The following is a 125,986-nucleotide window of genomic DNA, read 5'->3' on the forward strand; positions in this document are numbered from 1 at the left end:
GTATTGTTCAACATAGATGCACACTACATATGGAAGGGCCTTAAGGAGAGATTTGACAAACTGAATAGTACAAGGGCATTCCACTTGCATAAAGGTATCTTCACTCTCACTCAAGGAGTTTTACCTGTTTCCATGTATTATTCAAGGCTAAAGGATTTGTGGGATGAATATGACTCAATTGTCCCACCACCCTTTGTGATTGTCCTAAGTCAAAGAATGTGTGGATTATCTACAATACCAGCATATGTTACAATTTTTAATGGGGCTTAGTGATAGCTATAACCAAGCTAGGAGCCAGATTCTTATAATACAAAAGACTCCAAATGTAAATCAAGTATATGCAATGATTAATCAGGATGAGAGCCAAAGAATTGTTACAGGATCAAGCCAATTAATGCAGGATGTGATGGAGCCATCTGCTATGTTTACAGCCAGGAATGGAAATGGTAATTCAAGGCCAAAGAGACTTTATAATCCAAATTCCTTCTGTGACTTTTGTCACATAAAAGGACATGTGAGGGCTGACTGTGTCAAATTGATGAAATGCACTTTCTGTCATAGAACTGGGCACTTACAAGAGAAATGTTACAAACTTATTGGCTATCCTGAAGACTTTAAAGGAAAGAAGAAGGCAAATGCAGTAACAGAAGGTGACTTTCAGTTGAATGAGCATGTTGCAGTACAGCAGGAGTTGCATTATCAACCACCACACAACTTGCAGCAGATACAGCAAATGCAACAGTATAGTCAGTATTCCCCTTATCAACCACCTCAGTTTATGCACAACCAGGATCAGTTCCATATGCACCTAGTCAAATGGCTCAGTTCACTCCAAATCGAAATCGAAACATTGCTGGGATGCTCAATAGTAACAACCACAAATCAGACAAATCTGAGACTAGTGCCAATGCCAACATGGCAGGTAACTATGTTCCTGATACTGAAAGTGACTTTATTTTGAAATGGATTGTGGATACAGGTGCTACTAATCACATGATTAGTCATTAGAAATTCTTACTAAGTCAAGGTTTAATAGAAAATGCAGGTAAGGTGCAATTACCTACTGGTGACTCAAAGACAGGTGTCACATATTGGAAATTACCAACTAGGAGGAAGTGATGTCCTTAGAAATGTTCTTTGTGTCCCAGATTTCAAGTTTAACCTCATGTCAGTCTCAAAGATGATAAAGGAACTGAACTGTTCTGTTTCTTTCTTTCCTAAATGCTACATATTTGAGGATCTCTTGTCTTGGAGGGTGAGAGCGATTGGTAAAGAGAATGAAGGACTCTATATACTAAATCTGAGCACACATGTTCAAGGAAGAAGAGTAAATAAGTGCACGACTGTCACACAAGAAGTTGATGCAGCAGTGTGGCATCAAAGATTGTGTCATGTGTCCATGAGTGTCTTGAGGAAATTGTCTCTTTTCAGGAGTGATACGCAATTTACTTTGAATAATTGTGAAGCTTGTCCCTTAGACAAACTAGACTCCTTCCCACATAGTCATAAGAGAGAACTACTGATATTTTTCACTTACTGCATATGGATGTGTGGGGGCCATATAAGGTTGAAACATATAATGGCATGAGATACTTTTTGACCATAGTTGATGATCATTCTAGATGGACTTGGATTTTTTTGATGAGACTCAAATCTGATGTGATTATGCTATTAAAACATTTCTATATTGAAGTAGAAACACAGTTTGGTAAGAAAATCAAAAGAGTTAGATCAGACAATGGCACTGAATTCTTCAGCCAACACTGTAAAGAACTATTTTTCAGTAAAAGTGTCATACATGAGAGCTCCTGTCCATACACCACTCAATGTAATGGTGTAGTGAGAGAGACACAGATATATCATTGAGATCGCTGCAGCAATTAAGTTTCAAGGCAGCTTTACCTGATAGATTGGGGATTGTGTATAGAAGCTGCAGTATATGTGATAAATAGGATTCCTTCTACTGTATTAGGTGACAAATCACCCTATGAGGTCATGTATAAGAAGTCTCCTACCTTGACACACCTGAGGATTATTGGTTGTTTATGTTATGTCATTAATCTCACCAAGCGGGATAAGTTCAGTCCTAGAGCTGTCAAGGCAATACTTGTAGGATATGGGACTTCTCAGAAAGGATATAAACTCTTTAATATGGATAATTTCATGAGTAGGGATGTAGTGTTCATGGAAACCATTTTTCCTTTTAAAGGTTGTGCTCTTGATCAAAGACAGTCAAGCCACACCTCATAAACAGTTTTCCTTTGATGACTTAGTTACTAGCCCTACTCCAACTCATACTGTTCCACCTGTTCCAACTATAACTACTGTTCCAACTATAGCTGATCCCCCTATTTCGCATACCTCAGATATTGATCCTGTCGCATCACCTATTCTACCACCTACTACTCATGATGTGAGACAGCCTACAAAACCCTCTAAACCACCCATATGGCATAAAGACCATGTCACTAAGTCTGGTTCTATAAGTTGTAATTACTCAATTGGTTCAGTCATAGATTATATAGACTTGTCTCAGAAGTATCAGAGTTTTGTTTTCCAGTTTTCTTTGGAAGTTGAACCTACTAACTATGTAGAGGCTGCTAAACATCTCAAATGGATAGAGGCAATGCACGATCGAACTTCAAGCCCCGAGGATAACAAAACTTGGGAGTTAGTGTCACTTCCTCTTGGCAAGAAGCCAATTGGCTGCAGATGGGTTTATAAAGTGAAATACAAAGCCAATGGAGAAGTTGAAAGACTGAAAGCTAGACTTGTTGCTGAGGGTTACAACCAGAAGGAGGGACTGGATTACCAGGAGACATTCTCTCCAGTAGTTAAAATGGCTACAGTAAGATTAGTTATTGCAGTTGTTGCTGCTAAGCACTGGAACATTCAGCAAATGGACGTCTACAATGCCTTCTTGCAAGGTGACTTGTATGAGGAGGTGTACATGACCATTCCTGAAGGATTCTGTGGAAAGAAGGACAAGAATTAAGTCTGCAGACTCTTGAAATCACTCTATGGCTCGAAGCGAGCTTCAGGTGCGATGGAACATTAAACTCACCACTGCTTGGACCTCATCTGGTTTCCATCAGAGTACTAGAGACTATTCTTTGTTCATAAATTGCCATAAAGACAAAATTGTGATTGTCTTTAGCTATGTTGATGACTTGTTGATCGCTGGTAATGATGATCATCTGATACATGAGACAAAGGGAGCCTTGCAAGCAACTTTCAGAATCAAAGACCTTGGTAAACTTAGATACTTTCTTGCCATTGAGTTTGCTAGAAGCAAAGATGGCATTTTGATGCACCAAAGAAAGTATGCATTGGAGCTTATTTCAGATATGGGACTTGTAGGGTCCAAACCTGCATCTACCCCCATGGAAGTGAACCAAAAGTTGACTACAGCAGAGTTTGACCATCACATACCTTCAGAAAATTCAGATCCACTTTTGTCCAATCCTACAGCTTATCAAAGAATTGTTGGGAGGCTTCTTTACCTCACAACCACTAGGCCTGATATAGCATTTGTTGTGCAATGCTTGAGCGAATTTATGCACTCTCCAAAAGAGTCTCATATGGAGGCAGCAATCAGGCTTGTCAAGTACATCAAACAAGCACCTGGATTGGGGATTTTGATGAACTCACATAGCCTCAATCACTTGAGCGTGCACTGTGATGCAGATTGGGGTTCCTGTGTGAACAGCAGAAGGTCTACCACTGGATATTTGGTCAAGTATGGCTTATCTCCCATTTGTTGGAGGTCTAAGAAACAAGCTACTATTTTTAAGAGTTCAGCTGAAGCTGAGTACAGGGCAATGGCATCCTCAGTTGCTGAAGTTGTGTGGTTAACAGGCATGTTTCATGAATTAGGATCGGAGATTATGCTTCCTATTCCTCTGTCAAGTGATACCAAATCTGCACTACAAATTACAACCAACCCAGTATTCCACGAGAGGACTAAGCATGTTGATATCGACTGTCACTTCATTAGGGAAAGGATCCAATCTGGATTAGTTTCACCACATTTTCTTCCTTCAGCTCAACAACCTACTAATCTGTTTACCAAAGCACTTGGGAGAGGGCCTCACAATCATCTTATGTCTAAGCTCGGTATAAAGAACATCTTTATTGCACCTAGCTTGAGGGGAGGTGTGAAGGAACTCAGCAAGTGTGTTGATGTGCCTTGATATGCCGTGGTATACACAGTCGATATACCAACGGCGCCGGCATTAGTCATTAGGCTCGATTAGTTAGTTGAGTAGGAAGTTAGTTAGTAGTTGAGTAGGAAGTTAGTTAGTCTTCTAATTGTAATTATGATGAGGCAGTTAGTTACTTAGTTTGTTAGTCTTAGCTGTGTCTTAGCTGTCATTACTTTACGAAGCTAGATCAATTGTATATATAGCACACGATCATGTACATTTGAAAGTAATGAAAATATATCAGAAATTTCCCAACTGCTTTCTTCTTCTTCAAGTTCATTCATATTAACTTCAATCGCCATTCGATTCTCAGGTAACTTCACACTCATGCAGTAAAATGAGACATTTAAAATTGTATAAAATGGTAATATTTTTTTGGGAATGATACAAATCTCCTCTCATTGTTTGTCAAAGAAGGTTATATATAAAGCAAAATCGGGTAAAAACTTACCCACATTGTGTTTAATTGCATCAAATTATATTAATTTACATAGGTAACGTAATAAACTAAATAGAGTTTAATGATAAAAGTGTATGTGAAGATTGTTGACACCCAATTTTGTCCTTCCTTTATTCCAATTTTATTTCCTTGGGCTTTTAAATTAATTAAATCTAAATATTTTGTTTTCACTATTATTTCTACTACTATTAATATCATTGCTTTCATTTTCACTATGCTACTATCAGCATTACTTTCGTTACTTTATCACAAATCTTTTAATAGCTCATCATCGTTTCATTTTCGGATTTTGCACTCGTTACAATTAATCTTACTTTATTAAATCCTTTAATTTCTACTAATTACTATTTACCTTCACATAATATACATTGTACTAGATATTAAATTGAAAGCCCAAGAAAGAATTAAAATTGAAAAGAAAGGCCAACAATTTTCAGCCAACTAATATGCCCAAAACATAAGCCCAAACGGATCCTTAATGGACCAGCCCACACCACGTTACCCGACCCGACCCGGTCCAGCCCATTTCCTTTAACAAAAAAAAAAACCTAATCCCTCTTTCATTCTTCAGCCGCAGCCTTCTCTACTCTTTCTCCTTCTCGTCTCTTTCTTCCTCTCTCTGTCATCTACTCTTTCTCCCTCTCCATTTTTGGCAAAAACTCAGACCTCCTTTAGCAATGGCAGATCTGTGCCACCCCCGTTCGTGCAATAATCTTTTTCCCTCTCATCTTCAACGTTCGGTCAACATAAAGGGCCAAAACAACCCCTGAAATTTCTGAGAAAAGCAGCTTTAAGGATTCGATTTGTTGATTTTGAAACAAATTTGACTTTAAAAATCCCGCCCAAACGAAACCCTAGTTTTGGGGGGGACACCTATAAATGGGTCTGAGAGTGCTCAGCCGAAGGGGAGACGAGTATTTTTTTTTCTATCAAAGTCTTGAGTTTCCTTTTAATCTGGTCCGAATCCTGACTAGCATTGGAAATTCCGGAGACAAACGAAATTTCCCTTTTTCAAGCTTTAGTATACTGTTCTGTTTTATATTGAATTTCGATTCGAAAGACTTCGTCGAGTTCGAGTTCGTCGGGTTCGGGCCTAGATTCGAGACTCCCGCACCCATTTCACTGTACCCGCAGAAGGTAAATAACCCTTCTTTGGTTAACTTAATTTTAGTTTTAGTGGTTTAATAGCATTTGTGTGTGTTCATGCTGTTTTGCTGATTTAGTTGATTGATTTCAGTTTAGTGGCTCAACAGCATCTGTGTGGATTTATGTTTTAGTTAAGCTTCAGTTATGGTGTTTATGTGTTCGTGCTTAAGTTAGTTTGTTCCCTGCTCATCCTACGAATGATGTTCAAAAGGTTATCGATAGTTTCCCGATATCATGTTTTCCTTCAACCTTGGCGATACTAGTCGGGATTGTTCCCCCTGATGTCCAAATGGTAGCATAGTTCAGCCCAGATCTGTTAACCCCTCGTTTCATGTCAAGTGCATAAATTGTTTGCTCACTCTTTAGACAATATGCTGACAGTCTTCATTTTACATGAATATGAACTTGGTTCAGTAGGTGTCTCTGTTGAAAGGGCTATGTTTAAATTAAAAATCTTCTCTGCTCTGTTAGATATGCAAACAGCTGAATATTGATTCGATTAACCATGTTTGAATTCAAGATGATTCTGAAGTTTTGCTTCGCTCTCCAATTGACTTGTTTGAATGGTTAAGTTGTTTTTTTTTAAAAAAAAAAAAAAAGAATAGGTTGTGGTAGAATTTATTATGCCCCTGTAGTTTAATATCTGTTTTCTTAAAATGCTGGTTCGAATTTTCAGTTTTCGTTGTCTAAGTGTCCCTTATATGATGTATTTGCTACTAGTTTAATTTGTAACGGTCATTCGCAAATATTTTCAGAACCAAAATCTGTGCCCATTTGTGTTTTATTTGAGGTTCAATCTGCCGTAGAGCCATCACGCACCATGGGTTGTTCTTCCTTCGTGTTGCCTTAAGGCTTACTACGCATTATCATTCATTTACCCGATTAGATAGCAATAGCCCATTTTGCTATTCTGCTGAGCTTTAGCTGAATCATTTGCATCTATACTTTTCCTGTTCTGCTATTGTATCTAATTACTTCCCCTACATCTTGTTTTGAATACTATTTTCACTTAGCGTGCCTCTGTACCTTGTATGATTAACTGGTCCGGTGTCCTGATTCTTGGGTTAATTGTCTTGGAACTTTGGGACCCTATACTCATGCTGTCAAGGCCATGCACCCTGTGTTTCAAACTGCTTGGCCTGTTTTCTCTGTTTGCTCGCTCTTCTTGTGCACATATGAATCCCTTCCCCATTTCCCCTTTTTTGCAAATTAACCCTGTGTGTGAGTATGCCTAGTGACCTTAGGCACACATTAATGATATCAGAATTGACTCACCTTGTGACTTATGTGCCTTGGATGGCTGATATGGTTTGCTCTTTTCAAATCCTGCCTGCTGCCTGCTACCTGCACCTGACCATGTATCCTATGAGTGCATTTAGGAGATATACATTAAATATACACAGTATATACATAGTCTACTGATTTATTTTGAGTTTACATTTTTTATATATTTCACATTATTATATACTAATCCTTTTCTTTTCATTTTCTATGCATGAACATCGCGTATGAGTCCGGGGACTCGTCTTCCGCATTCGGTGTTGGGCCAAGGCCCAACGAAAACATTGCTCCTCCTTCGTCCGGTTCGCCCGCCGCGAAAAAAATAGAAAAAACAAATGGCGGGCTGCGAAGCCCCAACAGCACCGTCCGCAAGAAATTTCAAAATGGCCGAGCCCATTCGTTTATAATTTTTGTGCCCCGTTTTACTTTATTGCATTTAATTTGTGTTGTTTTGGACTAACACTTTGTTTCATTTTGTACTCCTAGCATTAGGTGAATCATAAGAGATTTAGTGGGATATAGTTTTAATAATGGGTAGTTAATTTAAAGAAAATTAATAATTAATCCCATAAGAGTCATTTTCTTCTTTTAGTTATTTATAGTATCCATAATATTCACTCCTAGAGTACTTGATAGTATAAATTCATATTTTCGAATAAAGGAGTTATATTCTTATTATCTTGATTTCGAAACATCACTAATACGCAAGTACAAACTCAAGTATGCTTTATAAATAATTCTTCAAGTTTGAATCAATTGCGTAGACTTTTAGCTAAACATAGTTAATAAAAAATAATAATAAAAAGGGAGAAAGAAAACTCACTTCTTTTTGAATCCTATTTATACACCTAAATTTTTTCTACATTGCTATATTCATATAATATAGTTTATCCAAAATTCAAAACTACTAAAATCTCATCTCAAAAACTATTACTTATATGTAAATCATCATATTTTCTGCAAGTTTTATTTCAAATAACATTATCATATTTTATTTATAACTTTAGCAATGCTTATAAAGCTATTTTCTTTTCTATAACACTATATGTACGCTTAGCCTAATTAAATTTAAGTCCGGTCGGATTAACCATTTTTATGGAATTTAGAGGATGCCTAACACCTTCCCTCTAGATTAGGTGAACCCTTACTCAGAATTTTGGTTTCGCAGACTTTAAAAACAAATTAATTTTAGATAATTACTTTAATGAACTTTAGGTGCCCTAATTCACCGTAATAATTAGGTGGCGACTCTTAACTTTAAATTAACCCCGGAATTACCTGGATGTTGTAAACTATTTTGGCTTAGGTTAAAATAGGGTATGACAAAGATATGTATTATGTATTTATTGGATTGGTGAAAACACCGAATGCGGATTTTCTTTCCGGTTATAATCATTTTTCAGTCTTTATATCTGGAGTCAAAACTTTGACTTTATGCCTGTGCTAGATGCACACTTTTTTCAATTGAACCTTATCCTTGCCGGCCGAGGTTGATAGAAAATTAAAGGATTGTATTTTTTTGACCTAATTCGTAGTAACAATTGAAACAATGACCTATGAACGTTGGTGGATTGGACGATGAGGATTCAACAGGAAAATAAAATGAGGTACCTAAACAACACATCTTCATTGACCAACACTTCGGTCAATCTTGTAAATCTTTCTCTGGTTTCCATGATTCAGACAAATAGTAATGTGAAACTTGACGATAGTAGTCAACACTTATGTCATTCTCAAAAAGAATGTTGAGGGTTAAAGAGGTTTGCACTCTTCAATTTTTAGCTGTTGTTTGCAACTCGTTTTAACTTTTCAATCTATAAAAAAATTCATAAATATTCATGTTTCATCCCCTATAATTAATGAATAGCCACTATCTTGAAATTTCAAATTTTACAAGCTAAGTTTCAGGACAATGAGCCAAAGAGTGCACTGCCAATGAGTGGTATTTCTACAGAAAAACCGAATAGAAATAACGGGCCTGTCAAAACTAATAGTGACATAAATGGGCCTGCAATGTTTAGGCCTGAAATTCAATGGGCTAGAGTTTGGGCTACAAACCAGTTTTGCAACGTTGTCCTATATCTGGCTGAATGAAGCCCGGTTGATGACTTTCGCATGTAACTAACCATCTTAGCGTAAGATTCTTAGTCATTCTTTCTTTGGACAGTGAATACTATATTGAGTGGTGGAACTATAATTTTTAGCAAGGGGATTCAATATATATATATATATATATATATATATATATATATATATATATATACACACATACATATTGAGTGGTGGAATCATAATTTTTACCAAGGGGATTCAATATATATATATATATATACATATACATACATGCATACATATTGAGTGGTGGAACCATAATTTTTACCAAGGGGATTCAATATATATATATATATATATATATATAATTGTACCAGTCTCGTTCATCCAGTAAAATGGTGGAGGTGGACCTGGACTTTTCTCCGCCCTCTTGGGCTGTTGATGTTGATCAACTCGAAATCTGTCCATAAAAAGGTTGAACGATATTGGCCCAACATTTTATTACGTCTTGCTTCTTAGTTCATTTTTTTAGGGAAAACATCACTAATTGCCCGTCCAATTTAAACTAATTACGCGCCCATGCCCCCTTCCAAATTATTTTCGCTTTTTCCCAGCCCAGCCCAAACTAATTACCCGACGTGCCCCCTCGTTCAAACCCCTTCCTCCATGATGTCATCGCACTATATTTATATATCATGATGGTATCATGGAGGACTATGAGAAGGACTGAAGCAGTCCTCCATGATACTATCTCAGTATATTTATATATCACGATGGTACCATGATCCTGAGGAGTGTTTCATTGAAGGAATGAAGCAGTCCTTCATGATACCATCACAATATATGTGTATAAGATGATGGTATCACAGTTGTTCTTTTCGAGAAAAGTGTGTCTTTTTGAATGATTGAACATGATCATCCATAATACTATCTTAATATATTTTTATATCATGATAGTATCATGAAGGACTAAGAGAAGGATTGAAGCAGTCTTCGATGATACCAACTCAGTATGTTTATATAGCATGTTGGTATCATAATTTGGGGGCATCTGGGGTAAATAATTTTAATTTTTTCTGAGGGTACGAAAGTAATTATTTTGGTTTGAGGGGGTCACACGCGTTCTTTCCCCAGGGTCCCTTAGGAGCTCCCCTTTTTGCTCCTTGGTGACTTAAACCCACAACTTTCTTGACCTGGAGTTTTTGTTTATTAGTGTTTACCTGGAGTATTAGTTTGCATATATTGTTTTGGATAATAAAAGAATGAAAAATGCTTTTGCCTTAAATAAAAACTAGATGATGAAAGCCTGTGCTAGCACGGGCCCAACACAAAAATAGTACCACACTTTTCTTTTTAGTCTGTCTAAAAAAGAATGATATATTTTTATGTTTAGAAATCATTTAACTTGAAACTTCCCTTTCTACCTTTAATAAAATGATTTAAATCCACACAAATATCTATAACTTGTTTTAGACCACAAGTTTCAAAGATCTTTCCTTTCTTTTTTAAACTTCGTGCCTAGTCAAACTATGTCACATAAATTAGGATAAAGAGAGTACCTTTTAGTAATATAATTATGAAATTTTTATTATAAAAAGTATTATAATTCAATTAATTGAAAATATCAATAAATTATTTTACTTAGTCCGATTCTCCCATATATGACTTTCCTAGTTTGGTTCTCCAATTGAAAGATTTGAAATACACTTTCTCCTACCAAGTTTCATGTCATCATCTCTTTCTACTCAACAACACTGAAAAGTGTCATGCCCTATTTTAACGGGTTAAAACTAGTTCACAACTTATGACTATGTTTCCTCTGATTTTTGTAAATTTTTAGAGTCGCCACCTAATTTTAGGAAAATATTAGGAAACCATTCGTAAAAATGTAAACTCCTTTTTTAGTCTTTGAAACCTGTGAGATTCTAGGTAAGGGTTTTATTTACCCCGAGGGGAAGGTGTTAAGCATCCCTCAGAGCCTATCCGAGGACAGTCTTTAAACTTAGTTTAATTAACACTAGAGGGGGATTATTATTTTTTATTTATTATCGCCTATTTAAGAATTGCGGGAAAGAAACTACTCTCTCGAAATTATTTGTATATATATATAAGAAAGGGGGATTTAAAGTAATTATAACTATGCGAGCGAATGTGTATTTGTAAAGGAAGTAGTGAATGCTGATGTGTGCGTGAGAAAAATATGTATGATAATTATTTTTTATAAGAATAGTATGTATAATATAGAATAAAGAGGGGTATATATATATATATATTTTATTTTTTTATTTTTTATGTAAGAATAATAGTGTATATATATACACATATATATATATATTATAAGAAGGCCAAACCCATCGACAAACACCTGTGGTTATCCACTTCTTTCACTTGAGCACCTAAAGTGACTCTTGTTCCATTTAAACACTTCAGGTGGGTCATTCCTATTCCACTTAGACACTTTTTGCACCGTTATCGGAGCAAAACCAACACCAAAGGGGGCGCCACCTCATTGCACATCCAACCACCAAAAACCCCAATTTTTAATGGTCAAAACTCTACGAATTTACAAATTAGTGAATTTACAATTAAAATGAGTTAAGACAATTTAATTGAGTTGGCACAATTTAAATGAGCCGACACAATTTAATTGGCCACTTAATCCACGTAGAGACGATCGGTGTTGGTTTTACTCCGATAATTCGACAAAAGTGTCTAAGTGGAATAGGAACGACCCACCTAAAGCTTAATAAATGGAACAAGCCCACTTTAAGTGCTCAAGTGAAAGAAGTGGACGACCACAGGTGTTTGTCGATGGGTTTGGCCTTATAAGAAAATGACGTATGTAGGCATGCTCATTGTAAAGGAGAATAATTAATACGAGTTGTAAAATTATATGTGCTAGGCATGTATATTAAAAAAAAATACATGTGTAATTTTAAAGATTAGGTATAAATATGGTAGTTGTATATAAAGACAGTATATATAATGTAGGGTATGAACATACAGATTTTTTATGAGAAAATAATATGTATATGGGGTATGTTTATCATATGTAAAAAAAATAGTGTAGAGAGGCATCTTTTAGGAATAGCCATGGAAAATATAGCAATATGTATAAGTACTTTGATATAGATAAGTATACACATAATGAAAAGATGATTAAAAATAAGATAGTATATGTGTATTAAAATAAATTACGTACCTTGTAATTCTTGTAAAATAGCTCGGCCACTATATATAAGCCTAATATGATTTCCTCATTCAAACTTAATGGACCTAACCTGTTCAATATACTAGCATGAAATAGAAAATGTTACCCATAAAATACGTGTCTTGTCCCTTTTAAACCCCTATTTAAATCACTCGTTTTGTTAAAAGGGATTTAAAAAAAAAAAGGGGGGATGTTAATTAACTTTAAAAAAGAAAAGAAAAAAAAAACGCAGCCTTCTCTATTAGCTAAAAATGTTCATAACCTATGAAATACGCGAAGTTAAAGGGAAAACCAAGATTTATATCGACAATGCTCGGGCGTTCATGAGTTCACAACAAACAAGAAATAAAATTCTACGAATACAAACCCCCCAAAAAAAATGTTAGACAGAGGGTGCAAATAACGTATAATAATACAAAAGATATATAAAAATTTTAAGAGAGGAAGAGGGACGTGGATGCTTGACGTGAACGAAGACTGTTAGACACGAGCACGCGAATGAAGCTACTGTTTCTCTAATGTGGGCAGAATCCTGAGTTGCCATAACTCCAAATGCTCCCAAAGTTGCTCATGAAAAAAAAAAAAAAAGATGAAAAGGATTAGAACAAGATCCAACCACAATTGTTATAAAATAGACAACATACGAGACACTACACACTATCAATTAAGCAACATAGATCCTTCTGAAACATGGTTACGAAGTGGAAGCAAAACAAAACCAAATAGCCCTAAGATCAAATAATCCACAGACCAGGATTTTTATCCATTTTTGGACCAATATAGAGTCATTATTCAATGGTATGTCCAGCATTTCAAAGATAGAAATAACTACATCTTTCGTAAAAAAAAAGAACCTTGGACTTATTAAACAACATAAAACCAGTTAACTTCTAAAAAAAAAATACTTGGTGAACTCATTCCAGTTTTATAAGGAGACAGATGAATCTAGCACTTGTTCACACTATCGTTTGACTGGAAAAACACTTCATTCATGTTCCACATCAGTTTCTAACAGAGGAAATAACCGAAGGTAGGGCAATACTTATAAAAATCATTTTAGGGACCCCAACTTACTACCTACTAAACAACAAGCAAACAAAGAGGACTAAACGAAATATCAAATATGACAGTGTCACATTGTTGCAACAAATGCTTTATCTAAACGTTCAAAGTATGCTGAATTCAGCCTTTTAGGCATGTTGATACACAAAAACCAGATTCAACTTTTGAAATCATAAGGCATGCTTCCAATAAATAGAAACAAATTAAAGTGTTTAAACCTATATCGTCTAAATGAAACTTCATCTTGAAGAGAATGGCAAGTTTCTTATTTTAAAAAAAATAGAAATAAAAGCCAATGCAATATGTAAACTAATGCAAATTTTCAGAAAAATAGGGATAGCATATTTCCTATCAGATTCAATACTACTGTTTTAAAATCCTTCTTTAATCCCAAAGAGAAGATCTAAAATGGTTTGAAATTCCTAAACTCTCCTTTGGAAACAACACTTAAGATTCAAAGAGAACAAGTTGGCATTCTTATCTCTCTACAATTCTACCAAAATATAGTCATTACCCAATAATAGCATCAAACACTTCTTAGAGTAGTACTTTAATAATAAAAGAAAGGTCAATATTATCTTAAACTAATCAGCCAGCAGTTTTCAGCAAACGCCAGATCTGAACGTATGAACTTTTACTACAAAGTATGCTAATTAGCTTGGTGGTTCATTCATAGTTTTAAAATACATACGTCCCAGTGTATTTCTAACATATTCCTCTTAGTTACATTCCAAAAAAAAACATGAGTTCCTCACGAAAATTGCACTCTTTACCAGAGATTAGCCAAGTTGAAAACATGCCAAAGACCCAAGAATGTCTAGACAGACCACAAAAACAACCCGTTCTAAGTGTCTCGCTAGACTCACTTATCTAAATAACGTGTTTCATATCAAGTCACCTTAACATCTCTAGGTCACAATATAAATAAGAAAAGAGACAATTATGTCTTAACTTAACAAGTCCATATCTTCCCAAGTAAGGCTAGCACTTTGGGTTGCAAACATCTCAAACGAGTTTACAAATCAGCTTGTTAAAGAAGAGTATTGCGAAGGGAATTAAATCATTTTTAGCTACTACCATCTGGTTTTCAAAGGAACCAGATATATAGAAAGGGAACAACACATTGATTAAAAAAAAAAACATAGTGATTAACTCAAAGCTGAACCTTACTGATTTTGATAGAAACAAACTATATCATATCGATGAACTTACAAGTTTCTAGGGTCAGTTGAAATCAAACACAAAAACTAGGCAGAACCAAATAAAGGAAGCATGCTTATGGTTTTGTAATATGGAGGAGGTAAATCCAAGTTTCAAGTTAAACAGGAGTGCAGAGCATTCTGGTTCTAAAGTGCTGAATCTCACTACTCTATCAGCCCAGAAATCTTAGAAGAAGTCAACACCTCAAATAAAGAATGAAAACTTTAAACAACCAAGTTAATCGTCATTTTATTTCCTCAGACAAGTCAGGGAAGGGAACTAGAAAAAGAAATACTATTTGACTCGAAGAAACTGATCTAACTTAGCAGAGTTCTTCACAAAATATTCTCTAAAACTCAACAAATTGAAAACTTGGTTGTCACCTGATTACCCTTTCAGTATATCAGAAGTAGGAACACTTTTAGGGGTCATTCGGGCTTTGTTATAACAGTTTAGAACCAGCGACAGAAAAGCAGTCATGTTTTTTAACGGGTTAAAACTAAAGTTTTCACCCAAACAACTCGTACTACCACATGATATTCAATAGCGGCAGAAAAGAAATCCAAGAACTTATTCTACACGAAGCTAGAATTACTTCATTTACAAAACTCAAACCAACAGGGCCGAAAATAGATGAGCAAATAAATGAAATAAAATAAAAGGAAGAGGATTACCCTTTTTGAGCAGCCTAAGCAATCAGTACCCAAAAAGAACAGGGCAGTCAGTTTTGGGTATTTTGGGGTGAGGGGAGCATATAAGTGATGAACACCCAAAAGTATTTATCTCATAATACTACATGTTCAAATAGACAAATTCTTTTACCCTTTACTCTTATCCATAGCAACAGATAACCACCAGAGAAAAACAAATACTTAACTTTAACATCCAGCAGGCACGAAATGATGGCTAACTATATAACTCAATTACACAACCGGATCGATGTACTAAAGTTTAAAACAAATACTACCCTAAACAGTGAAGCAGAGGTCAATTATAAAGTCCTACTTGGCAAATCTGGACAAAGCGTATGTGTATCAAGGTTGCAGGGCTCTCATATCCATTTAAAGGAGTTCTTTAGTAGTCGTTGAAGACATTTAGACCACATTGATACAGTTTTAACTCAATCTTGACACATGGTTTTGACCTAAATAAAAATCTAGGTGAAGGAATATTGCTTAAAAGGTTTCTAAACAGATTTCACTTCCAATTACTTTTATTTCAAAAACGATCTCAAATAAAACTAAATATGAGGCAGGTGACAACCTGATGTCAATTAATCAACTTTAATAAGAGGGTTAGCTTAGTCTAATGAGATTACCAATTAACCAACAGTGTCTAAGTTAGGACACTATTAATCCAAAACCCTTTAGGGGGGTATTAGCATTTTTTTTTTGAAATAACCGAACCATTCGACAGCAACATGCATCTATATCAGGCAGGACTCTTGTACTGATAGTTATTCAAACTAAACAAAGCTTGAGGCTAAGGTATCTCTTAGCGGAAATCAACAATACCCAGGTCTTGAGCCTAATGCCTAATTAAACTAAACACCCAAACCAAACATGAATCACAAACAAAGCTAGCACACTTACTAAACCAGAACTAAGAAGCTACTGAAAATAAATGTGAGGATAAACATTTACTTCTTTCGTCAAGTGGCGACGGGATTGAACACACATTCGACGAGATTAGTCGTTCTACACTAATTTACAACAAAACGAAGAGCGAACACATTCCAGCCGACCAAACCAAATAAACGACGAGAAATATTTGAACGACTACATTTCTGCTTTTATAAAATTGAAGTCGAAGAGAAGACGGGTACGATTACCTTCTTCGTGATAGCGAACTGAAGCTAACGTTGTCGTCGAGTCGCCGAATCCGCTTAAAGCTTGTCGTTTCAGCCGAGAACTTGAAAAGATATTTCGACAGCCAAAAAAAGCAACTTAAAGTTCAAAACAGAATTTTCTACAGAATCCCAATTTCAACCAAAGGAATTTTATGAAGGGGAAGCTTGTGAAAAATAAAAGGGATTTTTATCTTTTTTCAACTTTTTGAACTTAAGGAGGATTTTTTAACTATCAAGAAACTTATGAAAATCCCGATTTCCTCAAATTGTCCAACTTGTTCAACAGCCCATAGAGGCCGGTATTTATAGGCAAAGCTGAGGGGGGTTTCAACGGCTCTTTCAAGGGGAATCTTGCCTTTAAACTCGAATTAAAAAAAAAAAAGGGAAAAAGATCTGAAATTCAAAGAGGTGAAATGATTAAGAAAAAGTGACGGATTTTTCACCTTTTCGGATGGGTTTGGTGGCTGCAGGTCCGAGTCTAATGGTTTTGCCCATGGTTTTAGGCTCCAAAGGATTGGAACGAGCCTTTACCCTATGGATCGTTGAAAAATCCGCCTAGAAACCCAAAGATCCTTGCGTGCTTTTCGATTTGGGGGGTTGATTCGACTTGGACGAGCTTTTCGAAGCTCTGTCAGTTGAAGAAAAGGGGAAAAAGGACATAGGTTGATGGGAGGCGGCGTTACTGACGCCGAAATCGGCTTTTGCCGATGGTCCGACGGGTACAGGGGGTGGCGGCGATGCGACGTGACGATGGGTGGGGTGGGTGGAGGCGTCGTTTGGTTAGCTGTTGGTTGAAGGAGAATGGCTCGTTTGGTTGGGATGGGAAAAGAGTTAGGGATGTTGTTTGGTTAAGGCTGATTTTTTAAGGGTCTTGGGCCGGGTCGGGTCGGCGGGAATTGGGCTGGGGCGGTAGGAATTGGGCTGCTGATTAGTGGAACAATTTTTTGGGCCACAGATTTTTGTAGAAAGGTGAGAGGGGATTGGCCCAATATTATGGATAGATGACTTAATTTCTAATCCCTTTTTACTTCAATCAATTAAAATATGCTTCTTTGTCCCAGTTAGTTCCCAAAAATATATACACCTATATAAATTGTAATACCGGTAATTTAATATACGTACTTAGTTTAAAAATAGAGTAAAAGATGACTAACACGGTAATAAGCGGGATTAAAGGAAAAATGCCAATGTCAATGTTGACATACGAATATCAACATTTTTTTTTTTTTTGAATGACTTTAATTAAAAAAAAATGTTTAGTCCTTTTTAATTATAAAATATGATGTTTGGTCATTTTTAAGAAACAATAAAATGTTTTTGATTTTAGCGAAATATATCTCGAAAAATAGTGTAATAATTAGCGAAAATACTCCAAACTCATTTTCGGGGAATTTTCACGACTGAGAAGCATAGTGAAATTAATTAAATAAAAAGGAGGGCCAAAATTGGGTGTCAACAAAAAGCGCTTTCATGTATTAGCATTTATTGTAGTCTTAGATTTTTAAGTGTAGACCAACTTCATCATTTTAAGAAAATATGTGTATACGTTTCTTGACCGTTTATATTTTGTCTTCTTGATGTTATTCCTCATTATTTGTGTGAGACGTATATGTCTAAAATTAGTGCATTTTTATCCTTACCCAAAGATATAAGTTTTAAATCTTTTGGTTTTATGACTTCTTTAGCGGTTTTTGTGTTCAATTTAAATCATTATTTATTTTTTCTTGAATTTCTCTTCTTTAAATTTTCTCTAAGCGTACTTTATCATTTTATGAACTTATTATGATTATTTAAATGTCCTTTTTTTTTTTTTTGCAATTGTCTCCTACTTCTTCACGTGGACCCCACCTTTTTTTTGGGCAATTGTCTCCTACTTCTTCACGTGGGCCCTACCTTATTTTTTTTTTTTTCAATTTTCTCCTAATTCTTCACGTGGACCGCACCTTAAATTATTTTTTTTAAAATTATTTTAATTAATAACTATATTAGAAGAGTGGGTGGTTGAGGACCAAACCCACTCTTCTAATATAGTAGAAAAGTAGACTCGGAAAAATTACGTGTTATAGCTACTTTTAGTGCATAATTAGTGATATTAACTACCTTTTGTTTTAATTACTAATAATAACTAAATACTTTTGGAATTTAACTAGTATAGCTACACAGTAACTTTCAGTTACTGGTGCACAATTACACCTAAAATTTAGCACCTCCAATCCCATATCCCCCTTTTAATGGTAACAATGTTAATCACTTAATATACATTACCATTTTATCTCCTTTTTCATAAATTTTTTACTTTTTTTCTATTCTCACTCACTACCCATTTCAGATTTTTCATTTTTCAAATCCCTAAAAAATTCTCTCTCTCCTTCTATCAACCACCACCATGGGTGGCGGCCGCCCCTCTCTCAAATTTTTTTTGGTTTCCATGATTTCAAGCTTTGTGGACAAATTAAACATAAGAAGGCAATTAACCTTTCCATTTTCTTTTTTATGTGAATGATGTTGCAACTAGAATGATCATTCATTATGACTATGGGCTTATCTCCCATTGTGGACAAGTTGTAGCTGTAAATGCCAAGACTTTTGGCTCGTGGACCAAAGGCTCATAAATTTGGACCGAGTTACATTTGATCTGTGGCTAGGTTTTTTTTGGTGGTCTAGGGTTTTTTTAGGGTTTTGAGAAGATGAAAAATATATGTATTTGTGTATGTTCTATGGTATAGCTACCAATTGTTGTGGTTGGTGGTGTATTTATGTAAGTTTTTCTATATTTTTGTGTATTTTGTTTAAATTAATTTCATAAGTTCATCTAGTTTCAAATACATGAGTGACGAAAATACATTGTAAGTTTTCTATATATTTGTGTATTTTGTTCAAATTAATCCATCAAATACATGTGTGATGCAAATTGTTACTCACACAAATACATGAGATTTAATATAAAAATACATGGGGTTTGATTGGTAACTTCAAATACATTGGTTATGCTATCAAATACATGTGTAAATCAAAACGAAATCAATATTGAAAACTTCAAATACATTACCGCTAAAATACATGGGTGATGCAAATTGTTACTCACACAAATACATGAAATTTAATATAAAATACATGGGGTTTGATTGGAAACTTCAAATACATTGGTTATGCTATCAAATACATGGGTAAATCAAGAACGAAATCAATATTGAAAAATTCAAAAATATTGGCTGTTGAGTGTTTTTAAATTTTGAATTTTTGATTTTTTATGTTTGAATGTTGAAGATTGGATGGAGGAATAGAAAATGGTTATGGAAAGGTAATCTAAAATCTGATTTTGTGGAAGGGTATGGTAAAAAATACCAATTAATAGCTAATTAATTGATCCCACCGTTATGGCCCCCTAAATCAAGGGATATGTTTTATTTTTTACTGTGTTACTATGTATTTATAAGCATCAAATACATCCAAAAAAATACCTTAATTTGGAAAAATATAGCTACAAATGGTAATTTTTAAAAGATAGCTATAAATGATAGGAAACTACCAAAAGGTAGTCACTTTGTTAATTTTACCAAAGTAGAAAAGTAAAGAAAACAAAAATAGAAAAAGGAATTGCCTTTAAATGATGTTTGCATGGTCCATCATAGGAAAATGGAAATACATTCGAGCAAAGTTGCAAAGGTTTCTGCACGAGATAAAGTTCATTAACGGAGACTAGAAAAATGTGCACAAATTTAGAAAGTTTAAAATCATATAAAAATGAAGAGAACGATGATTGATAAGAGATTCATTTACTGATCCTCTACACAGTGAGTGAAAAATGAGATAGGCCGAGATCGTCTTCAAGTCCAGAAGCACGTTTAAGCTTATTTTCCTTGCGCTTTTGCAAATAATCGCTATAAATGAATCCCTTATACTTGGGTTTCTCAGCAATTTTCTTAGTGAAATGGGGAAGGGGTTCAACCCATTTATCCCCTGATACATTATAGAAGAATGAAAATGAATTTCTTGATCTTCCAGTTGGTCTCACCACCCTATGATTTGGACTTTTGTACTTGTTATTTGTCAGTACCTTCAACAAAAAATAAAAAATAAACGTCATACGAAAAAGATATTTTTATTGTTTAACCATTTGATATTCTGAACTTAATGGTCCGACTAGTTCAGACTTGTGCCTCGTAAAACTCATTTAAGGGGAAATCCGGATTTCTCAATTTCATATCTCGAACTCGAAACCTCTAGTTAAGAGCTGAGAGATTGCATCCACCCCACCACACTTTAGTAATTTAAATATTTATTTAATTATATAACACTACCAGTATAAACAATTTTTTTTCTTTTTTTACCTGAAGAATAATACCGACGTTGACAACAAGTGCACCCTCTTTTGGTGTTACTGGGATCCATTTATCATCTTTTTGAACTTCAAGCCCTCCAACTTCATCCTGTAACACAAATGTTATACATCCAACATCTCTATGTGAATTTATTCCCCATTTTTCCTTTTCTGTTGCGGGTAAATAATACAGAGCTGTCAACACATCTGAATTTCTGTCATTGTTAAATTCCTGGAGAGTGCTTGGAGGCAGCCCCAATGATTCACTAAGGATGCTCTCTAAAATTGCTCCGATCTTCGCGAATTGATTGAATAAATCTCCCATTACTGCTCTGAAACATTGAATAAACAAGAATTAATTAATGAATTAACAATAATTAATGAATTATCTTCTCAATGGCTATTCGTTCAATTTGAGAGTCAAGTTTCATTTTGATTATTTTAACTGATCAGCTTTTCATGCCCTACAAGGTGATGATAGGAGTAGATTTGTATTCTATCCATTAGATTAATAAATGTATGCAATCATTCACTCAAATGAAATGATTAAACGGAATTTAAATTAAATGGCCCGTAATCATTTCTACCCCATGTAGCCATATAAATATTCAGTTTCTGGATAGCTCTGTCATAAATTTAAAAAAATGTTGCAACTTTGTTTCAAAACTCAAGTCTATCATAAGCTATACTTTAAGAATTTTGTACTTTAGTAGCGATACGAGAAGATCCAATAACGTTGTATTTTTATCTTACAAAACAAATATATTAGTTAAAGGGTCTCCGCAAATCATTGAGTACAATAACCATTAGATAGCAGAGAATGTGAAGACATGGACAGCTCTGTTAGAAAAGTTTGATAGGCACCAGTTTTACTAGGCGCCAGTTTAGACATTGAACAGCTTAAGCTTTTGCAAAAAAAGTGTAAAATAAAAGTGTCACTACTACGAGTTTAACTTAAATGCATTGACGGTGTAAAAGGTATCTGTACAATCAGATCACTCACTGCTTATTCTCAGTCTCTAACACTTCTATCCAAACACGTAATTGCTTATTTGTAAATTCAGCTCCAAGACTTAAAGAGTGTTTTTAAGGACTTGGTGAAACTATTTTAATTCAGCTAAGCCTAATGGGCTCATATTAATTGGTAACCTGGTAATAATGGTTAAACTCCAGTGATCATGTAATTTATTTTTATGCATATAAGTCTTTCTAATTTAAAGATATAACTTACCGGAGATGTGGATGATTGGAAGGAAAAACATTGAAGTTGGATCCAGGCTGAAGCATAACCAAGAACTCTGCAAACTCATAAGATGGATTTGGTTTTCTGTTATAGCCTGCAGGAAAAGGTGACCCTGGCAATGGGGAGCAGTTCAGTTTCTCTTCGACAGGAGACTCGAAAAATGCCTTCGATAAGTTCAGGGCATGGCTCATTAGGTCCAAAGGTACCCCATGATTGACGATTTGGAAGAAGCCATATCGAGAACATGATTCGTTTATCGCCTTCTCTCGTATTTCTCTTGCCATCTTCATCACCTAGAATGAAAGGGGAGAGATCAACTATTGGTATCGCTAAATTAGCCATGTGGACTTGCAAAGCCTAAGCGTACAAGATGTTGCAGTGTTTCCGAAAATGTACAAAAGTACTACAAGACTCTTATAACAAGATTACAATATAACTATATGAAAAAAATCGATCAATAATTTGGTTTGTGAGATGGATGGCTAAGACAAATCTTATTAGTACCACAAAACGGTAGCTTTTTTAAGTGTCTATATGTGTGTGTTTCTGGTTGATGATTATCATTATAAAAAAGGATAAGTATGGTTATGGATTAATTAGATCAAATAATTTAAACTTGCAGAACCTTAGAGACGGACATAACCACCTCACAGCTCACATGGAGCCTTCAATTTGTCAACTTCACGTGATTTCATCACATTTTATTATTTATATTTTGCTGTGTTAGATCTCATCTCGTACTCTCTCATTTGGTCGATAATATTTTTAGCATTATCAAGGATTTCCTCAGAAAAAAATCTCAATACTCTAGGGAGTTAAATTTAAATAAAAACAGACGTGCATTGGTATCCAAAACTAGAGTAAACAATCTAAAAAAGTACTTCACATTATTCGAAAAAGAAAATAAATAAAAAAGAAACAAGACCGCAGAGTCTGCAGTTTGAGTATTTTAAATTGGTATCAACAAACAACAGCAATACACAGAGGCCACAGCTATAAGTTGAGTATTCCTCTTCAAGGAATCAGGCATGTACTGTTATACCCTATTTTAACCGGGGTCAAAATAGTTTACAACATCCGGGTAATTCCAGGGTTATTTAAAGTTAAGGAGTCGCCACCTAATTATTTACGGTGAATTAGGGCACCTAAGGTTAATTAAAGTAATTATCTAAAGTCGATTTGTTTTTTAAAGTCTACGAAACCAAAGGGATTCTAGATACGGGTTCAACTAACCTAGAGGGAAGGTATTAGGCATCCTCTAAATTCCATTAATAATGGTTAATCCGACCGGACTTATGATTAGTTAGGCTAAGTGTAAATATAGCGTTATAGAAAAGAAAATAACTTTATAAATATTGTTAAAGTTATAAATATAATAATGTTATTCAAAATAAGACTTGTAGGAAATCATAATATACATAAAAGAATTTAGTTATAAACTGAAACAGCGCGGGACATGTAACGTTTTAAATGCGTTCGAAAAATAACTCAAAGGGGAGACATTAACTGATTTTGTTTTAAAAGCACAGATAAGATGAGATTTTCCTTCTCCTTTTTATTATGTTTATTAACCATGCCTAACTAAAAGTGTACATGATAGATTCAAACTTGAAGAGTTGTTGATAAAGTATACGTGAGTTCGTACTTACGTTTTAATGATATTTCAAAATTTTCTATGATAATAAGAATAGGACGTACTCTTAATTCAAAATAGATATTCATAATTTCACGTCTTTGAATATCAATTGTGTAATATAAGTGGATACTATAGGTACTATAAACAATTTTTAGAAATAGACAAAAATAAATAAATAAATAAAAAATCTGGTGGAATTACTAATAGTTTGCCCTTAAGATGACTATTTATTGTTTCTACAACTACCCGTACTAATTCTCTATAATGCGTGTAAACTAAGAGGGAAAAATAAAGTGTTAGTCACACAAGGTAAATCAAGAATACACAACCAAAGCTGAGATAGAAGGAAAGGAGAGCAAATGGATCAGTCCATTTTTGGACTGCTGCTGCAGCCTATTTTGTTATTGGGCTTTGGCCCGGAAAATCCCCTTTTATTTTGTTGTTGTGGGCAAGCTAGACAAGAGAGGAGAAGATCACATTGGGCTATGGCCCAACACCGAATGCGGGAGATGGCGAGTCCCTCGGACTCGTATGCGGTGGTCATGCATAAAATAAAAGAAAAAGGATTAGCATATAATCATTGAATAAAATTAGCTATTAGTACTAGTATAATAATGCCGATTCAAATCCATAAGGAAAGTAACCTATAATAACTAAGCTTGAACGTAGACTTAAAGTCATGCTTCTACCATACGAAATATAAATCAAGACAAACGAACCAAGACAATAGCATCTTCATTAAAACTCCATACATGTGATTAAGTGGATAAATAAAATGACCCTCTAAAAATCATAATGTCTAAATCAAATTAAACGTTCTAAGTCGTGCTAACATTCATGTTTATTCTCGTGAGTGTGGCAGGTGGCAGAAAAAGGAGAAGAAAAAAAGAGCAATTATCCTAACCTAAATAGAATCATAGTTATGCTTTAAATATCCAGTATGAGAACACACGAAATAAAATAATGAACATGAATTTTCTAAATAAGCAGAGACACTAGACACGGAGTGAATACATGAACCGAAGTAGAGTCGGATTTACTCGACATAAACTAGACATTTCCAAATGATCGTGAGTTTTAGTATAAACAAAAGACGTCGGCATATCATCCAGGCTAAAACAACATATTTCCATACAAACCAGAATGTAACACCCTAACAATATGATTTCGGGCACTGAGTCTATACTTAATGTCCAATTGAGGGCATGACTGCTTTTATATCCAAACACCATCTAATTCAGAGTTAAAAAGAAAAAAAAAATAGTAGATGACCACATGACTTAATCCAAAACAGATCCGAATACCACAGGACTTCGAAACATGACTATTCAACGCATAAACAGGATTTTAAATGAAACAAAAGAAAGAAGGAGATAGGATCAGATTTACATACTAAAGCAGAAACTAACTAAAACATAATTAATCTACGAGAATTTGAAAATAGCATAGAACTGAACTAGGTTAGAAAGGGAAACGAAACATGTTAGTGGCTAAGTTTAGACAGGGACAATAACTTAAATACCATGACCAACAGGGTGACACTAAACTAAACAAACACCAAATGCCACAGCCAAACAGGGTAAGACCAGCTAAATAAGGAGAGGAAATCGTACACTATAGCAAAACAATGAGAAAGCCAAACAGTACAGAAACAAAACTATAAAAGGACAAATAATAATAACAAGGACAGAGTGTTACGAAATGAGGGATTATGCAAAGTTCAAGTTGAGACGCCCTTTCATTCTCTCTTAAATAGCACGGATTTATACTCATTCTTTTTGTCCTTTCCCAAAACCAATTTTATCTTTGCGCATTTAAACTCCAAAACATTTCGAAATGGTCCTCATGCTTTACACACACATATAACATAGGTCTTATTTATCAAATAATCAGCAACAAACATATTCCTCCGACGATGAAATAGAGTCGAACATAGAGGTACACTTCACAGATTTGAGTCACATATGGACATATTAAGACTGCCAGATATCCATATATATCTTATAGGATATTTTAGACTACTGAAACCTAAAACAATACCTGGTCACCCGGAATCAACTAGATCAGATTCTGATTCTAAAAGCTAATATAATGCTAAAAATTCATGGGTTGAACTTTTAGACTCGAAGCTATTTTTGGTAATATGAAATCTTGAGACTAGCTGAAGTAAGGATAAGAAACTCAACCAAAATAGAACTTTGAGAAGACATATATTGATATCACTATTGCGTATTTGAAACTAGTATAAACTCGACTAGACGAGTATTCGAGTACAAACTAAACCAACACAATAGTATCCGTATCCTAAGACTTTGAACTAAACTAAGACACAATAAAGACATAAACTAACGACGATCAAAAAACACGACTAGATTTGACTATGATATACGCTCTATTTGAATACCTTATACAATAACCAAGTTTTAGATTCAAACAAAATATTTATGTTCATACTAATATTATTCAAACAACATAATGAGGACCAAATTATCCATTAGACAACAGCAACATACTAAACCTAAGTCAAACAAGAATCAAACCAACATGCTTAAATGTGCCTAAACTAGTAACTGAACACATAATCCGGCCGAATAGGAAGAGCAATTAGCAGAAACATGCACACACTAGCAATTCGACACACATAACTATCAAGTAAGTAAAGTACTAAAATGAACAGGAAGGAAGGAGGGATCACCTTGTTCGGTTGCGGAAATCGCAGGTATGGAGGTCTCGAATCTACTCTCGTATTGACGGATTCGAGACTCGAGTCGACAAATAAAATGCCTTTGTCGTAGTTAAAGTTCTTTGCCGAACAATGACGAGAGTTAGTCGAATCGTCACGAACTTAACCTTTCGACACCGATTTCATATTTCAATGAAATGTTTATCGGTTTAGAGAGTAAAGTTCAAGACCAGTTTTTAAGAAAGAGCTCCAAAAACTTTTCCAACCCAAAAATCTCGGCGAGAAAACCAAAGTGTTTTTAGAGTGAAAGTTTTATTTGGCTTCTCATTCGGAGTCCAGATCCATGACCAAAAAGAAACCCCCCCCCCTATTTATAACCAAGAACTAGGGTTTCAAAACCACGTTTTTTGGTGGGATTTCAAAATCCGTTTGAAATCGAATCAAATCTTTAAAGTTGATCTTTCTTTTTCGATTTTTGGCCGTTTGTATTTGGACAAAATCCATATAAAAATGGCATGGAAAGAAACTGCTAATGGTCGAAAACAAAGATGGTTTCTTGCTTGGAAGAGGAAAGAGGAAAGGGTTTGCACGAAAATGAAGGGGTAAGGATCTGCCATGGTGAAAGTAGGTCAAGGTTTTGCTAAAAATGGGGTGAGAGAGAGAGAGAGAGAAGGAGAAGAGAGAGGAAAAGAGAGGTGAGAGGGAGAGAGAGACGAGAAAGAGGGAGGTTTTGCGTTTGACCTTGTTTTAGGTTTAGAGGTGAAAGAGAGAGGCGGGTCGGGTATGATAAGGTGTGGGCGATCCGTTAAGGGATATGGGCTGGTCTAAATTAATTGAAGTATGGGCTGGTCGGGTTAGGCATAGCTAATGGGCTAGTCATTTTTTGAATAGGAGGAAATGGGGTCGAATTGGGCCATTTTTTGGCTAAAAAAAAATGTTGATCTTTCTCCCTTATTTTAATTATTCCTAGGCTTCTAATTTAACAAATAGTACAATATATCCTATGTGAAATTAATATGTGGAGAATAAATACTTGATAAAGTATAATTAGTTTAACGGGCACAAAATCCGAAAATAAAATGACGACGAACCGTTTTGAAATTTGTGATAAGATAATGCCAGTAACGATATTATAGTAAAATAGTGAAAATTAATAAAGCGTTTAGCTCGTCAATAAATTTAGAAGCCCGAGTATATAAAATCAGAATAAAGGAGGGACAAAATTGGGTGTCAACAGATGCCCCTCTTCGATCGAAAACGATGTAAGAGTTTTCGGGCGAAGAAGTTGACGTAGCCAATTTTGTTCCGATCAACAAATATGAACTTGAAAGAACTTGAGAAAATATAGGTTAGGAGAGCTGGTGAAAAGTATTATGGGATGGAAAGAATTATGGCCGAACCCAATCTCGAGTTGCCTACATGTCTCGGGTTTTGTGAAAATTAAGCTGTATGAAGTTCGAAAGAAGCGGGTCGATACTGACGCTACGCTTTTTGCCCCAGTGTCGAATTATGGTGAGACTGGGATATAGGAAAGGACACAAGATTGTGAAAGGGTTGATTGAGTAGAGTTTTAGCGGTGGATATGAAAGAGAAATTAACCTACGTATCACGTGTTTGTGGACGCAGGTGGAGTTGAGTTCGAGAGTAGATCCGTGACCTTTGCTTGTGAGTTTGATATTCCTCTTGTCAAAGAATTGCCCCCGATTCCACCGCGTAAGATAAAGTTCCACGTTGTGCTATATCTCTGTAGATTGTATTTTACGTCAAACCGAAATTCATGTCAAGATTAGTAATAAAGTCTGGGTAAAGTTGAAACTGTAAAACTTATAAAGAATGTAAAATGATAAAATATAAGTGTGAAAGTGAGGGTGGAGCCGTGTGGCTTATAACGAGACAGTGTGGCCAAATGTTGTCTCTAATTGTCTTCAGGGACTTGAATGAATGCGTGACGCTTATGCGAATATGTAACAATATCTCTAGTTGTATTTAATTCGGTGATAATAATAAAGTCTTCGGTGCTTCTTCGGACTCGATGATAAATGATGTACCATGGAATTTAAAGTAAAGTAGTTAACGTAGGTAAAGTGGATGATAAAGTAAAGTAATAAAGTAGAGAGTAAAGTAGAAGTGCAGCCGTTTAGCTTATGCAAATGAGGCTGTATAGCCATATGATATCTCTTCGTTGTCTTCGGAGACTTGATGCGAATGCAGATTCCGTAAAGTCCGGGGTAAAGTCGTAAAGTGGATGACGTCTCCGGTTGTCTTCGGAGGCTTAATGATGCAGATTCCCGTAAAGTCCGGGGTAAAGTCGTAAAGTGGATGATGTCTCCGGTTGTCTTCGGGGACTTGATGAAGATTTTCGTAAAGTCCGGGGTAAAGTTGTAAAGTGGATGATGTCTCCGGTTGTCTTCGAGTATTGATGATAATTCCTATAAAGTTCAGGGTAAAGTTGTTAAAGTTGGTAAAGTGAATGATAAAGTAGAGAGTAAAGTCATAGTGTGGCCGTCTGGCTTATGCATGTGAGGCTGTGTAGACGAATGATGCCCCCGGTTGTCTTCGGAGACTTAATGATAACCCTGCAAAGTTCAGGATAAAGTGGTTAAAGCTGGTAAAGTAAATGATAAGAACGTAGATTCCTGTAAAGTTCCGGATAAAGTCATTAAAATTGATAAAATTGGTAAAATAAATGATAAAGTAGAGAGGGGGAAAGTGATAGTATAGCCGTTTGGCTGATGATGTTGACGGTATCGTGACAAGCCAAACTAGCGACCCGTAATCTTGATTTAGTTCATCTTCAATCTCGCTAACCTACAAAACAGGTATATTTGTTAATAAAGTCATAAAGTTATTGTAATAAAGAATGAAAGTAGAGATAAAGTTAGAAACAAAGCCGTTTGGCTTTTAAGGCGAGGCTTCTCGGCCATGATTGATGGACTTCACTGTTGATCTCACAGTCTTTGTTCTTGCACTCAAAGAAAAATTCTTAGTTTGGGAGGGGGAAGTTGATTCGTGTTGACCCGAAGCTTGACGTTGTTGGCGCTCCATTCATCTTGTTTGTTTGGATCTTGTGATCTCCGTTCAAGCCTCGGTAGATGAATAGTAGTGAAACAATTGAAAGAAAGTATTTCATTTGAAAGGTAGGTATGCAAGTATATGTATAAGGAAATATAACTATATGTATATAAGTTGTGAAATATATATATGTAGATGTATGTATGTAAGGGAAGATATATATGTAAATATATGTATGTAAGTTGTAAAATATTTCTGCCAACTTCAGATTGTGACACTTCTGAAATAATTGAAAGGTCATTTGTCTATAATAATTTCTGTCTAATAGCCTTAATATTGTCGATGTCTAACCCTGTTCTTGTCTAATCTTTCAAAATATGCCCCAGTTTTGATTCAAAAGGGTGTACTAAACCTATGTTGCGGTGTGACCGAACCTTATATAGGTTGCCTACGTATCCCGCCAAAGGAATCAGGTCAGAACGTAGTTCGTAGGACACGTGGAAATGGTTTGAAATTTTCTAATAAAGGGACCGAACCCGATGTGGATTGCCTACGTATCCCACCAAGGGAATCAGGTCAGCGTAGTTCTGTTATGTAAATGGCTAAAGGTTTGTTGACTTTCTACCTAGATATGTTTGACCTGTAGTGTTGATAGTCTACGAATCCCGCCGAAGGAATCAGGCCATTTGTGGTTTCTCCTTGTATAAGGATTTTTGATTTTCTGTTATAATGCAACCGAACCCTATGTGGGCTGCCTACGTATCCCACCACGGGAATCAGGTCAGCGTAGTTCGTACCTGTATTAAAGGAAAGGTTGCAAACTAGATTTTCTAACCTAATGTCGTCCTTTGTTTTCTTCTTGAATGATAGCTATCTTTCAGGCTTATGTCATCATCTATTGGCTATTTGCTTTCTTCCAAATGGAATCTTATTTTCTAATTTCTTTGTTATTCCCTCGAGGTGTACTTGGTTCATTCGTTCGTTTTACGTCACAATCGTACAGTTGGCAGATTCGATAAATAAAGTAGAAAATAATAAATAGACAGTTAGAGAAAATCATAAATGCATTCATAGATTGTGCAATTTTAGCTTCCAAAAGATGAGGCGAAACAACAAAAGTTTTAGGGCACAATTTAAGCCTCAATTTTAAAATTGTGCTATATCAAAAGTTCACTACAGTTCAATCTACCAAGACTCCCGGCGAACCAGGGATGGAGTACAAGTCCAATTCTTCAAAGTCTCTCCTGGTTCGGCACCCCGGATGGTCGGTGTCTCGGTGTTGTGAGTAGTCGCTAAAGTAATCTTCATTGGTGCTTGTGTTTGGACTGTTCCCACGGGAGCAATAAAGGTTGATGGCATGATGGCTTTTCCCAAATCTCCATCGTCTTCAGCAGTGATCATGTTCACGTTGGCATTTTCATGAGTAGGTAGAGGGTTGTTGTCCACATTGGGCCGAGCTCCAGTAAGTTGGATTGCTCCTTCCTTAATCAAGGCTTCGATTTTGTTTTTGAGCCCATAGCAATCCTCAGTGTCGTGCCCAGCAACTCCGGAATGGTAAGCACAGCGCTTGGAACCATCAAACCATCTTGGAATAGGGTCGGGAATTTTCCCTTCAATCGGTTGTATCATGCCGGCTGCTTTCAATCTTTCGAACAATTGAGCCAAGGGTTCAGCGAACCGAGTGTAATTACGGGTATTTTTGATGTCAGTGTTTGGACGAGTTTTAGGTGTAGCATGTGGTCAATTTTGGTAAGTAGGAGTTTGAATAGGTTGATATGGACGTGGATTTTGATGTGGAGGTGCTCGGGGTTGGTAGTAATTTGCTTGGGTATTGTAGACAGGGTAAGGAGATAGTGGAGTTTGGTAAGGTTCAACGTAATGGTAAGGGTAGAAAGGGGGTTGTGGATGGTTAAAGTATGTAGTGGCTTGGCTCGGCTTATGCCCTTGGACATTCATGACTGCAGCAGCATCCTCTTTCTTCTTTTTAAGCCCATGATAGAACCAGATTGAATGGCTTTGTTTACAGCTTGCAAAGCCGTAAGATCCTGAATTTTTCCAGATTTGATTCCTTCTTCCAAGGCTTCACCCATTCGGACAACTTCTGTGAATTTTTGTCCCATCATACCTATCATTTTCTCATAAAATATGCCGGCCTGCATTCAATGAAAGTAGCAGTCATTTCTGTCATTCATCGGGGGTTGAACCACAGTCGCTTCTCGACCTCCAACGCAACGCGTACTCACGGAACGACTCGGTTGACTTCTTGGTTAACTTAGTCATATAGACTCTATACGGTGTGATGTCGGTGTTGAAACCGAATCGGTCCATAAAGTCTTGGGCCATGTCACTCCAACCACGCCATTTACGGACGTCCTGTTGTGTATACCAATTAAGGCTTCACCAGATAAGCTCCTGATGAACAACTTCATCCTTATATTCTGGTCTCTACCTACTCCAACCAATTTGTCACAGTAGGCCCTTAAGTGTGTATGGGGATCGCCAGTTCCATTGAAAGTATCAAATTTCGGTGGTTTGTAGCCTACAGGTAAGTCAACATCAGGCTGAACACACAGATCTTCGTATTCTACGCTCTTAGTTCCTCTAGCAACCTGAAGGTTTCTCATTGCTTCTTTGAGACTGTGGATCTCTTTTAACAACATATCGTCCGCCCTCGCTTTCGCCTCTTTCTCCATTTCCTCGTATTGATCTACTTCGGGCTGGAACCTGACCGTCACTGGGTTGGTATAGGCTTGTGTTTCCGCCGCATATACCGGAGGAACATACTGCGTGTTAGGAGTGGCAAAATGTGCCCCCTGTATATGCCGGGTTGGATAAGTTTGGACAGTGGGAGTGTTTTGGACTGGAGGTGGTGTGTTATAAGCGGTGTTTGTAGGTAGTTGGTTTGGTGGGTTTAGAGGAGTGGTTGTAGGTGGCGGATTAGTGTTGGTAGGTAACGGAATATAAGGAGTGTGAACTTGTGATTGATTTGGTGGGTTGACGGGTGGTGGATTAGGAGTAGCGTAGGTATTGTAGGTAGGGGGTTGATTTTGTGGAGGAGTACAGGTAATGTGGGTGGTTGGTTGACTTTGTAGAAGGGTATAGATGGATGATGGATTTGGTGAAGGAAAGTTGTTGTTGGTGGGTGCATTATTTCGTGAAGGGAAGTGTTCAGGGACTGGAGATTCAAGTGATGGAAAACGAGGTGGGTTTGGTGCGACAGTTCTGGGTTCAGGAGGTGGACTTTGGAGTGTGATGGACAAATTGGTCAAGTCCCTAACCCGATTCAGTTCTCCACGTAGGTTTTCAATCTCTTGAGTCAGGCGGGCGATGTGTTCATCGTGTTGAACAGCAATTCTATGTTCAGAAGTTTCAGGAGGATCGCTAGGGATCACGACGTTTTCCAAACCAGTTGAAACGGATGCGGCTGGATCAGTCATGATAATTTCCTTTCCTTGCACAACCCAGGTACGTCAAGGTAACGATGACGTTTTTGATCTTGTGCGGTAAGGATGGTCGGCCAGCTCGAGTGTCAACACGAATCAACTCTCTTTGGGGATAAAATAAAATAAAGAAAAGGAAACATGAACAATGCAAATGATATTAGTTTTATGATCATATAAAGTCAAGCAAGTTATGTAGCAAATAAGTTGCCAAATAAAGTCAAACAATAACGCGTCCTAATATGCATGTGACCTCTTGTGCCAGAGGTAGGCCTAACGTTTGTTTGAAGGGTAAAGTGTACCATAATATGTCATCCCATTGCTTTGATTAATTAAACAAATTATATTTCCCAAAATATAGTACAAAAGTATTGTAACATTATTACATATCAAATGAGTACAACATAAAGTATTTCCTAATCTAAATAAAATAAATACAATTTCCTATGTCTAAATGTACAGCTCCATTTTGTGATGTCACTGGTCTTCAGCAATTGTCGATCACGGATGTTCTCCACTGTGGATCCATACCTGTCACATAAATGTTAGTCATTCCCTCCCTCCTAAAGTTTAATTAGTTAAAGCAAATAGTCAATATTTAGGCACAGTTACCCTTCAAACATGCACATAAAGTATGATTTAGTGTCACTCGGGGTCGTGGACCCACTTGGACGTTTGGGTAAAGTCATCTAATGGGTTTAATACACCAAGGGTATTAAACCTCCTAGGTCATGAAATGTATGCCCCTAATAACGGGTGTTGGTTTAGCTCTATCCTAGGCTGACAAAGAGTTGGCTGCCTATGACACAAGGTTTCCCCAAGTGGACAACTCGGGAGTGGAAAGTCCGTGGCTGTCGACTGCACCGCCGATCGACTAAATCCACAAGATCAATCCGACTAAAAGGTGTTTTAGTAGTGTACGGCCGCGAACCTCGAAACCGCTTTAAGTGTGTGAATATGTGTGAATTTTCCAGGAGTGGAGGAAAATGAAACGGAATGACAGTTTTATCAAAGCAAGTAACACATAAATAGTTTATATCAGACAAACAGTTAATAGCATGTGAAAACAGTCAATCAACAAACAAAGTAAAACACACCAAGCCTATTTAAACTAAGTCCGTTATGGTTAGAACCTAAGTGTTCCCCAGCGGAGTTGCCAAGCTGTTATACCCTATTTTAACCGGGGTCAAAATAGTTTACAGTATCCGGGTAATTCCAGGGTTATTTAAAGTTAAGGAGTCGCCACCTAATTATTTACGGTGAATTAGAGCACCTAAGGTTAATTAAAGTAATTATCTAAAGTCGATTTATTTTTTAAAGTCTACGAAACCAAAGGGATTCTAGATACGGGTTCAACTAACCTAGAGGGAAGGTATTAGGCATCCTCTAAATTCCATTAATAATGGTTAATCCGACCGGACTTATGATTAGTTAGGCTAAGTGTAAATATAGCGTTATAGAAAAGAAAATAACTTTATAAATATTGTTAAAGTTATAAATATAATAATGTTATTCAAAATAAGACTTGTAAGAAATAATAATATACATAAAAGAATTTAGTTATAAACGAAACAACGCTTAAGGGACATGTAACGTTTTAAATGCGTTCGAAAAATAACTCAAATTAAGACATTAACGATTTTGTTTTAAAAGCACGGATAAGATGAGATTTTTCTTCTCCTTTTTATTATGTTTATTAACCATGCCTAACTAAAAGTGTACATGATAGATTCAAACTTGAAGAGTTGTTGATAAAGTATACGTGAGTTCGTACTTACGTTTTAATGATATTTCAAAATTTTCTATGATAATAAGAATAGGACGTACTCTTAATTCAAAATAGATATTCATAATTTCACGTCTTTGAATATCAATTGTGTAATATAAGTGGATACTATAGGTACTATAAACAATTTTTAGAAATAGACAAAAATAAATAAATAAATAAATAATCTGGTGGAATTACTAATAGTTTGCCCTTAAGATGACTATTTATTGTTTCTACAACTACCCCTACCAATTCTCTATAATGCGTGTAAACTAAGAGGGAAAAATAAAGTGTTAGTCACACAAGGTAAATCAAGAATACACAAAAAGAGATAGAAGGAAAGGAGAGCAAATGGATCAGTCCATTTTTGGGTCGCTAATTTGCTATTTTGTTATTGGGCTTTGGCCCTAAAATCCCCTTTTATTTTGTTGCTGTGGGCAAGCTAGACAAGAGAGGAGAAGATCACATTGGGCTATGGCCCAACACCGAATGCGGGAGATGGCGAGTCCCTCGGACTCGTATGCGGTGGTCATGCATAAAATAAAAGAAAAAGGATTAGCATATAATCATTGAATAAAATTAGCTATTAGTACTAGTATAATAATGCCGATTCAAATCCATAAGGAAAGTAACCTGGCATAATAACTAAGCTTGAACAGAGACTTAAAGTCATGCTTCTACCATACAGAAATATAAATCAAGACAGCAACGAACCAAGACAATAGCATCTTCATTAAAACTCCATACATGTGATTAAGTGGATAAATAAAATGACCCTCTAAAAATCATAATGTCTAAATCAAATTAAACGTTCTAAGTCGTGCTAACATTCATGTTTATTCTCGTGAGTGTGGCGTTGTAAGTAAAAAAGGAGAAGAAAAAAAGAGCAATTATCCTAACCTAAATAGAATCATAGTTATGCTTTAAATATCCAAACATGAGAACACACGAAATAAAATAATGAACATGAATTTTCTAAATAAGCAGAGACACTAGACACGGAGTGAATACATGAACCGAAGTAGAGTCGGATTTACTCGACATAAACTAGACATTTCCAAATGATCGTGAGTTTTAGTATAAACAAAAGACGTCGGCATATCATCCAGGCTAAAACAACATATTTCCATACAAACCAGAATGTAACACCCTAACAATATGATTTCGGGCACTGAGTCTATACTTAATGTCCAATTGAGGGCATATCGCTTTTATATCCAAACACCATCTAATTCAGAGTTAAAAAAAAAAAAATAGTAGATGACCACATGACTTAATCCAAAACAGATCTGAATACCACAGGACTTCGAAACATGACTATTCAACGCATAAACAGGATTTTAAATGAAACAAAAGAAAGAAGGAAGATAGGATCAGATTTACATACTAAAGCAGAAACTAACTAAAACATAGTTAATCTACGAGAATTTGAAAATAGCATAGAACTGAACTAGGTTAGAAAGGGAAACGAAACATGTTAGTGGCTAAGTTTAGACAGGACAATAACTTAAATACCATGACCAACAGTGGTGACACTAAACTAAACAAACACCAAATGCCACAGCCAAACAGGGTAAGACCAGCTAAATAAGGAGAGGAAATCGTACACTATAGCAAAACAATGAGAAAGCCAAACAGTACAGAAACAAAACTATAAAAAGGACAGAAATAATAATAACAAGGACAGAGTGTTACGAAATGAGGGGATTATGCAAAGTTCAAGTTGAGACGCCCTTTCATTCTCTCTTAAATAGCACGGGATTTATACTCATTCTTTTTGTCCTTTCCCAAAACCAATTTTATCTTTGCGCACAGAAACTGAAAACATTTCAGTTCGGTCCTCATGCTTTACACACACATATAACATAGGTCTTATTTATCAAATAATCAGCAACAAACATATTCCTCCGACGATGAAATAGAGTCGAACATAGAGGTACACTTCACAGATTTGAGTCACATATGGACATATTAAGACCGCCGATATCCATATATATCTTATAGGATATTTTAGACTACTGAAACCTAAAACAATACCTGGTCACCCGGAATCAACTAGATCAGATTCTGATTCTAAAAGCTAATATAATGCTGAAAATTCATGGGTTGAAATTTTAGACTCGAAGCTATTTTTGGTAATATGAAATCTTGAGACTAGCTGAAGTAAGGATAAGAAACTCAACCAAAATAGAACTTTGAGAAGACATATATTGATATCACTATTGCAGATTTGAAACTAGTGTAAACTCGACTAGACAGGCATTCAGGAGTACAAACTAAACCAACACAGCAATAGTATCCAGCACTGCCTGAACTAAACTAAGACACAATAAAGACATAAACTAACGACTGATCAGCAAAACACGACTAGATTTGACTATGATATACGCTCTATTTGAATACCTTATACAATAACCAAGTTTTAGATTCAAACAAAATATTTATGTTCATACTAATATTATTCAAACAACATAATGAGGACCAAATTATCCATTAGACAACAGCAGCATACTAAACCTAAGTCAAACAAGAATCAAACCAACATGCCTAAATGTGCCTAAACTAGTAACTGAATACATAATCCGGCCGAATAGGAAGAGCAATTAGCAGAAACATGCACACACTAGCAATTCGGCACACATAACTATCAAGTAAGTAAAGTACTAAAATGAACTGGAAGGAAGGAGGGATCACCTTGTTCGGGTGCAGTGAACAGAGGTATGGAGGTCTCGAATCTACTCTCGTATTGACGGATTCGAGACTCGAGTCGACAAATAAAATGCCTTTGTCGTAGTTAAAGTTCTTTGCCGAACAGCGACGAGAGTTAGTCGAATCGTCACGAACTTAACCTTTCGACACCGATTTCATATTTCAATGAAATGTTTATCTGGTTTAGAGAGAGTTCAAGACTAGATTTTTAAGAAAGAGCTCCAGACCTTTTGACCCAAAAATCTCGGCAGAAAACCAAAGTGTTTTTAGAGTGAAAGTTTTATTTGGCTTCTCATTCGGAGTCCAGATCCATGACCAAAAAGAACCCCCCCCCCCCCTATTTATAACCAAGAACTAGGGTTTCACTCGTTTTTTGGGCGGGATTTCTAGTGATCCGTTTGAAATCGAATCAAATCTTTAAAGTTGATCTTTCTTTTTCAGATTTTTGGCCGTTTGTATTTGACCAAATCGTATATAAAAATGGCATGGTGAAACCTGCCATGGCTGAAAACAAAGATGGTTTCTTGCTTGGAAGAGGAAAGAGGAAAGGGTTTGCACGAAAATGAAGGGGTAAGGATCTGCCATGGTGAAAGTAGGTCAAGGTTTTGCTAAAAATGGGGTGAGAGAGAGAAGGAAAAGGGAGAAGAGAGAGGAAACGAGAGAGGTGAGAGGAGAGAGAGACGAGAAAGAGGGAGGCTGCGTTTGACCTTGTTCATTAGGTTTAGAGGTGAAGAGGAGAGCTGGGCCGGGTCGGGTATGATAAGGTGTGGGCTGATCTGTTAGGATATGGGCTGGTCTAAATTAATTGAAGTATGGGCTGGTCGAGTGAGGGTAGGCATAGCTAATGGGCTAGTCATTTTTTGAATAGGAGGGGAAATGGGCTACGAATTGGGCCTGTTTTTGGCTAAAAAAAATGTTGATCTTTCTCCCTTATTTTAATTATTCCTAGGCTTCTAATTTAACAACTAGTACAATATATACTATGTGAAATTAATATGTGGAGAATAAAGACTTGATAAAGTATAATTAGTTTAACGGGCACAAAATCCGAAAATAAAATGACGACGAACCGTTTTGAAATTTGTGATAAGATAATGCCAGTAACGTTGATAGTAAAATAGTGAAAATTAATAAAGTGTTTAGCTCGTCAATAAATTTAGAAGCCCGAGTATATAAAATCAGAATAAAGGAGGGACAAAATTGGGTGTCAACATGTACGATGAAAGACGTGTTGAAGATTTAATTAAGAAAATAATAGTGTGCTCTCTTACAACTTAATTTTTTTAATGAGATGGTCGCACACAAGGGCGGCTCAACATAGTTGGATGCCTAAGGCAAAAAATTTAACATATTTTTGCGCGGATTGTCTTTCTTTTGGGGTGGTCTTTAATTTTTGGCCCTCAAATTAGTGGTCTTTAATATTTGCCCTTCGCTTAACACCCAGAGGTACTAGGTTCGAATCCAGGCTCAGTTAAAAAAAAAATAAAAATTCGCAATGCATAAATTGGGATTTCTAGGGAAGAAGTTGGGATTCGCATCTAACTTATGCCTTAAGTTGGGTTCCAACTTATGCCTTTAAGGCATAAGTCACCCCAACTTGTGCCTTGAGGCAGAAGTTGGCCTTAAGGCAAACTTTTACTCAAAATTAGGCTCAAAGTTAGGCTTTAAGGCAGAGGTTTATAAAATTTCAACAAAATATCTTTATTTTTATTTTTTTGCCTTAAGGCAGAGTAAGGCATAAGTCCAACTTATGCCCTGCGAATCCAACTTATGCCTTGCAATTTTTTTTTTAGCTGAACGGGGGTTCGAACCCGGAATCAAGAGGCTTTTAGCGAAGGATAAAAATTAAAGACCACCCCCAGCGAAGGGCAATCCTGCAAATTGCCCTATTTAATCGAGGTCCTATGCTTAAAAGAAAAAGCTCACTGATATATTATTTGACATCTATCTTTCTAGCTTTTTTATAATGATTCCTTCTAATAATGTTTTTTCAATCGATAATATTGCTAATTGATTTAATATCTCTTGATACATTATTGATCTTAGGTGATATTTTATAAATTTAAATTTTGAAAAAGTTCTTTCCATTGAGGCAATTTTTAACATAATTTTATATAAAAGCAATATATGCATTTGAAAATGAATCAAGTCTTTTTATCCAACTAAGTATATCAATTAGAATATTATTTTCCACTTGTAATATTTTCCTTAACATTTTTAATTCCTAAAGCAAGTCTAAATCATCAATACCAGAGTGTCTTGAGTATATTTTAAAGAACATTCACGATTAACACAAACTATTCATTGTAAAAATAAGGGCCCAAATTAATTTTCTCATCCACTTTTAATTTTTACAAAAAATTGTTATTTTTACTAAAAAATCCATTTTTTTTAATTTAAAATTATTAAACTTATTCTGGTAAAAAATGGGGGCCAAAGGAAAACACCTTAGTGGGCCTAGCCATCAAGCCGGCACTGGCCGCACGCTTCTACACACATATCAGGAGTAATACATATTATTGCAGGTTTACTTCAACACACATATCAGGAGTAATACATATTATTGCATGTTTCTTTCCACATAGTGAGAAGATCCTTGATCACATAGACTTCAATTAGAAATTGAGTAGTGGGTTATGTGGATGAGATCTTCGTGTCTAGCCAGGGTGGATGAGACCCGTTTCCGAGTCTCACGCAAATATTCATTGAAGAGGAATCCTCCGTACTTGGGCGACACTCCAATTTCTTTTGTAAACCGTGGTAATGGCTCAACCCACTTGTCTCCTTGCACGTTATAGAAGAACGCGAACGAGTAACGGTTTTTTCCTCTTGGTCTCACCACTCTGTGAGTTGCACTCTTGAATTTATTGTTGCTTAGCACCTTTTTTTATGTCACAAAAAAAAAAAAAAAGAGTTAATTCCTCAAATGGTCATCGAACTTGTAAGAGAATGCTTTCCTTGAATAATCTGTTCCCATGAATGGGTTGATATACATGATTTACACCATAATTGTAGGCTACAAATTAGGAACTAATTTCACTAAATAATACTAACATATGCTATCCTAAAATGAAGATTACAAAATATTACAAAATATATTTTACTAATTACATATTCTAACACACCCCCGCAGTCGAAGCGGGAGGTTTACGAACGGTTAGACTGTCGCGAAAATCATCAAATAGTACGCGCGGAAGACCTTTGGTGAAAATGTCAGCAATCTGATAACGGGACGGAACGTGTAGGACACGAACTTCGCCACGTCTAACCTTTTCGCGAACAAAGTGAATGTCCATTTCGATATGCTTGGTACGTTGATGTTGTACCGGTTTCCGTACAAGTAAATGGCACTTACATTATCACAATAGACCAACGTTGCTTTACGAATAGGACAATGGAGTTCAAGCAACGATTACGAATCCAACAAGACTCGTAGAGACAACATTAGCAACCCTCTCGTATTCGCTCAAAGACTTGACTTAGATAGAGTAGGTTGGCGCTTGGAAGACCAAGAAATCAAGTTATTCCCAAGATAGACACAATAACCCGACGTGGAGCGTCGAGTGTCCGGACATCCTCCCAATCAAAAGATCTCGTATATGATAGGAGTGACCGTAGAGGGGATTTGTATAAATGTGTGCCAAAGTCAATCGTACCTCGAATGTAACGCAAAATGCGTTTTTAATGCTTCCATATCTTTGGACCTTGGGGTCATGCATAAACAAGCAAACTTGTTGGACAGCGTATGATATGTCGAGCGAGTGAAAGTCAAGTATTGCAAAGCACCAAAAGACGACGATACTTCGTAGGATCCTCATACGGGCGCTTGAAGAAGCGCTGAGTTTGCCCTTTGAGTCAACTGGAGTGGGGCAGGGCTTACACTGTGACATGCCTGCTCTGTCAAGAATATCCTCTGCATAAGAACTCTGAGACATAAAGAGGCTATTGTTGTCCCTGGAGACTGCAATCCCCAAAAAATAGCTCAACGGACCCAAGTCTTTCATTGCAAATTCCGTAGCTAATTTGGACATGATGCCGAGTCTGAGAGTCTGAAGATGCAGTTAGAATAATATCATCCACATATAACAAAATATAAGCAATATCTTTCCCACGACAAAAGATGAAGAGAGAGTTGTCAGATGTACTATGGGAGAAACCAATGGTTGCCACATATTCAAGAAAAAACGCTGATACCAAGCCCGTGGTGCCTGCTTCAAACCATAAAGAGATTTACGCAAGAGACAAACATGATCAGGGCGAGCTGGATCCCGAAACCCCAAAGGTTGATACATATAGACGATCTCATTCAAATTGCCATGCAAGAAAGCATTCTTTACATCAAGCCGGGTGAATGGGCCAAGAGCGAGATAAAGCAATAGTAAGAACCACACGGATAGTTGCCGCTTGACCACCGACCGAATGTCTCGTCACAATCAACACCCTCCCGTTGAGACCTCGCCATCACCTACAAGACGGGCTTTATGCCTCTCAAAAGAACCATCGCATTTCTTTTTATGCCGAAAAATCCATAAAGACCGAATAATATTAGCATTTGGAGGACGAGGGACCAACTCCCAAGTCTTACTATCAATAAGAGCATTATATTCATCTTGCATAGCATTCTTCCACCTCGGATCATTAAGGGCACCAACGGGATTCCGAGGAATGGGGGAGATGGAATTGGTGGTGACACTTAAGGCTTGATTATGGTACTTTGAGTTGGGCTTAAAAATCCCATGTTGACTACGTGTAGTCGTACGCGTGGGTGGGTGGGCGCGGGGAGGGGCGCTGTGGTGGTGGGCGGGGGGAGAGGGAAGGGCGGGTACCGGGAACCGCCGCGGAGGCGGTGGAGGCGGACGCCGGCAGGGGTCGGCGATGAAGGAGAAGAGGTAGGGGAGATCGGGTGGTGGGTTGCACGAGAGGGAGGGCCGTATTGGGGAAGCGGCGGCCGGTCATGCAACAAGTGGATTCTCAATGGGGAATTATCATCCAAAAAATCATATGAGGTAGGAGATAGAGTATGCATTTGTGAAAAAGGAAAGGAATTTTCATCAAACCACACATGCCGAGCTATGATTATTTTTCGGCTCGATAAGTGATAGCATTTGTACCCCCGATGGTTGGAAGGGTATCCTAGGAAGACACGTAGAGTGGACCTAGATTGTAGCTTATGAATTTGTGTGGAGGGAAAGAGAGGAAAGCATAGACAACCAAAAACTCGAAGATGAGAGTAGGATGGATTCTTTTGATAAAGAATGTGAGTGGGTGTCTTATATGCTAAGAGTTTAGAAGGGAGAATATTGTGTAGGTACGTGGCCATGGCCAAAGCGTGATGCCAATAGGAGGGGGGCATAGATGCATGGGCAAGGAGTGTACGAACAACATTATTGATCGATTTTATTTTCCGTTCCGCCTTACCATTTTGGGGGGGAAGTGTGGGGACAAGAAAAGCGGAAACACATCCCGTTTTGTTCACAAAATTTATGAAAAGGACCATTATCAAATTCACGCCCGTTGTCACATTGAAAAGTTTTGATTTCTTTTTCAAACTGAGTGCGAATGAAATTCGGAACGACAAGAAAACATCATAAACCCGGGACTTTGTTTTGATTGGAAAAGTCCAAAGAAAATTTGTGTAATTGTCAAGAAATAAAACATAATATCTCATGGACCGGATGAGGTAAGAACAGGGTGCGATCCATACATCACTGTGAACAATATCAAAGGGCATAGTAGTAGTTGAAAGAGAGTCATAAAAAGGCAATTTAATTAATTTCCCCAGAGGGCAAGAATGACAAACATTGTTTCGAGCCTTATTACATTCAATCAAATTACTACTACGTAAAGAACTAAGAATAACATCCCCCGGATGACCTAAACGGGAGTGCCAGATATGAGGAGAGATGACACTAAAAGCAGATGGTGCGAATGGCGAGATGGCTCGAAAATTTGGGAAGAATGGATAAAGATCACCCGAACTCTCACATCTCATGAGTTTGCTCCCCGTCTGTAAATCCTTCACATTAAAACCAAAGGGATCAAATTCAACAGAAACCATATTATCTATAGTAAATTTACGAACGTAAATAAGGTTTTTGATGAGTTTAGGTGCATGTAAGACATTTTTCGCCTTTAAAGAGGGATTTACTTCAAGGAAGCCCCGACCATAAACACGAATTGGAATCATGCTACCATTACCAACAACAATGCCATTATTTTTGCTCAATTGATAATAAGACGAGAGAGTACCTTGGGAGTTGGTCATATGAGATGTGGCTCCGGTGTCCATGTACCAATTCCTGTCATCGGGCGGATTCAACGACATTGTGTGCATAGCTTGATCAATATCCGTGGCGCATACCCGCCATGTGATGACGAGGCCGACGAGTAGAACGACCGCGGAGGACGAGGACCAAGAACTCCCCGCCGCGAGGAGAGCCGGACGCGGTTGCTTGCCCGCCACGGGCCGCCGCCATCCCGCCGCAGATAGGGACAAGGTGGGGTGGCCCACGCGCCGTGGCCCCCAAGTTGCCCACGCGTGGATAATACCACGACGGGCGCCGAGGCCTTCTTTAACTGCCGGCCGCGGCCGCGCGAAGGTGCGGCGTCCCCGCCGTTGCTTTGTCCATTGCTTCGCCACCGCGGTTGTTGCGGTTGCCGCCGCCGCGACCGCGTTGTTTTTCTTGCCACGATTCTGCGAAGCTCCACGATTGTTGGCGTTATTTTCAGAATTATGGGGCTGTCCATTACCTGAGAAATGCTGAGGAGTAACATTGTGAGAAATAAGAGCGACGGTTGAGCCGGCGTCGTGAATGGCGTCCTCGACATGGCTATCTTCCTCAAGCTCAAGCATCGACGGACAACATCAAAAGACGGGAGAGGAGTACGGTCTTCACCGTTGTGCGAAAAGTCTTATATTCCTCCGACAACCCTCGCAAGGCGAAGCACAAGTCGTTCGTCGGAAACTTTGTGACCGACGTTGGCAAGGTTGTTCGCAAGAACTTTCGGCACAGTGCGCGGTATGCTTTCACATTCGGAAAATCCACCAATTTGGTGTTGGTGAACTTCGCATCAAGAGCGAGAGCCCTAGCCGATTTATTGTCCCGAAAAAAGATGAACAAGGCGGTCCCAAGCTTCGGCGGCGGTGTCCTTCGGATGAATGATCGTGTTAAGAAGATCATTGGATATGGTGCCATAAATCCATTGCCGAACAATGTCATCCACCGTTCCCATGGGGCCTTAGCGACAAGTTTCTCGGGAGCGATGGCCGGTGGTGGCATGGTGGGAGAGGCGGGAGGTAGGATATGGTCGATTACCAAGTTGGCACGACAATGGAGCTTGAAGAGGGTAGCCCGCTTATTGTATTGGCTTCCTTCGTAGTCAAGCACAATAGGAATGCATGATTTGATATTGGTGACGGTAGTCGCGGATGCAACTTGGAGGTGTCGGCCATGGAGAAGAGGAGGAAAACGAAGAGAGAGGATGGGGGGGAGGGGGTCGGCGGCCAAGGGGGGGTTGGCGGCTGAGGGGTAGGGTTTTTAGGAGAACCTAGTCTGATACCATGTAAGAGAATGTTTTCCTTGAATAATCTGTTCCCATGAATGGGTTGATATACATGATTTACACCATAATTGTAGGCTACAAATTAGGAACTAATTTCACTAAATAATACTAACATATGCTATCCTAAAATAGAAGATTACAAAATATTACAAAATATATTTTACTAATTACATATTCTAACAGAACTAAATTTCACCAGAATACCAGATAAACAAGCAAAATACCATGTTAACTCAAATATAAAGCAAATTAAACTTAAAACATCAACTCTACTATAAATGGGAAATAGTTCCGTGACTTTTATAGGAAAGGGTCGTGATTCCTTAAATTTTTGGGCTAATGGTAACTGTGATATTAACTGCCAGCCGGTTTATATATAATTACCTGTATCATGTTGTTGCGTCCAAACGCACACGCAAGTGTACGTGGTCGTACAAGTAATATAGTGATTTTAAAAAATCGGATGTCGAACCCACAGGGAGTTATGATTAACCGTCAACTAAATTAAACTATCCAAATTATCTATACAAGAGATGAAATTCGAAGATTGTGATTATAAACTAATTGAAGATAAAAGAGACAAATAATGAACTTCGACAAAGAAAGAGCGGGTTTTTATATTATCAATGAGACGAATGTTCCAGGGTTGCGGTTGGTTTACTAATCCTATTGAGTTTTCGAACTATTTCCCTTTAATCCGAATTGTCGACGATTGCTAATTTACCGAATTATTAACTCTCGTAGTATTCTCCCGAACTACTACTCGCCTATTCAAAACAGTTCGCCGCCTATATTCCTATGGAATTGACTTGTTAAGAATGCAATCCGTTTATGGTATTTAATTGAACGCGGCGCCTAGGTATATTCCTATCCTAGCCACAAATCCTAGCCCAACCGTAGGGATAATCAGATCACGCCCTCTTTAATCCTTCTCTAATCTAACAACATCTTTCCCAAGCATGTATATTAGATAGTCGATAGAACCTAACTCGTCGTCCAAACAATCAAGCAATTATGAACGAATTAAAGAAGCAATCAAACTCAACAACTCATATTAAGATAAGAAATAATCACCAAACATCAATAATCATGGTTTACCACAACCCTAGAACGAGAAGTTTAGCTCCACATAGACATGGAGGAAAAGCAACAAATCATTCAAAGAAAATATATAAACTAGTAATAAGGAGAAGAAAAGATAAAACCCAATAATCTCCGGCCTCCACGGCGGCTCCTACTCTCTCTGGGTCAAAAGTCTCCTATTCTAATGTAAAAACAGCTATTTATAAGCTAGGGCAAATATGAGGTAAGTGGGCCCCATCCCGATCAACTTAGGAGAACTGACGCCTCTTGTGCTTTGGTCATGCGTCGCATGGCCATCGCATGACTATGTTTGTGCATTCGCTGTGCTCCGCACAGCCAATGCATAACAGGTCTGAGAATCAGGAATGGTGTTTTTGTGCGCTGGCTATGCGGCGCATGGCCAGCGCATGGGACCCTTCAGTGGTCAGATTTTGCCTTCAAATGCTGGAACTTCCTTCGCAACGTGCAATCGACGTACACAGCCTCGGAATCACTCAAAACTGCCCGGAATACCCTTCGTTGGTCCTTGTTGTACCTATTCATATAAACATACCAACATAAGCTCATATACAACAATTTGCATTCAAAACTGCGATGAAAGTGTTAAGAAGTAAAATGTAAATGACACTAAATCTAGATATTTGTGCCAAATATCACATGTCACCAATATTAACTACTAGTTTGTCTTTGGAAGGCGCTATAGGAATCCACTGCCCCTCTTTGTGCACCTGAAGGCCTCCAACTTCATCCTTGTAGACAATGGTGATGCAGCTGGGATCTTCATGTGCTGGTTTTCCTACGTTCTCATCCTCTGTCGCTGGAAAATAGTGCAGGCCCATCAAGGCATCCTGAGACCGATCATTGTTGTAGTTAGCGAGGAAGTTAGGAGGGAGGCCCAAACACTCGCTTATGATGCTCTCCAACACAACTCCTAACTTTGTCAAATGTGAAACCATCTCCTCCAATACTTGCCTAAGAAATCAAACATATTTACTTCACAAATAACATTCTTAAAAATTTTATAAAGGGAGAAAATGCAAATTAAGTTTCTAAATTCGTACTAGTTCTTGGAATCATCATATCTGAGGATCGCCTAAACTAGAAACAGTTAATAATTTGAGATGCAATTGAAAGAGAATATGGCAATAGCGGAAATAGATTAAAATATTACTTGAAAGCAGGTGGACTTTTGGGGCAGACATTGAAGCCAGAAGATGAACGACAAAACAAGTGCTCATAAGTCTCAACGGAATTCTGTGTGCTTTTAAAATAATTTTCGGGTAGAGAGAGTTTGTTTTCGTCTGAACAAGCAAAGAAGGTCTTGTACATATCCATGGTTCTGCTCAACAAGTCCAAAGGAATTCCATGATTCGCAATCTGGAAGAAGCCATAGTTAACAAATGCTTCACATATTTGCTCTCGAGTCTTCTTTTTCCCTTCTTCATTTTCCTTTGATCTGAAAAAAAAAAGGAGAAACATCAGTCGTTGGAATATCAAAACTAGTCATGATGTTTTCCTTATTTCTCGACTCTCAATGTTGTTTTAAACCTCTTTATCAACAAAAAAACATTGTTTTAAACCCGCAGTTGATTCTTTTTGTTACATTTTTAAAGAAGGCAACTTGCAAACCTACTACCTTTACCTTCCTACGCTCTTTTTTGGGCAAATTTCAATAATGTACAATCTAGCATATAAAATTACATTTGCATAGCCATATTTTAAAATTACACCCCGCATAGCCACTTTTCACAATATACAATATTATACAAAAATATACAACTTTATACACCTGGAGTAGATAATGTATCAACCTTGTATAAAAGTCTATAATAATGTATAAGAGGTGTTTATACACACTTTTACACTGGTATACTAGATTAAACAAATTTATACAAGAGGTGCAAAATACATTTACACTAGTATACAATATTATACAAACTTATACAAGAGGTGTTTATACATAATGTATAGAGGTGTTTATACACACTTCTACGCAATATAAAAGTGTAGCGTTACAATTGTGAAACAAAATTTAAATACTTAAAAAACAAAAAGAATAAAAAATTGCATAAGGAGGAATAAACCATCAGCCGTTGCTGTTGCTGCTGCTGATTGTGTTGCCGGAGAAAGCGGCTAACTCGGGTAATTTTTGAAACATGGGCTAAACCGGATAATTAACTTTCCTAAATCTACATAGAGCGTAAAGATCCCCTTTTTTTTCCCTATCAACTCAAGCCGAGCATTTTTAACTCTGAATATAAATTTATATTTAAAACTCACTAAAATTTCAACTAGTTTCAGATCTGAACCCATAACTTATAAAAATCGAATGACTTTAGTTGTAAAATTCTTTTAAGTTGAACTTGTCAAATTTAAATTTTAAATTCGTCTCTACAAATCGAGATGTTGTATTGCTTCTATATAGTAGTGATAATGACTTTGTTATTTCTTAAAAGTTATAAACCAACTACTTCCTCCTTGCGTAGTTGTTTATTTCCAGCAACTCTCGATGTTGTTTGTATTCTAACTGACTCTCAATCTTGCTTTAGATCTCAAACTCACAAAGAAGAATCCAGCAATATTTTTTTTTGTTGTTGTTGTTGTTATTTTTCAAAGCTAACTTGCGATAGTAAACATAGAATTTCCAGGCAATGACGACGAAACATAGTTAAAATATTTGGCCAGAGCCTTTCTTGCAGAGGGAATATTTTGTTACACCCCATATCTTCGAAGAAGCATTTATCAAATTTGAAACATAAGTACGTTGAGTTATGGTTAACTAAAACCACTTTGGAATATAAGGAGCAAGCATTATTAAGTATATTTAATGAGTGAAGGATGTACATAAGGTATACCGGAAGGTTTTATGAGGAAATGAGTAGAAGAAATGGAGTAGTACGACTTTGGAGAAAGGATGGGTGAAGTTTCATGTAAAAATTTTGGTCCAACTTGGGAAAGTAATATCTTTTAAAGTATGAGGAGTTTTAAGGTGTTTCAAAAGCTTAAAATGAAGTTCTTCGAGTCTAGTTTCCAACGCAATAAACTGTTCATCAATGCGACATCGGAGCAGGGAACTATGGGCGTTACAAGTTAGGCTGATAAGAGCAGAAACGGACTGCTACAGTACCCGAGTTGCTACAGTACCCGGGTTGCTACAGTACCCGACCCAACACACCTATAAATATCCCTCTAACCCATCATTTTTCATCATCTTTTCATTCACCACACTTCTAAAGAGTTCTTGAGGGTTCCATCACTCTCCATAAATTTCCATGATTCTCCATAAATTTCCATAATCTTCCATAAACTTCCATAATACTCCATAACCCTCCATAATCTTCTACAACCTTTTCGTATCAAAGAAGAGAGAATATCAACATCAAAATCTCAAAGAAAATTCAAGGAACATGATTGTTTTTGTTTCTCTTCAAGGTGGTGATAAACTTAGTCTTGGAAAGAGGTGAATGAAGTGAAGTTCTTCTACTATAAGGTATGTCCTTCCTATTATTTACATGATTGAGATGATGCAAAGGTTTAGCAATTCTTAAAGAGAAAAGAATCATAGGAGAAAAATCATAAAGTGTTGAATTTAAGTTGACAGCCATGAGGTGAATTTGAAAGGAGATTTTGGATTAATTTGAGATTAAATTAAATATATTCTTTGATTATGGTTTTATGAATGTTGTTATGGTTGGTTTGAAAAATGGAGAAATATCGTGTGGGATGTTTTATCTTTTATGGAATATATTGGTATTGATATTGTTGTTGATGTTGTTGTATTGTTTGGGAATTGTTTTGGTATTTGGAGGAGGTACAGAATATAGGGGAGATGCTGCCCGAATTTCGGCAGATTCTAAAAATATTTCATTTGGATGCTTGAGACGAGTGTAAGATATTGAGCCTAATGATAATATGGATGGTTTACGTGTAGAGTTGCGAGCTTGGAAGAATAAACGTTGAACGACTAAGGCGACCGAAAGGTATGTTAAGGATCGTCCCTTTCTTTCAAAGGCATGATTCCTATGTTATGATTCCATCAATGTTTCCATAACCTCCTTGTTTCTAAAAGTTAGAAGTTCATGATTCAAGGGCATGACTCTTTTTTTTTTTCGATAATCCATAAATGCTTTCCAAAATGTCCGTATTTTCCAAACCAGAGATTTATGATTCTGTAAGCTCTTATGACAACAACGATGGACATGTTTTTACAATGATAACGATGATGTCAAAAATGAGAATATTTCTATTATGATCATGATGACGATGATTTCATGTTTAAGAATCCCAAGCTTATGAGTTCAATGTGAATATGAGAATGTTGAGCTACTTCTTGATTTTCTCAATATTATTCATGGATGATGACCCTATTTCTAAAGGCTCTAAAGTGTATGAATTGACGCTTTATGAGATTTATGATCTTATTCTATGTTTTCCCTTGATGTTATTCTTCATTGGTAGTCTCACCTTATAATGCTCGTCCTTCAATGTGAGACATGACGATCATGATGTTCCATAATACAATCGGAGGTTACCGACCTTACGTCACTTCGACGGAATTATAGCTTTTGATTGGGCTCTTATGCATGCTTATGTTATGATGATTACACCGCGCCTATATGGTCGGGCAGCACCACTACGGTGAGCGTAGTGGGCGGCTTATGGATGATTACACCGTGCCTATACGGCCGGGCAGCACCACTACGGTGGGCGTAGTGGGCGGCTATGGATAATGATAGTAACACCGTGTCTATATGGCACGGGCAGCACCACTAGTGGGCGGCGCGAGATGGTTACCCCGGACGCGGGCTAATGATTATGCTACATATATGAGTATGAGAAATGCTTTCTTTAAAGTTAAGCATGCATGGTATCTGCCTTAAGAGGCAATCATATGTACAGGTTATTTCCTTACCTCATGTTATGCTCTATATTTCTCATTATGTTATTTTTCATGGTCGGTATCTCTTGCTATATTATTATTCATGCCTTACATACTCAGTACATTACTTGTACTGACGTCCTTTCTTTTATGGACGCTGCGTTCATGCCCGGCAGATCGGTGCAGCCACCGAGCGAGCCGCCACCGCAGGATCTCTCTTCCGTAGCGCCAGCGAGCTCAGTTTGGACCGGAGCGACCACCCTTTTGGTATGCCATTTTTGATAAACGGGTATGACAGGGGCTCGTCCTGTCTCTTCTACAGTCTGTATTCTATAGAGGTCTGTAGACAGTGTTATGTAGCCGTGATGTTATGCAGCCTTGTCGGCGCTTGTGTTGTTGTACAGTATATGTAGTGGCCTAATCAGCTTGGGCTGTTACTCTCAGTATTTATGTTTATATGTATGCGTTGGCCGTGAGTTCTCGAGACGGTGTTTCTTGTGTTGATTATTCAGAAGACTGTATAGCTCAGTTATGGATTGTGTATGGGCCCATGTTAATCAGTGAGAAGTAAATGCAAGCATAGGAGTGCTTGGCCAGTAGCGGTCGGGCACTCGTCACGGCTCATCGGTTTGGGTCGTGACATATTTTGAATAATTTGGTTTGTGAGATGGCTAAGACGAATCTTATTATTATAATTAGACGGCCTATGCCCGTGCTGCGCACGGGCCCAACACTTTAGATTATAGTGCATCTATATGTATGTAGTTGTGTTTGAATAGTGATTATGGGGTGCCCTTTTTTTTTTTTTTTGGGTTTCACTATTTTTATGCATATAATATATATACATATATTATGTTCAACATACGATTAATATAACATTGTAGTTTGTGCTCCGTATCTAAAACTTTATTATATTAGTGTTTGCTACGAATACAAAGTCTGCACTTTTTTTTTAACATTATATATTTTTTTAATATGGGGTTCAATTTTTATTTTTTTTTATATTGCTTAATTTTGTTAATATGGGGTCCACTTTTTTTTTCCCCATGAGTTTGGAGATGGTGAGTTCCACTTTTTTTTCTTCCTTTTTTTTTTAGATTGCTCGGTGTTATTTAGTATGGGGCCCCCCCCCCCCCCCCTTTTTTTTAGGGTCTTTGACATATATATACATCTTAAGGAGAAATATTTACGAAACGTGACGATAGTTTTATATTTACAAAACATAACATTACAAATCCTATACAAAATATGCTTTATATTAAAAAAAAAAAAAAATTAAATTATTTTTTATTTTTTAAAAATCATTTTTTTAAAAAATATTTTTTTATTTTTAAAAAAAAATATATTTTTTAAATTTATTTTTATTTTTTAAAAAAATTAATATTTTTTTTTTTTGCTCAAAAACTTATGTATGAAAGTTGTATGAAATGTGTATATCTCGCTCAAGACTTAAAAAGTTTGCTCAAAATTTAGTGTATGAAAAATGTATGAAATGTGTATATCTCGTTCAAGGCTTAAAAAATCCGCTCAAAATTGTGTGTATGAAAACAATATGAAATTTGTATCTTGCTCATGTCTTAAAATTTCGCTCACATTTTCATGTATAAAGTTCATGTTAGATTTACGTAAAATTAATACAACTACAACAACATTGTATATAACTTTGATACAACATTCAAGACTTAAAATAATCGCTCAAATTTTTGTGTATGAAATTTGTATATCTTGCTCAAGGCTTAAAAAGTTCGCTCAAATTTTATGTATGAAGAACGTATGAAATGTGTATATCTTGATCAAGGCTTAAACATTATGCTTAAAATTTTATGCATGAGAATGGTATGAAATGTGTATATCTTCCTCAAGACTCGAATTTCATTCACATTGTTTGTATATAAATTTCATATTAGGTTTCGGAAAATTAATACAACTACAACAACATTGTAACAATTTTCATACAATATTCAAGGCTTAAAGTTTTCGCTCAAAATTTTGTATATGAAAATTATATTAAAAATTTTGCTCACACATACACATTTCATACAACTTTCATACATAGAAATATGAGGTAATTTTTTAAGCCATTGAGCAAAAAAAAAAAAAATTAATATTTAAAAAATATATATAAAAATTATTTTTTAAAAAAATAAAAATATTTTTAAAAAAAAAAAAATATTTTTTTTATAAAAAATATATATTTTCTGGAAAAAAAATAAAAAAACGAAAAATATATGAAAATTCGTCATGTTTTGTAATATATCGTTATGTTTTGTAAATAAGGAAAACTATCGTTACGTTTCGTAAATATTTCTCCTTAACATGTATATATACGTAGTTTTCCCTTTTTTTTAAGGGACAACGGACGACGAAGCATGGGTCTAAACCCATGCTTTATATAGTTTTTTTTTTTTTTTTTTATATTGCTTGGTGTTGTTTAGTATGGGGTCCACCCTTTATGGGTGCACTTTTTTTTTTGGACATTATTAGTTTGCACTATTTTTATGCATATAATATATATACATATACTATGTTCAAAATACGATTAATATAACATTGTAGTTTGTGCTCTGTATCTAAAACTTTATTATATTAGCATTTGTTACGAATACAAAGTCTGCACTTTTTTTTTTTTAACATTATATTTTTTTTAATATGGGGTTCACTTTTTTTTTTGATATTGTTTGATTTTGTTAATATGGGGTCCACATTTTTTTCCCCATGAGTTTGGAGATGGTGAGTTCTACTTTTTTTCTTTCTTTTTTTTTTTCATTTTTTTTATATTGCTCGGTGTTATTTAGTATGGGGCCCACCCCCCCCCCCCCTTTTTTTTAAGGGACAACGGACGACGAAGTATGGGTCTAAACCCATGCTTTATATAGTTTTTTTTTTTTTTTTTTTTTTTATTTTTATATTGCAGTGTTTTTTAGTATGGGGCCCATCCTTTTGGACATTATTAGTTTTCACTATTTTTATGCATATAATATATATATATATATATATATACTATGTTCAAAACACGATTAATATAACATTGTAGTTTGTGCTCCGTATCTAAAATTTTATTATATTAGTGTTTACTACGAATACAAAGTCTGCACTTTATTTTTTACATTGTTTATTTTTTTAATATGGGATTCACTTTTTTTTTTTATATTGCTTGATTTGTTAATATGGGGTCCACTTTTTTTTCCGTGAGTTTGGAGATGGTGGGTTCCACTTTGTTTGCGCTCCATATTTAAAACTTTATTATATTAATGTTTGCTACCCATACAAACTCTGCACTTTGTTTTTGACATTGTTTGTTTTTTTAATATGGGGTTCACTTTTTTTTTTATTGCTTGATTTTGTTAATATGAGGTTTATTTTTTTCTCCGTGAGTTTGGAGATGGTGGGTTCCACTTTTTTTTACTTCTTTTTTTTTTTTAAATATTGGTTGGTGTTTTTTTTTTAATATTGGTTGGTGTTTAATATGAGGACCACACTTTTTTTTTTTTTAACGGACGACGAAGCATGGGTGTAAACCCATGCTTCTATATAATTGCTTGATTTTGTTAATATGGGTCCACTTTTTTTTTTCTCCGTGAGTTTGGAGATGGTGGGTTCCACTTTGTTTGTGCTCCGTATCTAAAACTTTATTATATTAGTGTTTGCTACGAATACAAAGTCTGCACTTTGTTTTTGACATTGTTTGTTTTTGTAATATGGGGTTCACTTTTTTTTTTCTATATTGCTTGATTTTGTTAATATGGGGTCCACTTTTTTTTCTCCGTGAGTTTGGAGATGGTGGGTTCTACTTTTTTTTACTTTTTTTTTTAATATTGGTTGGTGTTTAATATGGGGACCACACTTTTTTTTTTTAATGCTTAACGGAGAGTTTGGAGATGGTGGGTTCCACTTTGTTTGTGCTCCGTATCTAAAACTTTATTATATTAGTGTTTGCTACGAATACAAAGTCTGCACTTTGTTTTTGACATTGTTTGTTTTTTTAATATGAGATTCACTTTTTTTTTTATATTGCTTGATTTTGTTAATATGGAGTCCACTTTTTTTTCCTCCGTGAGTTTGGAGATGGTGGGTTTTACTTTTTTTTTTTTAAATATTGGTTGGTGTTTTTTTTTTAATATTGTTTGTTGTACCAATACAAACTTTGCACTTTGTTTTTGACATTGTTTGTTTTTTTAATATAGGGTTCACTTTTTTTTTTTATTGCTTGATTTTATTAATATGGGGTCCATTTTTTTTCTCCGTGAGTTTGGAGATGGTGGGTTCCACTTTTTTTTACTTCTTTTTTTTTTTTTTAAATATTGGTTGGTGTTTTTTTTTTTTTAATATTGGTTGGTGTTTAATATGAGGACCACACTTTTTTTTATTTTTAACGGACGACGAAGCATGGGTGTAAACTCATGCTTCTATATAATTGCTTGATTTTGTTAATATGGATCCACTTTTTTTTTCTCCGTGAGTTTGGAGATGGTGGGTTCCACTTTATTTGTGTTCCGTATCTAAAACTTTATTATATTAGTGTTTGCTACGAATACAAAGTCTGCACTTTGTTTTTGACATTGTTTATTTTTTTAATATGGGGTTCACTTTTTTTTTATATTGCTTGATTTTGTTAATATGGGGTCCACTTTTTTTTTCTCCGTGAGTTTGGAGATGGTGGGTTCCACTTTTTTTTACTTTTTTTTTTTTTTTTTTAAATATTGGTTGGTGTTTAATATGGGGACCACACTTTTTTTTTTAATGCTTAACGGAGAGTTTGGAGATGGTGGGTTCCACTTTGTTTGTCTTTCTCCGTATCTAAAACTTTATTATATTGGTGTTTGCTACGAATACAAAGTCTGCACTTTGTTTTTGACATTGTTTGTTTTTTTAATATGAGATTCACTTTTTTTTTTATATTGCTTGATCTTGTTAATATGGGGTCCACTTTTTTTTCCTCCGTGAGTTTGGAGATGGTGGGTTTCACTTTTTTTTTTACTTTTTTTTTTTTTTTAAATATTGGTTGGTGTTTTTTTTTTTTTTTTTTTTTTTTTAATATTGTTTGTTGTTTAATATGGGGACCACACTTTTTTTTTTTTTAATGCTTAATGGGGTGGGACGGACGACGATCCCACCCGTGTTTCTATATAGTTATTCATGACATTGTTTGTTTTTTAATATGGGATTCACTTTTTTGTTTATATTGCTTGATTTTGTTAATATGGGGTCCATTTTTTTTCCTCCGTGAGTTTGGAGATGGTGGGTTTTACTTTTTTTTTTTTTTTAAATATTGGTTGGTGTTTTTTTTTTTTTTTAATATTGTTTGTTGTTTAATATGGGGATCACACTTTTTTTTTTTTTAATGCTTAACGGGGTGGGACGGACGACGATCCCACCCGTGCTTCTATATGTTTACTAAAATAAATATACTTAAAATATTTATATTTTAAAATAAGATAGAATTTAATTATTTTTTCATTTTTATTCTTACTCTAATAAATGTGAAAAGAGATTAATATCAAATGGAGATCAAATAATGAATAAGGTATATTAGTCAAATTCTAATTCTAATTCACGTTTCCTTAAAAAATCATGCAAAAGACAACATGACAGGTAAAATGAGCTAAACCGAAAATATTTATCAAAAATTAAAAAATAGCATTTCTTCGTTTAAATAGAAAATCAATTTCTATTTGGTTTCGTTTTAAACATGTAAAATTAATTTAATAATTTGAATTAGAATTATCCAAATCAAAATTTGATAAAAAATAATAAGTATTTTACACCTTTAAATTAATCGAATTAAAATTGAAAGTATCAACTGATGCTTAAATGTTGCTATTGTTTGATCTCAAAAAGAGGAAAATAGTTTTCTTTTAAACAAGTCTTCTCTTTTAAAAAGTATTAATAAATTTTCGTAGCAAACACGAATATAATAAAGTTTTAGATACGGAGCACAAACTACAATGTTATATAAATCGTGTTTTAAACATAGTATATATATATATATATATATATCCATAAAAACAGTACAAACTTATCACTATCCAAACACAACTACATATACATAGATACACTATAATCCAAAGTGTGTGCACGGGCTGCTTAACGGGGTGGGACGGATGACGATCCCACCCGTGCTTCTATATAGTTATTCATGACATTGTTTGTTTTTTTAATATGGGATTCACTTTTTTTTTTTTTTTTTTTTTATATTGCTTGATTTTGTTAATATGGGGTTCATTTTTTTTTCCTCCGTGAGTTTGGAGATGGTGTGTTTTACTTTTTTTTTTTAATTTTTTTAAAAATATTAGTTGGTGTTTTTTTTTTAATATTGTTTGTTGTTTAATATGGGGATCACACTTTTTTTTTTTAATGCTTAACGGGGTGGGACGGACGAAGATCCCACCCGTGCTTCTTTTAAATATTAGTTGGTGCTTTTTTTTTTAATATTGTTTGTTGTTTAATATGGGGATCACACTTTTTTTTTTTTTTTTTTTAATGCTTAACGGGGTGGGACGGACGACGATCCCACCCGTGCTTCTATATAGTTAGAATTAGTTGGTGTTTGTTTTTAATATTGTTTGTTGTTTAATATGGAGATCACACTTTTTTTTTTTTAATGCTTAACGGGTTGGGACGGACGACGATCCCACCCGTGCTTCTATATAGTTAGAAAATTGCACACAAAACTGCGGCTTTTTGTATGTGCTTCCCTGGTTGATGTTTAGCTTGGCTGCCTGATGACTATGTTTATTTTAATTAAAAAAAAAAAAAAAAAAAGGATGGATAGCGATTAATTAAATCAAATAATTTAACTCCCTTCGCAGAACCATAGATCGAGACGGACATAATCACCTAACAGCTCACATGGATCCTTTAATTTGTTATCTGCACGTGATTTCGTCACAGTTTATTAGTATCATAATTTGCTGCGTGTTAGATCTCATCTATTACTCTCTCTCATTTGTCTTATATATTTTTTTAGCATTATCTAGGATTTATTTTGAAAAAATCTCAATACTCTAGATTCCATCTGGCTTTAATAGGGAGTTAAAGTTTATTAAAACAGATGCATTGGTATCTAAAACTAGAGTAAACAATATGCATGAGTACGTGACGTTATTCGAAAAAGAAAAAGGAAAGAAAGAAACAAGATTGCAGTATCTGCACTTTGAGTATTTTGAATTGGCTACAACAAACAGTGGCAAGACACATAGCTATAAATTGAGGATTCCTCTTCAAAGAATCAAGCTTGTACAATGAGAGATGTATTGATGACATAATTAAAAAATAATTGTGCGCTCTCTAACAGTTTAATTTTTTTAACCAATCACCATGGGCGGAGCCATCTTAGGCAAATGGTGGTCCAAAGGCACACCCTTCGCTGAAAAATTATGCGGTGTACATAGGTTAAATGTTAGCTATTATGAGTATATATTTAATTTTGCACACCCTTAACACAAGTGAGAAGAAAATTTACACACTCTTTACTAAATTTCTGGCTCCGCCACTGCCAGTCACATACTTTAACGTACATATTAGGAGTGATGTAATACATATTATTTCTATGTTTCTTTCCACATAGAGAAAAAAGTCCTTGGTTAGATAGACTGCAATTCTCCTCTAATTAGAAATTGAGTAGTGGGTTATATGGATGAGATCTTGTGGTGGATGAGTCCTGTTCTATGTACGAACCGTGCATATTCTTCGAAGACAAATCCTCTGTACTTGGGCGACTCTCCAATTTCCTTTGTGAACTGCGGCAATGGCTCAACCCACTTGTCCCCTTGCACGTTATAGAAGTATGCGTACCGTAACGGTTTATTTCTCTTGGTCTCACCACCCTATGAGTTGCACTCTTGAATTTATTGTTGCTTAGCACCTTTTTAATGTCAAAAAAAAAAAAAAAAAAAAAAGAAGAAGGTGATTCCTTAAATTTTGGGATAATGATAACTGTGATATTAACCAGCAGCCAAATTATATTTAATTACCTGAATAACATAGCCATTATATTTAATTACCTGAATAACATAGCCAATGTTAACAACTAGTTTGTCTTTGGAAGGCACTATGGGGATCCACTGGCCATCCTTGTGCACTTGAAGGCCTCCAACTTCATCCTGGTAGACAATGGTACGAAGCGGCCAGGATCTTGGTGTGCAGGTTTTCCTAAGTTCTCAGCTTTTGTTGCTGGAAAGTAGTGGAGGCCCATCAGGGAATTCCGAGATCGATCATTGTTGTAGTTTGGAAGGAATTTATGAGGGAGACCCAAACACTCACTTATGATGCCCTCCAACACACCTCCTAATCTGGTGAAGTGGGAAAACATCTCTTCCAAAACTTGTCTAAGAATATCAAACACATATATTTAAACCACCCAAACATTCTTACATATTTCGAAAAAGGTGAAAATGCAAGTTCATTTTAGATTTGTACTAGTTCTTATAGGATCACGTATACTAGAAACATTTATTCGAGATGCAATTGAGAGATAATAGGGCGATAGCACAGTTTCTATCATATAGTTGTATATATAAATTGATTTAATTAGTTTTCATATTGGAATAGGAGGACTTACTTGAAATGAGCTGGATTGTTGGGGCAGACATGGAAGCTAGAGCATGCAATGTCAAACACGAAGTGCTCATAAATCCCAGCTGAATGCTGTGTACTTTTTAAGTAAGCAGCAGGCGCAAAGAGTTTATCTTCCTCTGAACAAGCAAAGAAGGTCTTGAACATATCCATGGTTCTGCTCAACCCGTCCAAAGGAATTCCATGATTCACAATTTTGAAGAAGCCATAGTTAACACAGGCTTCACCTATTTGCTCCATGGCCTTCTTTTTTCCTTCTTCGTTTTCCTCTGATCTAAAAAATGGAGAAACATCAATTGTTGGAATACCAAAACTAGCCATGATGTTTTCCTTCTCTTGACTCTCAATGTTGTTTTAAACCTCTTTGTTGAAGGCTGTGCGTCCACCAAACACAATACAGAGAGATCTGGTTGTGTACTAGTTCACTTTTGTAGTGCAGGAAGTAAAGAAGGCACGATTTACCGCGGAAAACTCCTTGTTCAAGGGATTAAAAATCACGACCTATCCAGTAGGATTTCAACTCCACTAACTGAGCAACTTCCGATTATAACCTATTGCAAACTAGGAATTAACTCCTATAATCCCTCATCCTTATGATAGTTGCATAGGAACTAACTCCCATAGTCCCTCCATCCTTGCAAGACACCGATTGTAAGCACCTCCACTTGACTAACTCTAGCCAACGAAACTAATACACTTAGACTAAATCTAGCCTAGTATACCACTCAAAAGCTTGTGGAAACATACTTCCAACAAGCACACTTTGAGAATTTAAATACCTACAACCAGCTTCTAAACAAGAAGAGTAGGTTTACAGTTTAAGCACAAACGAACAAAGATTTACAACAACCTAAAGAATATAGACGAAACTCAATTCAAGATCTGGTTCTTTAGCTTGAAAGTAACTTTATTCTTGCGATCACTTGAATTCTTGCGGCGGCAACTTTTGCACAAGTTAGATTAGGTTTGTCAAGTGATACCAATTATGTTGCAACATGTTGTATATATAGTGGGAGCATGTGGGATGGATAGAGACCACTCTTTCAAAATTTGACCTAAAGTGTGGGCCAACTCAATTGCTGTGCTTGTGTGCAGTGATTAGCTCGGCTTTACAGCTGTCTCTGCTAACGATGCAAGGTGTACAGAGAGCAGATCACGGACCAAGTCTCTATCTGGTTTTGAAATAATTTGGCAATCATCAAAACACGAATGCACTTGGACTTATTACTCTTTATCACCAAAAAACACAGTAGTTTTAAAGAGAACTGAACTATTAATTCTTTTTTAATTTTCAGAAAGGCAACTTTCATGCAAACCTAACTGAGGGAAATACAACAATCCACAAGAACACACAGTTCTCCCAAGATCCATATATTTGTTCCACTAGTCAACAGTATAATCAAATGTATAAAACATGAACTATACCGTAAAGTTCACAAGCACAGCAGTTGAGTTTTAGAGGTTAAACTTGTATGCATTAGTGAGTTAAGGGCGATACAAGTTTAGGTCACTAATGCATACGTGGTATGAATCACGTACCACAGTATTTACTCCTTCCTCGTGGAGCGTATGTCTTTTGGCAAATTAAAATACTGTGCAAATGATAGTTCAGACAAATCATGTCTAACTTTGAGTTCACAAATCTACTCATACATTTTATCCATCAGAACTCACATCTGGCATTAAGACAGACTATCACATTTTAATCACGTATGATTAAACACAAAACAAATGACATTCTTATTATAAACTTCAAGCTCTCTTTTATCATCACTTCTGACAATAATTAGTTTATAATTGTCTCATCTCTATCTGTCACCTAGACCATAGAGGCGATTGCCCATGTGAATAGGCCAATCTTTTTGTCGGTCCGACATACTTACACTTGGAATTTAAGTTCTAAACATAAAAAACCATCTTATGTATATGAAACAAAATATTGAATAATTTAGGCATCAACTAACATTTACCTCAAAATGCAGTTTTTGCGTAAACTTGATCCACAAAAATTAGGATTTATAAATACATCATCACTACGCAAACCAACAATATCATATCTCTCATAAGCAACAAATGCTATGGGTTTTGTTAATAGGTCTTCTACCTAGTGATGTGTATAGAGGTACTTCTTGTTCACTTCTCTATGTACAACTATGTCTCTGACACAACATTACACTTAATATCAATATATTTTATATTCTCAATAGCAAGAAGAACATAATCAGATTTAGATTTTCTCTCATCTAAATCTCCTTCTCAATTCCTTGACAAGACAGAGAATATTTTACTATGCCTTTAAGATACCTCTGTATCATCATAACTACTTTCCAGTATTATTGTCTAGTGGAGTATGCGGACGCATCCTCCCACTCGAAATTGTGCCTCTAGGAATAGAAGTATTTATGGATCAAGAATACATGATGCTTCAAGACTTATGCTTGAGTTTGAGAACCCTTTGTTTACAATAGCTTCAAGATCCAAAATCTCAATCAACTCCCACTTGGTTTGATTTCACGGACTCCATTTCAATTTTTATTGTTGTAAGTTTTTATCCGTAGGAGGGTATGTAAGAGTCTACTTTACACTATGAGGTTCTATTCATCAAGTGGGGTAACTATATATGCTTCCCCACCAATCTCATATCGATGACAGGGAATGCAAGGACGACTCACGTGTCGAGCTTGAGATTGACAAACTAATTATCAATCAATTAGTTACTCCCTTCTTTTGATAGCATATTGGTGTGATAGGAACATATCCATTGTCACCAACTGAATTCACCTAAATCCATTCGAGTATATATAGCGGAAGCAATTTGGTCCGTAGTTTCATAAAGAGATAAGATGATCTATCTCACCCTACTTAAAATATTATTGCTTCGAATACAACATCAAGTGATTCAAATTCAGTTATAATGCCACTTTTATTCACATATGGACAACATAACCCTTGGACTATTTAGAGTATCATAGATAGATAAAATTCCTTCCCCTTGGAGCTAATTCCATGTAGGAAAAATGGATTATGAATAAAAGTTGTACAAACTCAAATCAGGTTTTTGCTTTCCGCAACACATGTGTAATAACAACAACTTAAACGGAATTGCATTTGTTTGAATCATTGATGTCACATGGAATAAATTGCAATGGAGCATCAATGCATTAACCTTTCCAAATGATTTTCTATTTATTTTCTAGCTAGACAATATTAACAAACATACAAGACGTGTTTAATACAAGATGTTCAAAGCGAGTGTGATACAACATAAAATGATTACTTGTGGCTCCCATATTTCATTTTTAAGATTCAAAACATCTCCCATATTTCATTTTTACTTGTGGCTCGTTTGGATATGAAATTAGTTGTTAATCTTGATTTGTTTGTAGACGCTCCAGAGGGGTTAGGAAATACCTCAAGATGAAGTCTTCAAGATTACTCACACGAGGAAGGCGAAGAACGCTGATGGTACGGACCAATGGATTGAGCCTAGGGCTCAGCAAACCTATGTAAGTCACTAACTAACAATAATAACTACTTTTGTTTTAACTAAATTTACCTACTATCATTGTATCCTTCAATTTCAGACCGAGTTTCAACAACACAAGTTGGAATATTGGTGCCAGATCGACCAAATGACGTCGATGACCAACGAGATAATTGATCAGCAGTGGATGGAGAAGGTAGCTCCCCCGACAAGGTATGGGACAGTTTATGGGATGCCTAATCGAGCATGTCGTCAATTTCCGTCGTTCCTTTGAGGTGTAGGTGCGACTTCTGAAGGGGCAGTGGATCCTAAGGAGTACCAAGAAATGAAGCAGAAAGTTACTCAACTAACAAGTACACTTAGTGCCACGGAGGCAAGGATGTTGCATAAGCAGGCCCAAATAGACAGCTTACTCAATTCGGGCCCCTCTAATATTCCCCCGTGTCCCAGGGATGCTCGTAGGTCACAACCCAGTAGACGATGTAGGTCACAGGCCAATGTAGTTCATGCTCTTGTTGATGAGGATAGTGGGGAGGAATCAGATCATGTCTCTAACACCCAACGTTGACTTTTTTGATTCGTATACTTTTGGATTGTAATATTGCTATGTTTTCTTGGATATGTATATGATATTTGATTGTAGTTTTAATTCGAATTAGATGTACTTTTGAAGGTGAATTTGATTGTAGAATGTGTAGTTTATGATTGTAGAAGTACTTTGATGAATTGGACGTGTTGATGAATTGCATTGTTGATTTGATCGATGAATGAGATTGGCAAGTGGGCTGTTGTAAAAGCAGCTGAATGCTGAAATTATATTTCCAGATTTTCGACCTCATGAGGTCGAAATCCACTTAGATATTGATAATTTTCGACCTCATGAGGTCGAAATTGTACCCAGAAATTTAAATTTCTACCGCATGAGGTCGAAATCTGGGCAACATTTTGAATTTCGACCTCATGAGGTCGAAATCTGGCAACAATATTGCTAAATTTCGACCTCATGCGGTAGAAATTCTGAAAATAAATTTTTTATTATTTTTATATTCTATCATATTTCGACCACAAGAGGTCGAAAACTTTAAATAATAGTTATATAAAATAATATTTTCGACCGCATGCGGTCGAAATTTAAATAAAAAATAACTTTTTCGACCTCATGTGGTCGAAAACTTTATTTTCGTAATTTAGGTAGAAAACAATTTTCGACCGCGTGTGGTCAAAAAAAATTTCACCCTACCTGTTAGCGACCGTGCCTTGAGGTCGAAATTTTGGTCGAAAATTGGCGTTTTTCGACCGCGTGTGGTCGAAAATTTTGGTCGAAATTCACTGTTTTTTTAGTAGTGAAACTAAAGAAATTACCCACTAAAATTTTTGAACCAAAACATTTATGAGTCTCATAGGTTTAAGCATAATGTTCCACTATCAATTTAATAGGAAACAAAGAGGCCGCATTTTTTAGGGCCGAAATCAGATACGGCGGCACAAACAAAAACAATTTCTGCATTAGAAAAAATATAAACAAAGAACAGTCTTTTTTGGTTCCCAAATATCGCAAAAAAAAAAAAAAAAAAAGTACCGTACTTGTAATAAATAGGGAATCTTCCAACACTATTTTTCATGGATGGAATCGACACTAGGAAACAAATAAAAATTTTGCTCTAATGCCAATGAAGGAAAATATAACAATCCACGAGAACACACAGTTCTCCCAAGATTCATATATTTGTTCCACTAGTCGACAATATAATCACTTGTATAAAACACGAACTATACCGTAAAGTTCACAGTCTAAAATCGTACCTAAGTTATAGAATTAATTGCTCCAACGAACAATGATTCCATGAAGATTCTTCACCAGAGAAGAGAGTTTTCTTTTATCAGAGTTGGAAAGAGGGAACCGTTAGGAGGAAAAGAAAATCTACAGAATTAGTTGTAAGGTTTCTTCTAATAGAAACCTATTTATAATTATTTAAGTGACACAACTATTCAGAAACTTTTCCCAACAGTTGTGACTCTTCTATTAATATTATAATAAATATATAAGTCATATATATTTATATATTAAGACATGGATCCGGATTGACCCACATAGGTGACCCGAATTCAATTTCCAACACTAACTACCTTCCTACATTTTTTTATATCAACTCAGATCTAATATTTTTCAAATATCAACTTGCAAATTAAACTACCTACCTACTGTAGTTGTTTATTCTCAGCAACTCTACATTTTACATAGTGGCCATGATGTTTGTCTCCTATTGATTCTCCACCTTGCTTTAGAGCCATGGGCGCGTACCCCTTGGCTGAAGCTGTGTCACACGACACCGCTTCGTCAGAAATGTTCACAAGGTATGTATATATAATCAATATATAGAAACATAATATAAGCTAAATAAGACAGAATTGTCTCGTCTGGTCAAGCGCCTCAACTTCCTAAGAGAGGCCACGGGTTTTCATCTTGCCTAGCTGTTGTTAGTTTTAAAATTTTTGTGCCTGGCAACTCAAATTTATAGATTGACCGAATTCATTATTTCAGCTAGTATAGTAACAGATTATTGGGGATTTCCAGTACTGTAGCAAGTCTCTTCTGGACGTGCTTTACGTTATGCTCAAGAGTGTTGAATATAGTCTTCGTCATATAAGAGCTTGATGGCCAAAAAAATGATAAAGAGAGATACATATATATGTAGGCGTTTGGACATGCATTATATGCAAATATTGTTCTCGAAAAATATTTTAGTGATCTGAAAATACACCCTGCGTTCTAAATTAGGCCTCTACTTGTTTTGAACAATACTACTAAGGTAAGGGCATTTTAATTTTTATAAATGAAAAAACAGAAGCGTTTTTATATGTATATGGAAATCAAATTCAATTTGGAAGGTTATAAGTCAGACGAACGGAGAAGGGAATATGAAAACATACGAATTGACGTGGATTATTGAGGTAATTATTGACGCTACAGGAAGGAGGGATGAATCAAGAAGTGTTCATTCTTCTCTGCTGAATTTCCGTTCGTAGAAAAAGGGGAGAGATCAACTGTGCAGATGATTGAGCCATTTCTCATTTAGAATATTTAGCTCTATATATATCCTTAGCCAATCTCTTCTCTCTCTCTTTTTCTTTTTTTTTTGAAATGTTTTCCTGTATAGACGTGATAAGTCTATTATTTGTTGAATGTCTGCAGAATCTGCTACTTTAAACCACGAGAATTCTTATTGTAAATTTTAAATTGTACGACTTGCTTCTGTATTTCGCTTTGCTTGCCCTCTTAACATTATCAGTACTACCTGCTCAGTGCTCAGGACGAACATCACATGATTTTGTAACAGATGAGCTTAGAGGGTACGAGCTCGATATTTTTTTTTCCCCTGTTTCCCTTAAAAGATTTAATACCTGCACTGATACTATATAAAGAATATCTGAAAACCTCTTTTATTTATTATATAGCGTTACATGCCCACGATTATTTAGATAACGAGAAATTATAAAAGCTAGTATTACAAGATCAGTACTAGCTTATTCTACATAGAGTTGAACAAGAGGCCTTACCGAAAGGCAAATCGGTCGCGATCCGGAGTCCAGGTTCTCTCCCGGGCTAATACCTAGAATTTTGCAGAACGTCGTGTAATAGCCAATTCGATTCTTTACCCTTTCGTCAGGGCCATGGCCACATTCCAATCCTCCGTTGATGATGTTTGTGATGACCCCATAACCAGGGACCCTATGGGGGTCGCTATGTCCGATTTGGATGGGACCCATTTCCCGAGGATGACATCGTGGCATGAAGGCTTTGGTGATTGAGGAGTCATCCAGAACCAAATTGCAGATTTGAATGAGATGACTACGTCATTCTCCACCAAATCAGGATTACCCAGGAGGTTTTCCCCTATGGCTACTCCACAAGGACCATAGTTGTAGTTGCTGCAATTATAAAAACAAGAAAAATTCTAAGTACTTTTGGTATCACGAATAGAATCCCTTACGTAGTTATATACTCCCTTCGTCCTAAATTACTGGTCACTTTAGCTCAGAAAAAAAGTCCCAAAATAATTACGTATCATTTTAGGAATTGAAAAGTAAAATTGGTTATTCTCAACTATAGCTTACATCCCCCCCCCCCTCTTTTTTATGCATAATATAAAGGAACCTATAAATATATATATATATATATATATATATATATATATATATTAATAAGCATGAAAAGAGCCAAACGACAGTTAAAATGGGACGAAGGGAATAATATGCAGTTGGAATATTAGGCGGATACTTGATAATAGAGGTAGTAACACCGAAGGTCACCCAACTATAGGTGATGATCTCCCAAGGTCATATTTTTTTGTTTTGTAATCACCCAACTTTTCCTATATCACTTCAAACCATCCCCCCGCTTTCCCTCTTTTTATGCATAATATAAAGGAACCTATATATATATATATATAAAGAGCCAAACGACAGTTAAAATGGGACGAAGGGAATAACATGTAGTTGGAATATTAGGCGCATACTTGATAATAGAGGTAGTAACACCGAAGGTCACCCAACTATAGGTGATGATCTCTCAAGGTCATGTTTTTTTGTTTTGTAACACCCAACTTTTCCTATATCACTTCAAAACCACCCCCCTCCGCTTTCCCTCTTTTTATGCATAATATAAAGGAACATATATATATATATATATATATATAAATAAGCATGAAAAGAGCCAAACATTGAGTTAAAATGGGACAGGAATAATATGTAGTTGGAATATTAGGCGGATACTTGATAATAGAGGTGGTAACACCGAAGGTCATCCAACTATAGGTGATGTTCTCCCAAGGTCATGTTTTTTTGTTTTGTAATCACCCAACTTTTCCTATATCACTTCAAAAGTCACCTAATAAATATTTGACTAGTAAAATATGACATGACATTTAATTTAGTCCACACGAACTTTATTTTTTTTCCCTCAGTCCACGTGGCAAAAAGATCCTACCCGACCGGACCCGACCCAAACTCAAACCCAAGTTAACCCTATTCTCTCTTAATTAAAATAGAGTTTCACTCTCTCTGGGAGAAATTAGCCCACCATTTTCTTAAAATCGTGTCATCTACTTTTGTCTTCTCTCAGGCGAAGTCCAAGGATTCTTTTAACATTAAGTAAATGTGGGCTTTTAATCTTCACTCAAGTCCCTTGTAATATCTTTCTACTCCATATTAGCTTCGATTTAGGCTATTTAGGAAATATATATACTAAGATTTAAACAAAGATATCGGTAACACAAAAAGGTTTCTCATATACCTTCTATAACAAAATATCGAGGCAATTTACCTGTTCTCTACATAGCAATTGTCAATAACTTTATTATTATTATTATTATTATTATTATTATTATTATTATTATTATTTTATTTTTTGGGTAATAAAAGGACTTATAGTAAAGCAAACTTACTTAAATTCAGAGGCCCCTCTCGGTACTATATTTACATTAGAACTAGTCTGAGAGTGCACCATACTACTGCTTCTAATTTCACTACAACAAAGCCTACAGAAAACATTAATGCTACAGTCCGAATGATTACAAAAACTAATTAAGAGAGAACAGGGTTAATAAGGGTTAATTTGAGTGGGATTTGGGTCGCGTCGTGTCGGGTCTTTTTGCCACGTGGACTGAGAAAAAAAAGACCATGTGGACTAAATTAAATGTCATGTCATATATTATCTGTCAAATATTTATGGGGTGACTTTTGATGTGAAATAGGGAAAGTTGGGTGACTTTGTTGTTACAAAACAAATAAACATGACTTTGGGAGATCACTACTCATAGTTAGGTGACATTCTGTGTTACTACGTACCTCCTTGCTAATAACACAATGCACAAATAGGGGTGAAGAGGGAGATTTAGGGCCCGTTTGTCCATGAGAATTATTCACTTTTTTCTGGAATATTTTTTCACTTTATGGTGTTTGACCATAAAAATTCCAAATACAACTTGAAGTGAGTTGTATTTGGAATTTGAAAAACAACCAAAACTTGTTTTTCAATTTCAATACATTCAAATAACCAAATATTCTTTGCAAAACTATAACCAAACACAACTCCATCTTTAATTCCAACTTCAACTCCATCTTCAAAATACCAAATAAAGCGAAAAATATTTGATTTTCATGGCCAAACGCCTACTTAGAAAAAGGCGGAAATTACTTACTGTGATATTTGGATGGGGCCTCGTCCATAATATTTCTTGCCAGGAGCGCACGGCCACTCAGCACTTGTAGTACAGTAAGAAGGCAAGTCTGCAGGGTTGCCTTGTTCTCTCTTGAAGCAGTAACCCCAGGCGTAAGGCCCGTCTTCTGCAGTTGACCAACCACCTGTTCAGCCATGTATATCTTCCATGTAAGTTTAAAAATTGACACAACTAGTTTGCTGGAAAGATTAAATAAAGAAAACGGACGTGGACATTTTAATCAGGAATTTAATTAATTGCCACTTTGAGAAATCAAATTAGAAAGGCAGCATCAATGTACTATTGAAGTTAACCTTAACAGTTAAAAATGAAAGTGAAAAACACTAAAGTCAAATATGTGTTTATGAAGTTAGCCTTTACTTTTTATTTTTTTTATATAACCTTTACTGATAGCCCCTCCGTTTCAAAATGTTTGTTTGGTTTGACTTGACATGAATTTAAGAAAATAAAGAAAACCTTTGAATCTTGTGATTTTAAATTAAAGATGTGTTGGATGTACCAAAATGTCCTTTAATCTTGTGATCTTAAATATATCATGTGGAAAGTTGGAATTAAAGAATTGCTTAAAAAAAAAAAAAGGTAAGAGACGTTCTTTTTTAAACAACTAAAAAAGAAAGTAAGAAACATTTTGAGGCAGAAGGAGTAAAAATTCATGAAATTACCATTAGTTTCATGCGATGTTTGAGCCAGGAACGCAGCAAGCTCCCTTTTACGGTCCGTAATGTCACCAGTGGTGGCAAAACCAGGGAAATACCTCGCCGCTTGAACAAAGGCATCGTAGTTGTAGAAGCCCTTAGCAGGACACCTATCATCATTGCGACGCAAAAGCAGCTGGTCAAATAATTCACCAGTAATGATTTCGGTAATATCTGCACCGGATGGAGTGGGTGGTGGAGGAGTGAATGGAGGAGGCGGAGGAGACGGTGAAGGACACTGGCTTTGACACTTGTCGGGATCACAATAATCACTGGTGGTCCCGCACCAACCATAATTGCTGCAACAGTACCCAGGGGGGCACGGTGCACCACCGGCTTGCTTACCGCATTGTTCGGCCAAGACACTTGAAATCAGTGACATAGCAAGAACTGCAAGTGTTGCAAATAAACATAATTGGCTCAGCCGCATTTTCATCATATTCATATAATTGAGATGGGGATGAATGGATGATCACAAATGGTGAGATGCCTAAGCTATTTATAGGAAAATTCTAAAGGACAATGGGTGTTTGGCTTTGGGACAATGGAAAATGTTTTTCACGTTTCTCGTAAAATATCTTCTTAGAAAATAGATGAAATCTTTATATAATTGGGGGGGGGGGGTGGGGGGTGGATGATAGGAGTGTGGGTTATGAGGGCTATGGGACTGGAGTGGAGGTGGAGTGTATTGGAGGATGTGGAGGAGATAATTAATGCAAAATGTAACTTATTGAGCTGATTTTCGTACTTTCATTAATAAGGAATATTGTCTTCCATACCAAACATACCCTATGCTGGAATATAATTGCGATTTTCCTCATTGTTTAATTTTAAAATTAATAAACTCCACGTGCCCCTCTTAGGTGTTTGGACCTAAAACAAATGTGATATTTGAAAAGAAATTGAAATGGCGTATGTGGAAGTTAAAAGTTGTGTTTAGGTAAAATATAAAAGTTTTGTCAGTGGAGAAAAAATAAACTTGAAAACTAGTCAAAATTACTTTTTCAAACTTGAAACTATCTTTCAAAAAATTTTCAAAAAATCAGTTCAATGTATATGTTTTGATTTTTTTTATTGAAGAAAAGGAAAAAATATATTCATATCCAAACGTGTCTTTAGTCTTTGGGTTATTAAACTGGTTCTATTTTTATAATTACTAAAAGGAGTTGAGGAAAATTTGCTCTTCCAACATTCGTTCTACTATACCCTTTATTTTTGATGATATCCTTTTTATAAGAGATACTCATTTTTACACATAAGAGATGTGAAAAAATCATTTTCTTTTATTTGATTTATCAGTGGTTGCCCTAGAGGACCATTTGGGGTAATTTACCCCCATTGAGGAAGTCTCACGAAATTAGAGCGGGGCTAAGGCGGCAGCACATCTAGAGTCTAAACCTGATATTCGATTATAGAAAGCATTAATTATTTAGTATAATTGACCAAGCTAGTACTATATCATGCTCATTATTGCTTTAGAATGGACCAAATTTAAGTGCCTAATTTTAGAACTAGGGGATAAAAAAATGAAAAGATCGAAAATTTGCTTTAGTTTAACCTTTGGTTCTGATTTATAAAGTTTGTAATTCGCTTTTTATATAGACAACGTTTCGACAGAAAGAACAGTAAACCATTTCACATCAGATATTTTGATTTATCTGCGTAATTAGTTTTGTGATAGAAAATTGCCCCTAATTCACTAGTTGTATCTTCTTGAGAGGGCTTATATATATATTATTTAGAAGTAAAATGAAGCACTTCATTTCGCAACATGTTCTTTAGTCAGAAAATTAATCGTAATGACATGGTCCGTTCAGAAACATTTAAGGTGTGGTATCTGGCTCCTCTAGCTTGCAGGTAATCAACAACAACAACAACAACAACAACAACAACATACTCAGTTGGATCCCACAACGTGAGGTCTGGGGAGGGTAAAGTGTACGCAGACCTTACCCCCACCTTGGAAGGTAGGGAGGCTGTTTCCGAAAGACCCTCGGCTCAAAAGAAAACAAGGAAAACAAGGGAAAAGAGTCAGATACGGATAAGCAAATCAAAACCATGTGAAAATGAGAAATAGCAAGAGCAACGAAGTCATGATAAAATAACAAAGATATACAAGACCAACACATAGAAGTAGGATAAAAATACTCCTAATACGAGAAAGGAAACCTCGCGGCCCCCCACTAGCCCTCTACCCTGATACTCGACCTCTACCCCCTCCTATCACCGGTCATGTCCTCGGTAAGCTGGAGTAACGCCATGTCCTGCCGAATCACCTCTCCCCAGGCCTTCTTTGGCCTACCCCTCCCTCTCTTCAGGCCCACCACTGCCATCCTCTCACACCTCCTCACTAGCGCATCAGCGCATCTCCGCTGCACGTGGCCGAACCACCTTAACCTCCCTTCCCGCATCTTATCCACCACAGGGGCCACACCCACCTTATCCCGAATCACTTCATTCCGAATCCTATCTCTCCTGGTATGCCCGCACATCTATCTCAGCATCCGCATCTCAGCTACCTTCATCTTTTGGACATGCGCTTTCTTAACTGGCCAGCATTCCGTCCCATACAACATAGCCGGTCTAACCACCGCTTTGTAGAACTTTCCCTTCAGAATAGGCGGCACCTTCTTATCACACAACACCCCCGATGCAAGCTTCCATTTCATCCATCTCGCTCCAATACGATGTGTGACATCGTCATCAATCTCGCCAGTCCCTTGGATGATCGACCCCAGGTACTTGAAACTTTCTTTCTTCGGGATGACCTGAGTATCCTGCTGCACGTCCTCGTCCTCTAGTTGACTCCCATTACTGAACTTGCACTCTAAGTACTCTGTCTTAGTCCTGCTCAACTTGAAACCCTTCGACTCCAAAGTCTGTCGCCAAACCTCCAGTCTCGCATTAACACCGCTCCGCGACTCGTCAATAAGCACAATGTCATCTGCAAACAACATGCACCACGGTACCTCTCCTTGAATGTGGCTTGTCAGAGCGTCCATTGCCACAGCAAACAGAAACGGGCTAAGCGCGGACCCCTAGTGCAGGCCCGTCGTGACCGGAAAGTGTTCCGAGTCACCTCCAACCGTCCTCACTCGCGTTTTGGCTCCATCATACATGTCCTTAATCGCTCTTTTAGATTGAATTGTTTAAATGACAAACCAAATTGGAAAGCTTCCTATATCATCTCCACGGTAGGTAGCTCTTGACACTTTGTCTATGTAAGCCTTGTTCAAAAACTTTAGACAAACACCATGTGCAAGACTTCAAGTGCATTATTATCCATGGAATAATTAAATCCAAAAATGAAAACTCCTCACTTGAATGTGAATGGCATTTTTCCTTGATTAAGTCCTTGTTACTTATTATTTTTTTTTTTTTAATTTAATAAAATGCCCTTGAACATGAATCCTAACATATTCCTTGGTTCTCCAAAATCTAGCTTGCAGGTAATCATAATTTAAAAAGTTTAACACTTCTTTTAGATTGAATTGTTCAAAATGACAAACCAAATTGAAAAAAAAAAAAAGTTGTATATCATTTCCTATCTGGAGTGGTAGGTAGCTTTGTGACAACAATTTTTCTGATGTGAGATATTACATTGTTCGAAAAACCTTAAGAATTGTCAACGAAAGTGTTCAAGTGCATTATTGATTTCCTAGAATAATTAAATCAAAAATGAAAATTCAACTTCAATGTGAATAAAATTTTTCCTTGATTAAATACTTTTTTTTTTTTTTTATTAAATACTTTTTGCTTTTTTTTTTTTTTTCATTCAACAAAATGAAAAACATGTTTATAGTTTTAAAGAACTGTTGCCAAGCTACCTAACATATTCCTTGCAACTTACCTAGAGCAAGTTCCAAAATTGAGCGTTGTCTATCACGCCTTTGATTATTTTTGTGGTCCACGTACTATAGGTGTTATGTTAAACAATCGTATCATATACTGGGGTAGTAGTGTCTTATCCCTTATTTAGATATAATAACTTCTTTTTTTAACGGTGCATATTGTTTCTTTTTGGACAAAATCTGTTAAAAAAATATATGCTGAAATTTTATTATTTTTAACCAAACAAGATATTTTCGCTTTGAAAGTTCTAGCCAATATTTTTACTAATTTGACCCAAAAGAGGAAGATATGAAATTAATGAATTTTACACAATACTTTACTCTTTTAGCCTTAAATTCCTAATACTTAAATTCCTAATCACCAAGTATAAAAGTTGCATTCATCATGAAAATGTTCAAATACTGTTGCTACTTGAAATTGGTTGGGCAGCGTTACCTAAATTCACAGTGGTAATATTTTTTAAGTGAATATTAGTTTTGAAATGTAGTTATTTGATAGTATTTAACTGATTAAATTTGCATATGAATGTAAGCAAAGATGAAGATGTTAATTATGACTACTTATCACAAACAGATTCAAAAGTGCTTGATGATGTTTGGTATTGAATATGCTATAAGTTGTCGTAGAATTATGTACTTCCATATAAACATATGTTAGAAATGTTACAAAATTTGGTATATTTATTAGCTTGGATCTGGACTGAAAGGATCTTTTTTACAAAAAGAAGATTGAAAAAAAATGAAGGGTTGGCTTGCCCCGGCAAGCGCGGGAAAAATCCACGTATTTAAGTAACAAGTTTTTGTTGGGATTTATAATTGATCAATTTTAAAAATTTTGGACTTTCAAATGAACACACCCGCTCTTGAACTAGCCCATCAAATTCCTTGGCCCGTTATGAGGCTTTAGGCCGGGATAACCAATTATCGCCCTTTTGGAAAACATCTAGATAAGTTAGGATTCTCCCCCAAACTTATACAAAGTTTTAGCTTTCACACTTTCGCTTTACGGGGATCCATATTACCCTCCCTAACTATTTTAAAGTGTAATAATTGCCACCCTGAAACTGGATATTTAAACTCGTATGGGGAGAGTGACATACACGCACTGCCACATGTATATTTAACTATACCTTTTTAATATTTTCTGTTTTTTTTTTTTTTTTTTTTTTTTTTTTTTTTTCTTTCTTCTTCTCCTTCTTCAAGTTTTCTATGCAAGGCAACAATGGTTGTTGTAAGTCCATGTCCTGAAACCTACTTTTTTTTCCTTCTTCTTCACAACGATCAACCATGAAAACATTATTGTAAGCCCACGTTGTTTGAAGCACGCCGGAAATATTGAGAACAATGTTTCATGGACTTACAAAATTGGGGGGTTTTCCGATATTTCATGGAGCCCACGTTCTCCTTCTCAATACATATTAGATTTTATTTTTCTGGTTTGGAGTTTTCAGATCAATTTTCCGGCGGCCTTATCCAATGTTAACAAACCTTTCGGAAATAGGAAAAAAAAAAAAAAGACACTTCAAGTTGTAATGATAATTAATTAGGTGTAATTAAATGTGAAGTACCAATTAAAAAATGACATATGCATAAGTTAATTAGATTTTAACTTACTTTTTGCTTCTCACATGCCTTCAAGAGAGTGAACAACACTCTCTTTGCCACCTCAGTGCCGAAGGGTGTATTTATTACTCTTCAAAATAGTTTTGTTGGGGGGGGGGGGGGGATGCGGGATGCATAATAGGACCCTTGTAGAGGTGAAGTGTGTCATTGGAACTTCGGGTATAATTCATAGGGTAATAGTGCCTTATCCATCTATATAACATATAATAAGAGTTATACAGATGAAACTTCATTATTCTGCTAGAACATTTTATCTCACAAAAAATAAACGAGTTCTAACTATTTTTTTTTTAATAGATTTAGTCCAAAAAGAAGAAAATATGGTAAGGTTATGATAAATAGTCATTACATCTAATAAAAAATAAAAAGAAGTACACACTAGTTGTATCTCCATCCTGAGTTTTTTTTTTTTTTTTTTTTTTTTTTTTTTAATTTTTAAATGATTTTAGCCTAAAAAAATACAGGATTGAAATAAATAGAAATAATATCTGAAGAAGTTGGTTCTTCTTTTTGTTTTTGGATGCAGCTAAATTCTTTTGGCTAATTATGGAGTTCGAGCCAAGTTTATTTTATTTTTACAAATTGGCTTGAAAAAGATACACAGTTGAAAATTTGAATAAGTAGTAATTGCATTTAAAGAACAAATTTTAAAAATGTAAAATTGGATAAAACTTTATTATATATTAAGTTAAATAAAGAAGAAATAAATAATTGGAATAAATAAATCATTATGTGGAGATTAACGGTTGATGTTTTTTTTTTCTATCCCCACATTTGCGTTTAGGAGAAATAGACCATGAAATAGGCATATTCAAGGAGTAACTGAGACTACTGATAATTTAGATGTGCAAATAATAATTCGTGTCAAATTTAGGGAGTCTTCAGATATTCTGCCTATAAGTTATTCACTCCTGAATTTGGTTACACCCTTTTTTTTGGGGGGGTTTCCTAGAGCCAGAAGAACCACAGATCCCTGAGATTAAGGACCCATTTGGCCATAAGAATTTTTCACTTTTTTTCTTTCTTTCAATAAACTCTTAACCTCGCATTTTGTATGTTGAGTCCTATTTGTATTGCTAGTTGTCCTAGTCTTGGGAAGTAGGATAAATTTTGCGAGGTCATGAGGATAGATATGTCCATCTTGGGTATATAAGGGAGTAAAAACATGTTTAGTAAGCCTCGAGAAGGTTTAAGATTTGTCGGATCATCAGAGTTAAATTTCGGCGAAAGTTTGACGAAGTATCACATTATGGCGCAATATGTGGCACAATATGCGAGCAGCAAAGCACGCTTTGTGGAGACGCAGTTAGGCAGCAAAGTGTGACAGTGAATCTTGGTGATGTTGCAAGGCCTGCGACACAACATGCGGCTAGCAAAGCGGGCTTTGCGACCTCGAAAGAAGAGGTTATCTAGAATTTGTGTCGGTCCAGAATTTTCTGGACTACTATAAATAGACCAAATTCAATCTTAAATCATATTTTTCACCATTTTTGGACCTAGAAACCTCTAGAAACTCTCTCAACAAGTCCTCTTATGATCTAAGACCAAGATCAAGGGCAAACCAAGTGATTCTAACATGAAGAATCCCATGATCCTCATTAGGTTGTTCTTCCTCTTGTGGTGTTGAATTTGGAGACTTCTTGAAGGTGAAGGGATTTTGAACTTAAAGTGATCCTTGTGATTGAAGGTAATATTTTCACTCTATCTTCATGTTGATAGTATTATTTGGCATTTACATAACTTATGGGAAGGAGAAATTGTGAAAGTAAGGTTTAAGTTGTGCTAGAATTTGTTCTTAACTATGCTTGAGTATGAGTTGTTCTAGACTTGGTACAATTGTGATGTTGTTGGGCTGGTTTGTGCAAATAAAGTTGTGATATGAAGTTGTTGGTCTGTTAAGTGAGTTGTGAAGATGAAAAGGGAACTAGTGAAGGATCGATGGTACATTTATAGTTTATTTATGAAGAATTTATTCCACCTTCAATCATCAGGGCTCGCATAAGGTAGGACGCATAACAGAATCAAGATTATCTTTCTCCCATTACATGAATTCAATTTTCATTTCATCCAGGGTTCTATTTGCTGTTGGAACGTAGTTCATTTGATGCCGATTGTAAAGCAAATCTTGGTTATATCACGCCATTATTTTCTTGAAGAGAGGAGGTTCCAATAGAAAAGAGACCTATGCAACTTCCATGGAGTTTGACAAAAGTGGGGGTCTCTTTTTTCCAGTATATTATTCTTTAATTTGTGTTGAGTTAGTGTTTGAGAGGGGTTATTTCAAAAATGGGTATATATCGGTAGGTCTTTTTAATGGGGTCTGGTGTTTTAATTTTGCCCAATAAAAAGTTGTTATGTGGGATTTAAATATTTTTTAAATTCAGTGTTTCCATTAGTGAAAAGACATAATGTAACCTGAGGGATACTTCTAGCAAATTAAATATGTAGATGAAGGATATTTTTAGATATTGTCCGATAGTCCAGGGGCATTTTTGGCCCATTTTGCAACGTGTTCTTTAGTCAGGAATTTGTAATGATATCGTCTGTTCAGAGGCTATTAAGGTGTAGTATCTGGCTCCTCTAGCTAGCTTGTAAGCAATCATAATTTAAAAAGTTAACACTTCTTTTAAATTGAATTGCTCAAAAGAGAGATATAAATAAAAAACGCCCAAAAAAAAAAAAAATTGTAGATAGCTTTTGACAACATGTTTTGCTCATTTAGATTGTTCGAAACAACCTACTACGTTAAAGAATGACACGTCGTTCTAGTTGATTGTTGATTTTATTGAAGTTTGTCCAAAAATCACGGCCACATGAAGAGCATCTTTTTTAACCTAGCAATCAGCCATTGGTCCTAAAATTGAACTCGTCCTATTAAAGATTCCAAAGTTAAGTCCCCCCAAACAAATGAATCACACGTATATCCTATTGCCTCATCCCGACAATTTGTAGATAAAACTAGTGAAATGAATATAAAAGAATTAAAAGTTATAGACTTATAGTTAATAGCAGTGTTTTCAAAGACGGTGGGGGGTGGGGGGGGGGGGGGGGGGCAATAAAAAACACATTCAGAGACATAAGTGAACAATGTAGATTCAAATTTAGCACGCCAAGAATTTGGGGCATAAGCCGTGGGCACAAATTTGGGTAAGCCTTTTTATTTGTAAAATAACATGTTTGGACATTAGATTTGATTTTTTGTTGTTTTAAAAGTATTTTTTGCTATAGATCGTGTTTTTTTTTACTATTAGAGTGATTATATTTGTACTTTATGCTATCATGCTTTTATGTTGCATTGATTTTTCCTAAATTATATAAATATATAAAGAAGCTCTCGTAGGAAATAACACTACCTTAAATAGTTTTTTTTCAGATGATTATGTTTCAAATTGATAGAATAGAGATATTCAACCAAGATAACAATATTCTTATGTTGCTTCAATCAACTTTATCCATTTTTTGTCATTGCTCTTACACATTTTACCCTTCTCGTTCTTTGAAATATATAAACAAAAATCAATGCAAAGATATGTAGAGGGTGGGAAGGACTAGCAGATGTGGGGATCGATGATAAAGTGGATGATGATTTCATTTTAAATATTATCTCGGTTACTATCATTTATTGTGTTGTTACCTTTCTCAAATGTATAATTGATGGAACACAGGCATACGCAGAGGAAACAAATAGCACGATCAACTTGCATGTAATATAAACAACACATAATCACATATTTTAATCAAACATAAAATCAATACTTATCTCTTGAATCGTGAATGCTGCCACAAATCTAGCCTTCAAGTGTCAGGAAAAACCATCCACACGATCATCATCCAATTCCACGGTCTTCTCTTCATGTAACCCGGGGAATAATACCGGAGGGATAGAAAGAAAACATGATTATTCGTGTGGCGAATTTCTATGGAAAAAGTTTAGAAACTTGTCGAACCCCTTGGCCTCCTTATGGAATAAGACTCCTATTTTATAACTACCGATTTTAGGGATTTCACCCTTTTCCAAAACCTGTTGGGTCTTTATTTTCCACCAAGAAATAATATTCCATTTAATTCTTTATTATTCGGGCACATCAGGGACCACAAAATTTAATTAGCGAGGCTTCCTATTATGGAATTAATTCAAAATATCAGAATTAATCCTACCAAAATAAATTATGAATTATTCCACTAAAAAATCCACTCCACAAGGCCCATCCTGATGTTCAATTTTGAAAATCTTTCATTAAATCTTATTTAGCTCCCCATGTTAAGATTACATATACCAATTAATTAAATTAAATCAATTCATTACAATTTAATTCATTGACTAATTGAATCCTTTATATTTACCGGGTAAAAAATCTATATCATGTACTGTTGGGATACAAAATTTCTGGAAAAGCAATTTGTCATTTTATAAGCATTCATAAAAAATGTCTTATCATCAATGAGATCATATTATGAAATTGGATTCTATCATAATTATTACTTCCAGGAATGTATTTTGCCATTATCCAATTTAACATGGAAAAAAACAATAGATAGACCCATATTGAATGCGTAACTTTTTTAATAAATAAAAATAATGAACAAATCACTTTGATCATAATAATCATAGCAAGATTAAGAGTATAACTACATTTAATGAACTAGAGAAATTGTTTTAAATATTAGTCTTCACAAAAACACTTATCTCTACTATAGAACTTAAACCTAATACATACAAAATGTACTTCGGGCACCTTTTCAACTATACTATTCCCAACGTGACGATACATTATATTTAATCTTGTGCTAAAAATATCGATCTATATAAAATATTGTTTAGGAGTCTTGACACACAATTTTCATCTTAGATTATGAACAAAACTTTATAGTGTTGCAAAAGAACCCAATTTTTTTAATCTTCCGTGTATAAGCTAAACTTTATACACTAAATCAACTACTATATAAGCAAAGGACACGCATACTAGTACATGATCTATTTAACTCTTTATTAGACAATGAATAAATAATAGTTCTATAATAAATAATATATCCAAACACATGGTTAATAGTATATATCCCAACAACAACAACAACAACAACAACAACAACAATAATAATAATAATAATATTATTATTATTATTATTATTATTATTATTATTATTATTTTTCTATATTATTGGTGATTTCATTTCTCTTTATTTGTAGAGATTTTTATGAGGATGGGAATCTTACTTTTTATAAAATTGAAGATAGAGAACTTTAACCATGGTTAAAGTAGTTGGGTTAATCAAATACTTATGACCATAAATTTTTTTCACGTGCAGTGAATTTATGCCTACTCGATAAACTAGAGGGATTGGCTACTAAAATGTCTCGCTTTTTTCCGTTTCTTGTAAAATGTTTAATAGTGAATGACATCGTCGCCAATAGTATACCGGGAATTCTATACAAGTGGGTGAATTATGGCAAGGAATGGAGACCTCGATGGTTCGTGTTGCAGGATGAAATCTTATCCTGTTACAAGATTGATCATGAATATGATAAGGATTGTTCTGAACTTGGAGACTGAGAAATGATCCAAAGCTATTAGCGGAGAGTCGCTTTGAAGAATATATAGGATATTGTCCCCGAACAATACTAATGCTACTTAGTTGGTTCCTCCCAAACCCATTGGTGATGTTCATCTCAAGGTTATATACTCTTTTGTATTTCAGTTACAATTGGATATTGATTTTTTTACGATGTAAGTGAATTGAAGATTTCAGAAAAGTTTTTACTAGAAAAAAAGTTTATTTTTAATGTTTATAGGTTTAAAGGCAATTCTTTTCTCTGTGGTTCTAGAACTCCTAATTACTAATATATGGTCATGTGGAATTTACCCAGGTGAATCAGATCTATTTTACCGAAATGACCTCATTAAGGTTAAGGTAAAAGTAAAGATACTAAGAGCATTTCAAAAAAAAAATAAAAAAAAAATCAGATGAACGGGCATTGTCACATATTAGAAGAACTGTAAATTTATAATGAATGATGTTCGATCAATTTTGTCTTGTACATGGTAGGACGCATAACAAAATCAAAATTATCTTTCTCCTGTTACATGAATCCAATTTTCATTTCATCTAGGGTTCTATTTGCTCGTAGTTCCCGTTTGATACCGGATAAAGCAAATCTTGGTTATATCACGCCATTATTGCTGAAGAGAGGAGGGAATAGAAAAGAGACCTATGCAACTTCCAAGGAGTTTGGCGAAAGTGGGGGTCTCTTTTTTTAGTTAGACTCTTTGTTTGTGTTGAGTTAGTGTTTGGGGCGGGTTAGTTCAAAAATGGGTATATATCGGTGGGTCATTTAATGGGGTCTGATGTTTTAATTTCGCTCAATAAGAAGTTGCTATGTGGAATTTAAATATATTTTTTTAATTCAGTGTTTTCGTTAGTCAAAGGACATAATGAACCAGAGGGATACTTTTAGCAAATTAAATAAGTGGATAAAGGATATTTTCAAATATTTTTCGATAGTCTAGGGCCATTTTTTGCCCTTTACCGAAGTAAAATGAAGCACTTCTTTTCGCAACATGTTCTTTAATCAGGAATTTGTAATGATATCGTCTGTTCAGATCAGAAGACATTAAGGTGTAGTAGGTGGCTCCTCTAGCTAGCTTGTCGGCAATCATAATTTAAAAAGTTAACACGTCTTTTAAATTGAATTGCCTAAAAGAGAGATATAAATAACAAACCAAAGAAAAAAGTTGTAGATAGCTTTTGACAGCATGTTTTCCTCATTTAGATTGTTCGAAACAACCTCCTACGTGAAGAATCGTCAATACAAGTGGTTTGTCCAAAAATCATGGCCACATGAAGAGCATCTTTTGATACCAAGCAATCAGCCAGTGGTCCTAAAATTGAACTCGTCCTATTAAAGATTCCAAAGTTAAGTCCCCCCCCCCACCACCCAAATGAATCACACGTATATCCTATTCGGAGGCGGATTCAGAATTTAGATTATGTGGGTTTTATCTTAAGAATTTTAGTATTGAACTCATTATATTTTAAAAGTTATGAGTTCATATCTACTATATATACAATTTTAATAATTTTTTACACATAAATGTATACTCCGTGTCGAAACACTTAATAGGCTAGATCCGCCCCTGATCCTATTGCCTCGTCCCAACAATTTGTCGATAAAACTAGTAAAATAAATATAAAAGAATTAAAAGTTATAGAGTTATAGTTAATAGCAGTGTTTTCAAAGACGTTTTTAGGGTGAGATTGGTTTGGGTTGGGGGGGGGGGGGGGAGAGAGAATAATAAACGCTCCAGGGCACAAATGAACGACGTAGATCCATAGGGGCATGCCCTAGAGTTTGGGGCGTAAGCCATGGGCGCAAAAGCGTAAGCCCCAGGTGTAAAAGCGTATGTCACGGACATTAGATTTGATTTTTTTTATTTTAAAAGTATTTTTGCTATAGATCGTGTTTTTTTACTATTAAAGTGATTACTAGTGTCATTTGGCCCGTGCTAAGCCCGGACCCAAACCGACATCAAAAGTTAAATTGTTAATTATTTTTTGGTTCATTCTCTGTGGTATTAAGTTATTAAAAGAGTAGTTTTTTTACAAACACCTAAAAATTAATCATACAAAGTATTTGGGAGTTAAAATGAACATCTTCTTATTTTAGAGTTTTTTCATTTTATTTCGAACAAATGCAAGTGTATGATATAATATTCTTCAATAATTCGACTTGAGCTTTATTATATGCAGGATTAATCATTTCTTCTGAACTAAATCATTATTGATTAATCAACTTGTCGTAGAAAGATATTTCGGTATTCAAGAATAATTGAAACAATACTGCACTAAGCAGGATTGTTTGACGAAGCTAATTATTTTTTCACAAGTTTTCTTTTTTATTTTCCTTTATCGCTTTGGGTATTTTTATTTCTATTGAAATTTTATCTCAAGTCTCAACTAATTCTAAAGCTCGGAATCAGGCAGTGGCGGATCAAGATTTTCACTAACGGGGTTCAAAATATGAAAAAGTAAACACATGAAGAAGCCAAAGGGGGTTCAATATCTACTATATATATATATATATATATATATATATATATATATATATATATATATATATATATAACATAAATAAATAGTATAATTATCCGCCAAAGGGGGTTCGGATGAATCCCCTTGGCCCTTCCTCCGTCCGCCCCGGGAACCAGGTATGTTTGTTCAATATTTGTTCAATAAACAACATAAAACTACATTCACAACTCTAATTTAACCAAAAGTCATACTAATGTAAGCTCATCATATAAGAACTTGACAGATTTATCATGTGTAATATATAAAGGGATTACTTAATAATTTTATAAGAGTAGTAATAAATACTCCCTCCGTCCAATTTATGGGAATTTCGAGAGTCAATGAAGTTTTCTTTTATCGAAATTTATTGATATGCTTTTTAAATATTTTACGTTGTTAATTATTGTGATTTATAGTACTTGTTACATAGTTTTCAAATATATGAATTTTTTCTTTTTTTAAAAAAAAAAAGGTTAAAGCTACTATATTCGGATGCACAATCAAAATTTAGAAGTTTGAATATCGAAATTTCAATTGTATCACATAAATCGGGATAAGGAAGTAATAATTAAAGTACATAAAGTAAAAGATTTCTAAAACTATAACTAATATTGATTTTAGGACAGATGTAAGCGCATGTGATGACACACGTTCAAACGTATCTCTAATTGGAAAAGAAAATTTTGTTGCAAAGTTTTTGCAATTTTACAAGAATAAGGGCAAATAATATAACAGTAAGCTAATAAAGTTCAAGAAGAGATCACAAAAAGTCAAACAGCTAGCCAATTAGGAAGGTCCAAGTGGGAGTGGTATTAAGAAGTTAATGAGGGCAACAGGTGGGAATATGCAAAGCAAAGGTTATTTTTGCAACACGTGTAAGAATCAAAATAATAAAATTTCAATTTTGAACTATAGTAAATGACAAATATTACCTTGTGAGGACTACAAAAAAACATTTATCCTCTCTTATATATAGTTATAATATTTTTACTTTATGCTATCATGTTTTTATGTTACATTGATTTTTCCTAAAATATATAAATAAATAAAGAAGCTCTCGTAGGAAATAACACTACCATAAATAGTTTTTTTTAGATGATTATGTCTGAAATTGATAGAATAGAGATTCCATAACACTATGTTGCTTAGGCAACTTTATCCATTTTTTGTCATTACTCTTACACTTTTTACCCTTCTCCTTCTTTGAAATATATAAACAAGAATCAATGCAAATATAAATAGAGGGTGGGAATGACTAGTAGATGTGGGGATCGATGATAAAGTGGATGATGATTTCATTTTAAAGATTATCTCGGCTATTATCATTTATTGTGTTGATGATAATAATAATAATAATAATAATAATATATTTTTTCTTCTTCTATATTATTGGTGATTTAATTGAATTTATTTGTAGAATTTTTATGAAAATCTTACTTTTTATAAAATTGAAGATATTTACCCCCGTAGTTCAGTGGGACTTATGCCCCGTGTTTCAGCTTATGCCTCCTCTTTATTGCGTAAAATGTCTCGCCTCATGCTCCCGCCTCATAAAACACCCGTTAATAGTGAATGACATAGTCGCCGATGGTTTATCGTGAATTCTATACAAGTGGGTGAATTGTGGCAAGGAATCGAGACCTCGATGGTTCATGTTGCAGGATGAAATCTTATCCTATTACAAGATTGATCATGAATATGATAAGGATTGTTCTGAATTTGGAGACTGAGAAACGATCCAAAGCTATTAGCAAAGAGTCGCTTTGAAGAATGTATATGATAGTCCCCAAACAAGACTAATGCTACTTCGTAGGTTCGTCCCAAACCCATTGATGATGTTCATCTCAAGGTTATATATTCTTCTGTATTTCAGTTACCGTTGGATATTGATTTTTTTACGATGTAAGTGAATTGGATTTCGAAGCTTTTACTAGAATTAAAGTTTATTTGTTATGTTTCTAGGTAGAAAGGAAATTCTTTTTTTCTGCCTGCGTTTACTAATGTATCGCTTTCATCGCAATAACATACAATGTATTTTTTTGAATGTTAATTTTCGCTCCTACTAAGGAAACTGAGGCATCTTTCTTTAACGAAAAAAAAAGAACAGTGTTCTGATCAGAAGCTATGTCTTTTGTTTGATATATTTATGGAAGCATTAATGATATCGGATTTTGCAGTCCGTTTCAAAAGTTATCGAATATTAAAGTTACAACAATCATTTTCCTCTTGTAAGTTTGTTTAAGAAATTGAAGTTGCGGTATATATATTAGGTCTTGGATGCAAAGTTTGATTTTAGAGAGGATGAGTTGGTTTTTTTTCCCTTTTCCCTGAATTTATACCACTAGACAGAGTAGAGTGTCTAGCGGCCTTTTATTAAATATAAAAAAATCCTCAATAGGGATAAGTACAAGCAAGGGAGGCTAAGCTTTACCTTACCAATCCTAATGAGGTAACGAACCTCTATTAATTAACAAGCATGACGAAAATAAGAGCTAGAGAGAACTAGCTATTTTATGATCATTATATAGCTTATTATACACTCTATGATGATATTACAAATGAGGATGCTTACATAATGTAAAAATACAAAAGCCAATAAGAAAGTTGATTTATCAACCTCAAACTTCCTTTTACAATTGTATGAATCAATAAAAGATAGATTGTCCGTCTAAAGTAACCTGAAGTATTTTCCTTTTGTCTAACGGGACAAGTTGGTTTTTTTTTTTTTTTTTTTTACCCATTTTTTATAGTTTCCACACTTCCTCCAAATTGTGACTCGAACCTGGGCCTACCTAAGGTGGAGGTGAGTCCGAGCCCATCCCTCACTTGTCGACAAGTTGGTTTAACTACTCCCTTGAAGAGATTTTTATTGTTAAAAGTAACATCTCTTATCAAAAAAATAAAACAACAACATACTTCACCTAAATTTGCCCCTTATTCTCTTGTTCAATGCTGTCCATTCTTTTTTCCTTGCGGTGAAATTTTTCTTTCTTTGGTCAGTTAGTTCTTTAATTTGTTAAACTATTCTGGATGTGCCAATTTGTGTAAACAGTGAACGCGACCAGCTATTTGTTTCAAGAATCAAGATCCCCGGTCCAGTACAAGTCTTAATGTTCTGTCAAGCTCACGTTACTAGCCCATTCTAGTAGCGATCAGTTCCATTTACTTGTATTTTTTGATTGAGTAGTTAATGATAATTATTTTAACGACGTTGTTTTCATTAATGGAGACTAGAAAAATGTGTACAAATTTAGAAAGTTTAAAACCATAAAAAAATGAAGAGAACATTAATGATTGATAAGAGATTCATTTATTGATTCTCTATACAGTGAGTGAAAAATGAGATAAGCCGAGATCCTCTTCAAGTCCAGAAGCACGTTTAAGCTTATTTTCCTTGCGCTTTTGCAAATAATCGCTATAAATGAATCCCTTATACTTGGTTTTCTTAGCAATTTTCTTAGTGAAATGAGGAAGGGGTTTAACCCATTTATCCCCTGATACATTATAGAAGAATGAAAATGAATTTCTTGATCTTCCAGTTGGTCTCACCACCCTATGATTTGGACTCTTGTACTTGTTATTTGTCAGTACCTTCAACAAAAAAAAAAAATAGAAGTCATACAAAAAAAAAATATTTTTTTGGTTTAACCATTTGATATTCTGAACTTAATGGTCCGACTAGTTCAGATTTGTGCCTCGTAAAGCTCATTTAAGGGAAAACACCGATTTCCCAATTTCATATCTCGAACTCGAAACCTCTAGTTAAGAGCGAAGAAACTGCATCCACCCCACCACATCCCTTTGTAGTGTAAATATTTATTTACTTATATAACACTGCCGGTATAAACATTTTTTTTTCTTTTTACCTGAAGAATAATACCGATGTTGACAACAAGAGCACCCTCTTTTGGTGTTACTGGGATCCATTTATCATCTTTTTGAACTTCAAGTCCTCCAACTTCATCCTGTAACACAAATGTTATACATCCAACATCTCTATCTGAATTTATTCACATTTTTCCTTCTCTGTTGCTAGTAAATAATACAGAGCTGTCAACACATCTGAATTTCTGTCATTGTTAAATTCCTGGAGAGTGCTTGGAGGCAGTCCCCAAGGATTCACTAAATATGCTCCCTAAAATTGCTCCGATCTTCGCGAATTGATTGAATAAATCTCCCATTACTGCTCTGAAACATTGAATAAACAAGAATTGATGAATTATCTTCTCAATGGCTATTCGTTCAATTTGAGAGTTAAGTTTCATTCTGATTATTTTAACTGATCAGCTTTTCATGCCCTACAAGAGTGATGATAGGAATAGATTTTGTATTCTATACATTAGATTAATAGATGTATGCAATCATTCACTCAAATGAAATGATTAAACGAGATTTAAATTAAATAACCCTTAATCATTTCTACCCCATATGGCCATATAAATATTCACTTTCTGGATAGCTCTGCATAAATTTAAAAAGATGTTGCAACTTTGTTTCAAAACTCAAAGTCTGTACCATATGTTATACTTCAAGAATTTTGTACTTTAGTAGCGATACAAGAAGATCCAATAACGTTGTATTTTTTATCTCACAAAACAAATATATTAGTTAAAGGGTCTCCACAAATCATTCAGTAGAAGAATCATTAGATAGCAGAGAATGTGAAAACATGGACAGCTCCGTTAGAAAAGTTTGATAGGTACCAGTTTTACTAGACGCCAGTATAGACATTAAACAGCTTAAGTTTTTGCAAAAAAAGTATAAAATAAAAGTGTCGCTACTATGAGTTTAAATTAAATGCACTGACGGTGTAAAAGATATTTGTACAATCAGATCACTCACTGCTTATTCTCAGTCTCTAATCCTTCTATCCAAACAGGTAATTGTTTATTCATAAATTCAACTCCAAGACTTAAAGAGTGTTTTTTAGGACTTGGTGAAACTATTTTAATTCAGCTACGCTAAATGTGCCCATATTAATTGGTAACCTGGTAATAATGGTTAAACTACAGTGATCATGTAATTTATTTTTATGCATATAAGTCTTTCTAATTTAAAGATATAACTTACCGGAGATGTGGATGATTGGAAGGAAAAACATTGAAGTTGGATCCAGGCTGAAGCATAACCAAGAACTCTGCAAACTCATAAGATGGATTTGGTTTTCTATTATAGCCTGCAGGAAAAGGTGACCCTGGCAATGGGGAGCAGTTCAGTTTCTCTTCGACAGGAGACTCAAAAAATGCCTTCGATAAGTTCAGGGAGCGCGGCTCATTAGGTCCAAAGGCACCCCATGATTGACAATTTGGAAGAAGCCATATCGAGAACATGATTCGTTTATCAGTTCGGTCGTATTTCTCTTGCCATCTTCATCACGTAGAATGAAAGGGGAGAGATCAACTATTGGTATCGCTAAATTAGCCATGTGGACTTGCAAAACTTAAGCTTACAAGATGTTGCAGTGTTTCTGAAAAAGTACAAAAGTACTACAAGACTTTTATAACAAGATTACAAGATAACTATATGAAAATTGATCAATAATTTGGTTTGTGAGATGGATGGCTAAGACAAATCTTATTAGTACCACAAAACGGTAGCTTTTTTAAGTGTCTATATGTGTGTGTTTCTGGTTGATGATTATCATTATAAAAAAGGATAAGTATGGTTATGGATTAATTAAATCAAATAATTTAACTTGCAGAACCATAAAGACGGACGTAACCACCTCACAGCTCACATGGAGCCTTCAATTTGTCAACTTCACGTGATTTCATCACATTTTATTACTTATATTTTGCTGTGTTAGATCTCATCTTGTGCTCTTTCTCATTTGTTTGATAATATTTTTAGCATTATCAAGGATTTCCTCACAAAAAAATCTCAATACTCTAGGGAGTTAAATATAAATAAAAACAGACGTGCATTGGTATCCAAAACTAGAGTAAACAATCTAAAGGAGTAATTCACATTATTCGAAAAAGAAAAGAAAGAAAAAAAAAAAAAAAAAAAGAAGAAAAGAAAAAAAGACCGCAGGGTCTGCAGTTTGAGTATTTTAAATTGGTATCAACAAACAGCAGCAATACACATAGGCCATAGCTATAAGTTAAGTATTCCTCTTCAAGGAAGGAATAAGGCATGTGACGTGTTGAAGATTTAATTATGAAAAGAAAAGTGTGCTCTCTTACAACTTAATTTTTTTAATGAGATGGTCGCACACAGGAGCGGCTCAACATAGTTGGAGGCCTAAGGCAAAAAAAATAACATTTTTTTGCGCGGATTGCCTTTCTTTTGGGGTGGTCTTTAAATTTTTCTCCTCAATTGGTGGTTTTTAATATTTGCCCTTCGCTTAACACCCATAGGTCCTGGGTTCGAACCCAGGCTCAGTTAAAAAAAAAAAAAAAAAAAAAATCGCAATGCATAAATTGGGATTTCTAGGGAAAAGAAGTTGGGATTCACACCTAACTTTTTGCCTTATAAGTTGCACCAACTTATGCCTTTAAGATAAGTTGCACCCCAACTTATGCCTTGAGGTAGAAGTTGGCCTTAAAGCAAACTTTTACTCAAAATTAGGCTCAATATATATATATATATATATATATATATATATATATATAAATTATATATATATATATATATATATATATATATATATATATAATTTTATTTTTACCTTAAGGCATAAGGCATAAGTCCAACTTATGCCCTGCGAGTCCAACTTATGCCCTGTGAATCCAACTTATGCTTTGCGATTTTTTTAAAATTTTTTATTGAGCGGAGGTTCGAACCCGGAACCAAGGGGCTTTTAGTGAAGGGAAAAAATTAAAGACCACCCCCAGCGAAGGGCAATCCTGCAAATTGCTCTATTTAATCAGAGGCCCATGCTTAAAAGAAAAAGCTCACTGATATATTATTTGACATCTATCTTTCTAGCTTTCTTATAATGATTCCTTCCAATAATGTTTTTTCAATCAATCATATAGCTAATTGATTTAATGTCTCTTGATACATTATTGATCTTAGGTGATAATTTATAAATTTAAATTTTGAAAAAGCTCTTTCCACTGAGGCAATTTTTAACATAATTTTATATAAAAGCAATATATGCATTTGAAAATGAATCAAGTCTTTTTATCCAACTAAGTATATCAATTAGAATATTATTCTCTACTTGTAATATTTTCCTTAACATGTTTAATTCATAAAGTAAGTCTAAATCATCAATATCAGAGTGTCTGAGTATATTTTAAAGAACATTCAGGATTAGCACAAACTATTCATTGTAAAAATAAGGGCCCAAATTAACTTTCTCATCCACTTTTAATTTTTTTTAAAAATCCAAAAAATATTTTTTTTATAAAAAATTATTAAACTTATTCTGGTAAAAATTGGGCCCCCCCAAAAATGGGGGCCTAAGGCAAACGCCTTACTGGGCCTAGCCATCAAGCCGGCACTAGTCGCACACTTCAACCCACATATCAGGAGTAGTACATATCTAAGTTATTCGGACTCGGCAGTTTGGGTGCCGCACTCGTGTCGACACGACACTGATACGGGTAAGGGTATGGGATCTGTGTCGGATCCGGTCAAACGAGATTGGGTATGTAGACCAAAATTTTGGGGAAAATTTGAGATTTGATTTCCCAAAGTAAAGATTTAGAGAAGAAGTTTCAGGCAAAGAACGAAAGAAGAAGAACGCAGAGACCTAATTAGGAATTGACCAATTTATTAATTAACCATTTGCTAATATGCTGCCATGTAGGCTTAGGGGATAAACATTACATATACTATCTCTTCAAGAGTTTTTAAGTTTATAAAATTAGAGTTTCAACTGTACCAATAATAATTAGAGATTAATTTTAATTGCACCAGTACTAATTAGAGTTTTAATCTAAATAATAAACAGTTTTTTAATTGTAAATTAAATACAACTGTATATGCTTTGAAGGCACACATTTTTCATTTAAATAAACTTCATATATATTACAAATAAGTATATGCTCTAAGTAAACAAATTTTATTAATTAACAATATTCTTATAGCTATATTTTTAGATTTTCAATTTATCTTTGCCGAATCCCCGCACCCGCACCCGTATTTAGATCCGTATCCCCGAATCCTAAATTTTGATCATGAAGGATCCGACCTTGGGATCCATACCCGTGTCGGACACTCACGCCCGAGTCCGAGTAACTTAATACATATTATTGCAGGTTTCTTTCCACATAGTGAGAAAATCCTTGATCACATAGACTTCAATTAGAAATTGAGTAGTGGGTTATATGGATGAGATCTTCAGGTCTAGCTGGTGGATGAGACCTGTTTCTGAGTCTCAGCTGCAAATATTCATTGAAGAGGAATCCTCTGTACTTGGGCGACACTCCAATTTGTTTTGTAAACTGTGGTAATGGCTCAACCCACTTGTCTCCTTGCACGTTATAGAAGAACACGAACAAGTAACAGTTTTTTCCTCTTGGTCTCACCACTCTGTGAGTTGCACTCTTGAATTTATTGTTGCTCAGCACCTTTTTTTTATGTCACAAAAAAAGAGTTAATTCCTCAAATGGTCATCGAACTAAATTTCACCAGAATACCAGATAAACAAGCAAAATACCATGTTAACTCAAATATAAAGCAAATAAAACTTAAAACATCAACACTACTGTAAATGGGAAATAGTTCAGTGACTTTTATAGGAAAGGGTCGTGATTCCTTAAGTTTTTGGGATAATGGTAACTGTGGTATTAACCAGCAGCCGATTTATATATAATTACCTGAATCACGTCACAAATATTAACAACTAGTTTGTCTTTGGAAGGCACTATAGGAATCCACTGCCCATCTTTGTGCACCTGAAGGCCTCCAACTTCATCCTGGTAGACAATGGTGATGCAGCCAGGATCTTCAGGTGCTGGTTTTCCTACGTTCTCATCCTCTGTCGCTGGAAAGTAGTGGAGGCCCATCAAGGCATCCCGAGACCGATCATTGTTGTGATTAGCGAGGAAGTTAGGAGGGAGGCCCAAACACTCGCTTATGATGCTCTCCAACACAACTCCTAACTTTGTCAAATGTGAAACCATCTCCTCCAATACTTGCCTATGAAATCAAACATATTTACTTCACAAATAACATTCTTAAAAATTTTATAAAGGGAGAAAATGCAAATTAGGTTTCTGAATTCGTACTAGTTCTTGGAATCATCATATCACAGGATCGCCTAAACTAGAAACAGTTAATTTGAGATGCAATTGAGAGAGAATATGGCGATAGAGGAAATAGATTAAAATATTACTTGAAATGAGGTGGACTTTTGGGGCAGACATTGAAGCCAGAAGATGAACGACGAAACACCAAGTGCTCATAAGTCTCAACGGAATTCTGTGTGCTTTTTAAATAATTTTCAGGTAGAGAGAGTTTGTTTTCATCTGAACAAGCAAAGAAGGTCTTGTACATATCCATGGTTCTGCTCAACAAGTCCAAAGGAATTCCATGATTCGCAATCTGGAAGAAGCCATAGTTAACACATGCTTCGCCTATTTGCTCCATAGTCTTCTTTTTCCCTTCTTCATTTTCCTCTGATCTAAAAAAAAGGAGAAACTTCAATCGTTGGAACATCAAAACTAGCCATGATGTTTTCCTTATTTCTCGACTCTCAATGTTGTTTTAAACCTCTTTATCAACAAAAAAACATTGTTTTAATCCCACAGTTGATTCATTTTGTTACATTTTTAAAAAAGGCAACTTGCAAACCTACTACCTTTACCTTCCTCCACTTTTTTTGCCCTATCAACTCAAGCCTAGCATTTTTAACTCTGATTATAAATTTATATTTAAAACTCACTAAAATTTCAACTAGTTTTAGATCTGAACCCATAAATTATAAAAATCGAATGACTTTAGTTCTAAAATTCTTATAAGTTGAACCCAAATTTAAATTTTAGATCCGTCTCTACAAATCGAGATGTTGTACTGCTACTAAATAGCAGTGAAAATGACTTTGTTATTTCTTAAAAGTTATAAACCAACTACTTCCTCCTTGCGTAGTTGTTTATTTCCAGCAACTCTCGATGATGTTTGTATTCTAACTGACTCTCAATCTTGCTTTAGGTCTCAAACTCACAAAGAAGAATCCAGCAATATTTTTGTTGTTGTTATTTTTCATAGCTAACTTGCCATAGTAAACATAGATTTCCCAGGCAATGACGACGAAACGTAGTTAAATTATTTGGACAGAGCCTTTCTTACAGAGGGAATATTTTGAATAATTTGGTTTGTGAGATGGCTAAGACGAATCTTATTAGTATAAAATTACACACAAAACTGGCTTTTTGTATGTGCTTTCCTGGTTGATGATTAGCTTGGCTCCCTGATGACTATGTTTATAAAAAAAAGGATAGTTAGAGATTAATTAAATCAAATAATTTTAACTCGCTTTGCGGAACCATAGAGACGGACATAATCACCTAACAGCTCACATGGAGCCTTTAATCTGTTATCTTCACGTGATTTCGTCACATTTTACTAGTATCATAATTTGGTGTGTGTTAGATCTGATCTATTACTCTTTCTCATTTGTCTTATACGGAGTATATTTTTTTAGCATTATCTAGGATTTGTTTAGGAAAAATCTCAATACTCTAGATTCCATCTGGCTTTAATAGGCAGTTAGAGTTTATTAAACAGACGCATTGAAAACTAAAACTAGAGTAAACAATATGCTTGAGTACTTGACGTTATTCGAAAAAGAAAAAAGGAAAGAAAGAAACAAGATTGTAGTATCTGCAATTTGAGTATTTTGAATTAGCAACAACAAACAGTGGCAAGACACATAGCTATAAATCGAGGATTCCTCTTCAAAGAATCAAGCTTGTACAATGAGAGATGTATGGAAGACATAATTAAGAAAATAATTGTGTGCTCTCTAACAGTTCAGTTTTTTTAACCAGTCACACACTTTAACGTACATGGTAGGAGTGATGTAATACATATTATTTCTATGTTTCTTTCCACAGAGAGAAAAAAATCCTTGGTCAGATAGACTTCAATTCTCCTCTAATTAGAAATTGAGTAGTGGGTTATATGGATGAGATCTTCGAGTCTAGGCAGTGGATGAGTCACGTTTCTCGTGTCTCAACCGTGCATATTCTTCGAAGACAAATCCTCTGTACTTGGGCGACTCTCCAATTTCCTTTGTGAACTGCGGCAATGGCTCAACCCACTTGTCCCCTTGCACGTTATAGAAATATGCGTACGAGTAACGGTTTATTTCTCTTGGTCTCACCACCCTGTGAGTTGCACTGCATCTCGAATAACTGTTTCTAGTATACGCGATCCTATAAGAACTAGTACAAATTTGAAATGAACTTGCATTTTCACCTTTTTCAAAATATGTAAGATTGTCTTTGTTGTTTAAATATATTTGGTTGATATTCTTAGTGTCACAACCCAACCAGAAGGCCATGACGGGTACCCGGAGCTAGCCTACCGAGCACCACCTAGCATACTTCTTCCCATCTATCTCGGTGGACCACATGTCTAGCTCTCAACTAACACCACATGAATGAATGTAAATTCTCAAAGTGAACTCATTACGCGATAACCATGAACTTCACCTCATATACATATACATATACGCACAAGCCCACAAGGCTGCAAAAATGATATACAAAATATACATTAGGGAGACCATGAAACTTCTAACTATTCACATATGTCTACGAGCCTCTATAAAGAGTACAAGAAATCATAAGACGGGACAGGACCCCGCCATACCCAAATATATATACAAAAAAAAAAAGGGAATACGAATAGACTGCAACTCCGGAATAAATGGAGCGCTCTTGGGTCTAAGCTGACAAAGTACCTAAGGATCAGATCCATCTCCCTGTCTACCTACGGGTATGAACGTAGCGTCCACAAAAAGGGACGTCAGTACGAATAATGTACTAAGTATGTAAGGCATGAATAACAGCATAAACAAGAAATAAAGAAGCATGAGATAAAGAGATAACCTGTACATCTGAATTGTCTCTTAAGGCGGATACCATGCATGCTAACTTTTACTATTAAACGACATCATAAATATATATAAGTAAACTGTCTGAGTCATATATCATCATTAGCCCGCGTGCGGGGTAATCATCTCACGCCGCCCACTAGTGGTGACTGCCCGGCAAACTAGGCCCGGTGTAACTATCATCATCCATAGGCTGCCCACCGAAGTGGTGTCTGCCCGGCCAACTAGGCCCGGTGTAGTCATACATAAACATAAGCATGCATGAGAGACCAATCAAAAGCTACAACTCTATCGGAGTGACGTAAGGTCGGTGACCTCCGATTTATATTATGGAACAATCATCCTCGCTATATCTCACTTCGAAGAAACAAGTAACATAAGGTGAGACCAACAACAATGAGTGAAAGTAAGAAAAATCATGAAGTAAGCTCAACAATCCCATAATACCATCGAACCATAAGCTTTGGACTCTCTAGAATAGAATCATCATCATCATCATCATTATCATCATAGAGAACATCATCAACTATATTTTAGGAATCATGAAAGTTATGGGCTTCTAGTGTTTCTAGAAATAGGAATATTGGTAATGTCATGAGGGGTTTCACAATTATGGAATCATGCCTTTAGAAGGAAAAGGGTTAGCCTTACATACCTTTACAACTTCTATTTACTTAACCTTCTCCTCCAACGTCCGCAAAAACTACATTCAGGAGGATTTACACTAAGGTTAGGTCTTGAAATCCTTCTTAAGCTCAAACTAACATAATTAGGAACTAACTAAATTTGGGCAGCACTTTCCCTATTTTATCGACTTCCACCATATTGCAAAACAGCCCCCAAACAACAATAACAACATCCGTAATATCATAATCAAGAAGTTACATTCAAATTAGTCTCAAATTTAACCAAATCCCCTTTTTGAGTTCACCTCATAGTCACCCTCTTCACTACAACATTTATAGCTTCTCCACTTTAATTCTTTTCCTTTCTAAGGGGTATTAAACCTTTACATCAACTCAACCATACAAATAGGGTGAAGAACATACCTTGTATTTGAAGAACTTCAACTCACACAACTTGTTTCAAGGCCAAGTTCACCACAACACTAAGTGAAAGCAAGAACATCCAACTTCCATAAATTAACTAGGTTTTCAAGGTTGATCTTCTCTTGATTTGATTTGGAATGATTTGGTGTGTTTATGGGTGTTAAGGGGAGCTTAGAGAGACATTAGGGATTGATGTTGGGTGAAAATGAGACCCAAGTTGTGGAAATGGCTATTTAAAAGCTTGGGAAAAAAAATTCCACCGACTCCAATTTTTGAAATTTCGGGCAAAGTATGGGATACTGTTCATCACGTACTTCAAAGTACGTGATACTGTTCATCCCGTACTTTGGAGGCAAAAATTTTAACTTTCTGGAAATTTTTGGCAAATACGCCCAAAAAGTGCTGGACGTACTTTATTGTACGGGCCGTACTTTCCTCCTTTCTTCACAGAAATGTGATCTGTCAATTGCATTGGAAAGAAGACTCGCTGAACTTCAATTTACATAGGTTATGGATTCCGTAACTCCTCATATTCTAGGATATATGCCTCTTTGAAGTTAGACCAAAAAACCTGTCAAAAATTCTGCCAAGTTTTTCCAAATTTTCAACGAACCTAATTTCTTCGATTTGCTTGATCCTGAAACCTTTAAATACTTGTCTAACACTTATTGAAAGTCTTATTTAATCTTTTAGGGGTATCATAGCCTCTCTGTATTCACGTTAGTTTGCTTATGACGACGCGAAGATTCACGAGGTGTAACACTTAGACAAGTTTTGGAGGAGATGTTTTCTCACTTCACCAAATTAGGAGGTGTGTTGGAGGGCATCATAAGTGAGTGTTTGGGTCTCCCTCATTATTTCCTTCCAAACTACAACAATGATCGGTCTCGAGATTCTTTGATGGGCCTCCACTACTTTCCAGCAACAGAAGCTGAGAACTTAGGAAAACCTGCACACCAAGATCCTGGTTGCTTCACCATTGTCTACCAGGATGAAGTTGGAGGCCTTCAAGTGCACAAAGATGGCCAGTGGATCCATATAGTGCCTTCCAAAGGCAAACTAGTTGTTAACATCGGCGATGTTATTCAGGTAATTAAATATAATTCGGCTGCTGGTTAATATCATAGTTATCATTGTCCCAAAATTTAACGAATCACCTTTGTTTTTTTGTTGACATTAAAAAGGTGCTAAGCAACAAAAAATTCAAGAGTACGCAACAATTGAGAGATAACAGGGCGATGGCACAGTTTATATTATATAGTTATATATATAAATTGATTTAATTAGTTTTCACTTTTCACATTGGAATAGGAGGACTTACTTGAAATGAGGTGAATTTTTGGGGCAGACATGGAAGCTAGAGCATGCAATATCAAACATGAAGTGCTCATAAATCCCAGTCTGTACTTTTTAAGTAAGCAGCAGGCGCAAAGAGTTTATTGTTGGGATATATACTATTAACCATGTGTATGGATATAGTATTTATTATAGAACAATTATTTATTCAATTTTTAATAAAGAGTTAAATAGATCATGTACTAGTATGTGTGTCCTTTACTTATATAGTAGATGATTTAGTGTATAGAGTTTAGCTTATACACGGAAGATTAAATCATCGGTTCTTATAAGTATAAAATTTATGGTCACAATCTAATATGGAAATTGGACAAAGCCATCAGTATGATTGTAGCACAAGATTAATATAATGTATCTTCATTATGGGAACGGTATAGTTCTGTCTTCTTGTGCTAGTACATTTTGTATGTATTGAACGGACCAAGTAGAGATAAGTGTTTTTGTATTGAATATATAAAACAGATTCTCTAGTTCATTAAATGTACTTATACTCTTAATCTTGATATAATTATTATGATCAACGTGATTTGTTCATTATTTTGATTTATTAAAAGATACGACTCAATTGCGGGTCAATGTATTTCTGGTAAATTGGATAATGGCAAATTAGATTTGTGAAATAATAATTAGTTGATAGATTCCATGTCTCGACTTTGAGATTGATGATACCCCTTTATGGATGCTTATAAGTCTCATGTGAAAACCCTGTAGGTGGATTTTGTATCCGTCACATGATGTAAGTTAAGCAGAAATATAAAGGATTCAATTAGTCAATGAATTAAATTGTCAGTAATTTAATTTAATTGATTGGTATCTGTAATCTTAACATGGGGAATTAAATAAGTTTTAATGTATGATTTCGAAATTGAACTGAGGAGTGCAATTACGAATTTTTAGTGGAATAATTCGTAATTCATTATGGTAGGATTAATTCAGATATTTCGAATTAATTCCATAATAGGAAGCCTCGTTAATTAAATTCTGTGGTCCCTCCTGTGCCCAAATAATAAAGAATTAAATGGAATCTGATTTCTTGGTGGAAAAGAAAGACCTAGCAGGTTTGGGAAAAGGGTTTAAAACCCTAAAACCTGTAGTCATAAAAGTGGTCTTATTCCATAAGAAAAAAAAAAGGGAGGGTTTTAGAAGTTTCTTTAACTTTTTCCATAGAAATTCGCCCACACGAATTTCACAGATTCTGGTATTATTCGGGTTACAGAGTAGAAGACCATGGAACTGAAGGATGACGATCTCATGGATAGTGTGTATTCGTGGTTGAAGATTCGATTCTTGGTCGCGGTCACGCTTCAAGAGATAAGTATCAATTTTATGTTTGATTAATATCTTGATTATGTGTTGTCTATATTACATGCAAGTTCGATCCTGGCTATTTGCTTCCGCTGCGTATGCCTGTATTCCATCAATTGGCATCAAGAGCCTCCTTGCATCTAACTAGATAACATGATTTATATGTATGTATGTTTGATATATATACATGAATATGCAGTTCTTGACCTGAGTTCGTTTTTAAGCCGAGATATGTTTAATTACTGATTGTTGACAACGGTGGTATAGAACTGTTACTGCCTGTGAAAAAAATCTTAGCAATTTTAATTTTAGTTCTCTGTTATTGCATGATGGGTCATTACTCATTGTATTGCAGCAATGTTAAAAGAAGAGAGAAAAAAAAAAAAAAACGAAACGGTGGCGGCTGTGACATAGATAAGCCGCAAACTAGGTTTTGCCTAAGAGTCAAAAACTCCAATGTGTTGATCCTTTATGTACTAAACATGGCTTGTATATTCTTTGATGAACAAAAGGAAGAAAAATAAAACAATAAGGAGATTAGGGTTTGGTGGCGGTGTGGCCAAGAATAATAGGAGGGGTATTGGAATGGAGTCAAAGATTCCTATATCCCTGGTTTTATTGGTTGAAATAAAAATAACAGAAGAGGAGTTTGGAGACAAAGAATTCTTTTGGTTTTAGGCATAGCTGAACATAAACAAATTAGTTTATGCGGCTATTACTTTTTGTCACCATAGCACATTTTTTGAAGGTCTCCTCTGTTAATTTTCTTTTAAGATGTGGCCCACCATAACCAAATTATTTTTTCTCAATGTTAAGTCTGTGACTTGTATGCATCAAAGTGAATATCTGCATTAAAGATTATGATTATACGGGCACTTTAATTTTTCAAATATGTATATCATATCTTATTGAGAATTTTGTGATTAATTATAGTTAAAGTGGTTTATTTATTTGAAATCATTGAGAATTCTTAATAGCTTTATACATGTGGAATTATATCAATACATGGATTGAGAATTATGATTAATAAATAGGATCTACAAAAGTGGGCTATTTATTTGAGTCATTAGAATGTGCTCAATGTGTCATGTATAAATTGTCCTGGATAAGCGTACAGTGGTGGTGAATGTTTATTTACTTGAAAGGAAATTTACCTTTAGAGACTAGTAACGCTTAAATAATTCATGAGAAGAGATATCGAGGTTTTCACCCAAAGGGAGAAAATGCAATATCTTGGATTCTCAGGTACATTAATCGAGAGGATAATTTGTTGTGCGGAATTCGTGTATCTTACCCGTAGAAAGGACACAATACCGTAGAAAGGACACAATGTATATGTTCTCATGTGATAATTAAGGATGTAGATCATATTATTTTTCCTTGAATCGCCTGAATAATTTATTTATCAAATTGGGTCACAGTTTTGGAGATCGGGGATATTATGAACTCTGATTGGTCTGAAATTCGATAGGTTCATCGGAAACGACCCAGTAAGCAATACTCACTGCTTTGCAGTGAATCATGTTGTTTTTCGGTGATTCGGGGTTGTTTACATCATATAAGCGTGTTTTAAGATCAATTAATTAATATAAGATCAATAGTGTAACATAGGAGCGTATTGATCTAAAATTTAAGGTTGATATATGAAATTCAATACCATATATGTCGAACCAATTAGACTTGTACATTTACAGTTTATTTATGAAGAACTTATTCCACTTTCAATCATCAGGGCTCGCATTATCTTTCTCCCATTACATGAATCCAATTTTCATTTCATCCAGGGTTCTATTTGCTCACAGTCCTCATTTGATACCGGATAAAGCAAATCTTGGTTATATCACGCCATTATTGCTGAAGAGAGGAAGGAATAGAAAAGAGGCCTATGCAACTTCCATGGAGTTTGGCGAAAGTGGGGGTCACTTTTTTTAGTTAGACTCTTTGTTTGTGTTGAGTTAGTGTTTGGGGCGGGTTATTTCAAAAATGGGTATATATCGGTGGGTCTTTTTAATGGGGTCTGGTGTTTTAATTTCGCCCAATAAGAAGTTACTATGTGGAATTTAAATATTTTTTTTTAATTCAGTGTTTCTGTTAGTCAAAGGACATAATGTAACATGAGGGGTACTTCTAGCAAATTAAGCCCCCGTTTGGCCATAAGAATTATTCACTTTATTTCGAAAAAAAATTCACTTTTTTTCGGAATCAGTGTTTGGCCATGAGAATTCCGAATTCAACTTAAAGTTGTATTCCGGAATATCAAAAACTCAAAAAACTTGTTTTTTAAAAAAAATTCACTTTTTTCACTTTTTTACAACTACATTTCACCAAAAACTACAATTTCAAAAATTATGGCCAAACACAACTCCAACTCCAACTCCAAAATTTCAAAAAAAAGTAAATTTTTTTTTGATATCTATGGACAAACGGGGCCTAAATAAGTTGATGGAGGATATTTTTAGATATTGTCCGATAGTCCAGGGGCATTTTTGGCCCTTTACCGAAGTAAAATGAAGCACTTCATTTCGCAACATGTTCTTTAGTCAGGAATTTGTAATGATATCGTCTGTTCAGATCAGAAGACATTGAGGTGTAGTACCTGGCTCCTCTAGCTAGCTTGTAGGCAATCATAATTTAAAAAGTTGACACTTTTTTAAATTGAATTGCTTAAAAGAGAGATAGGAATAACAAACCAAAGAAAAAGGTTGTAGATAGCTTTTGACAACATGTTTTTCTCATTTAGATTGTTCGAAACAACCTACTACGTAAAGAACGACACGTCAACACAAGTGGCTCTAGTGGATTGTTGATTTTATTGAAGTTTGTCCAAAAATCATGGCCACATGAAGAGCATCTTTTTTAATCAAGCAATCAGCCAGTGGTCCTAAAATTGAACTCGTCCTATTAAAGATTTCAAAGTTAAGTTCCCCCACCCAAATGAATCATACGTATATCCTCTTGGCTCGTCCCGACAATTTGTCATAAAACTAGTAAAATAAGTATAAAAGAATTAAAAGTTATAGACTTATAGTTAATAGCAGTGTTTTCAAAGACGTTCTAGGGTGATGGTTAATAAAAAACGCTCTAGGGCACAAATGAACGATGCAGATTCATAGGGGGCACGCCCTTTGGAGGCGTGTGTTCGTGCGCAAAAACGTGCTTCGTGTGTAAAAGCATATGTCTTGGACATTAGATTTGATTTTTTGCTGTTTTAAAAGTATATTTTTGCTATAGATCGTGTTTTTTTACTGTTAGAGTGATTATATTTATACTTTATGCTATCATGCTTTTATATTGCATTGATTTTTCCTAAAATATATAAAGAAGCTCTCGTAGGAAATAACACTACCATAAATAATTTTTTTAGATGATTATGTCTGAAATTGATAGGATATATATTCCATAACACTATGTTGCTTAGGCAACTTTATCCATTTTTTGTCATTGCTCTTACACTTTTTTACCCTTTCTCGCTCTTTGAAATATATAAAGAAAAATCAATGCAAATATAAGTAGAGGATGGGAAGGACTAGTAGATGTGGGGATCGATGATAAAGTGGATGATGATTTCATTTTAAAGATTATCTTGGCTATTATCATTTGTTGTGTTGTTACCTTTCTCAAATGTATAATAATAATAATAATAATAATAATAATAATAATAATAATAATAATAATAATAATAATAATAATTTCTATATTATAGGTGGTTTAATTGAATTTATTTGTAGAATTTTTATGAAAATCTTACTTTTTATAAAACTGGTGAATTTGACCGCGCGATTTTGCAAAAAATTATCTATAATTTATATATATATTTTTTGTTAAATTTAATCCGGGTGGAAGAACCGCGAAGTTGCATTCTCATATATAAAACCTCATGTCTATCAATATCATACTAAAAATAATTAGGCAAGTAAAACACTGAAAGAAAAACTCACAAAATTTCTACATTCTTTTTTGCATGAGCATATTTTAAATGCTTTTAGAAACATTAGAATCTTGTAATAAATTTCTCCAACTATAGTAAATGATATTTGGCGTGCAATTAGTATTTATTTGTTTATCTTTTATTTTTTGTTAGATGGTCAATTTTTTATACATGAATATAAGTTGTGACTTTTATATTTTGTTTCTCTATTATAGGGCAAGGATTCTATTTTTCAAAATTTTTTCTAGATCGTTTCTTCCTTTTCTTTGATACTCTCTCCTTATTTGTGATTCCTAATTTTTAATTAATTTCAGATAGTTAGCATTTGTTATCCTTGTAAAATGATCTAACTTATTTTAATTTTATTTCTCACTAATTTTTTCTTAAAATTTAAAAAGTACATTTTTTTTTCCTAATAGCTTCTCAAACCATTTTAACAGTCCTCCTATAAATATGAAGATATTGACATTCAGTTCTTTTTCATGTGAAATTAAATATGTAGGCATTATTATTATTTGTTTGGTCGAAAGAGAGATAATTTGTAAATTAAATAGTAATTTGATCAATCAAAATTCATTCAAAAGGCAATGATGTATCAATTACCATTTCTCATGACTTTAAACGCCTTGGAACGTCCTTCAAATCACAAGTGCTCCCGGAAATGCCAAAAAGAAGACGGCTTAATGATATCCCCAAAATACAAAATAATTCAGATGTTACAGTCACACACACCAACTAATCATCAACTTGCAAAAAAACACAAAACCAAGTAAATGAAACCAAAAATTGGGAAAGAAAGCATCAAAAACTAACACACTAAGTATAATTGAGATTCCAACTTTCTATGATTCAAGCAGCAAAAGGCTTCAAACACAATTCAAAAATACAATATTCCCAACTAAGATCAACAAAAATATAACACATAAAAATGTAGAAATGAATAATAACAATTGACATTACAAATTCCGGTGTTTTCAATTGAAAAAAATCTCAAATACACATCAAAAATTTAAAATTCATATACAATCGAGAAAATAAGAAAGAAGCAAAAATATCTGAATCATTGAAAAGGCGTGACAAAACATTACTATATTAAGATGAAAGAGAGAGGGAGTTTAAGAGAATAAACAATTAGTAATAATGAGGAAAGAAATAGATAAGTTACTTGTCTAAAATCGAGCATAGCACAAAGAGGAACATGTGAACCCTATGCTTCTTTGCATGAACTTGAGAATCACAAAAGAAAACTAAAAATAATAGTCAATGTTTTCATAAAATGCAGCCCAAAGAGTTGAAGCTTTATGGATAGAAAAAAATGATAATGAACTGAAGAATCAATCCACCATTATCACCAGAATTCAAGGATCATAATGGACAATATTAATTGACTAATTAAGCTCAATCAAACGTGCATTATCAGCTCAATATTAATTGGGCTCTTATGTATTCCCTTTATTAATTTATTATTAATAAAAAAATTAGCAATGAATATGAAGAGGCATATGAGTTAATACACATTCACGGCCATAATCAGACATTTAGGTTCTGGCTGCTCATTTAATATTGCAATTATTTCCTCCTTTAATAATGTAATTATTTAGCCATTTTTAGATTTTTAAAAATAAGTTAAACAAAAGTATTAGGAGAAAAGGGCAAAAAAACCACAAAAAAGATAAGTAATAATGGAGGTCATATAGAGGTGCCACATCACCTTATGTATGCTGAAACATATTATATATAGATTGAAGATATTTACCCCCATAGTTCAGTGGGACTTATGCCCCGTGCTTCAGCTTATGCCTCCTCCTTGTTGCGTAAAATGTCTCGCCTGCTCCCGCCTCTTAAAACACCGGTTAATAGTGAATGACATCATCGCCAATGGTATATCGGGAATTCTATACAAGTGGGTGAATTATGGCAAGGAATGGAAACCTCACTGTTGCAGGATGAAATCTTATCCTATTACAAGATTGATCATGAATATGATAAGGATTGTTATGAATTTGGAGACTGAGAAACGATCCAAAGCTATTAACAAAGAGTCGCTTTGAAGAATGTATAGGATATTGTCGCCAAACAAGACTAATGCCACTTCGTAGGTTCGTCCCAAACCCATTGGTTATGTTCATCTCAAGGTTATATATTCTTCTGTATTTCAGTTACAGTTGGATATTGGTTTTTTTACGATGGAAGTGAATTGGATTTCGAAGCTTTTACTAGAATTAAAGTTTATTTGTTATGTTTCTAGGTAGAAAGGAAATTCTTTTTCTCTGCCTGCTTTTACTAATGTATTGCTTTCATCGCAATAACATACAATATATTTTTTTGAATGTTAATTTTCGCTCCTATTTTTTTTTTTGTGCCACTGAGGCATCTTTCTTTAACCAAAAAAAAAAAAAAAACCAATGTTCTGATTAGAAGTTATGTCTTTTGTTTGATATAGTTATGGAAGCAATAGTGATATCGGATTTTGCAAGTCCGTTTCAAAAGTTATTGACTATTAAAGTGACAACAATCATTTTCTTCTTGTAAGTTTGTTTAAGAAATTGAAGTTGCGGTATATATATTAGGTGTTGGATGCAAAGTTTGATTTTAGAGAGGGCGAGTTGTTTTTTTTCCCCCTTTTTTCTCGAATTTATACCACTAGACAGAGTGTCTAGCGGCCTTTTATTAAATATAAAAAAAACTTAAATGGGAATAATTACAAGCAAAGGGGGCTAAGCTTTACCTTGTAGGAAATCAATCCGTAATCTGTATTGATGTATGAAAGTCCTTATATACAAAGTAGGTATAATGATACTAGGCTAAATTATAGAACCTAATTACAATACATAAGGAAGGAATATTTACATAAGGAAGGGAATATTTACAATATTTACATAGTCTATCACACCCGCAATCGAAGCGGGAGGTTGTCGTACGCTTAGATCGTCCCCGAAATCATCAAATAGCACGCGCGGAAGACCTTTAGTGAAGATATACGCGATCCGGTAACGGGACGGGACGTGAAGAACACGAACTTCTCCACGGGCAACTTTCTCGCGTACGAAATGTATGTCCATCTCGATATGTTTAGTGCGTTGGTGTTGAACCGGATTACACGATGGGTATATGGCACTAACGTTATCACGATAAACCAATGTAGCTGTCCGGATGGGACGGCGGAGCTCCAAGAGAAGGTTGCGAAGCCAACGGGACTCGAGAGACGACATTGGCGACGCCACGATATTCGGCTTCGGCACTCGACTTGGACAAGGTAGGTTGCGTTTGGATGACCGTGAGAAGAGGTTATCTCCAAGGAAGACACTGATAACCGAGAAGTTGATCGGCGAGTGTCCGGACAACCACCCCAATCTGCGTACGTATAAGAGACAAGAGAGGACGGAGGATTTGTACGGATGGAGACCAAACTCAATAGTACCTTGAACGTATCGGATTACGCGTTTAAGAGCATGCGTATACGGGCAACCTTAGGATCATGCGTGAAGGCATACTTGTTGAACCGCATAGGAGATGTACGGTCTTGTGAATGTAAGGTCTCGTAAAGCGGCAAGCCAACTTACGATATTGGGTGGGATCATCGCAAGGGAGGCCGGCCGCGGCACCAGTTTGGAGTTGGTGTCGACCGGTGTCGGCCCGGGCTTACGAGACGGTCGTATGCCGCACGCTCTATAATATCCGCTGCATAATTCTTCCGAGAGAGAAACATGCCATGTGAAGTCGGGTAACGACGATACCCGAAAAAATAGCTGAGAGGGCCCCGAATCCTTCATAGCAAATTCGGCACTAAGGAGAGACATGATGGATTTCTGAGAGCATACGAGGAAGGCGTGAGAATAATATCGTCAACATATAAAGCAGAATGTAAGCAATGTCGGAACCTCGACAATAAATAAAGATAGAGTGATCGGATCGGCTATGTGAAAAACCAATGGTGGAGACATAATACGCAAGCGTTGGAACCATGCACGGGAGCTTGCTTAAGTCCGTACAACGACTTATCAAGAGAGACATGATGGGGATGCTTGGGATCCTTAAACCCAATAGGTTGATGCATATAAACCGTCTCATTAAGATTACCGTGTAGGAATGCATTCTTGACGTCCAGTAGATGAATGGGCCAAGAGTGTGCAAGTGCAATGCTCAAGACGGTGCGAATAGTAGCCGGTTTGACAACGGACCGAAAGTCTCGTCGCGAATCAACTCCAACCCGTTGAGACACCGCCATCGCGGACAAGACGGGCTTTGTGCCGCTCGAAAAGAACCGTGATTTCTTTTTATGACGAAAAATCCACATAGAACGAATAAGATTCACATCGGGGGACGTGGAACCAACTCCACGTCTTATTATTAATTAGAGCATTATATTCGTCAACCATGGCAGCCTTTCCAATTGTGGTCATTTAGAACGCGCGACAGTTTCGCGGGATAGGCGAGATGGAGAGAAGGCTGGAAGTATTTAAGTTGAACGGTTGTTTGGGTTTGAAGATCCCGCGTTGGCCACTAGTAACCGTGCGGGAGAGGGCCGGCCGATGACGGGTGGGCGGGGGGCCGTTGGGGTTAGGACGCCGGGCAACGAGGTGGGGCGGTGGGGTTGAGGGAGCGCAAGGGCGATCACGGGCGGAGCGACGGTGGGAGGGGGGGCCGGGGTCGTGTGCCCCTGGAGCGGCCGGTGAGGGGCGGGCCAGGGAACGACGAGAGGAGTAGGTGGAGACGAGAAAATGCAAGGTATATACGGGAAATTCCATGGTCCAAAAATTCATAGGAAGATGGGGTGGGGGTGCGATTTGGAGAAGGGAAATTGAGTTTCGTCAAAGAGGACATGCCGTGAGATGATGATTTTGTTGGTAGACAAATCATAACACTTATATCCTCATGATTCAACGGATAGCCCAAAAAAAAACACACGGGGTGGATCTCGCTTGTAACTTATGAATAGTCGTAGACGGAAAAGAGGATAGCATAGACACCCGAAAACCCGAGATGGGAATAAGAGGGGGTTCGTTGATAAAGAACTTGCGTCGGTGATTTTTGCCTAAGGACTTTGGTAGGAAGTATATTGAGGAGGTATGTGGCCATTTGGAGAGCATGATGCCAAAAGGGGGGGGGACGGAGGAGTGGACAAGTAGAGTGCGCACTATGTTGTTAATGGATTTAATTTTCGTTCCGCTTTGCCATTTTGAGGAGATGTATAGGGGCAAGAAAGCGAAAATTTATACCATTTGAGGCGCAAAAAGATTGAAAATGCCCATTTGCGAATTCCCGCCCATTGTCACATTGAATGTTTTTAATGTCTCTTTCGAATTGAGTCCGTATTAACGCCTTAAAAGATAGAAAAGTGGAATACACTTGAGACTTGTTAGAGATAGGAAAAGTTCAAAGAAAATTACTATAATCATCAAGAAAGAAAACGTAATAGCGGTGCCCATTAGAACTTAAAATAGGAGATGTCCATAAATCACTATGAATGATGTCAAACGGCATAGTAGTAAACGACAACGAATCATAAAATGGCAATTTAACATGTTTCCCCAAAGGACAAGAGGGTGCAAAAAGAAGTACGGGCCCTATTACATTCGATTAAGGCATTACTACGAAGAGAACTAAGGATAGCTTTTCCGGATGGCCGAGGCGGGAATGCCACAAGCTAGGTGATGCGGCGAGGAAAGTGGATGGTGGAGTGGACCATTCGTGGCATTGAGAGGATACATTCCCGGTGCTTTCACATCTCATTAGGCGGCTCCCCGTCGGTAAATCCTTCCACGTAAAAACCCAAGAGGATCAAACTCAACGAAACATTATTATCCTTAGTGAATTTACGTACGGAAACAAGGTTTTTGATGAGTTTTGGAGCATGCAAGACATTTCGGAGACGTAATTGAGCATTAGGTGGGGGAAGGGAAGTATGACCATAACCTCGAATTGGAATAGTGCTACCATTACCAACAATAATTCCGAATTATTGCTCAAATTAAAATAAGACGTGAGAGTACTGGGTTGGCGGTCATGTGTGAAGTCACCCGGTGTCCATGTACCAATTGTCATCCGGTTGATGCATGGATAGAGTGTACTGGCGTGCCCACGTCTGTCCCGGAGTGTATCCGAGGTAGGAGGAACGTGCGTGGCATGTGCTGTCGAGGCCGAGGACCCGTGCCAAGAATGCGTGCCGCCGGCCGCGACGTGGCGGTCGTCGGCTGGCCGCTAATGTCTCGTCGGATACGGGCGAGGGCGTGGCCACCGCCTTTGGGCGCGGCAGCGAGGTGAGAAGCCCCCCGCCGGTAGGCTGTACATCGGGCCGCTTACCGAGCTGTTCCCCGGCCCTGGGCCGCCGGCTCTTGCCTCCCGCGGTTGGCGTTGTTGTTGTTATTTTTGCCCTTGTTCGGTTAGAATTCTGCCACGATTATTATCACGACGGTTGGCGGAATTATTGTTACCGCCGGTGGTGGAGAGAGGGAGCATCATTATCAACAGTAGAGCGCGGGGTTGGAATCACGGGCACGTTCCTGTTGCCGCATCTTCGAGCTTGAGTCGGAGCACTGCTTCGAGAAAGAAGGCAAAACATCTTTTACGGTGAATGGTGGTGACAAAGTGTGCATACGTCTCCGGTGGCCGGCGAGAAGTCGCAAGACCAAACGTTGATCGGACACGGGCGACCCGACGTTGGCAAGGGCGATCCGTGAGAGACTTGAGCCTATTGTAATAGGCCATAACCGAGCCGAAGTCGGCCATTTTTGTGGTGGTGAATTCGGTTTCAAGGTACGCCCGTGAGTGTTTATTATCTTGGAAAAGTTGAGCAACGCGATTCCAAGCCTTCTCGGCAACATCATCCGCCACGAGAATAGAGGTGAGAATATCATGGGAGACGGTGGCGTATATCCATTGAAGGACCACCGCATCAAGGCGTTTCCAGAGCGGAAGGTTAGCCGCCTTTGTTGCGTCATACGCGGTGAGTTCAGCGGTGTCAGTGGGTGGTATGATGTGCTCGAGGACAGAGTGAACGCGGGCTAGGACTTTGAAAAGGGTCGCCCATTCGTGATAATAGCCGGTTTCCATGTCTAGAGTGATTGGGATTAAGGATTTCACATTCGTGACGGTTAAAGGCAATGGAAATTTTTGTGTCGGCCATGGAAGGAGAAGGAAGGAGGAAGGGGACGGCTAGGGTTAGGGTTAGAAGAGAGAGAGAGAGAATGGACGTAGGGTTTTGGAAGGAAACCTGAGTACGATACTGTGGGAAATCAATCCGTAATCGTATTGATGTATGAAAGTCCTTATATACAAAGTAGGTATAATGATACTAGGCTAAATTATAGGACCTAATTACAATACATAAGGAAGGGAATATTTACATAAGGAAGGGAATATTTACAATATTTACATAGTCTATCATACCTTACCAATCCTAATGAGGTAACGAACCTCTACTAATTAACTAGCAAATGCTGCCACAAACACACCACAATCCCTGCCATCTAAAGCATTCAATCAACTCAATTCGTTTTACAGTTTTATTAGACCCACCGCAATATGTTTTCATAATCCTATTCGGTCTGTCTGGGTCAAATGTAAAATCCCCTTCGTCATATACGCAATTCAACCCGGTCATGATGGCAAACTCTCTAATGGTAAATTCACAATACAGTACCATTTATATCCATCATAAACGCATCAGGGGTACTATCATTTAGCTCTCTGACCATGAAGCACCGAAACATCTGTGCTTGTACCTCAAAATGCTGCATTTGGAGGAATTTGCCAAAGATACTTTTGTCAAACATAATAACTGTCGAACAATTAGTTTTTCCTCCAGTTGAGTGAATATTTTGTTGTTAGTGTACCGACACGTGTGGAGGCTGCGTTGGATGCTTTTAAACATAGAATATGGTGTTCTGCAACTGGTCCACACAATTCACGTCAGTAGTAAAATACAGTATAGTAAATTCCAAATATATCCCAAAAAAACAAAATACAACTAAATAAACACCACACACAGTCAAAATACATGAACTTGCCAAAACAAAATACAATGAAATACATCAAGTCTGACATGTGACCCAGATAAATACATGTTAATATGTGTGTAAATAAAGGCTAAACAAAATGTATTATCATGAAATACAGTGAAATACATCAAATAAACACCACACACAGTCAAGATACATGAACTTGCCAAAACAAAATATAGTGAACAATGAAATACATCAAGTCTAACATGTGACCCAGATAAATACATGTGAATATGTGTGTAAATAAAGGCTAAACAAAATGTATTATCACAAAACATAGTGAAATACACTGAAATACATCAAATAAACACGACACACAGTCAAACTACATGAACTTGCCAAAATAAAATAAAATGAAATACACCAAGTCTAACATGTGTCCCAGATAAATACATGTGAATATATATGTAAATAAAGGCTAAACAAAATGTATTATCACAAAATATAGGGAAATACACTGAAATACATCTAAGTCTAACCTCCTCCATTGCTTCCACATTCTCAACTGCAACAGATGGTTGTTCTTCAACAACGTTTTTACCCTTTTTTCCAGAAGCAAGGTTGTTTACTTTTCTCCTCTTTTTTGCTGCAACTTTAGAACTTTTTTAACTGGTACAACATCTTTTTCCTTGACTGATTTTGCTACTTCAGTATCCATTTGTTGCATATTCTTTGGGTCATGAAGATGCTTACTACGCCTCTCTACAACAATTTTTGCATTGGTGCCTGCAATTACATATTGTTGTTGAGTAATGCCTAAACTAAAAGATGGTCCATCAAATAAATCGTGTGTACCTCGAGTAACCCTTGTTGGAGTGTTTCCTTTGGCCATTAAAATCACTCACAAAAGATTCTTTGAAAAAACCGTAACAATGGAGTTCAGGTAATCATGAAAATTGTCAGAATGTAGGACTTGTAATTAATGAAATTGAAGAAGATACAATGAAAAAATACACGTATACATAAAAAAAAAAAAACCTAAAATCACTTACCTAATTTGCAGATAAACGATTAATGTTGAGGGAATCGTGCAAATCTTGAAGAGAGATAAAATGTAGAGAATTGTGGTATTGATTAAGAAGAATGTGAGAGAAAATTGGGATAATGGGAGAAAAAATGGATTGACAACAGTAGAATATTGTGGAGAATGGATACATGGACCATGTATTTCGGATGCTATCTAGTTACGAGGCGTAAATACGAGAAAACTTATGGCTACGAAATATAAATAAAATAAGAGTAGTTATTATACATAATTAGCTCTTATACATAGCTATGGCAAGTAAATTTTTCAAAAATGAATCAGAGGCACATGCTTAAAAGAAAAACTTCACTGATATATTATTTGACATCTATCTTTCTAGCTTTTTTTATAATGATTCCTTCTAATAATATTTTTTTCAATCGATAATATAGCTAATTGATTTAATATCTCTTGAGACATTATTGATCTTAGGTGATATTTTATAAATTTAAATTTTGAAAAAGTTCTTTCCATTGAGGCAACTTTTGACATAATTTTATATAAAAGCAATATATGCATTTGGAAAAGAATCAAGTCTTTTTATCCAACTAAATATATCAATTAGAATATTATTTTCTACTTGTAATATTTTCCTTGACGTTTTTAATTCGTAAACTAAGTCTAAATCATCAATACCAGAGTGTCTGAGTATATTTTAAAGAGCATTCACGATAAACACAAACTATTCTTTGTAAAAATAAGGGCCCAATTTAATTTTCTCACCCTCTTTTAACTTTTACAAAAAAAAATTGTTATTTTTACTAAAAAATCCAAAAATTGTTAAACCTATTTGGGTAAAAATTGGGCCCTTCAAAAATGGGGGCCTAAGGCAAACGCCTTACTGGGCCTAGCCATCTATCCAGCACTGGTCGCACACTTCAATACACATATCAGGAGTAATACATATTATTGCAGGTTTCTTTCCACATGGTGAGAAAATCCTTGATCACGTAGACTTCAATTAGAAATTGAGTAGTGGGTTATATGGATGAGATCTTGAGTCTAGGCGGTGGATGAGACCGTTTCGTCTCGGTCACAGATATTCATTGATGAGAAATCCTACTTGGGCGACACTCCAATTTCTTTTGTAAACTGTGGTAATGGCTCAACCCACTTGTCTCCTTGCACGTTATAGAAGAACGCAAACGAGTAACGGTTTTTTCCTCTTGGTTCACCACTCTGTGAGTTGCACTCTTGAATTTATTGTTGCTTAGCACCTTTTTTTTATGTCACAAAAAAAAAAAAGGAAAACAAAAGAGTTAATTCCTCAAATGGTCATCGAACTAAATTTCACCAGAATACCAGATAAACAAGCAAAATACCATGTTAACTCAAATATAAAGCAAATTAAACTTAAAACATCAACTCTCGTAAATGGGAAATAGTTCGGTGACTTTTATAGGAGAGGGTCGTGATTCCTTAAATTTTTGGGATAATGGTAACAGTGATATTAATCGCCGGGTTTATATATAATTACCTGTATCACGTCACCAATATTAACTACTAGTTTGTCTTTGGAAGGCGCTATAGGAATCCACTGCCCATCTTTGTGCACCTGAAGGCCTCCAACTTCATCCTGGTAGACAATGGTGATGCAGCCAGGATCTTCATGTGCTGGTTTTCCTACGTTCTCATCCTCTGTCGCTGGAAAGTAGTGCAGGCCCATCAAGGCATCCTGAGACCGATCATTGTTGTAGTTAGCGAGGAAGTTAGGAGGGAGGCCCAAACACTCGCTTACGATGCTCTCCAACACAACTCCAAACTTTGTCAAATGTGAAACTATCTCCTCCAATACTTGCCTAAGAAATCAAACATATTTACTTCACAAATAACATTCTTAAAAATTTTATAAAGGGAGAAAATGCAAATTAATTTTCTAAATTCGTACTAGTTCTTGGAATCATCATATCAGAGGATTGCCAAAACTAGAAACAGTTAATTTGAGATGCAATTGAGAGAGAATATGGCGATAGCGGAAATAGTTAAAATATTACTTGAAATGAGGTGGACTTTTGGGGCAGCCATTGAAGCCAGAAGATGAACGACGAAACACCAAGTGCTCATAAGTCTCAACGGAATTCTGTGTGCTTTTTAAATAATTTTCAGGTAGAGAGAGTTTGTTTTCATCTGAACAAGCAGAGAAGATCTTGTACATATCCATGGTTCTGCTCAACAAGTCCAAAGGAATTCCATGATTCGCAATCTGGAAGAAGCCATAGTTAACACATGCTTCGCCTATTTGCTCCATAGTCTTCGTTTTCCCTTCTTCATTTTCCTCTGATCTGAAAAAAGGAGAAACATCAATCGTTGGAATATCAAAACTAGCCATGATGTTTTCCTTATTTCTCGACTCTCAATGTTGTTTTAAACCTCTTTATCAACAAAAAAACATTGTTTTAATCCCACAGTTGATTCTTTTTGTTGCATTTTAAAAAAAGGCAACTTGCAAAGCTACTACCTTTACCTTCCTACACTTTTTTTTCCCTATCAACTCAAGCCCAGCATTTTTAACTCGGAATATAAATTTATATTTAAAACTCACTAAAATTTCAACTAGTTTTAGATCTGAACCCATAAATTATAAAAATCGAATGACTTTAGTTCTAAAATTCTTATAAGTTGAACCCGTCAGATTTAAATTTTAGATCCGTCTCTACAAATCGAGATGTTGTATTGCTACTATATAGCAGTGAAAATGACTTTGTTATTTCTTAAAAGTTATAAACCAACTACTTCCTCCTTGCGTAGTTATTTATTTCCCGCAAATCTCGATGATATGTTTGTATTCTAACTGACTCTCAAATCTTGGTTTAGATCTCAAACTCACAATGAAGAATCCAGCAATATTTTTGTTGTTGTTATTTTTCAAAGCTAACTTGCGATAGTAAACATAGATTTCCCAGGCAATGACGACGAAACGTAGTTAAATTATTTGGACAGAGCCTTTCTTACAGAGAGAATATTTTGAATAATTTGGTTGGTGAGATGGCTAAGACGAATCTTATTAATATAAAATTACACACAAAGCTGTGGCTTTTTGTATGTGCTTTCCTGGTTGATGATTAGCTTGGCTCCCTGATGACTATGTTTATAAAAAAAAGGATAGTTAGAGATTAATTAAATCAAATAATTTAACTCGCTTTGCGGAACCATAGAGACGGACATAACCACCTAACAGCTCACATGGAGCCTTTAATTTGTTATCTTCACGTGATTTCGTCACATTTTACTAGTATCATAATTTGCTGTGTGTTAGATCTCATCTATTACTCTCTCATTTGTTTTATATATTTTTTTTAGCATTATCTAGGATTTGTTTAGAAAAAATCTCAATACTCTAGATTTCATCTGCTTTAATAGGGAGTTAAAGTTTATTAAAACAGACGCATTGGTATCTAAAACTAGAGTAAACAATATGCATGAGTACTTGACGTTATTCAAAAAAGAAAAAAGGAAAGAAAGAAACAAGATTGCAGTCTCTGCAATTTGAGTATTTTGAATTAGTAACAACAAACAGTGGCGAAACACATAGCTATATATTGAGGATTCCTCTTCAAAGAATCAAGCTTGTACAATGAGAGATGTATTGAAGACATAATTAAGACAAAAAATTATGTACTCTAACAGTTTAAACCAGTCACACGCTTTAACGTACATGTTAGGAGTGATGTGATACATATTATTTCTATGTTTCTTTCCACATAGAGAAAAAAATCCTTGGTCAGATAGACTTCAATTCTTCTCTAATTAGAAATTGAGTAGTGGGTTATATGGATGAGATCTTCAGGTCTAGCTGGTGGATGAGTCCTGTTTAACGTGTCTCAACCGTGCATATTCTTCGAAGACAAATCCTCTCGTACTTGGCCGACTCTCCAATTTCCTTTGTGAACTGCGGCAATGGCTCAACCCACTTGTCCCCTTGCACGTTATAGAAGTATGCGTACGAGTAACGGTTTATTTCTCTTGGTCTCACCACCCTGTGAGTTGCACTCTTGAATTTATTGTTGCTTAGCACCTTTTTAATGTCAACAAAAAAACAAAGGTGATTCCTTAAATTTTGGGATAATGATAACTGTGATATAACCAGCAGCCGAATTATATTTAATTACCTGAATAACATCGCCAATGTTAACAACTAGTTTGTCTTTGGAAGGCGCTATACGGATCCACTGGCCATCTTTCTGCACTTGAAGGCCTCCAACTTCATCCTGGTAGACAATGGTGAAGCAGCCAGGATCTTGGTGTGCAGGTTTTCCTAAGTTCTCAGCTTTTGTTGCTGGAAAGTAGTGGAGGCCCATCAGGGAATCCCGAGATCGATCATTGTTGTAGTTTGGAAGGAATTTATGAGGGAGACCCAAACACTCCCTTATGATGCCCTCCAACACACCTCCTAATTTGGTGAAGTGGGAAAACATCTCCTCCAAAACTTGTCTAAGAATATCAAACACATATTTAAACCGCAAAGACATTCTTACATATTTTGAAAAAGGTGAAAATGCAAGTTCATTTCAAATTTGTACTAGTTCTTGTAGGATCGAGTATACTAGACAATGTAAATCGAGATGCAATTGAGAGATAATAGGGTGATGGCACAGTTTCTATTATATAGTTACATATATAAATTGATTTAATTAGTTTTCACATTGGAATAGGAGGACTTACTTGAAATGAGGTGGATTTTTGGGGCAGACATGGAAGCTAGAGCATGCAATATCAAACACGAAGTGCTCATAAATCCCAGCTGAATGCTGTGTACTTCTTAAGTAAGCAGCAGGCGCAAAGAGTTTATCTTCATCTGAACAAGCAAAGAAGGTCTTGAACATATTCATGGTTCTGCTCAACACGTCCAAAGGAATTCCATGATTCGCAATTTGGAAGAAGCCATAGTTAACACAGGCTTCTCCTATTTGCTCCGTAGCCTTCTTTTTGCCTTCTTCATTTTCCTCTGATCTGAAAAATGGAGAAACATCAACTGTTGGAATATCAAAACTAGCCATGATGTTTTCCTTCTCGACTCTCAATGTTGTTTTAAATCTCCTTATCAACAAAAAACACAGTAGTTTTAAAGAGACTCAAACTATTGATTCTTTTTTAATTTTCAAAAACGCAACTTCCATGCAAACCTAACTACCTTCCTACATTTTTTTATATCAACTCAGATCTAATATTTTTCAAAGATCAACTTGCAAATTAAACTAACTACCTACTGTAGTTGTTTATTCCCAGCAACTCTACATTTTACACAGTGGCCATGATGTTTGTCTCCTATTGATTCTCCCACCTTGCTTTAGAGCCAGGGGCGGGTACCCCTTGGCTTAAGCCGTGTCACAGGATACCGCTTCGTCAGAAATGTTTACAAGGTATGTATATATAATCAATATATAGAAACATAATATATGCTAAATAAGACAGAATTGTCTCTCAGCTAGTCTGGTCAAGCGCCTCAACTTCCTAAGAGAGGCCATGGGTTCTCATCTTGCCTAGCTGTTGTTAGTTTTAAAATTTTTGTGCCTGGCAACTCAAATTTATAGATTGACCAAATTAACTATTTCAGCTAGTATAGTAACAGATTATTGGGGATTTCCAGTACTGTACCAAGTCTCTTCAGGACATGCTTTACGTTATGCTCAAGAGTGTTGAATATAGTTTTCGTCATATAAGACCTTGATGGCCAAAAAAATGAAGAAGATATATATATATATATATATATATATATATATATATATATATATATATATATATATATATATATAGGCGTTTGGACATGCATTATATGCAAATATTGTTCTCGAAAAATATTTCAGTGATCTGAAAATACACCCTGCGTTCTAAATTAGGCCTCTACTTTTTTTGAACAATACTACTACGGTAAGGGCGTTTTAATTTTTACAAATGAAAAAACAGTAGCGTTTTTATATGTATATGGAAATCAAATTCAATTTGGAAGGGTATAAGTTAGACGAACAAAGAAGGGAATATGAAAACATACGAATTGAGGTGGATTATTGAGGTAAACATTGACGCTACAGGAAGGAGGAAGAATCAAGAAGTGCTTCTCAGCTGAATTTCCGTTTGTAGAAAAAGGGGAGAGATCAACTCTGCAGATGGTTGAACGATTTCTCATTTAGAATTTTTAGCTCTATATATATCCTTAGCCAATCCCTTCTCTCTCTCTTTTTTTTAAAAAAAATAATGTTTTTTCTTTATAGACGTGATAAGTCTATTATTTGTTGAATGTTTGCAGAATTTTCTACTTTAAACCACGAGAATTCTTGTTGTAAATTTTAAATTGTACGACTTGCTTCTGTATTTCGCTTTGCTTGCACTCTTAACATTATCAGTACTGCCTGCTCATGGCGAACATCCCATGATTTTGTAACAGATGAGCTCTAGGGTACATGCTCCCCTGTTTTCCTTAAATGAGTTTAATTAATTAACCATTTAAAACCCGCACTATACTATAGAGAATATCTCAAAACCTCTTTTATTTATTATATAGCGTGTTATAAAATTAATCTATTAATATCTCAAAAAGAATTATTGGTAAACTAATTCTATGGTTATCATATTGAGTGGCATTTCTAGCATGTCATTAACTACTCCAACTTTTGATTATGTGACTTGAATAGCATTGAGAGACCCGGAACCCTTCTTATATTGTGAATCTCTTATTTATATAGCCTTTGGTCCTCTCATTTGAAGAAAGAAATTAATACAAATTCTTTCTTCTATACTATTGTGTTGGGTTTTATACTAAGATAAATCTTTATTAGATTCTGGCTTCTAGTTTTGTACTAGAAGAGCTTGTTGAATCCTGGGGGATACACCCATACCGGGTGAAATATCCTTAAGGACAGTGTCTTAATTGACATGCCTCAAGCTTTCAAGAATTTCCTGCAAGGTTCGTGATCAAGTATTTTCCGACAAGGTTCGTGATCAAGTATTTTCCGTAGGATTTCCAATAATCTTAAGGATATTTTCATACTCTTTTCTTATGGAAAACATTTACTTCGATGCTCCCATAACTGCTGCACAAAGTGTTCCGGTCAGTGTTTTAAATCCACCCATTTTCTTTTCTTCACAGAAGGTAAAGGTACGATTCCGTTATGATTTTTGAAATCTTGAAAAGCCTGAGATAATGAATTTAGATTATTAATTTTTAACAAATTTGAGTGTGTAGAATATCTTTGTGTCGCTGTATGTGATTGATAGACTAAGGATCAAATGAATAAGCTAAATAATAATGCATGCCTGATTTCTGTACTCATGTCGAATAAATTCATTGTTAACTCTTTGAGCATGGAATTAAGAGTGAATAATTTATTATATTTTGGATCATTCTTGTAAAGTAGAATATGACAGATCTTTTGATGAAAAAAGTTAATTTGTTGATACTGGATTATTAGATTAAATGAATAAATTCGTGTAAATCTCCTCTCACCATAATTTGAGATAAATTGGAGGATTCTGCTAAGAATTTTAAGTCTCCAGTAATGATTAGCAGGTTATGTGTAACACCCCGTAAATCTGAGTTAGGTGTGAATGTGTAAAAACTAGTATTGAGATGATATTTTAGCTATATGAATCCATTCGGGATGAATTCGCGTGATGAACTGTCGTTTTGAAATCAAACCAAAAAGTGGAGTTCTAAATGGCTTCTAAGTTCATCTAAATCTGAGACAGTTTTCACTAATGGCCAGTTTTAGGACAGTTGCATTAGGAAATTGAGAAAACTCAAAATATGAAAGTTGTAGGTCATTGAAATACCTTTCCAACGATATATTATGGAGCCGAACGGAGCTCTGTACAAGAAATTATGTCCATTTTACTGAACACTGCGCATAAACTAACACGGGTCGCCCGCGTGAGGGCGTGTGAGATGGCTCCGCGTCGCTCGTCGAGCGCACAAAAACACCCTTTCTGAATCTCAGGTCTGCAGGGGGTCATGCAATGACCACACATCGCGGGCCCATCGCAAAAACGTCAGGTTTTAGGTCAAAAGTTGGGTTTTCGTGTTTCTTTCTTACATTTAAGCTTGGGGTTAGTTCCTAAACATCTCTAATCACAAAAATCAACCCTAAGCCCTCCCCAAACCTCTAAGGTGAGTTCCTACTCCATCTATATCGATTCTACACTAAATTCACCTCTTCTTGATACTAGTTCATCTCTCCAAACCCTAGATTCTTGAAAACTCAAGAAGAAGGAGATAAGGTGGAGTTCGTCTAAGAGGTAAGACTTTTGATCTTCTAAGTTTAGTAATAAGTTTTGGATTGGTATGGAGCATACTTCAAGATTAGAATTCACTAATGATTCACATACGGATTCAAGAACAAGTTTTAAGGCTAGAAAAACCCTAGTTTTTCGAATAAGGTTAGAAATCCCTAGAATTGGTTAAAGTTCTAAACTTTATTATTAATAACCATTGTAGAGTGATTGTTGAACTTGGAAGGAATCCAGTTTCTAGCTTATAGCGGGATTAGAGGTATGTCTCTTGTAAAAATCCTTTTTTAATATAAAGGTGATTTGTATATGTCTCTTTTTGAACATACTCTTTCGATCGCTTTTTATTAAATCTTTGGTTGTGGTTTGTGCACTAAAACTCAGAATTTTGCGTTGCTCCTCTTTCGTTTCTCTATTCGGATGCATTTAGGAAGGAGCGAGGGAAATAAATGGCGAGGAATGGAGAGGTAATGCAGACTCCTTTGCGAGGCATCATTGAGTTTCAAAGTGAAACTCTTCAGCTACGGTTTGTCATGTAAAACAAAGAAAAATAACCGAATAACAGAGGAATCAACACAAGGAAACTTAATTCTTAACAGAGTATAGAAAGTAACATATGTGCAGCCAAGCAATTAAGTCCAAACTAATGTACATCAAGTTCGCCATGTCTAGAATGTTTCGACACAAAATGGATATCACATACATTTAAGGGTAGGTACAGTTTATATATCGGAAGTGGCTTCAACATCTCAAGGAATACTCACATAGTTAAGTGATGCTAAATAAAGAGAGAACTTAAAATTCAAGAATTAACAACTTACAAATATGTGCCACAGAACTAAACATGGTTGTTACTCATATAGAATGGTCGTAAATGTAAGTTTCTAAGTGAGTACCATCAGGATGTATATCTTCATTTGAGATCTAAAGCTAACTGATCCAGAATTCACCAACATATCTATAAGCAGTCCATTTAAACACAGATTGAAATTGCGTCCTATATTCATGATATCTAAACACTCTACTAAGAAACAAAGACAAACACACTTTTCAAATATTCAACAGAATATAACCATTCATCACAAAAGCCGACGTCTCTTATCCAGGAAACACTCCAACGAGAAGTAAACCCAACAACCATATAACATGAATTCTAAAGTGTATAAAAAATACATATACTATATAATAGACACATAGCACATATTCTAAATTTATATAATATTCGACTAAACAAATTCACTACTATAGTCATGTTTTCTAGAACATAAACTTAGATACTAAAAACATGATTTCTAAACAACAAAACACATGTCGACACTAAATAAATAAGAATAAATTCAGATTTTACCTCTTGTGGGTGCAGTGAACTAAAGCTTTGAGGTCCTATTCAGATCCACCCTTTTGTAAGCAAGATTGAGTTGGACAAAAAAGCATTAACAAGGTATTTATAGGCTAAAATTAGGGTTTTCAGATTTGAAATTTTGAGCACAACAAAGAGAGTCACGGGTGTAGAGTTGTTTGAAATTAAGAATCAAATCTCTGAAATGTATTGTTTTTGCTGAGATTTCTGAAGAAAGGCTTTGTCATCTTTTGAATTCACCTTTTGACTGAACCTTGTAGTTGAAAAAAGAAAGAGAGAGAGAGAGAGAGAGAGAGAGAGAGAGAGAGAGAGAGAGGGTAATATCATTTCTTGCACAAGAATAGCAAGGCAAACTCTATTTTATGAATGAAGGAATTTGGATTTTGGCTGAAGATGGAGAAGTGATGTAGTGAAGGCATGGAGAGAGAAAATTATGAGGGAGGGTAAACCTAGTTTGACTCTTGGAAGATTGGGCTAGCCTTATCCTAATTGGGCCTCGGTTTGAGTGGGTTTGAAGACTAATTTTGGGCTATATTTGGGTCGTAAAACCTAGGCTGCTGATGCTTCTATGTGATGGACAGCATTTTGGCCTATTTTAGGATTTAAGCCTCTTTTCGTTGTATTTCTTTGAGCTTCTTTGTATTAACAAAATGAATACTATATATATGTGATAGTAATAATTTAGCAATTACCATTAATAAGGTGTGATTTAACATGCTAATTTTATTATTAGTAGATAAAATACAAGTAAGGTAATAGTAGAGTAAAATATTATCTGGGTTATACTTATGATTAATACGTAATAAGTTAGTAGCAAATGTGCGAGGTATTAATCAAGTAACAACACTTAATAATAATAATATAGTAGTAGCAATTGTAATAAAGTAAGGGCAAAAAAAATAAGATATTTAGTTTATTAATAATTTAGAAGCTCAAGAAAATGAATTGGAATAAAGGAGGGACAAAATTGGGCGTCAACATTGATTATCTCATGTGAATGCTCTATAATGGATTCTGTTGAACTTGAAACTTGTTTAAAGAAGTGAACCCGGTTTCTAAAACTGAAATGGCTTGACGTACCCCTTCAATGGGATGACGAACATAATCCTTAATGAATAATGTGATTATCATGCTATGACTTGTGATTCGGCTTCTATGCCATGATTTGAGTGATTCGGCTTCTATGCTAGGATTGTGATTCGAATCTTTTGCCATGATTTATATTGTTTGTGATTGGCCTATCTACTCGGGAGGAAGGGTAGTCACAATGGATCCTAGTGGGGTTTGCCTAGCCATTCGGGAGAAAGAGTGGCCATCGAGGGTTGATAGCCCTAGCGTGGTTCATGCCTAGCCATTCGGGAGGAAGAGTGGTCATCGAGGGTTCATAACCATGATGTGGTTTTGCCTAGCTATTCGGGAGGAAGGATAGCCGTCTAGGGTGACAAACCCCGATGTGGTGCTTCTATGCGGTTTAGGGAACCTTAAAGGGTCATCCCTTCGTTATGTTGATTTGGGCCTGTATTGGCATGTGTGATACCTTGGTTGCCTGTGAGTGGCTTGTTGATGATATTGGATTCATGATTGAAAGACTTAAATGTGATAAACGACATAATGAGTTGAAATTGATTTATTTCTTCTTTAACTATTTTTCATTAATGGTGTTACTAAGTTTGGTGATTTATTCTATCTCTTAATTTAAACTGCTTTTATGGACACCGCTTTACTGATCCTTATTATATTATTTTGGTATATTAACTATTGTCCTGGAGACACTCATTGAGTACCCAGTACTCAGGCATACCATTATTGTTTTTGATGGTGTGTTAGGTAACGAAGAAGAGCAAGTACAGACAGATCTCACGGATTAGGAGTACTTGCTGCTTTCCAGATTGTTGGTGAGCCCACACATTTGTTCGTGGGTTTTCATTGAGTCAATTATTACTTCTTGGCAGTTTCAGGTTGTGTCTTGAGTTAGTTTATTTTCTTAGAAGCTCCATAGACAGTTATATTTTCTTAGAAGCTCCATAGATAGATATAAACTTGTGGGTAGCGTCTTGGATGTCTCTTCTATTTTATGGAGGGATGTTGCCACATTTTAATTTAAATGTTGAATAGGACTTCCGCTGATTTTTATTTCATAATTTATGACCATGATCTTTAATTAGTTATTTTTAACATCTCTTCAACTATTAATGAAAGATTATAAAAACATAGACTTGGTGGTTATTGATCTATAAGGTTCTTCTGATGTTGTTCATGACATTGGATGCTGGTCAAGTCTAGGGTGGATTTTGGGACGTGACATTATGTAATAAGGATTCATGAAGGATGTTGTCTTTCTACTAACTTTATTTCTGAGCACATAACTATATTTTCATGTTATATGCTTGGTGAACGAATTGTGTTAGCGTAAAGGAAAATTAATTTGAGATTATTAATTACTGTTGGTTGGTGATTTTATTTATATGATGCAAAGCTAATAATCAGATCTTCCAGGGATATAATTAGTATTTTGCGAGTGGAAAACTAAGCTATCGATGTCCCTAAATGTTGAAGAAGCTTCGGAGAAATGATAATCCCGCTAAGTAAAATAAATTTGACTAACGAATAATATAATTATTGTGGTCATTTCTCAAGTGAATTTTGTGGCTAATGTGAGAGATTGGGTGTTAGACTTTGGTGCTACTAAGCATATTTGTGCTGACAAAATAATTTTGTGTTTTACACCCAAATTGAAGAAGAAGAATGTTGCATTTATTTTGGTGATTTGAGAATTTAAGTAGTCGTGAAAAAACGAAAAAAAAATCTTCTTAAACTCACATTTGGAAAGAAAAAAAATTTGAAGGTTTTATTTGAGTATGATAAGGTTGTGTCAACCAACATCATATTTCTATGGGCAATGAATATTGTAATCATAGTATATTTGTCTTACTATGTTTAAATAAATGACAAAATTTTTTAGTTTCAATGCTTACTTTTCTCATATTTGCTTTTTAAAAATATTTTGTTGATGATGACATAGTGTGAGTAAATTTTACATAATTATTTGGGCGAAATATTATTAGATTGTTATTAATAACATGAAATATTTTATGAGGAATTGGTTTGTATGAGTCATGAAAATATTATTCCCTTACATGAAATTTTTTGAAATTGTGGGGCTCATGATATCTTACTAGAGTTATGTTGAGAGAATTGTTTTAAAAAGTGATATTTTTATGTGTGATCTTACTGTTCAAAATGTTTTGAAAATAAAGTTTTGGAAAGAAGCCATCGATGATGGGATCAATCCTAAATTTTGAAAAAATAATATTTGAGAAGTACCATGAATTATGATATTTGTATTAGAGAGATACAATGATGATATCTGGATCTTTGAGTTAGATGAGACAAAATTCATTAGAAACTATGTGTTCACCTTTAGTAGGGGGTGAAATAACATATAAATCAGTCAAGCAAAGCATAGTTACTAAATGGATTATGATATCTGAATTGAGGCTTTGGAGTTGGCTGGTTATGAGGCTGAATGGTTTAGAAAATACTCAGCGAGTATTCAAGTTGAAACAAAATCAACTTTGTTTGAGACACATTGTGATAAGAGCAGCTGCTGTGAGATGTGATAATTTTTATATATAATTATATGATGTCTGAGGTGAATTTGGCTGATTCACAAGACTAAAAGAAATATCGAGGGGAATGAGACTTTTGTCAATTGAGAAGATCAACAATGATGGTAACTCAACCTATGTGATTGGAGATCCTATGAATTAGGTTCATATGGGTAATAGCAAGTCATTAGTTGATCAAAGGTGCACTATTAAATTATGTTTCTTCCTATGGTGTGTGAATATAGTGCAGTACTGCAAGGCAAAGTGACGGATGAGTTATACTCTCAATCCATTACCATATCCTTTATAGGTGGTGCATTGCTCTGCAAAATACACTTGATGGGTGGACCTATATGAGTGTGAAGTGGTGCCGCTCCTATGAAATTGTGACGGATTTCTCGAGTACTCATGAATACAAGGACACGCACATGACCTCTTAGTGTAAAACCCGATAAATATTGTGCGAGTATAATATGATAGAATAAGACCCTAGGCTTATAAAAGAATTCTTGGTTCATGAAAGTTCTAAACTTCACCAATTATTCTGTAAGTTTAATCTTGTTTTATCTAGGTCTGGTTCATAGTCTACGAGACACCAGATTCGACGCATTGTACTTTTATGTGAAAACTCAAAGAAAGCTTCTTATTTATTCCATATTATTCTTTTTGAGATATGTGGGGGATTGTTATAAAATTAATCTATTAATATCTCAAAAGAATTGTTGGTAAACCAATTCTATCGTTATCATATTGATTGGCTTTTACAGCTTAACACTCCAACGGA

At 35.6% G+C, this 125,986-nt stretch overlaps 4 protein-coding genes, 2 long non-coding RNA genes and 6 pseudogenes across 9 annotated transcripts; 2 read left to right on the top strand and 10 right to left on the bottom strand.

The window, feature by feature from the left end:
- The first annotated feature begins 2,839 nt into the window (after positions 1-2,839).
- LOC132055216 (uncharacterized mitochondrial protein AtMg00810-like) lies at positions 2,840-4,193 on the top strand. Its single transcript, XM_059446919.1, has 3 exons — positions 2,840-2,972; positions 3,136-3,847; positions 4,004-4,193. The coding sequence occupies exons 1-3, from the start codon at positions 2,840-2,842 to the stop codon at positions 4,191-4,193; spliced, it is 1,035 nt and encodes a 344-aa protein (XP_059302902.1).
- Positions 4,194-20,133: 15,940 nt separating this feature from the next.
- LOC132058137 (jasmonate-induced oxygenase 1-like) lies at positions 20,134-22,583 on the bottom strand (annotated as a pseudogene).
- A 17,188-nt stretch (positions 22,584-39,771) lies between these two features.
- On the bottom strand, positions 39,772-47,431 carry LOC132055217 (protein DOWNY MILDEW RESISTANCE 6-like; annotated as a pseudogene).
- LOC132058138 (uncharacterized) lies at positions 43,016-43,666 on the bottom strand. Its single transcript, XR_009415192.1, has 2 exons — positions 43,528-43,666; positions 43,016-43,294 (listed from the first exon to the last, which is right to left on the bottom strand). It is a non-coding gene; the product is annotated as an uncharacterized LOC132058138 (long non-coding RNA).
- Positions 47,432-58,408: 10,977 nt separating the features above from the next.
- On the bottom strand, positions 58,409-59,698 carry LOC132058139 (jasmonate-induced oxygenase 1-like; annotated as a pseudogene).
- Positions 59,699-62,589: 2,891 nt separating this feature from the next.
- Positions 62,590-63,539, top strand: LOC132058140 (uncharacterized). Its single transcript, XR_009415193.1, has 2 exons — positions 62,590-62,883; positions 62,962-63,539. It is a non-coding gene; the product is annotated as an uncharacterized LOC132058140 (long non-coding RNA).
- Positions 63,540-66,310: 2,771 nt separating this feature from the next.
- LOC132058141 (endochitinase 4-like) lies at positions 66,311-70,462 on the bottom strand (annotated as a pseudogene).
- A 1,670-nt stretch (positions 70,463-72,132) lies between these two features.
- LOC132055665 (uncharacterized) lies at positions 72,133-72,916 on the bottom strand. The gene has a single exon (XM_059447611.1). The coding sequence runs from the start codon at positions 72,795-72,797 to the stop codon at positions 72,288-72,290; it is 510 nt and encodes a 169-aa protein (XP_059303594.1). The 5' UTR covers positions 72,798-72,916; the 3' UTR covers positions 72,133-72,287.
- Positions 72,917-86,657: 13,741 nt separating this feature from the next.
- On the bottom strand, positions 86,658-88,761 carry LOC132055218 (jasmonate-induced oxygenase 1-like; annotated as a pseudogene).
- A 2,775-nt stretch (positions 88,762-91,536) lies between these two features.
- On the bottom strand, positions 91,537-92,961 carry LOC132058142 (1-aminocyclopropane-1-carboxylate oxidase 5-like; annotated as a pseudogene).
- Positions 92,962-94,431: 1,470 nt separating this feature from the next.
- On the bottom strand, positions 94,432-114,343 carry LOC132058143 (1-aminocyclopropane-1-carboxylate oxidase 5-like). The gene is made up of 4 exons (XM_059450700.1): positions 114,009-114,343; positions 113,492-113,813; positions 113,162-113,231; positions 94,432-94,601 (listed from the first exon to the last, which is right to left on the bottom strand). The coding sequence occupies exons 1-4, from the start codon at positions 114,341-114,343 to the stop codon at positions 94,432-94,434; spliced, it is 897 nt and encodes a 298-aa protein (XP_059306683.1).
- A 1,482-nt stretch (positions 114,344-115,825) lies between these two features.
- LOC132055666 (jasmonate-induced oxygenase 1-like) lies at positions 115,826-121,659 on the bottom strand. 4 transcript variants are annotated; one of them, XM_059447615.1, is made up of 4 exons: positions 121,583-121,659; positions 116,677-116,964; positions 116,124-116,445; positions 115,826-116,029 (listed from the first exon to the last, which is right to left on the bottom strand). In XM_059447615.1, the coding sequence occupies exons 2-4, from the start codon at positions 116,841-116,843 to the stop codon at positions 115,826-115,828; spliced, it is 693 nt and encodes a 230-aa protein (XP_059303598.1). In that variant the 5' UTR covers positions 116,844-116,964; positions 121,583-121,659. The 4 variants fall into 4 exon arrangements, with proteins under 4 accessions (XP_059303598.1, XP_059303596.1, XP_059303597.1 ...); XM_059447613.1 differs by lacking the exon at positions 121,583-121,659 and adding an exon at positions 118,004-119,503; XM_059447614.1 differs by lacking the exon at positions 121,583-121,659 and adding an exon at positions 117,218-117,334.
- Positions 121,660-125,986: the final 4,327 nt, after the last annotated feature.

Source organism: Lycium ferocissimum, chromosome 5, assembly GCF_029784015.1.
Source record: "Lycium ferocissimum isolate CSIRO_LF1 chromosome 5, AGI_CSIRO_Lferr_CH_V1, whole genome shotgun sequence".
NCBI lineage: Eukaryota > Viridiplantae > Streptophyta > Magnoliopsida > Solanales > Solanaceae > Lycium > Lycium ferocissimum.

Excerpts from the sequence above, each read along its gene's own strand:
- LOC132055216 (XM_059446919.1), top strand. The coding sequence starts at position 2,840 with ATGGCTACAGTAAGATTAGTTATTGCAGTTGTTGCTGCTAAGCACTGG. Across the intron at positions 2,973-3,135 it reads GACCATTCCTGAAGGATTCT|ACAAAATTGTGATTGTCTTT; the intron begins GTGGAAAGAAGG and ends ATTGCCATAAAG. Across the intron at positions 3,848-4,003 it reads TCCTCAGTTGCTGAAGTTGT|GATCCAATCTGGATTAGTTT; the intron begins GTGGTTAACAGG and ends CATTAGGGAAAG.
- LOC132055665 (XM_059447611.1), bottom strand. The coding sequence starts at position 72,797 with ATGGACGCTCTGACAAGCCACATTCAAGGAGAGGTACCGTGGTGCATG.
- LOC132058143 (XM_059450700.1), bottom strand. The coding sequence starts at position 114,343 with ATGGCTAGTTTTGATATTCCAACGATTGATGTTTCTCCTTTTTTCAGA. Across the intron at positions 113,814-114,008 it reads AAAAGTCCACCTCATTTCAA|GCAAGTATTGGAGGAGATAG; the intron begins GTAATATTTTAA and ends TTGATTTCTTAG. Across the intron at positions 113,232-113,491 it reads ATATTGGTGACGTGATACAG|GTGCTAAGCAACAATAAATT; the intron begins GTAATTATATAT and ends CATAAAAAAAAG.
- LOC132055666 (XM_059447612.1), bottom strand. The coding sequence starts at position 117,011 with ATGGCTAGTTTTGATATTCCAACAGTTGATGTTTCTCCATTTTTCAGA. Across the intron at positions 116,446-116,676 it reads AAAAATCCACCTCATTTCAA|ACAAGTTTTGGAGGAGATGT; the intron begins GTAAGTCCTCCT and ends TGATATTCTTAG. Across the intron at positions 116,030-116,123 it reads ACATTGGCGATGTTATTCAG|GTGCTAAGCAACAATAAATT; the intron begins GTAATTAAATAT and ends GACATTAAAAAG.